The sequence below is a fragment of the Panthera leo genome, chromosome B4, assembly GCF_018350215.1.
Source record: "Panthera leo isolate Ple1 chromosome B4, P.leo_Ple1_pat1.1, whole genome shotgun sequence".
Lineage (NCBI taxonomy): Eukaryota > Metazoa > Chordata > Mammalia > Carnivora > Felidae > Panthera > Panthera leo.
In genome coordinates, this window is record NC_056685.1 from 80056571 (window position 1) to 80186528 (window position 129958).

Genomic DNA, 129958 nt, shown 5'->3' on the forward strand with positions numbered 1-129958 from the left:
CTTAGCTATGATGTCAGGGCAGAATCTGAGCTCTCATGGTCAGAGAATGGGGAAGAGAATAAATATTTTACTTCAAGCCTGGGGGGTAAGGAGTGATCATGCACACACACACACACACACACAAAAGAATTTTTTTAAGTGGCTAACTGAGCCCAGTCTCTTCCCCCCCTAGTAGCAGTGGAAATGGAAGGTAGACAGATGGAAAGACTTCCAGACAGAGAAAAGGGGTACTTCCAGAATAGGACTATGAAGGGCAAAGGCGACATCCCTCTCTGATGGCCTCCCAGCCTGGCAGAGACCCTTCCTCAGTGGTACTTGAAAGAGGATGGCCAACACTTCCAGAAAAGCTCAGTGTTCAGGGGCTGCTGGGAACCCTTGCAGCTCCAGCTGAGGGGAAAAAAGAAAAACCTGGTCCCGGAGCCCCCTTGTGGCCATGCGGAGACAGGACAGGCAGCTCGGAGTCCGGATGCCCAGCCTTCAGAGCCAGGGAGCAGGGGTGGGGGAGCACCGACCCAGTGAGGGGCAAACCCTGGTGCCCCACCTTCTGAGAAAGGCCCAGTCTGCAGCCCTGAGCTCATCACACCCAATGGCTAACCCCGGGACGATGGGGCCTCTGCAGCTCCCAGGCAAGGGTTGACCACACGGGGACCACAGGCATGCCCACATCCCCAGACAGGGCCCCTCACACCCCTGGCTCCACAGAGAGGATGACCCCCCGCAGACCCTCCGTGATGGGGGATGGCTGGAGTGGACCGTGAGACCAGTGGGGCCTTGAGGAACCCATGACCACCAAGCCCTCCCCCAACGTCCATGAAGAGGTCAGGTACAGAGTCACCCCATAGGGACTTGGGGGGGGGGGGTGTGAAGAAGAGGAACTAGGGAGAAGAAGAGGGTCATAAACCTGGACAGAGACCAGGCTTCCTCCCGGACCCACAGCCCCCTTCCAGGACTGCTCCCTTTGGCTATTTGGAAGTTCTTCCAGGCATCTAACCTCAATCCTTCCAGCTGAGATTGGAGAGGCTGGCTCCATTATTCTGGCTCTTTGCCTTGGTCATAAACCAAACAATTCTGAAACCTGAAGAGGAAGGAAGGATGGATGAGAGGGAGGGAGCAGGAGGCAAGGGGGAGTCAGATAAGACAGGTGAGAGTCGGCAAGGTGGTGTTTCAGACCCTCTCTCCTCCCCATCTATGAGGAAGGAGCAAGGAATATTGGACACCGCTTGGAGGAGGGACTTGGTGCAAACGACAGGGTCGTTTGGGGACACTGGGGCCAGGTCGATGAGGACATCCTCTGAAAATATTTTAGATTATTAGAAACTGGAAATGACAGGACGAGAGAGGAAAGGAAGAGGAAGGGGACATGGCAGGAGATGGAAAAGGGAAGTGTCTCGTCCACAAAGAGAAACCAGCACAGAGAGAGTGGAGAAAAAAGCCACAGGCCGGAAGCGGGGACCTACGGAGCTCAGGATTGTCTCACTTAACAGCTCTGGTCTTTCTTTCCTGGGTTTCCTTTCCTGGGGCCAATAGTGCCTGTCAGGGATCTAAGCGAATGCAGCCAATATCCAGCACTGTCAAGAGTCGAGCACAGTGCTTCCTCCCAATTACAGGCCAGCGAGTGAATCAGGGAGGCAGGGAGGCAGGGAGGGAGGGAATCAGGGAGGTCCTCCAGCCTCCTAGCTCCACGACCCATCGCTGGCTGCCTATCAGGACCATGGCAGGCTTAGGGAAACAGGACTAGGTCCAGACCCCAGAGCTCCTGGATAAGAGGGGCCTGGGAATCTGGATTCTAACCAGCACCCCCACACACACCAAACCCCCAGTGTTTCTGAGTCAGCACCTGAGAACTGCTGACTTCGTCTCACACTATCATTTTTCAGGGAAAGGAAATGACGCCCCGAGAAGCACAGCCACCTGCCCAGGTCACCGGCTGCACACTGGACCCCACACGTGCAGGCAGGGAGGGCCTCTCACTTCTCCGTGCCTCCTCAGTCCCCGACTCCAGGAAAGATCTTCCTGGCCTTGCCTCTCAGTCCTGATGTTGCTGAGGCCTCCTTTCCACTCTCTAGTGCAGGAACAGACCCCTTCTCTTTCTTCACCAGCATCTGAGTTGGGCCTGAGTGTGTGATGTCCATCCTGGCACCTAACACAAGGAAAGTATTCAATAGGCATTTGTAGAATGAATGACTCCATCAGTCAATCCCTCCTGGCCTCTGCCCAGGCGGCAGAAACTTCCGTAGAGTCCCTGGGGAAAGGCCAGGAGGAGGCTTGCTTGCTCCTGTTCCCTCCAGTCTGAGTCCTACAGGAAGCCAGGAACCAGATGCCCTGGCTCCCAGTCCCTCCTCAGTCTTGTGCAGGGACCAAGAGAGGGCAGCAGGACCCCGCTCTGCTACGGGGCTTCCTTGGCGGGTGGCTGTCTCACTCATCCTCTAGATAGACATGTGAGGTCAGCAGACCCCTCCGGAGACCAGACTGTCAGTAGCATGAAAAGACCAAGGGTTATGGGTGCTCCAACCCCTGCCAAAGGCCCAGAGAGAGATCAACCTGAATATTGCCACTGAATGCAGGGATGAAATTCTGGGGGCCCCCCTCCAGCCTGGCTTCTGCAGGAGGACCATCCCTGCCTGGATGGGACTCACCTTCCTTCTCTAGACCCTGCCAGGCAGACAGGTCCCCCTCTGCCAGACGCAGGGGGCTTGTCCCTGCTGAAGGGCTGCTGGAGGGCACGGAGCATGGGAAGATGAGACCGAGCCAGAGAAAGGGAGAGTGGGGCTGTTGGTGCAAATTGGTCAATGACCATTCACAGTCACACCTGTGACTCTGGATACTGGTGGGCTGGGATGGCGCGAGTGGATAGGGAGTAGGGACAGCAGGAAGCAGAGAGGGAGGAGAGAAGGAGAAAGAAACCAAGGCAGACGGGATGGTGCCAGGGAAAGGAGGGCAACCTGCTTCCAGGTACCTCAATTTCCCTTTCGAAGCTACTTAATAAGGGCTTAATAAGGGTTCACGCGGCCCTTCGTGGGAGCCCCCAGCCCTTTCACTGCCCAGTGGTTTGGACTCCCTGTGGATTCCTAGAGCACCCGAGGCCCTTTCAGGAAGAGCGCAGAGCACCTGACTGGGAGTCAGGGACGTGGGTTTCAGTTCCACATCTGCCACGAATGTGCTTTGTAATGTTGAGAAAGAACACCCGCCCCCCACCCCCAGGGCCTCAGTTGTCCCAGCTGCTAGAAAACAGGGCGCACCACGAGGTCTTTAAGACACCCTCCACTTCCTCCACCCTGGGACACGGGGTGGCAATGCTTAGTGATAATAGGGGGGTGGGGATGGAAAGTCCCTGAACTAAGAATCCGGACTTGTGGATTGGATCCTCCTCTTTTACAGATGGGGACACCGAGGCCCAGAGAAAGCCCATAATGCCGAGATCGGGAGGATCCATAGACCCTTAGCGCTCCAAGTATGATCCATGCGCCAACAGCATGGGCACCGCTGGAAGGAGCTTACAGAAATGCGGCATCCTGGGCCTTGCCCCAGACCTCCTGAACCGGAATCTGCATTTTAAGAAGATCCCCAGGTGATGTAAAGTTTGAGAGCGCTGTGCCAGCAAATGGCTAAGTGTGCGGGTTTCACATGGGGCCAGACAGAGCGCAGGCAGAGGCGTGCCTCCTCTGCTTCCTAACTGAACTTCTGTTCTCGGCAAAGTAGGGGTGATGCAACCAACCTCGCAGGGCCGTCGCGGGGATGAGAGCCCATGCCTATAGAAAAGTGTTTGGCACAGCGCTTGGCATGCGGGGAGCACTCAGCAGTCAGGGTAGCGGGGCTAGGGCTTGCGCCACTGGAGGATACATTACGCTCAGTGCTTGGAGCTTCCTCAGGACAGCCTGGTTACCTGCTCGCTGTGTGCTCTTGGGCCAGGCCTCTGACCTTTCTGTGCCTCTGCGTCCTCATATGTAAATTGAGAGTAGTCAAGAGTGCCTCCCTCGTAAGGCTGTGGAAGGATTAAGTAGTTAAATGGTCTGATGCATGTGGCTCTACAAATGTTTTGGCTGCTATTATTACAGGAGCTCCAATCTCTGGAGATCCAGATTCTGGGGAAGAAGGCCATGAAGAAAAGGTTGAGGCAGAGCCTCCTGGAAGGGGAGCCAGGGGAGGAGCGGGCAGGACCACTTCCCAGAGGCAGCCCCAGGGGCTGGGAACCGAGCAGGCCCTTGTTCTGAAACCCAAGCTTTTGAACAGAATGGCACACACACGTAGATCGTGCCGACATGCACACGCACTAGTAAGAGCAACAGAGTGGGAGTCTGAAAGCTGTGCCACTAACTCACTGTGCAAGCCTGAACAAGTAGCTTGCCCTCTCTGGGCCTCGATCTCCTCATCTGAAGCAGAGAATTGGACCATTAGACAATGTCGGAGTCCCTTCTGGCTATAACATGCTGATACCGTGGTTCCGGTACATTCCAAAGCATACACCTGCCCCCAAACATGTCACAACATAGTAACGGACAGGGCAAGATACCCTCCTCCCTCCCTCACCCTCACACACAGAGAGGAGGCATGGGCAGGAGGGAAGCACCCAGGAATCAACCTGGCCTTGCCCCAGACACACACCCTTCTTGGCCCCTTCGCTCAGCAGGGCCAGGTAGCTGAGGGACATCCTTTCCTGGGCATCACACAGTCCGGGCGTCTGCTGCCCCCTGCTGGCTGGAGGAGGGATGGCCGCCTGGCCCGCAGAGCCAGGCCTAGGGTGGGGACTGGTGGGGACATCCAGCATGCACCCTGTCCTTAGAGCCACCCTTCCCCTCAGCTGCTTCCCTTCCAAGATCCCAGTGAAGGTTGTGAGAAGAAATTAGAAGAAAGCCCACTGGCACACCCGGATCCCTGGGCAGGAAGGAAAACTGGAACACACTGATCTTTATTTTATTAACAGACAGGTAGCACTTAATAGGAGCCAGGCACTGTTCTAAGTGCTCTGCAAATATTACTTCATTTATCCTCTACGATCGGTACTAGCACTATTCCTCATTTTACAGATGAAGGGAGTGAGGCAAAAAAAGTCGCAAAATTACACAGCCAACGGGCTCGCAGGGGTGGGTGGGGATGGGATATACCAATGCTCAGAGGGGCTGAGAGGGACCAAGTAGAGGTAGAGACACATGGACTAAGCGACAGGAACGTGGGAGGGGAGGGGGCAGGAAAGGGGTAGGGAGACAGCAGGATGGCCAGGAGAGGGAGGGGAGGGAGGCGGGCTCCCCTTTGACCCCAGGGCCCCAAAGATGCTATCAGGCCAGACCCAGGCCGGAAAATCCTTCCTGGATCCCTCCACATTCCAGCCTCTGCCCGGCTGGTTTTACAGCCTCACGGTGCGGCCGGACACTGTTTATGGCAGCCCCATTCTCCAGCTCTTGTCTCCAGGCCCCAAAGGCATCTGGCCAGGCTGAGGGAGGCTTGTGGGGGCAGGGGTCCCCCGCCCAGCCTCCCAACCCCTCCTTTGAACCCTGCTGGGTGCCGGAAGGAGGGGGCTGGGTGGGCGCCACAGGGCCCCTTCCAGGCTCCTTACTGCATGTCTGGGGAGGAGGCAGACCCCCAGGCATGGGCCACCTCCCAAGGACCACTACATCCCAGTGCTGCCAGTTCCTTGTAGTGTGACCTTGGGCACATGCCCTAACGTGATTTAACCTTTCCAAGCCTCCGTTTAGCCTTCTGTGAAATGAAAATAATAGGACCTCATGCTTATTTTGAGACTCTGACATGTTATATAAAGTGCCTCAAACCGTAGCCACTATTATTAGCTACTATAGATTTTGTACATACGGCAAAAAGTAAAGATTCCCACCCCATTTAGGGTCCTAGGAATTTCCTGCTAATTCTGCCCCCAAGCCAGTCCCTATGCTGCAAGCTTCCTCTGTCCTACCTCTCCTCACAGCGGGCCCCACCTCAGACCCCTCACCTCCACACCCTCGACCTGGGCTTGAGTGTGTCGCCCTCTGCTGGCAGTGGGGAGAACTGCACACTCCTCTTCCCTCTGCTACTGAGAAACCAGAAGCTTTGGAAGGAGAGGACGACCAGGCAGGCCAGGAGGTTCTCTCCAGCGTTCCAAGTGTCTGGAAAAACCTCTACAGAATCCATAAAAGGACCAAGGGCAATAGAGACCAGAGGAGTTTTGAAATTGGAGTCTAGGACTAGGATGCCTGGGTTCTTTTAAAAAAAAATTTTTTAGGGGCACCTGGGTGGCTCAGTCAGTTAAGCGTCCGACTTCAGCTCAGGTCACGATCTCGCGGTCCGTGAGTTCGAGCCCCGCGTCGGGCTCTGGGCTGATGGCTCAGAGCCTGGAGCCTGCTTCCGATTCTGTGTCTCCCTCTCTCTCTGCCCCTCCCCCGTTCATGCTCTGTCTCTCTCTGTCTCAAAAATAAATAAACGTTAAAAAAAATTTTTTTTTTAATTTTAATGTTTATTTATTTTTGAGAGACAGAGAGAGACAGAGTGTGAGCGGGGGAGGGGCAGAGAGAGAGAGAGAGAGAGAGAGAGAAAGACACAGAATCTGAAGAGGCTCCAGGCTCTGAGCTGTCAGCACAGAGCCTGACGGGGGGCTCGAACTCACAAGCTGTGAGATCATGACCTGAGCTGATGTCAGACGCTTAACCGACTGAGCCACCCAGGCACCCCTAGAATGCCTGGGTTCTAAGGACAAGTTGGGGCAGATGAAACGGAATGGCAGAGAAGACATGAAGGAAGGTCTTGGGGAAGGGCTTCCCAGGGATACAGAGAGATGTTTCAGGGGAAGGGAGGGAGAGAAAATACACAACACCTCCTCTGCAGCCACGTCGCAGCCTGACAAAGATGGGGGACAGGAGAGGACATGGAGAAAGAAGAATGTCCGTGATGCCCCCAAAGACACAGGAAAGCGGGGCTGCTAGGGATGGGCAGAGGGTTCCCTTCCCACACACATACACACACACACACACACTGAGGATGGGAAGAGGTTAATTGAGTCTGTCTGCAGGCAAGATAAAAAACTCCAGCAGAACTGGAGCTGGTTCCCTGGAGTGTCTTCCAGATAACACTCAGAACCTGGCTGAGATGAACAACTGGTGATGATAATAGGCCGCCGGGAAGAGCAAAGAACCTGCTTCCTCCACTCACATTCCTGCCCTCCCTACCCCCCCCCCCCCCCCCCCCCCCCCCAGTCCCTGACAGCCAGAGGGGTGGAAGTCAGACAAGAGGAAGAACTTGTAACTCTGAGACGGGCTACCTTTCCCCCTCCTGACCCCGCGGTGCTGAGAATCCCCAGATCTCTCACCCTCCGCTCACCCACCGTGCCCACTACTGTTTCGTGCAAAGGTTGGTCAATCTCAGGGGACTTTGGATGCTGCACCTTTCCTCAAAGTCGGCAACAAGTCCTTGAGCAACTTCAAGGGCTGCAGGGCTGTAGTCCCCTCTTTCTGTGCCCCTAGACCCTCCAGTAGGTCTTCCCTCCCCCCCCCCAACTCCTTTCCCGCCAGCAGGCCCCTCCCCAACACCACCACCCCCCAGCCATCAAGAATTCCAAACAAGAAGCTGGTTCCAGGCCCCGTGTTTGTGTTTATCTCAGGACAGGCTCTGTCTTGTCAGAAGCTGCCCCTGCGCCTGACCCCAGAGCTCTGCAGTGAGGATACACTGAACAGGGATGTGCAGTGGACAGGCCCTCCAGGGGGCCAGGGCTGGAGGAGTATGGGGGTCCATGTTCTCACGGCAGCCTGCTCCCCAACCAAGTGGCCCGAGCATGTAAGGCCTCTTCTCCTGAAAGACCTTCTCACGACCCAGGGGCCCTCTACCTGGTTCCTGTTCCTCAGTAGGTATCCCTCCATTCGCCCTCCCCAGACCAGGAGTCAGAGCCACCACCACCCGCCTCCAGAGCCCCATCTCATCCCCAACATCTCTTCAAGCGGCAGGGTCCAGGTTCTCAGCCTCAGGCCCTCCTTTCCCCTGCACCCTCTCAGAATGGGGCCTTAGGGAAGGGCCTGCAAGGAGGGCACCAAGAGGAGGAATAAACACACAGTGCATGGGAAAGAGGCTGGAGACACAAAAATGAAACTGACCCCAAGCAGGTCATAAACAAAGCGGGACCTTCTGTAAATAGAGTGAAATTCACCCTAAACAGAAGTGAAATGGGCTATCACAGAGGGAGGCTTAAAAACAAGATCACTGACCCCTCCCCAAATGAGTGGGGAAGGGAAAGGGGACCTGGGAACACCTGACCCAGGGAGAAAGAGGATTTGGGAGAGGGACAACACGAGGAACAGGAGTTTACTGCTATCTGAAGGGGCCCAAGAGCTAAGGTAGGAGTTGATAGGATCGCTAAACAGCAAGCAGATGGAGAGGATACAGGATCACTTCCTGGTGCCAAGGGCAAGTATAATCTACCACCGCTTCCCCTTCCCTTTATTCTCCCATCCCCCCTCCCTCCAACCCCATAGGGGCAGTAGGCAGAGTCCCAGGAAATAGCCAAGGGGAAAGATTCAGAAGCGGGAAAGATAAAGAACCATTTCCATCCTGCCCTCCTCCTTCCTCTCCTCTGACTGTGTCTTACCTCGGCCTTTCTCCCTCCTCTACTTCTCTTTGGTGGCATCTACACCATCCCAAAGCGTCAGGTTCAAAGGCAAAACTTTGAGTCAGTCGCAGCATTGCCCTTACATATCAACTGACCGGTCAGACTGACGTTGTGGGACATCTGGCACATTCAGGACTTGCCTCTGTCTCGGTCTCCCCATCACATCTGCCCTAGTCTCGCCATGTCCACACACACACACACACACACACACACACACACCTGCAAGTAAAAGTTCTCTTCGTTTCCCTTTCACCTCTGTGCGCACATCCCTGCCTTTGTGTCCTGCAGCAGTCTGAACCCCGGAAGTGAGGAGAAGGGTGAAGTTGATCCCTGCCCTTGCAAAGGGATCCAGGTAAACCCTGTTCAGTTCCTAGTCTCCAAGCATGAGTGTGAGGGTAGGGAGAAAGTTCGGGCCTCTAAACCTTCCCAAACCTTCCCAGGGCCAGGAGAAGGTCCAGATGCTGCCAGGCCCTAGAGCCGTAACCTGCTCCACCGCTGTCCCCCCCCTCTCCCCCCCCCCCCCACCGCCAACAATGCAATTACTATTCATAGTGCACAGCTGGGTGATTAATGACCTGATTAATAATTACTCAGGCTAATAAAATAATTAATTAATTTGGCAAGCCATTATTTATCTGTTCATCCTCAGCCTGAAACTCTGCAACTAGGAGTTTGGGAATCTCCCCTCCAGGCTATTTCAGAAATGTGATCATTAATATGGGCAGGGAAGGGTGGGGGATGGGTCTTCTCCATCCTGAGACCCTACCAAGGTGGGAGAGGAGAGCGCCTGAAGGCTTTCTGAGAATGCGGAAGGGCAGAAGGGCTGAAACAGACTGACCTGGCAACCTCAGGCCCTGGAAAGAGCTGACCAGGGAGGTCTGGGGGGTGGGGGTGGGGTTACCCTTTTTGCAGGGAGAGGGGGCACAACAGGAAGCTTGGTGGGGGGAGCTGAGCACCCAGGTTTGGGGAATTCGTGGATGTGTTCTCTCCAGCAAATGATTGATGACACCATTTTCAACAAATGATCTTTATCTCGCCTCTTGTCTCCCAAATTTATGATTTTGCCCCCAAGCCCCAAGCTAGACAAGCAAGGACTGAGTGAGCACTGCGGTGGGGGTGGACTGACTTGGGGTGGGGTCCAAGAAGAAGCGGGGTATCTCTGGGTCTCTGCAGGAGGGAGAAGCCTCCCCCTACCGTCTGTTTCCGGGCTCTTGAGAAACAGCCCTGCACAGAACTTAGATTTGGGTCTCCAGAGGGTCTGGAGCACCCCCCTCCCAGTAGGGAGGGGAGCAAAGAACAGGGTGAAAGAGGGACAGCTGATCTCCTGGGGTTGGGAAGGGAAGCCAAAGCCCACCCTGGTGGTGAGGGAGCCCAATCAGTCTTTAAACAGGCAGAGGTATCCCTGCCATGTTCCAGGCCCAGAGGCAGAAACAAGACATCGATTCTCCATGACTGGAGAAGCTGAAACACCAGTTGGTCATTCACCAAACAGACCTATATTGAGCTGCCAGCATGTGCAAGGACAAATAAAAACCAGACCTTGCCCTAGAGGAGATCAAATACTTGTGGGGAAAAACAGACTTGTAAAGTCTATCCCAGGGTAAGTGCCCTAAAAAAAGAGGTGTGTATGAAATCCATGGGAGCACAAGAACATCCTGGGGGTGTCAGAGAAAAAGTCCCAGAAAGAAGGGGACATTCGAACTGGGCTTTGAGGAATGAGTAGGAATTTGCCAAGAGAAAATGAAAAGTATGTACAGAGACTCAGAAGAGCAGGAAGTGTTTGGAGAACTGTGAGCTGGGAGGCAAGGAGGTAACCTGATGAGATGTGAAGCCAGATGGCAAAGGATGCAGGTGCCCAGAGCAGGCGAGCTACTAGAGGTTTAAGTAGAAGAGTGATCTGCACTGATTTGTGTTTTAGAAAAAGAATGTGGAAGGTGCAGAGGAGAGAAGGTAGGCAGAGGGGCCGGTTAGAAGGATGAAGCATGTCCAGGCTGGGAGATCCTGAAGGACTGACAGTGGGGATGAGGCGGTGGCCAGGGGGCTGGGAGCAGGAGGGTTGGATTTCAAGCCTCCGTAAGTCATAAAAAGGCTGTAAGCAGAGGCTGCTGAGATTTTCCTCACTGTCTATTGCCTCCTGTCCAGCGTGTGTGCGGCGATGGCAGGAAACCTGGGACTTTAATGAACCCACACTTTCAAGGGGTGGATTGGAACTGGACCCTCCTCCTGAGAGCTGAGGAATAGAGCTAGCTAGAGGTAGCCTGGCTAGAGGGTAGGACGTCTGGCTTCCGTCCGGTTTCAGCAGGGGGGTGTGGCCAGGAGAACGGAGGTATGCAGAAACCTGCCCAAGTGGTGACCACAGGGGAGGGGGGCGCGCGGCGGTGCCCCCGGTGGCCAGCAGAGGGCGTGCGGGAGGCGGGCCGGACCTAGCAAGGGCGGCAGCGAGTTGGGTGTACGGGCCTGGGCGCCCTCTGCTGGGGGTCGGGCCTGGAAGCCGCGACTCGGTTCTCCTATTGTGGGGTCTCCCATTCCAGGTTTCTGGGGCTGCGCCCAGAATCCCGCAGAAAACTAGCGTCCTGCCCTGGAGAATCGGATCCTAGGTCTGGGACGGTCAGTTCTGGGGACCACCCGTCTCATTCTTGGGTTCCCTGTCTAGCATCGCCAACAGTTGGCTCTCCAGCTTTTGCCTTGATCGCCTCCAAGGACCGGGACGGGACCTGGCACCTCCCAAAGCCTCAACTTGTGTGTGTGACCTATGCCAATGCACGGCGGGTCTGCGCGGCTTGAGCTCCCACAGCTCACAATTTGCATAAAACAAAATGCTTTGGGGCGCCTGGGTGGCTCAGTCGGCTAAGCGTCGGACTTCAGCTCAGGTCACAATCTCACAGTTCGTGGGTTCGAGCCCCGCGTCGGGCTCTGTGCTGACGGCTCAGAGCCTGGAGCCTGTTTCAGATTCTGTGTCTCCCTCTCTCTCTCTGACCCTCCCCCGTTCATGCTCTATCTCTCTCTGTCTCAAAAATAAATAAACGTTAAAAAAAATGCTATCACTTTCATTGCTTCACAAAGTCCTCCTTTCAACCGCCTGGGAAGTGAACAGGGCAGGATTACGTCCTCATGTCACAGATGAGGCAATGGAGGCTTCAAACCGAGGTCACACGGTCAGTAAGTGCAAGACTTAAAACCAGGCCTCCCCCGCCCCCCCCCCGGCTATATTTGTGTCCCTACTGTGTGCTGATCGAGGTGTGGTCCCAGTTCACAGATGAAGGGTCACCCAGGGAAACAAACTGGAGGAGTTAGAGGACTCCTGGTCTGCCTGGCACGAGTAGGACGAGCTTCCTGAAAGACCCCTTCCCTAGGGGTCCAGAGTGGACATTTCAGGCAGTGCCCTGCGCGTGTCAAAGTGGTAGGAGGGCGGGTGAGGTGCCACCGGAGCCCACGTGCAAATACCTCTGAGGAGGTCTGAGCCGCCGGCGGGCGGTCGGAGACTCGGGCTCATCCAGACACTGCTTGTCCCATCCGGTTGAGGTTGGGCCCCGGCAAGCCTCGGGCAAGGGGCGGGGGGGGGGGGGGGGGGGGCTGGTCTCTGGGCCACCCGGGCGTCTGTCCCGGTGGGCGGTCAGAGTGAGAGCACCTGGTGGGACACCGCCTACCACTCGAGCCCCGCAGCCTCTTCCGTGGGGGGAAGGGCAGCCGCCTCCATCTAGGTTTCTTCTGCCTGCGTCTAACCTTTAACTTTCTATATTCTCTCTCCTGTCCCCACCTGCCCCACCACCGCTGTCGGGGGTTTCAGGTAACTCGCCTCCAGCCCCGCGAACGATGTCGTCCTTCCCTCACACGACCACCACTCCCTGTCTGATTCCAACGGGGGAAGTCCTGCTTAGTGTCTGACCACCATTCCTCCTGCTGCAGCTGTAGCTCAACCTGACAAATTCTGTCCTCACGGAAGGAAGTGAGTGCTTTAACTTTCTCCCTCTTGGCTAATTAATGCAAACCTCCAGCCCTCAACCACGCTGACATCCCATTTCCCCTTCCTGACAAGGCCTTCTTTAGGGGCCGATTTTTTTTTTTTTTTTTCTCCTGCCTTTCATTGTCAAGGTAATCCAAGGCTGTTTTCTGATTGGCTGCCCCCTCCCTTCCAATTTCTCCATCTCAGTACAGTACCTCCCCAACGGTACGAATATCCAAGTCCCACGCGCCAGGGCCCATAGATGGCCTCAGTTTCTCCGGGGAGGGAATGGCCCCGCCTCTGTGGAGCCCTCCCGTTTTGTGAGAGTCCTGCTCAACCGCATCTAGGTCATCTCGTCCTCCCCCAGCTACTGAACAGGACACCGCCACCACATTCATTCATCTCAAAACCATTTATTGAGCGCCTACTATGTGTCCAACCCGAGTTCCTCGCCTCGACTCCCAGCCCTCTGGCTGCTCCCTGGGCTTAAAGGAAGAAGCAGGAGATCCAAGAGTGCGGGTCTCCAGTCCGGAGCGCGGGGTAAGAGAGCTGAAGGTCGTCCGCGACTGGGTGAAGCCACCGGGGTAGGGCGGGGGTGGTCGGACGCCTGCGGGTCTGATGCCCGGGGATCGCAGTCTAGAGGATACTGCACCGGGAAGCCCCCGCCAGCGCTCGACCCAGGCGCAGGATTCCCATTCTTAGCGCAAGGAAGACCCCTTGTGGCTGCTGTGGGAAGAGCCAGCAAGGAAAGGGGGCCAGAGCGGAGATGGCAGTCCCCAACCCAGAGTCCCTTCTAGGTCTAGCCTGGGGTAGAGACTTGTTCCCCCGGGGGGGGGGGGGGGGAAGGCTTGGTGGCTAGCTGTGCCTAGTAATCCTTCGCCCCATTCCTACACCCTCAAAGCCAAACAAGTGGAATTTACGGAATAGAGTCTTCTCGCCAAATCATGAGAAATAACACAGAAACCGTAGCAAGTGTGACTGTGGTTAGACTTCCGGAAGGAGTTCTCTAGAAGTGGATGGGAAGCAGAAGGACAGATCGCAAAGAAGGAATGAAAGAAGACAGGCTTTCGGACCCTCCCCTTCCCTGAGAGAGACCTCTCTGAGGCTGGGGAGGGTGTGGGATTATCATCCCCTGCCCAGCGGCTCCTTCCGGTTCACAGACGGGGAAGGAAGCTCTCGCCAGCAGGCGGGCTCAGGTAGTGCCGGCGCTGCCTGGGGCCGTCCCTCTAACCGCACCTGAGGCTGGGGGATGGGGTGGTTGCACAAGGTCACCATGGGCACAGGGAGGGGACCCCACGTTCGTTACAAGAGACTGTCAGGGTCCGGAGACGGGACCGTCTGGGCAGGGAAGATGCCTCCCACCCCATGTCTGAACTCCTTTGGGGAGCGGAAGAGCCCTGACGACGCCGCGCCCCTTCCCCCAGCCTTTGAAGCCGCCAGCAACCGGGCTCGGGCAGTGTGCATTTGCATATATTTGCATACCCAGTTGCGCACAGCTGCATCCGGCTTTGGGCCATAAATTCGTGGCGGGCGGCTCCGGGCAAGCGGGCCCCACGCGGGGCGGGCGCTCTCTCCACACCCGTCCGCCGCCCCTGTTGGACGCCCCAGGTGCCGGAGGGTTCTCACGGTTCCCGGCGCTGCGGCCGGCGCAGCCCTGCCCTTCTCGCCTTCCCCCACCCCGGCTCGCGCCACCTCCTGGGCTTCTGTCTGCGTCGCACTGCCGCAGGCCAAGCCTGAAACCCCTGTTCCCGGTTCCTTCGTCTCTCTGGGACTCGATCGGCTCCTTGTGTCCTGAATGTATTCACCTGTCTCTGCGGCCTTCGGACCAGGGGCTTCTGGCCAGATTTTCCTGCCGGCGCCAGTGTGTCGTCTCCTAGGTGGTAGTCCTGCCTCCGGGGGTCCCTTGCTGAAAAATAGGTCTGATTGCGGTCGAGAGCTTAAAACTCCGTGGACTCCCGAGGCTAGCAGAATAGAGCTTATATTTTTCACTCGTGCCAAGGGAAAGCCCCTCACATTCTGCCAGCGTCTCTTTTTAGCTTGGCCTCATCACCTGCATTGTAGCCAGACCCAGGCACACAAAACTGCAGGGGATCCATTAAACTCATGAGCGCTCCCTCAGCCTGGCCTTTCCCAGTGCCTTGTTTCCACCTGGACTGCCCCTCCCTGTTGTTTGTTTGACAAACACGCTTAAATGGGTGCTAAAGCGTTCCCTCTGGGAGCTCTGGGGAGAGCTCCTTAAGTTCTCTCATCTCTGGAAACTTCTAATGATATCTCCCGCATACACGTTTGGGTAGCTGCACCCACCAGATTGCGGGGTTCTCTCAGTTAAGACAGAAACCACGTCTGTTCATTGCTGTGTCCCAGTTCCGAAGCACACAACCTGACACCCAGGAGATGCTCAGAAATACTGAATGAGGAAGGAAGGAAGGAAGGAAGGAAGGAAGGAAGGAAGGAAGGAAGGAAGGAAGCTTGTGATTCTCCCAGGCACTCTGTATGTGTGGAATATGACACACATAGACACTCAGGACTCTGCTGAGTGCCATCCCTTACATGATATCTGTGAGCCCACAGGAGAGTCCCTCCTCCCTCTCCAGTTCCTTTTTGGTCCAAACACCCCTAAGATTGTGAGAGGTGAGAAACCAGGAGGATGAGTGGAGAGTTGGTGCAGTGAGAGAGCACTGGACTCAGAGTCCAGAGATTTAGGCTCAAACTCTATTGCTGCTTGACCTTGGAAAAGCAACTTCCTTCCTCTGAAGCTATCTCCTCAACTGGGAATCATGAAAATAATATTGACCACTTAATAGGGACTTCATAATGATTGAACGCAATATTTCAGGAAATGCTCGCTACGTGTCATTGCAGGCAGATGATACGAGGATCCATCTTGCCCCTTCCCTTGGGGAGGAGAGCACCTCCAGTAATGATCCCACTTCAAAAAGTGTAAAGGACTGAGGTTTCCAGGGCCTCGGATTTCACCAGTAAGCATTCTGCCAGAACCTGTGGGACAGCAAGACATTTACCCTGAAGGGTGGAAGGCCTACCTACTTATGGGCTTGATGGTCCTCACTGCTGTTCCCTCGATGGCTACCAGGGGGCAGCAAAAAACCCCAAATCACCTCAGACTGCCTGACACCTTAGAGAGGCAGGAGACCCTTCTGGGCCATCTTCTGAAAACTGCCTGAATCAGCATCCCCAGCCCCCTCTGCTGTTGTTACCGTCCCTTCCCAGGCTTGTCTTGGTGTGCTTCCCCTCCCCTCACCCGATCCCCCCCCCCCCCACCCGTGCCTCCTGTTTTTTCCTGTGGCTTTGCTGCTCCCTTGGCCCATCTATAGCAGGCTCCTCCACACCCAATTGCCCATCCTGCCCTTGATTTTGAACAATCTTGCATTCAGTAGGCATCCCAGCATTGGGAAGGACACAGGCAAAAAACTTCTGGGAACAGAACACAATGGGGAATTCTGGGGAAGGTAGAGTTGGGTTCCGGACCCAGTTCTTACCACTAATCGACTGACGCCTGGGACAGATCGCAAAGGGTGTAACTCTGAGTTGTGAAGTGTAAATGCATTCAGTGCATGGAAAGCTCTTTCTGCTGGATGCTTGTCTTATTAAATGTTCGTCCCTCTGACTCTGCCCAGGGTTCACCCTACCTCAGGCCGGGGCCTCCCTCATACCAGCCCTATTTCCCATCTGGTCTCAACTTTCTTGATGACAAGACCCTTCTTTGTTGTTCTTCTTCTTAACATTTTTTATTTATTTTATTATCTATTTTATTTCAGAGAGAGAGAAAACGTGTGTGCAAGCGGAGGAGAGAGGCAGAGGGAGAGAGAATCTTAAGCAGGCTCCGTGCTCTGGCATGGGGCTCGATCCCATGACCTTGCAATCAGGACCTGAGCAGAAATCAAGAGTCAGACGCTCAATGGACTGAGCCACCCAGGAGCCCCAAGACCCTTCATTCTTAACACTGACTTTCCATTGGATACATACACCAGGTCCTATCCCATCAGGAGATGCAGCCTGGATTCAGCTTCACACCAGAGAGGGGTGTGCCCAACATGGAGGGAATTCACATAGGGCTCCAACCCACTCCCACCCAGAGAGTCCCAAACAGGCATTTTCTGGGCGAGACAACCAGCAACTCCGTTACCTTACAGGAGGCCGTATGTGTGCCCGCATGTGTGTCAAGGATTGTGACATCCATGAGCCTGGGCATCACTGGAATGCCCTGCCCTCTCCTCCCACTCCCCCAGACAGGAGGACATGCTGAAATTGACCCTGCTAAGACTCTCATCACCTTCCTTTGGTTGTCGTGGTGCCCAGGAGGTGCCTGGACACCACCCAGGTGCCCCTCCCCCATGCAGTGCCTTTTCCCCCTCTCCCTACATACCTCACCTTTCTTACTTTTCTGTTTCCTCTTTTCTTTCCCTCTCCCTTTATGCACCCACTCTTTCTCCTCCCATTTCCTCTCTCCTCTTCCTTCTGAGGTTGGTCTCTTCCCATCCTTCTCACCCTCCAGAAATCCTTCCTTTCTCCATCTCAAATGCTTTCACCTGTTCCCCTCAGGGAGCTCTTCATCATCTTCCTCCAATTCCCTGGCTCTGTCCTCTGTGCTTCCCCACCAGGGCCCTAATGATTTATGAGCCATTTTTTGGAGATCCCAAACTCAGAAACCGCCTTCTGATGCTTCAAGGAACATAATGCGCAAACTCCACCACGGGGACAGCCTCGGTGATAAGGGTATTGAGAGCAGGGCAGTCCTGTGCAGAAAGTAGGACTGTGGAGCTGGGACCAGAGCTGGACAGTCTGGGCAGTGAAGGTCTTGCCAAACAGTGTTGGGTATTCTCAGTGAGTTTCACCCCTGTTGGTGATGACGAAGACAAATCCAATCTCTCTTGATGTCACATCATGTCATTCTTTAAATTATGTTCACATCCTTATTCACTGTTCATCCTTCAGAAAGTCTGTAATGACTACTCCCCAAGCACCAACTATGTCTTAGACCGTGAGCTCCAGAAGGCAGGGATGACACGGAACTCCCATCGATAAAACTCTTGGCTTTGAGAGCTCTCCAGGATGCTCAGGAGGAGGCAACAGAGGGCATGTGGGTACAGGGGAGACAGAAATAACTGAGGTGCAGAGATATAGATCTGGGGGTCATGAGCAGTCGTGCTTATCATAAGCAGTCGCTGAAATGGTGAGAGTGGATGAACTATCTCAGGAGGAGAAAACAGTGCGATGAGAACAAGAGCTAAGAGGGGAACCCTTGGAACCACCACTATTTCAGAGGTACGAGGCTGAGATAAAACGGCCAGAGGGGTAGGAGGGGGGCCTTGCAGACCCTGGATCCTGCTAGAATCCATACCTAGTACCTTCACGATCATTTTAAACAGTAATTGTTACCAATACATAGTGCTCTGGAACTATTTTATGATGTTAAGTGAAAAAACAAAAAACAGAATGGTCCACACACTACATAAAAACAAGAATTTGTCTCATATAGGGGCACCTGGGTGGCTCAGTCGGTAAGTGTCTGACTCTTGATTTCAGCTCAGGTCATGATCTCGTGGTTGGGAGATAGGACCCCACGTAGGGCTCTGAGTTAGAGCACCGAGCCTGCGGGGGATTCTCTCCCTCTCTCTGCCCCTCCCCGGCTCGTGCATATGTGCCCCGCCCCCCAATAAATATGTTTTTTAGAAAAGAGAGAATTTGTCTCATATGGACAAAATCTGGTCAAGCACACACACAAACATCAACATGTATTCATTATATTAACATGACAGAATTACACTTTTCCCAATGTTTCCTTATATCAATCTTCTATTATAATAAAAGACAAAATATTTTGTGAAAAATGAAATCATTATTCAACATTTGAGGCAAGTACCCACGCCCCACCCCCCACCCCCATGCCAGGAAACTGATACCCAGAAGGGGAAATTAATTTGCCCAATATCACACAGCCTATGAATGACGAAGCCTGACTTGAACTTTCACTTAATGATCCCCCCCTACCTCGTAGTGGGGCTGTTCTGGGCTGGTGCTTCGGCTAATTCTGGAATGAGGTCAGTTGTGAGCTTCTATTGCTTCGTGACCTCTCTCAGCGCACACTTTAGCAGGCCACTCTTCGTGTGTTTGGCCTTCCAATAGCACGCTCTCCCTGAGGCCCTCTCTGCCTCCCTGCCTTTCCACCTGAATGGACACAGTGCCTGCAATTTTCTGCTTCTGATCTGTATGGCTGTCCTGGTGCAGAGCTAAGAGCAGCTTTCGTTTGCCTCCTCCACTAGAGGATTTCTTCCTCTAGTGGCCCAGAGAAGCCCGCACAGCACCTTCCAAGGCCTGTCCCGGGTGTGCAATCCAAAGCACCTTTCCATCATATTCATCAACCAAGTTGAGGATTATCTGCTACCTTGAATTACCTAGGCCATTGCTTCCCCTCCATTAGCTGCAACTTGGACCCAGTGGGGTTTCATAGATTCACATGAGCACAGTGTATTTTTTGAATTCTCATAGACACACAGACCTACCATTTCTTTGGGAGGAAGGGGGAGCTGTGTGCCCCAGCTCCTCTTCGGAGACAGCAATAGCTACTCAGTTCTGAGGAGTTTCTAAGGCACAATAGGGTTCCCCCCTGAGACACCTGTACTGCCAACCCCCAGTCTCCCCTCCCCCATACACGGTCCCCCTCATACACTTCCTGAGACCACTTGAAGCGGGATTGGGGATTGAGGGAAGGAAATGTCAAGATTCCAGGCCCTCCACCCCCCACAGCCCGGTAGAAATGAAAGCCCTTCAGCATTGCTGCCAAAGGGCCTCCTGAAGTGATCAAAATATATTTTAGGTTTTCAGGGCACTCGTCCAGTTCAGAGCAAAGACTATTCTAACTCAGAACACATGAGGGTAAATGCTAAGTTGATTCATTGCCCAGAGCTCTTCAGAAGTGAAGTGCCAGCCGTCTGTGTCTGGGTGAAGAAGACATTTTGCCTGGAGCAGAGAATGCGGCCTTGCAGGCCCCTCGGTAAGCTTGCACACCCCTCGCATCTGGGTTCTGGCACACACACGCCCCCCGCGCCCCCCCACCCCAGCGTCTGTTCCTCCAAGCCCCTCATCCCCCACCCTTCCTCATTTCATTCCACTCACGGGGACAACCTTGTACCTCCTTCTCTCCCTCTTCCGTGTCCTCTAACCAAGCAATGTTGTCCCTAGCCACACCTGACCCAGCTCCTTAATCCAAACTGGAAAGCCTCTTCTCTGCCTTGAGTGAAAAAAGCAAGGTGGGTGTAAATACACTCGATCACTCACTCTCCCTCACTTCCCTCTATCAGCAGGCTCGGCCTGCCTTTTAGGAGTGGTGGAGAGAATCAGGGAAATGGTTTCTACCTGCCCCCATGATCCATTAGGTTGATGAGTGGGGCAACAAGAAACTTCCAATGGAAGGAAGTTTTTATTCCTATGTTGAAAGGCAGGAAAAATTCAGACAGAAACAAGGAAGGATCCAGTTGGTTTAGCCGGACTGCAATCCGGTCTCCAATCACCTCGAGGAGGGTTATGAAATTACCAAGTGATTATCTTAACATTTTTAACAGAAAATTACCACACAGAGAACAGACTCCGTTTTTGTGGGGATGACAAGGGTCTCTCTCACATACAAAATCATGAACAACCCAATTAAAAATAGGAACTGCTTTTCAAGGTTAAGAGTCCTGTTTTAGTCATCATTGCTGAGAGAAATCAGGAGGGTTGAGGATGGAGAGATGCTTCAGTCCCCAAGAAGAGAAGGACTCCCCTTCCCCCCACCTGCAAAGTGGAGGAGGGGGAAAAAATCTGTATTTTACTTTCTCTCTCAATTTCTTCCTGTGAGCTTTCTTATTAGCTGTGTATTCCTAGAGACAGGGAAATAAAAATGGGGAGAGGACAAAAGGGAAAAACAGTAACTGAGAAAGGACAACGAGCGGGAGAAAAAGGAAGAAGGAAGAAGGGCAGAGAAAAGATGGAAAGAAGGGGCATCCTCTGTATCCTGGTCTCAAAGCAGGAGAGGTTTTCCCCACCCTCCGCAGCACCTTTGAGAAGCAAGTAGGCCAGACTTGCTCTCTCCTGGGAGCATCGTGGCGGCTCTGTCCCCTCTACCTTCCAGGTCCCTGTGCAGATAAGACCAGAAAGGTGAGAAGGGAACTAGGGGAAGGGGGGCACATGACAGAGGACAAAGGCGCTGTCAGGCCCAGGTCTCTGGGAGTTGAAACGTAAGGCAGCAGAAGGTTCCAATGTTGGGCAGAGGGATCAGGGGGAACAGGCGGCAGAGAGGTGCTGCATGGTTGTTGGAAACAGAAGGAAGGAACGGTCCATCCTGGGCGCACACAACATAGGCAGGGGCTTCAGTTCACCTGTCCTCCTCTCCAGAGCTGCAGATCTCACCTGCCCCCGCCCCCACCCTCGCTGCAGACCTAGAAGCTGAATTTTCTCGCTGCAGCCAGCAGCTCACGGCCGGCCGGCTTCCTTCCCCAGAAAACAGCAGCAGCAGGAAAGGGGAAGAAAGGAAGGAGTGCAGCGATAATACCAAACCTTTGCATCTCAGCAGCCCCCAAATTTATAAGCCAGCCCAATTCTCAGCCTCTCTTCCTCTCTCCCTGGCTCATAACCAAATGATCACACAAGGCTTTTCTGAGAAAAGGCATGAGGTATCGCCTCTCCCCATCTGGGAGGGAGCATCACATTATACACAGAAAGAGATGCACCTGTTTCCAGAGGTGGCATGGGGTAGAAAGAGCTCATAAAGAGTCCCAGATTGTTGCAAGAAAGATAATAATTTGATGGGGTTGAAATTAAATGTCCAAATTGAGGCTGCTTATGAAATTTAAACGGGGTGGGGAGAACATGGGGTGGGGAGACCAGAAATGAGAAGGAAAAAGACAAAGAAAGAGAAAAACACACACGATACAGTAGACAAAGGGGAGAAACCATAAAAAACACAGACACAAATAAAGACAGAAGCTGAGAGAGGAGGGAGCCAGCACCTGGAAAGCAAGATGTTACAGCTGCAGAGGGGGTGGGGGAAGTAGGAGAGCAGAGGCAGGGAAAGGAAACAAAGGCCGAGGAGACAAGGACCAGACCTTTCCCCTCCCACGCCTTCAGCCCGTCCCCAACTGTAAGCAGGAGGGTTCGAGAGGTTTCTCACTCGGTCTTTACCTGCCCCCCATCTCTGCCAGAGTAAGAATCCCCAGTGCCTGTATGGCACGCTCACCACACCAGCTGGCCCCAGCTTTTGCCTTGTGCCCCCACCCTCCTCCACGGGTCACTTGGGTAGCAGCTTGGCATGTCCTCAGGATGTAATGGGTTCCCCTCTTGCACATGCTCATGTGCAGCAGCCCTTGACAACCGGGGCTCCCGCTCCCCTCCAAAGGTAGAGGCTGCCAGGGGGCCCCGCTTCCTCTAACAGACCACGTGCACTCAGCAACCCACCTAAGCACAGACCCCCACACTCGGTCCTGCAAGTTCCCCCGGCTGTCAGTGCCGCATCGATCTCACTAGCTCCGCAGCTCTTTAGGGGAGACAAAGGGGGAGGCAAAACAGCCCGGCTCCGGGCTTGCCCAGCACACGGAAAGGCAACATTCCTGGGAGAAGAGTTATGAGCAATGATGAGCTCATCTGAATGAGGGCCATGCGGGCGTACCCCCTGACACACTGGAGGAAAACAAAAAGCAAGACGCAGTTGTTTAGGAGCGGGGGCGCGGGCGTCCAAACCCCGGAGCCGCACCTTCTGCGGGCCCTGGGCAGAGACAAAGTGGCGCGAGGGTGCGGGAGCTGCTAGGAAAGGGAAGGAAGGGGGCAAGCAGTCCCAGGCTTTGGAGGTGGGAAATAAATAATGTCCAGAAGGGGCTGGCTCTGAAGTGGACCAAATGGCTCTCCTGTCCCATGTTTATGGGGTCATGGACCATTAAACCAGCCAACCTACAGATGTCTTCATAAGACTTTACGAGATTAGGCTGGGGAGACCCTATAACTCAGCAGCAAGAAGGGAAAACGAGAGGGAAGAATTGCAGATAAGAGATGTGGAAACGAGGCCTCAGCCTTCGGGGGGCGGGGGGGGGGGGGCGGTTGCAGTTCAGTGGGAGGAGGTCTGGCTTCTGGAACCTCTCTGGCTTCCTCACCCTACTTTGGTGAGAGTTTCTGCCTGTCTCCATTAGATTGAAAAGCGCATCAGGCTTTTACTAATTAATAATTATAAACTATTATTTAACATACTTTCCTCCTAATCCAACTTCCAGTTGCTACCTACCCCCACCCCACCACGTTCCTGACCCACAATCAGGTCCTCAGAGAAACAGTTTCTTTGGCACTTGTGAAGGAAATCAGAAAAGATAATAAAATAGCTATATTTACAAGCTCACGCACATTGGGATTTTCAAGCCTGATTTAGATGGTCAGTATGGTTTTCCACAAATTTTCATAACCAGGAGCGGACTCTTCTGGGGGTCCCTGGGAGGCTGAAGCTAATATTTACTCTCTGGGCCACTACTATAGCGCTGAGTGCATCCAGAGACCAGGAAGGCAGTCTGAACAGGTTATTAGGGAATAGAATAGGGAACAGGATACATGGTCTCTTATTCCCTCAGGCTTGCGCCACCCTGTGGCGATTTGCAGAAAGTCAGAGACCAACAATCCTCAGGAAAAAAGCCCTTGTTCTGGAAGTCTCGCAGCTCTTTCGGAAAGGCATTTGTGACTAGTTGACATTCCAGGGCCCAAGTTAAGGAAGGGTGTCAGACCCACATCTTCAAAACCACCACTCAGGATCCATATTTGAAAAGCAACCATTTATTAGAACCAATACAAGAGTATGAAAAGAGGGAAAAGAGGGTGGAAGAGGGGGAGAGAATGAGGTCTGCATCAATGTCAGTTGTGGAAACACATAAATTGCCTACTTTTAAACATTTACATTTAAAAGGCGAACATATATATATATCACTTATCCTAAAAAAATAAAAAAAAAAAAAATGAAAAGCAGACATGTTTGGCTGAACTAAAACCAAGAAACACAACCAAAACTCCCCCACAAACCAAAAAGATCCATAGAGAATTCAACTTCCCATTTTTCCACTTAGAAATCTGGCTACCAAGTGTGATGTGTTTTGTGACTCAGGATGGGACAGAGTGCGGAAAGAAGCCCAGCCTCTTGAGTCTCTCGGATCCCATCCTGTGAGAAAGGGCAAGGGCTGCTGGGCCACGGGTGAGTCAACTCCTGGCTACTTGGCAGGAGGCAGGAGGTCAGACTGTGCGCTCTCCACCCTCCAGGACTCCACAGAACCACCTGGTGCCGCCAGCGCTGAGTGAACAAAGTCCACAGAGCGCGGAGAACCGGAATGTGACTGCAGCAAGGGGCCAGGACCTTGTGCTTTTCCATGGGTTACACATCTAGGGCCAAGGAGAGGGGAAAGGAGAAAGAGCCCTGTGGGGAAGAGGAGCTGGCTGAGCCCACATCTGGGCAAGTAGAAATAGTGTCCAAAGTTTTCCCAAACCGGAGGAAAAAGAGGTCAAGGTCAGATTCAGACTGTGGACACTGAGAAAAAGAGGACAAATGAGTACAGTAAGTTGGATGAAGCTTTAAGGAGTATCACTGCCTCATTCTGAGTGTTAAATGTATCTCTAGACAAAAACTTTCCCACAGTGGCTCTTTTTTGGTAGGGGATGGACAAAGTGGTTATGTTTATTGAACCAGCTGGTTCCTATGGAGAGGCGAGGGTGCAGTGATTCCATTCAGGGGGCAATAAAATCAACGCTATAAATTCAGCCCACTGTGTTCATTTTGCTCCTGAGACAGCTGGAGTCTGCTCCAATCCCATGGGGAACAGGACCTTAACACCCAACCTGCAGAAACAAGCAATAGCGTCCCTGCCTCGTGGTTCCCTAATCCAATACTCTTGGGTCTGAAACAGCCTCTCTTCGTGGATGCAAGACATAGAAAATACTAAGTGCCTTCCCCCATGACATCCTAAGTCCGGACTATTAAGACTCCAACATTCACAAAAACACTGTCAACATCTGAACTAGCAGCTTTGATGAGGGGTGGGGGTGGGGGGCAGAGAACTTGCCGAGGTCACTGGCAGTTCCAACCTTGGGACAGCTCAGTGAGGACTAAAGCCCGTGTCAGGCCTAGACTTTAGACTTCGGCTCAAGGCATCCTCCAGCGAGGACCCTACGGTACTCTACCAACTTTGATTTACAATGCCTCACAACACCCCTGTGAGGTAGGTCAGTATCATTAACCCCATTTGACAGATGGGGAACTGAGGCATTGGAAGGAGTGACTTGCCCAAGGTCAGCCATTATGAATCAGTTGAGGAGGTTGGCACACGTAGTCAGCATCCACTCAATTCTTGTTCCACTCCCCAGGGCATTTTACTTCTTAGGGCGCACTTGCAAGCAAAGGAAGTCAGCAGGTACACCTTACACTGCAAACTAGATGATCTCCATCAACCCACAAGTATTAACAGAGGGCCTATTCTTTATCTGGCATAACACAAGGAAGCTTGGAGACACAAACTGCTTCTGAAAGCCACGTGTTAATGGATATTCTGCAAATAAAATTCCATTTCAAGCATTAAGGGCATGAATTCTTTCATAAAGAAATATTCACTTTATCGTGAAGGACTAAGTCACGCTGATTTCCCAGAGTTCTGTGTGAGAACCCCTACTCCTAAATCCTGAAATTCAAGAACAAAACCTCATTTAAACAAGAACCTTGTCCACAGCAGTGATCTTGATCGTGCATGGAGTTGCAAGGTTGGGAGGGGAGAGGGTGGGGGGCAAGATTAGCAACAACAGTGCCGGTGGCAGCAGCAGTCCCTATGGGACGAGGCAGGAGGCAGGGATCCTTCTGCTGCCACTGTCCTTCCCCTCAATGGCCACAAGGCATCTTTCCAACTTTCTGTCCCAGCCCAACCTCAGGAGTTGCAGTATCTTCATGAATGGCTCTCAAAATTAAGGATGTGAATGGTGACCCCTAGTTTTCCATTCAGGGAGAAGGGATAAAGTGTTCTCTAGAACTACTTGTAAGACTCTCGTAATATTCTTTAAAATCCTGACAGGGGCCTAACTTTTTGACAAAAGAAAGCTAAAAGGAAAAGCACTTTCCCCCCTCCTTTGGACTACGGCTGGACTCTGGTAGTAATGATTAAGACCCTTGTCCTAAAACTAGGGGGAAAAAAACTAAATACACAGTCAGTCCTAGCTTTGAATCAAATCCTAAAGCTACTGGAAACTGCAAAACACGGACTTGAGCCTTAAAAGTGCTGTGACACAATTAAACTCTATCTTCTCGGGTCTCCTTAAAGAATCTCCAGGCAGGAAGCCCCTCTTTTCCTCTGTGCCCCCACTCACAGTAGCCAGAGTAGCTGGACTCTTAACATACCTCAGAAGCTCAAAGAATGATTTGCCAACACACATGGTATAATGTCCACCAGGGTTACTCTAATGCCAGGAAGGACCGACCATCCCAAGATCTAAATATACACCTTTTTTTACTCCTGACCAACACTGGACAAGCCCAGGTGATGGTAATATTCAAGACTGATTAAAATGACAATGACAGTTCAGGTTCAGTCTGTTTGGAATTCCTCAAAAAGTGTGATGAACTGGCCACTGGCGCCTAGATCAACTGTGAGGTCATACTTGTCAATGCCAGGGGACACAGACAGCTTTAGCGCGCGCGCACGCTCGCTCTCTCTCACTCACACACAAACAGACTGGCAAGATAAAAAGTTCATTGCATTCAATTTAGCCTAATTTCTTGATAATAGTTTCCTATTAGATTTTCCGATTAATACTGATGGCTCTTACCTAGGCTGTGATAATTAGGTTTTGATCTATTGTGACATTAATGATCACAATCAGTTGACTTTGAAATTGTCTTAATTAATGGCTCTTCCCTCCTCAGCTGCCTCCAGTGCAGGTTCTATCCCCTCCCCCCACCGCCGTGTTTTAACTCTTTCTTACTGATCCCAGAGACAAATAGCAGTGGAGGATCACTTCCCATAAACCAAGATTTTAAGCTATTTTAAAACATTTCTCTGACAGAAGAACAATACGAGATGACGAAATGAGGATCCGGATGAAAAGGCAAGAGAATGTGCTGTCAAGGCATAGAAAAAACTCCATGTTAGAAAACCACCAAAGTCAAGCATGATGTTATAGAGTGGCAATGACAAGTTGAAGTCACTCTAAAAAGACAAGATGAGGTAGTTTACAATTCAAGAAATCCAGCACAAGCACAAAGAAATTAGAATTGTCTTTATGAAGCTATCCAAAGAACCTGCACATTGTAATTTTCCAGAACAGTTACTCTTCATTCCTGGGAATTCTACCAAAGTCAGTCAATTCTCAGTTACCCAGGCAGCGAAAAGTATCTTTTTCTTGTGGTTATACGGTTCAGAACGGAGAATTTTCTTATGGTTAAACTGGTTCTTAACAGGGCTAGGCCTCACCCTCGACTTCCCTAGATTAATTATATCCGAAACTTCAGGGTATGTGCATTTCCAGGACAGAAATCACCACCCTGTAGTGTTAAATAAAACTACACTGCACAGAATACATGGCTCACATGTTAGATGTGCCCCAAGCCTTCTCTGTGGCTAATCTCTTGTCACTGAAAAGTATGTCCTTGTTTCAGAGTTAAAGCCAACCTCACGTTAATTCTTCCAAAAGGGATGAGAAAATGAAAAAGGTGTCAGCAACTCTGATGGCAGTAAGTGTTACAGAACCCACAATAATGTCACCAACACCGAACTGGATATGCAACACAGGTAATACGCTTTCCACAAACAAGGATTCACTAGATCTTAAGAAATACTTTGGCAAAGAGCCTAAAACAGGGATCAAAATGAGGGGTTCTCAATCCCCACTCACCTGTTTTCTCTCTCAGCGACAGCATTTCTAACCAACCTTCAGTTATCCTTATCTTCTGGAATAAAGCAAGTCCTTGTTGTAGTCCATCTATGGCCAGTTAGCTCAGTTCATCCAAGGTCACAGGTCTTTTCCACATATGAATCAACTGTCACCTTCCTACTGCCCCCAAGTCAGAAACATGTCCCCATTTATGGTATTTATTACACTGAACTATTCACAATCAGTTCATCCCACATCAGCATCAAGGTTAAGGCCAGAGACTGCGTCTTCTTGAACTTTGTACCCCCAAGGCCAATAAAATGCTTGTTGAATAAAAAGAATGTTGACGTACACTCAGGTGGCTGGAATATGGACAGTTCAATACAAATCCACTATTATTAATTGGGTGGGGACACTGATTTCTGAGCATATACTCCTGGATGCAACGCTGGTCATATCTCTGTTTTTGAAAACGTAACTGTTACAATTAGCGGTAAAGCCAGCATCAAACTCGAATACACTGGATCCAGACCATTCCTCTCTCCACCCTGCCACAGGTATGCTTACCTGGCGATTCAATTACAAAGGTACAGATCGCAACAGTGTGATTTTTACTCTAAGAATCTAAACCAAAAGGATGGAATCATGGTGCAAAATGAGCTTTTCCTTTGACCTCATTTGTGAGAAACAACTTCCACATTTCAAATCTGATGACACAACCCTTCCTGGGGTTCTCATGGCATTGCGAAGTAGTATTTTAGGCCCTCAAATTCAAACCCTAAGGGCAAAAACTGCTCCCCAGCCCAGACACAAGATAGATCCCTCTGACCCCTGACCGTACCTTAGGTGAGCTAGACTAAATGCCAACCCAACAGAATCACAAGATGAAAATCCCAAGCACCTTCCCAAAAGCCCTAGGATCTGACCTGAACAGATGGAAAATGGCCTCCAGGAGGCCAGCTACAGAACAGAAATGAAGAGAGTTAAGAATAACCTAACTGCCCAAGCTATGGAAACAGGACTAATCTTTCATCACCAATCAAAAGCAGTTCACAGATATGGCTGTAAGACAGCCAAGGACCACCTAGACTTGTGAGCATCAAGGAACACCACCGGCTCAAATGCTCCCTTGAGCAGATGAAAACTGGACTGCAGAGGGAAAATGATACGGCCCTCTCCAGGTTAAAAATGGGTGCTTCCATCAGGACCGATGTTCCTAACAGCTAATCCTAACATGAGGGCATTGGCCCAGAGCTCAGGGCTCAGAAAAGCAGCTACCCTGACCTTGGAAAACTCTGCTGGGCAAGACTCTGCTACTTTCTGTGGAAAGGAAGGTCCTTGAATGTTGATTACAAGAAGAAATTCAGCATCAGAAAGAGGTTTTGAAAGAAGACTAAACACAGGAAAAACATATTTCGAGTACCTGAGACCTAGATGTTTAGGAGTGCTTAGCCCATGGCTACTAACTCTTCTGAGGAGAAAGCCCCATGAAAACAGGTTTCCCTTTGAGGCTGCAATTCTGCAAGGGCCAGCACAGCTACTCAGCACTAACAAATGCCGGGGCACAGGCGGGCATCTGGTTTCCTTTCTGTTGAGGGCTGAAATCAATACTGGCCCCTGGCTCCCTACATTCCTACCGAAGCAGCTGTGGGTAGTCAGGGAAAACAACAAAAATCGTGCTGGCAGCACTCAGTATAAGACCATGATTCAATAAACTGTGAACAGAAAACATGGAGTGAAGAGTAAGGTTTTAAAGGGCTGATGAGTTGTAGATGATACTTCCTTTGTTAAAAGAAAATCAGGTTTTGATGAGTATCTTAAATATTACCTATAACCACGGCAACCACATGCCCCAGGTTTCTCGGGACCAATCTCAGCACAAAATAATTCCATGGTGTTCTTTGTCCAATGCTAGGTCTTGGTCTTAAAAATACTGTCACTGTAGTTTACAGGCCCACTGCTCCTGGGAGGCACACTGGCTACATGGATAAGGGGTGATTTTCTCCACCTGCAAATCAACAGACCCAGATCACCTCCTGAGGGGCTCTGGCCTACTTTTGTCTTATTCTTGTCTACCCTAATTGATATTCTTGGCTCTTTGTAGGACAAATTTGTTTCCTGACCATCCTTTCTTTCTTTTAGATGCCCATCAGATTAAGTACTAAGCAATTATCTAGCACTTGATCTAGACCTTGAATTCTTTCAGAGTAAAGAAAGATGGAGATAAAAACTCCTACCCACTTGAGCTATGGGTTAGGAGTTCTCACCCAATCACATTACCATTCAGAAGGATTTTCCTGGATGACTTAAACCAAAAGCTTCATTGTTCCAGTCTGTCATGTCACTGCAGCAACAGCTGTCTTCTCAACTGTGCAGTATAATTTTTGACATAATTTATACAAGCACACAGAATTCAATCAGCAGCTGAGCAGGAAAGCAATGGTAACAAATGCTATGAATGGGTATATGATTTGCATATTATTCAGCTCATCTGTGGACTGGAGCAATCTATCCATTCCCCCGATTACTCTGAATCATCTAGAAATGGCTGAATGCTCCTGGCCAGACAGCTACATGCTTTAAAAATCAAAAGCAACAACGAAAACAACCTCAATGGCTGGTGAACTCTAGAGTTAAGGCTATTTCAAGCATTTATTCTTAATTCCTCAGCTTTGGACTGGGACACAGATGCTCATAACCCTGCTATTTCCTTACTTTTAGTCTTGTTTCTCTAGCCACCCTCCCCCCCGCCCCCCACCTGAAAGAAAATGGTTAAAGAGAAGTAGGGCATTTCTTGGGGCACAAAGGCAGAAGGATATGGTAATAATCTCTCAATATAATGGCAAAGCAGGAGGAAGCCAAAAGTGAAATCTTTTGCTGAGTAGGGACAGAAGGTTGTGCCAGCATGCTAATGCCAGGGCCTGTCACTCTAAGGTGATAGTCTTCCACAGAAATGCATTTTTAAAAATAAGATACAACAAAGAGTTTGAGGGTGGAAAAAGGGAAGAGTATTATAATACTTTGGGGACTCTTGGTGGCAAATCCAGGAGTCAACAAAGCAGGAAATTTAGGACTATAAACACTATGAATATTTAAAATTTGATGTTGTGGCCATGGCTCCCCTCCAAGAATTCCCCACTGAAAATAATGGCATGGAGGGGACACTTGGGTCCACGGAGAAGTGAGAGTCAGGTCTGAAGCCTCTTTGGTAACAGGAATGCTTTGGGAGGCCACAAAAGTTGGCAGGGCTGGAGGGTGCCTAGCACCTTGGCACAAGCAAGCACCAGGCAGTCACTCACACCTACATAAATATATAGTCCAAATGTGAGGGATGGAAGGAAATAATACATATATACCATATGTGGTAATAAAGACAATTATATCCTACCCCATCATCCTCATGTACTAATAGCTAAAAATCTCCACAGTTAACATTCTTGTCATTGTATGACCGACTACACCACCTTGCAGAAGTAGAATCAAGGATTGCTAAGAAACAAGGCCAAAAGTCCTGGAGCTAAGAGTGCCTTGACAAATTTGAGTGTAAAATTTCAAGTCCTCGAAAGGATGGAGCTATTCTGGGAGGATGAGTGGGGATGAACAACAGAGGGTGGCCCAGAAGACCACACCAGGAACCCTGTATTCTACTGGGTAGAGCTGAATGAGGTTGGGAAAGCCCCAACAGGTAGGCAGTTGCTATTGGCTTTTTAAAAAGATGGGAACATCTTTTCCATCCCAACATCTCAAAACAAAAGCTAGCTGGTCATCAACATGTTCTAAGAACCAAAGCAAGAAACCAAAATTCATCATCATTATAACAAAATCCCCCAATCTAAAAAGCAACTAACCCTGAAAAGATCAAGACTCTAAGATGTTTAAAAAGTTAAAACTCATCTTGAGGTCACAGGGGAGCAGAAGGAAGAGATCAGGGCAAAGGAAAAAATTGTGGGAATTACACACAGTATGTAAATGCCTGGTCTTCACAGAGAGACACTTATCATGAATCAGACCATCAGTTATGTTACAAGAGAACCAATACCAACATTTCTCCTGTGGAGCACAGTGATAAGCACATTTTTTATGGATGTGTTTAGGATAGAACAGGGTGGGCAGAAGGGAGAGGAGGCAGGGAGGTGAATGTATTATATACAAAGAGAAATGACAGAGACCACCCCCTCCTTTAGCTCTTTGCTGTTTCTTTCTCTTTGTTTTCCGCGTCCTCAGGATAGGCATGCCACGTCAGTCTCTCTTCATAAAATGCTATCACAATCTGTGGACATTTTACATTAGCTTCTTTTGCAAGAACCAGGTCTGCTTCATCTGTGTCTTTCCTGGAGAGAGAGAATACAAGACTTAGAAGGAGAGGAAGTAAGAATGAGAGATAATCTATCTAAACCAAGGTTTATGTTGTTATATGGATTTAACAGACTTGATTTCCTCTCCATCTTGATTTCAAGGTGAGAAGGACCCTAACAGCTCAGTATTTTCAAGGAGAAATTCAAGTAAATAAAAATTACCAGGGAGTATCATTTAACTACCACATCAGACAGAAACAGAAGTCTTCAGCTAGAACTTAGATGAAAAACAGAAGGCTTAATCAAAAGGCTGAAAATGAAATTATATAAATTTCGCTCCTGTAATTCTGATTTGTGTGTATGAGCATGTGAGTGAACACACGATCAAACCTACATTCAGTCCTATTGATTATGCACAGATTGATCAACCCAGTTTCTGGATCATCTGAGTGAAAAGGTCTTAACCTTCCTCATCTTGTGGCCTTTTAAACGCTCATTGTCCTTTTGGAGAGAACTATGGATTGGAATAATAAGAAAACAGAAATTTAAGTCAGCAACAGTACTTATACAAGGGAGAATAAAGGAGAATGTAAAATTTAGTCACTAAAATGAAATGTAGGAATTAACTGCAAATCTCAATTATCCAAGTTTACAAAGGCTCTACTACCACGTAGGACAGAAAAACACAGCAAGTCTTAACCAGGATTCCAAATCGAGAAAAAAAATATTTTAAGTTAAAATTCCACCAACACATGAGCAAAGACAACTACCTCCTTTTCTAGAAAACGGAGATATTTAATTCATAGAGGTAAGTATTACAGATGAAAAGAGGAGGGGAAAACACACAGCTCAGAGCAGATACTCAAATTTGGACTGCGGTGGGGGAAAAAAAGCTAGTTAATATGTGAATGTAAATCGTGTAACGCATATGGCTGAGTGGAAAAAGCAGTCAATACAGCTCCTTACTTCTGACAGAGTATAATGATTCTTCAAATCTAGGCTTCTGGGTAATTTACCAGCAAAATTTCGATCAGATAAAATATTAAACCTTTTGATTCTACAACTTTTAAGGTAAATTAGCTTCCTCAGCAGCAATGCGGCATGAAGCCTCTATCTAGAGACCAAGCTTAAATCACAAGCCCAGAATACTTGGAAACAGAGAGGTGGTGAGGGCCACACCATAAATCACCCTGTCTTTAAGAAACCAAATTGAGGGGAAGTAACTACACTTTCCTCTAAGAGACATTCCCTCCACCGGATGAAATAACTTATGCTTTGGCTAGTATTAGTCTTAAAGCTTTTTGTTGAGATTATTTTTCTCTTTTAGACATCATTCAGTTGTTTTGATCCTCAGTGATGGCAGAAAGCCTCACTCAACTCCCATCTCATGGCCACAGGCTCATGGTCTGATGGTAAATGATTCAGAACTGTGTAAATAAATGGTTAGGTCATGTCTACAGGGTTCCTACCTAAAGCTACCTTAGGTATTGGAGCTAATGTAATTTGGCTTAATACCAAAGCTTGGGAATATCTTAAATTCATTCTCGATCATAATTCCCGTTAATACTAATAGGTGATATGAGCCAAAGATCTTTGACAATCAAAATTCTTTGTTGGGGAATACTCGGTCTTCCCTATCTTCCATACAAACTCAAGCCACTGGCAAAGAAACACAATTGTACACTGAGGCCCAATCTCTCTCACCATTTCATTAGGAACATTAAATCGCCACAGGAATCTGTCGCCCCAATGATCTTTTCTGGTTCCAGTCCTCTCTCAAAGCCCCGAGCGATATCATTGCTCTGCTATAAATAGAAGATAAAGAAAGTTTACAGCTTGGAGAAGAGTAAAAAAAAACCCTGTTTCTCAGCTCAACAAAGCACAACCTAAGTTCATTTTGTCACCAATTCAAAGAATTCTTAGAACTTAAGAAATACAATAGTGGGCCAGCCAGTGACAGTGATGCTAAGAGATATTTTTGTAAGAAGATGCAGTTGTCTTTCTAATACTCCTTCACAGGATTAGGAAATGGCCCCCAAAACTCTTTCATATCCCGTAAGACATCCTGAAATCATCATCTAGGAACTCATCTAACCCTGTAATCAAACCTCCTTGATATTATGAATTGACTACCCCTACAATGCTGCTTCCAAGATGATAAACAAGTCCATGCTTACCTGAACTAAACCCTTTTTCGCTTTATAAACTTCAAATATACCACGTCTTAATTTTTTAGACATTTAGTTTAACAGTGACCAATATTTCTAATACTTTTTTTTTTTTTTAACATAGTCCTCTATATGTATGAAAGAACAGCAGTAAGAATGATTCAAGGCAGTACCATAAAACAGCAAATTTCTTTCAGAGCTCACATACTGCAATACCCACATGCTTGGAGAAGAGGGCCTGGTCTATGCCCATCCCCTCCTGAAGGAGAGAACAGAACTGTTCATTAGAGAACAGAACTGGACAGTGATTTAAAACAAACTGATCATTTTCTAGATTACTCAAACTTGGCCAAAATGTAATCATGCAATCAAGACAAGAGTACACCCGACTCAAGGGTGATGGCACTGGTTGCGAGCAAAATGGTGAAATTTTAGACAAACCAGGTAATTTTAAAAACCTTATTATAGAAAATAATGCAAGCTTATCTAGTGGCAACATAAAAAAGATTTAGAAAGACTGCCCAAATGAACTAAATCTCTGATGTCTGATTTTCATAATAAAATCTCTTTGATCTGATATTCACCCTGCTTTTTTCTGAGATACAAAGTATTCAGGATCCAGGTGGTCCCCAAAGATACCAGAACCCACACTGGGAAGGAAATTCCATGCACGGATCAGGGGAGATACTGACTCAAAACACAGCCTCTTTTGGGGGCGCTTAAGGGGAGGAGGTTCCCAGATGTGCACACAGCTGCTCACAGCTGGAATGCTGGCGCACGAACTGAGTCGTAAATCATAGCTGGCGGCTGAAAACAGTTTGCCACATAGGGAGGGAAGGGAAGAAAAATGTTCAAGCTGCTGAAAAGGAGCCGAGGCGAGGAAAATGCTAAAATCATCACACAGGCAGTAATCTTAAATCAGGCATAATGCCGACTAACAAATTTCTTCTGCAGTGGTCTAAAGAAAGAAACGTAATCCCCTCCTGTATCTTTAAAACATACAATCACCTATCTTTCTGGCTGCCTACCTGACAGCCGGGAGCACTGCTGAGAATGCTGTCAGGGGCCCCAGATGAGCATTACAATGTAAGGGACGTGTGGGGGTTGTTTTCAAGGTCAGTGGCATCAGAACCTGGCCTTGGAAGACAACTCTCTATGCTGGCCAGTAGGTCTAAGCCAGATTGTTCCTTTTCAAAAGGACAGAAACCTTACGTTGAGGAAAAACAAACTATATGGCACAAATGGCTAGTCACAAGTCTTACACTGTGCCATTTGGTCTCTTTACTTACCTAGAAAATGAATCAAATGACAAAAAAACAGAATACAAAGGACTAATAAAAAAGGAAAAAAAAAAAAAAAAAAAGAACCAAGTCTTAGCTCCTTAGAGAAGGGAAGGCTTTCTCAAATCCTCATCAGTACACTATACCATAATGATATACACCCCTCACCAGAATAGTTTTAAAAAATAAGGTTGTAAAAAATAAAATTAATCAGGGAAACAAATAAGGAGACAAACACAAACCCAGAGTCCACTTTCACTTGTAGCTTCCAATCTTTCACTCTTATTTTCAATTCTTTTGGAATGCTGATCTCCCATTTTCTCTATCACTTATATATAGGTCTTTGATGCCTAGGGTCCGACCCACAGAAATCTAAATGTAATTGGTCTGGGGTGCATCTTGGGTACTGGATCTTTTCTTTTTTTAAGCCCCCCCCCCCCCCCGGTGATTCTAATATGCAGCCAGGGCTGAGAACTAATGTTCTAGAAAAATGGGTACCAAGTAGAATGAAGATAAATAGAGACGCTTATGGCAGTAATGCTGAAGATTCAGAAGTGGACTTATGCTTTTATTTTATTAAACGTTAAAGGTATGATAGATACATCCTTCACCACAAAAGGCTTCATAACCTTGAAATAAACGAGTGGAAGCTGGTGGGGTGTGTGTGTATGTATGTGTGTGTACACAGATAGATGAAAAAAGAGCGGTAAGAACAGTGCTTATGCTAGTTATTTGAGAGCTGAAGATCAGAAGGATTAAAGCAACTGAATCAAACCAATATTTCATAAACACACTTTCCAAACTGAACAATAAAAAGATTCAAGAGATGAAAATTAATTTATTTGGAATATGTAGAATAAGATCAAAAGAGAAAATACCCATGCCACTGAACTGTACACTTTAAAATAGTTAACTGTATGTTATGCGAATTACACCTCAATTTTAAAAAGTGAGAGAATATAAAAGTTTGAAAATAAGTGCTACCTTTGGAACAAAAGGAAAAAAGTAAAGTAGTAAACATTTTAAAACCCTTTTTGTAGACTTAAAAATGTCAAGTCCCTCCCCATCTAAGATAACCTAGCTGCCTTACTCATGGAAAAGACAGGGAGTGGCTGGCTGCCTGTTTTAGAGGGATTTAATTTTGCCACCTTAATACAATTCAGTGAAACTGCATACAGTATTACATTTCTCACTCAGCCAGGAGGGGGCGCTGTAGTCAATAAACATATCTCCCTGGAAGCTCTTTTGTTCAACAAATTACCTTGCAAACCATCCTTAGAAAAGAAACAACCATAATAAGGCTGGGGGGGGGGGGGGGGGGGGGGCGGCAGGGGGAGGGCGGGCGAGTGGCAAAACAATTGTTTGTGGGGAAAAGGGAAAAGGAAGCTTACCTCTCTCTTTTTTTTGGATTTGATATCATCAGCATTGTTCGAGAAATTGGATTTCCTCTTGTTACTTTCTGACTTCTCCCTGGGTTTGTTATTTTCACCCTCCTTCATCTTCTTATACTTTTTCATAAACTCAGAAATTAGCTCAGGGCAATCCAAATTTTTCTCAGGTTCCCAAGTATTGTGCTCCCTGGGCACAAAGAATGGAAAGAAAAAGAAAAAAAAAAAAAAAAAACGGAAAGAATGAGGGGGAAAAAAAATCGAATGCTTTCTTAAAGACAGGTAGGCAAAACGAAAAAAAAAACCTATACTTAAAAGAGATAATAAATTTGATCCCAGGATCTATCCAAGAGAAATGAAAAAATATATCCACAAAGAAACTTGCACACAATTACTTATAGCAGCATTTTAACAGCCAAAGACAGAAAACAATTCAAATGTCCATCAACTTGTGAACGGATGAATAAATGCAGTATATCTACACATAATAATACTATTCAGCAACAAAAGAAACGCAATACTAATTAATACATGCCACAATATGAAAGAACCTCAAAAATAATAAGCTGAAAGAAACCAGATGCAAAAGGCTATATATTACTGGATTCCATTTATATGAAATGTCTACTAAAGACACACTTAGAGACAAAAAGCAGACCAGTAGTTCCTCGGGGCTGAGGTTTGGGATTAACTACATATGAGTTCAAGGGCATCTGGGGAGATTACGGAAATTCTAAAAGTTGAGTGTGGTAATTAATAGTGGCTACACAACTCTATGAATTTACTAAAATTTGTTGAATTGTACATTTTCAATGAATGAATTTTATGGTATGTAAATTATACCTCAATAAAGCTTTTAAAAACTCAAACATGAATTCTGCTTTTAAGTGGCAAAATGTGATTTCATACCTATGAGAATCCTAAGGAATAACATAGTAAGACCTGCACCCCCAGTTTACACTAACTTTACTAACACTAATTTTACTTATTTTGAAGAAATATCAACAATTATTGAAGGACTGAAAATAATTGTTAAGAAAAAAGGTAGTGACGGCTTCAATCATTAGAATATAGGCAAATGGTAGGAAGACAACTCAGAAGTGGGATTTGGAATGTTTTATTCAATGCTATGGATTCAAGACTACTGTTACTAGTCAAAATACATTTTTATATTAATAAAAAAACCCAAACTGAATAAATGAGTTTAATTAAACTTGGATCATGGGAGTCCCATTAAGAGAAAAACAAACAGTTATTATTCACAAAGTTGTTCTATGTATTCCTGGCATGGGTTTTGGAAAACCAAACTACCAACTGCATCAGAAGCTTATGGAATCAAAGCATGAAATGTACCTACATGGGAAAAACCAGACCAGGCATCCTTTTCACTCCTAGCCAGTGGCAGAAGTTCTTTCGGTTAACAGAGTATTACTAGTTCATATTAAAGTACACCTAAAAATGTATTTTAGTTGTAGGATGATTAATGATTATATGTGAATGAAAATGATTTAAATGTAGAAAATGATTTCTACAATCCTTTCACTGACTTGGGAAAAAATTTAATGTATGCACTATCATTTTAAATATTGTTTTTTAAGGTGTCTTTAGATGGGCATGGTTTGAACACATGCCAGAATAACTTGACTTAAGCAGAATAATGGAAAAATCTGGTATTTACTCTAGATTTAAATAACCTTCTGCAAAAAGAGCTTGAGAATAAGACAAAATGTATTTCAAAATCATCTGAGCTAAAACTAGAAAAGACTCTCCTTCATAGCTCTTCTTTCAGCAAAAAACAAAAAACCACCTCATACAGTAACTTTCCCCCAAATCCACAAACCATATAGCTTACTATCCCAGAAGAAATTAAGACACCAAAAGCAAGAGGCATGCCAACACTGTGACACAACTAGGCAGACATGGGGGGATAGGAGAGAGTCTCTACTGACAGCAAGGCAAGCCGGTCCTGTAATGCTATAATAGGTTTATCTCTTCTCCTACCATATTAGTACTGCTGCTTCTACATCAACCAATTTTCCCCCAAAAGACAGCATGATATAATTTAAAAAGAGCCTGGGCCATCAGGGCCAAGAAATCGGATACTGGATCCTTGTGCCAGCACTTAACCAGTGCCAGATGCTTACACTATCTTCGGCAAATAACTTCGCTAACTTCCTCATCTGTAAACTGAAAACACTTCCAAAGGCTGTTATAAGAATTAAAGAGAACACATGAAGCAAAATCTGACCATTGCCTAACAAGCAGTAGGTAGGTACTTAATTATAGACAATGCTGAAGTGGGCAAAATTTGTTCATCTTTAATGAAATCCTGGGCATTTCTGAGAAAGTAAGGACAATTGCTTTAATCCATCTACCTCAAATTGTCTTCCCCCCTTTAATCTATGTAAGCTACCAGTAGCTCAAATACACATATAGTTTCAAGTACCTTTAAAACGACCAAGAGTTTCCAATGGTGATTCACTGGGCCCAATAAGCACCCTTAAAATCTTTCAGTGTTATTTTCTTTAAAGTTTATTCACTTATTTAAGTAATCTCTATACCCAATGTGTGGCTCAAACTCAGGACCCCAAGAATAAGAGTCGCACACTCCACTAAATGAGCCAGCCAGGCACCCCTCAGTATTATTTTAATTCCTATTCCTTGGTCTGTCCAACTTGTATTTCTCATCTCTAAAGGATGCTGTGATACCATTCCTCTTCAGAAATATGAAGGGCATAATCTGATTGCTGTGCTACCTGTGGTGCGGTGTGCTAGAGATGCTAGGCATCCTGTAGTGCACGAGCTGTCCCATCTAAAATGCCAAAAGTGCTCCAAATGAGAAATGTTGGCTTACGTACGAAATAACCTTAAGTATGTTCTATAGGCTCCTGATTCAGACCTTTGTCCAAAGACACTGTCAAAACTTGAACCTTTTTAGTATCTTGAAGCCCTACACTTTAATGTTAAGATGTTTGGTATGATAACAATTAGCCACAAGCGGCTTCTGAACGCTTGAAATGTGACTAGTCTGAACTGAGATGTGCTATAAAACATACATCAGGTTTTTAAGACTTAGCATAAAAAACAATGTATGATATTTTAATCTTTAGACTATTTAATGTTGAAATAGCATTTTGATACACTGTGTTAGATAAAATTATTAAAATTAATTTCACTTTTTCTTTCTTCCAAGATTTTATTTAAATTCAAGTTTGGTTTTAGGAGTAGAATTTAGTGAATTTCACTCTTCTTTAATGTGGCCACCAAAAAATTTAAAATTACACATGCGGCTTGCATTAGATTTCTATTGGACAGCCACTCCAAGAAGCCTACATCACTTTCTATCAGTTCACTGGGGTTCTGAGAAATCCATTCTTTGTGATCAGGCATCCTGGGAAGGGAATTAATCAGAAATTGAGGCAAAATGTCTAACGATTACACGGCCTCACGTACTTCACCTTTCAAGCTACCTCTTCTGTGCTTCAATATATGTCTAGTTCTATTTCTTGCAAAGAAGAATAATATCCTTTAGCACTTCAGCATAAAGCCAGATACTTCCTAACAGACATTCCAATCAATACCCCAGTATCACTTGTTTTGTTTGTAATGTTTATTTATTTTGAGAGAGAGAGAGAGAAAGTGTGAGCAAGGGAAGGGCAGAGAGAGAGGGAGAGAGAAAATTCCAAGCAGGCTCCACACTCAGAGTGAAGCCTGACACAGAGCTCAATCTCATGACCATGAGATCATGACCTGAGCCAAAATCAAGAGTCAGATGCTTAACTGAGCCACCCAGGTGCCCCACTTCGGTATCATTCTTAAAGCTCATGGATTAAAGGGGAGCCTGGGTGGATCAGTTGGTTGAGCATCTGATTTCGGCTGAGGTCATGGGCTCAGGTCATGATCTCACAGCTCGTGAGTTCCAGCCCCGCGTCGGGCTCTGTACTGACAGCCCAGAGCCTGGAGCCTGCTTCAGATTCTGTGTCTCCCTCTCTCTGCCCCTAACCCACTCGCATTCTGTCTTTGTCTCTCTCAAAAATAAATAAACATTAAAAAAAAAAAAGGGCGGGGATGGGGGGTGATAGGTTTAGGTCTTAAAAACAAAACAAAAAAAACAAAAAAAAACAAAAAACAAAAAGAAAAAACAAACACACACAAAACAAAACAAACCCCCAAAAACCAAGACTGATAAAGTATATTATTAATTGCAGAAACTAGGGCAATGTGTATCTGAGTGTTCACTCCATTTCTTTTGCTTCAGCTGTACATTTTAAATTAAAACAAAAAAGGGCGCCCGAGTGGCTCAGTTGGTTGAGCGTCCGACTTCGGCTCAGGTCATGATTTCGCGGTCTGTGAGTTTGAGCCCTGCATCGGGCTCTGTGCTGACGGCTCGGAACCTGGAGCCTGCTTCAGATTCTGTGCCTCCCTCTTCTCTGCCCCTCCCCCGCTCATGCTCTGTCTCTCTCTGTCAAAAATAAATAAACATTAAAAAAAATTTTTTTTTTAAATGAAATTAAAACAAAAATAAATATTGGCCCATGTGGGGGGAAATGTGGCCTCAGACTTAAGTTTCCCATTAAGATAAATCCTTCATCCTAGGTCACTTCTGAGATTCAAGGATCATTTTGAGAAACTAGGCTATGGGGTGGACAACTTCTGCTTAAACATATATATTTTAGATTAGTTATATTCAAAAGAATAGTAACAGTAACAATTTTTAGTTATTTATTTTTTAACGTTTATTTTTGAAAGAGGGCATGAGTGCGGGGGGGGGAGTGAGTGTGAGTGTGTCCCAAGCAGGCCCCACACTATCAATGCAGAGTCCAACTCCAGTCTTGAACCCACAAACTGTGAGATCATGACCTGAGCCAAAATCAACAGTCGGATGCTTAACTGACTTGAGCCACCAAGGCACCCCAGTTTATACTTTAAAAAGAAAAAAGAAAGAAAGATTTTATTTTTAAATAATCTCTACACCCAACATGAGGCTCAAATTCACAATCCTCAGATCAAGAGTCACATGCTGTACCAAATGATCCAGCCCGGCACCCCAGTAACAGTTTATAGTTACATTGAACTTACCTGTCAGGCTCTACATCTACCCAACATCTCTATGACAAGTACTATTTCCTATTCTATTGAAGAGGAAAAAGAATAAGGAACTAAAACCAAGGTCACCCAGCTCTTAAGTTGGGGAGCAAGAATCTGGACCCAGGCGATCTGGCTCCAAATCTACGCACCTAATTCACCATACTGTCTCTCAAAAGCATTATCACTAGAACCCCAGCTTCAAGGGAGAGACTTCTGTTTCGTTTACTGCTGTGTCTTCTGACTCTTAGGAGGAGTGCAGGTGGAGAGAGGAAAAGACAAAGATGGTGGTGGCTCATGGGGAAAGAAACCAAAGGTATCCACCCGGTAGAGTCCGAAGGCCTAAAAGAAGGCACTTACTCAGAAAAGCCTTTCCACTTCAGTAGATATTCCACTTGCCCCTTAACTACACGCCTGTCTAGCACCTTCTCCACGACATACTCCTCCTCATCCTCTGAAGAAGAACTGTCAGCTGTCCGCTTGGTTTTCTTGCCCATGTCGCAAGCTGTTCCACCTGAAGGATTAAGGCCACCGGGTTCCTGCAAATAGGAAGGACAAAATGGTCAGAATCCATACAAGGAGTTATAACTCTGTCACTGCTTGGGGCACCTAGGTGGCTCAGTCAGTTAAGCATCCGACTCTTGATTTGGCTCAGGTCATAATCTCACAGTTTGGGAAACTGAGCCCCACATCAGTTTGGGTTTCTGTCTCCCTCTCCCTCTCTCTGCCCCTCCCCCGCTCACTCACTTTCTCTCTAAATAAATACACTAAAAAATTTAAAAAAACAAAAACAAAAAAAACCTTTGTCTCTTCTTGATGGAATGCAGGGAGTACTGTACCCCTCTCTTGGGTCTTGAAGCATTCTACAGATGATTCCTAAGAATATAAGTAAAAACTGGGTGAATCCCCACTTTCCCAACCACAACTTTCTCTTCAGCTTACAAGACCAAAATCATTATTAGACACAACTGTCTAACTCCTCTATTTTCAGATTCCAAAAGACAAGTGGTATGGTATGTTACTCCTGTAACTGTTTACAACCCAGGATCTCAAAGAAATGCAGAAAACCATCAGCTTAAAAGAGGGATAGAATTAAAACCTTTCCCTACAAGGTGAGTAAGTTTCTTTATAAAAATGAAAAAAGAAAAGCCACGAATTGTAAGCCTTCCTCTGCTCTAAGGATCCTGACTAGCCTCTTAGCAGCACACAAAAAAGGCTTGGTCAGGCATCTTTCACCACTGTCTTCGGTGACCTGGTACATCTCTCCCTTAAACAAATTGAGCTTGTCCCTACATAGTATCCATCAGCTTACAAAAGCAAGGCTGGCATCTCAGACACAGCAAGCCTCCTTCTTCATTTGGGGATGGGAGAAAGGTAGGGAGAAAAAGAAAATTTTATTCCATAAAATAGAAATTAGTTATTGGATTGTTCAGTAATTCTCAAGGCTCAACTAATCCAAATAGTTAAGGAGGTACCTCTCTTAACTGGAGTTGACTATGGGCCAAAGGAAGAAGAGGAGGAAAAAGAACTCTGGCCCCAGACTCACATCAACACGAAGCCTCAAAACACAGAGGAACCATTCATAGGCCCAAGGAAAGCTGAAGCAAGGCAACACAAATGGAAATTGAGTTAAGCTCAGAAAAATGCACAACTAGGGGGTACTCAACACAGAATCTAGTTTTTTAAGTTCCCATGTTGTTGTTTCCATAATCATTTTTAAGAATTCTTCTTTAACCATGTTAAATGATGCCTACAGCCTGGATTATAGAGTAGCAGGAATTGTTTTCTTAGCTGAACTCCATTTTTCTTTTCCTGCAATCTTAAAAGATTTTTCTTCACCACTTTCTAAAAATATTTCCATCCTGACTAGAAGAGGACTCCCAGGAACAAGGAAGGCCACTACTAATCCCAGAATTTTGTTCAAGTCAAGTAGCATAAAAAGTTGCATTTATCAATTTGCCTCAAGTTAGCAACATTTAAGGAATTATTCCAAGAACATCTAATTGGAAACCATGTCTCCAGAACCTATTAGCAATAGGGCTGCCCACCCAAAAAATTGTACCCATTACTGCCCTGTAATAAAACTAAGTTTTTATTAAAGTCCTTTATTTGGAAGAGGGGGTGGCAGGGGGAGAAATGTAGACAGGAGTTTCAAAATAATTTTTCCATGAATTTAGAAGAGAGTCCTAAGCTTTAAGAAAAAAAAAAAATCTTATTTAAAATAAAAACAGCCTCCGACCTCACCAGAGACAGGAAATGTCATATTCCAGGGAGAGTACCCCACCCCCACCCCCACTCACCTTGGAATTTCCGGGAGCTGAGCAGTTTAGGTCAGAGCGCTGGGGTTAAAACCAGCCCCGGGTTAGATGCATGCAGTTAAGCATTGTGGCTATGGCCTCCCATGCCTCACGAGGAAAAACAAGGATTTACATATGTGTTCTTCAGTTTGAGGGAGGAAAGAGGAAAATCTCCCTTTATACCTTCATGCAGAAGAGGAGCCCCAAAGGTAGAAGATGAATGGGGGTTCCCTCCTTTACCTACCGGATCGCCCCAGTTCTTTCTTTCCCTCTGGGCTAACAGGAGGGGCCTCCCCTCCCAGGTCTGGGGCTTGGCGGGCTGGCAGCTCCCCCGCCCCCACCCAGCTGCCTGGGAGCCACTGCGCAGCTGTCCCAGCCCGTTGCCATGGCAACTGGCAGCAGTACTAGACTAAGGGGGGGGGGGAGCAAACGGAAAAGTTAAAAGGCTTAACTTTCCTTTTCTGTGAAGACTGGGTGGAGAAGTTGGAAGGTACTCCCTTGGCCTCAAAGCTAAGGCATTCAGAGCTCAAGGGAATCGGTTCTTGGGTTTTAAACCCAAAACTTGTACTTATTCCTCTAAGAGCACTGGGAATTAATCAATAGCATTTTAAGATCATCTAACAGGATTATAGCTCAAATGGAAGGGGGAGGGGAAAGGCTAGGTCCTTGTACAACAGGGAATCAGTTCAAACCACCCACCCCAACCGAGCCCAGAAGCACTTTAAACAAGGCCTTTTCTACCATCTGTCACTGAACAGTTAATTAAAATTGCTTGGGGGATGCACGGCGGGGGGGGGGGGGGGGGGGGAGGGGGGGGCAGGCGGGGGATAGCAGGAAAGGGGGAAAAAGGAAGTATTTCAAGACACTATACAACTTTCCTTCTTTGGGAGAATACGAGATACAGAAACAGAATCCAGACACTTGAAGCATTACCAAAAAACCTATCAACTGACATTATAGGTAGAAAAAGATTTAATCCTTCAGTAGTTTTTAAAAAGGGAATAGTTTAAAAGTCCATCCTCACCATCGTTAAAACCATTTTCATTAGTTGTTCTTATAACGTTATGAAACAAATTTCTGAATAATTACGACCCACCCAAAGCATTAATATATAATAATTTAAAACCCTATATACCAATAATGCCTAACACTTGAGAAAAGGAAGGCTGAGATAAAGAAAAGAAATACTTGGTGACTTGCAGTCCCATAAAGTGTCCTTTCTCCTGGCCCTAAAGAACACTTAGGAGAGCTCCAAAGCCCTGCTCTGCTTTACAATATAGGTCTTTAGAGCCAGAGATTGCTGCCATAGGAGAGTAAGAAAAAGGGACAGTCCAAAGCAAAGAACCCAAGTGAGGAAAAAGCAGAGAATTGTGATTATTTTGGTTATCAAACAGAAGAGATTGCAGGGTATGAGAGTAAAGTAGACAGTTTTTAACTACAGATTTCCTCAACTTTGAATGGACCCGTCAGGAAATCTGAGTAAAAACTGCCTTTTTGGACTCTTCCTAACTTTTTAAAACTTTTTGTAGTTAAGGGATATGAAAACAATGCCAAAGGAATTAGATCAGGGTTCTGACTCTGTGATTAACTTGCCATGTGTGATACAGAGTAAATAACTGAGATCTAACCCCAGTCACTAAAATGGGCCAAATAAATCCCCACTGCCTACCTCCTAGGGAAACAGTGAGTTTATATAGAAACCAAAGAGATGGTAAGTCCCCCAAAGAGAAGCTTTTGTAAAAATATAGGGCCAAATACAACAGCAGCAGGAAATATGTGACCTTCCAAATTCCTAAACTGTTAAACCCTATCACATGTAGTAACTCCTGCAACTCAACATGTTAGTAGACATCAAGAAGAGTGTCTTTGTTAACTAGGCACCAGTAAACTAATAAAGCTTCAGAGAATACACAGGTACATTCTTCTTTTTTTTTTTTAAGTTTATTCTGAGAGAGAGAGAGAGAGAGAGAGACAGTGAGCAAGGGAGGTGTAGAGAGAGGGAGACAGAGAATCCCAAGCAGGCTCCGCAGCTGTCAGTGCAGTGCCCAACTCTGGGCTCAAACCCATGAACTGTGAGATCATGCATGACCTGAGCCAAATCAAGGGTCGCTTAACCACTGAGCCACCCAGGCGCCCCCAGGTACATTCTCTCTTAAGGGTAAAATACTTATTTTTACTTCTTAAAGCTCAGAAAAGCATTGGAGTGGTAGTATGAAAAGACTAACAGTAATTCTGTGAAGAGATAAAGAACAGGAAAGAATGACAGCAACATTAATATTTTAGTGCAATCTTTTAGGAAAAAAAAAAGTGAAATCAACAAGGAAAAGGACAAAAATATTCTGGTGTGTATCCCCTCCCTGAAACACCCGGAAATAATGTCAGATCAATTTCCTCCTTCCCCCTCTTTAAGAACTGCCTAAAGGGCACATGGCTAAGGTCCTTTTCTCTTTGGGAAATGGGTTTTGTAACAGCTGACAAATCAAATTGGGCGTGATGCCAGGAGTCAGAGTCCAACCATAATATTCTGTAAAGAATGGCATGCAAGTGTCTTGTAAATCTCCTGGACAGTCACAGATCAGAAGCTGGCAAGGATGACGACATAGTTCTGATGGAATGTGTCTTATCTTAACCTTGAAGTTACAGATCTGCTCAGGAGCAGCAGTAAGAAATGAGAAATGCACTCAGACGTTGGAGGGAACATAATTCTCCTTTAGACAGTGCGACCCAGTATATTAGGGTCAAATGAAACACAAAGCCAGACGGACAATTTAAGGGCTAGAGCCCGGACCAGATAAAGCATCAAGACTGGTGGTTCACGCTGAGCTTGAGAGGAGGGAGCCTCCGTTCAAGTATGAGAAATGAGACATGGCTGGCAGGATGATGGAGTGATTAAGGTAGAATCCCGATACCATGACGAAGGAAGAGAGGATGAGCCTGAGCGCAACCTTATCCTTATAGAAATCTCCATAGGAAGGGGTGAGCAGCTTCTCAAGTTTCTAGAGTCTTTCAAGCGTAACAGTTCTCAGCCCTTTCTTACACACAGTAACTCTGCTAAAGGCATCAACAGCTACAGATAGATTCCAGCAATTTAACTGCCCATCAGGATGTGAGAAAAGAGTAGGCTCCACCAACCCTTCATATCAACAACACAAGGCAAACTCACCTTACAGGCCTGAGCGCTAGGCAAAAAAAAATACCTAAACCAGGGATCTGGTAAGAAGTCAGCCTTGGAAAAATATCAAAGAGCTTTGTGGCCAGGCACAGTCAGAACCCACATTCCAAGTCGATGACAGGAGACTTCTTTAACAGATAAATCTTTGGGGGGGGGGGGGGAGTGAGGAGGTAAAACAGAAAGAGAAGAGGGACAAAAAAATCCCACTCATTATATCATTACAAGGGTTAAAAAAATGTATTAAGAACTGCTAGTCTGCAGAAGGTACAGAGAGACCATTACAGAAAACTGGGACAATCCAGAACAACAGAGGTAATGGTCAGCTATTTGCATTTATCAATCCTAGAACCACAGAATCACCCACATAGGGTCTCTGGGATCTGTTTGTCCAGTTCAGGCTCTGCTCCAGTCCCTCCAGTCACTACTTTGCAATGCCAGCTGTCTTGGTGGCTTTTCTTAGATCTTGGTGTAGCACATTTTATTTTCATCACTACTTACGAGCAAAAGTATATATACAACATAATTCTAAATCTTTCTCTGAGCTTGCTTTGTATTTTTTTTAAAGTAACGAAAACCAACTGGTAAAGTGCCTCACTGAACCACCCACTGAACTATTTGGAGGCAGTAGTCAGACCAAATGTCAAAACACATAATCGGTGAGCTCTCTCTTCATTTTAGAGTTTCTTTTTCTTTCTTCTTCTTCTTCTTCTTCTTCTTCTTCTTCTTCTTCTTCTTCTTCTTCTTCTTCTTCTTCTTCTTTTTTTTTTTTTTAAAGATTTTATATTTAAATGATCTCTATACCAAACATGGGGCTTGAACTTACAACCCGGAGATCAAGATTTGCATGCTTTACCAAGTGAGCCAGCCAGGCACCTCCATTTTAGAGTTTCAAAATAAAATCTGTAAGCCTACTAGCAAGGCAAAAATCCTCCAGAAAGCCTACATAAAGAGGAGAAAAGGGTGAGGGCATATGCAAAGCTCCCTATCACATGTATTAATTAAATATGCTGCCAATGGGTGAATTCAGTTAGCCCAGGCTTGAGAAATTCCCATTTCTCTCCCAAAAGTACTTGGGGAAAGTTAGTAGCTTAGGTGAAGATTAAATTGTCAGCTACAGCACTGTCTTCCAGGAGCCTTATCGTGATAAATAAAACAGATGAAAAGAAACCAAATTTACAGAACCGTTTTAATCTGGTCTACTATGTTCTTTGTTCTTTATGTATCTAGAAGTACCAATGATTTTGAGTTTGTAACACATACAGCATAAAACTAAAATACCCTCTATAAAGATGTTTTCTTCTACTAGATTTATGATTTCCAAAGTATTAGCCATGTGGCATTTTAACAAAAACACAGCATAGAGATGCACATTACAGCTGTCCTGGCTGTCTCAGGTTTTGTTAAATGGGCTGATAACTATCACTCCACCTCCACCAAAAGCCCATGAGCACCCAATTCAAGAGGAGTTAAAAGCTTTTTAAATGTCTATTTAAGAGACTGGATTAGGAAAGAGTTGAGGAGGAAGATTAACTGTGGTCGTTAACACCCCTATCATTAACAAGCCACATATAGACAACACAAACTTTATTAATAGAGAGGAGCGTGGAGAGAGGAAATGCTCTCCCTTTGGCTAGTGCAGCTCCAGTTTGTGATCCTTTAAAAATCAGGCCTAGGCACTGCCTCAACCAGTCACAGAATTATTCTGGGGCAAAGTATCCTGTTTGTTGATTATCCAAGACTCTTGCTCCAGTGAGCAAGGGAGTAAAGGGCCTTTTGTACTTTTAGATTAAAACATATACATTATAAATAAAGGGTGCCTTATAAATTTTATTTGGCTGTACTCTCCTCCAAGCAATGAACCACACCATTAAAAAATATAAATGAATGTGTACCACAGTGATTCTCAGAACCGCTTGAAGTTAATCAGTCTGGTTCACTGACATGTTTAGCACAAATTCTTGAGATCTCATTACGAGATCACAATCTCACAAAATAATTTTATATGGGATTTTATTTCCTTTATTAAAATCTACTGAATTTCTGGGGTGACTGGGTGGCTCAGTCGGTTAAGCGTCCGACTTCGGCTCAGGTCATGATCTCACGGTTTGTGAGTTTGAGCCCCGTGTCAGGCTCTGTGCTGACAGTTCAGAGCCTGGAACCTGCTCCGGATTCTGTGTCTCCCTCTCTCTCTGACCCTCCCCTGTTCACACACACACACACTCTCTCTCTCAAAAATAAATAAACACTTAAAAAAAATTTTAATCTACTGAATTTCTTCTTTCAAGTGTCAGTCCTCTTTAAATTTAGTTAGGCCACACCCAAACCCATCACTGGGCAAGAGGTTAGACATCCAATTGTGCCAAGATTTATGAGAAAGTAGAATTTGGCACCGCTATGGGCAAATGTCTTCCAGATAATGCTTTCCAACAATTCTGTCCTTGCAATGTACTGAACTCCTCTTAAGGGACCACAGTCTCAGGTGGGTGTTAATGTAATGCCCCTGATTTTGAATTCGAGAGACCACCAAGGAGCCGATACCGATGCAAACGCACAAGGGTTTATTTGAAAGCTCGAGCTTGGGCCCAAGTATACCCAACACAGCAGAGCAGGGACTTGGACCCCTAGGTTAAGAGGCGTAGCAGTTTTATGGGGGCCAGCGGCCAATGAGATTGTAACACACACAGAAAGTTGCACATTCATGTCAGTCCACATGCAGGTGGCCAACTGAATTACAATTTACCCTATGGTAACTGTTTGAACTAGCCTATCACTCTGGTCAGAATTGGCGCGCAAGTTTGGCGAGCAAAAGGTGGGGTTTACATTCTCTGGCGGTTAGGGGTTCCGCATTCCTCAGTGAGCTGGTTTCCAGTAAGAGTGTGCTCAGCGGCTTGACTAGGGTGGGGGAGTGTCTTAAGCAATAAGTAGGTCATGTGGGGGTTATACATGAGATAGCGGGTGTAGCACAAGATGGAGTTAGTCTTGCTCTGCTTGTCCAGGGGTAGGGGATTTTTGTTAAATTCCTTGGGTCCCACATTCCCCCCTTTTCCAGAGGATCCTATGCAGGACCCAATCATGGGTTCTGGGTTTCTGTCGAGAGAGTCAGTGGTTGGTATTGTTGCCTGAGTACCGGGAGTTGAACTGTGTTGACTCAGTCCCTGACAAAAGCCACTAGTCTATTGATGAGGCAGGGCCCGAAGGTCAGAAGGAGAAGGATGATTAGGGGACTGGCTAGGGAGGACAATAAGGTAGTCAGCCAGGGAGAATGACTGAACCGTGATTCAAACCATCCCTGTTGCTGCTCTTGTTTTCGTTTTCGATTGGCTAATCCTTCCCTTACCTTAGCCATTGATTCTCGTACTATCCCTGAGTAGTCAGTGTAGAAAGAGCACTCTTCGTTCAGGGCAGCGCAGACTCCCCCTTGTTGTAGAAAGACTAGGTCTAATCCCCTTCTGTTTTGGAGAACCACTTCAGACAAGGATGTTAGGGACTCTTGGAGGTGAGAAATGGAGGTCTCTATGCGCTCTAGGTCTGTATCAATGGCAGCCCTGAGGCTACTGTAATGGGAGGCCTAGGTGGCTAGTGAGGCAATTCCTGTTCCTGCGCCTGCCAATCCAATTCCTAATAGGGAGGCAATGGTGATGGCTGAGATGGGTTCCCGTTTATTTTGTTGGTGGGTATCCGCATCTTTCCATTGAAGCACCTGTTCATCTAAATGGTAGATGATTCTAGGGAGTAGTTGAACCAGCACACAGAATCCCTCAGTTCTGTATATAACTTGACCATGAGCGCAGGGAGTTAGACCCTCGGAACAAGCCCACCAACTGTCCTGGGGTGGTAGATAATACCCTGTATTATTTATAGGCTGTGTAACGTTGCACAGAGCCTGGTGGGTGCGTGGAGGAGTGCCTATACAGAGTCCTTGGCCTGACACGGACTGCAAGGTGAGGCCTTTACTACCAGGCTCTCAGTGCCACCTGCAAGCATTAGGGTCCGTGGTCGTGTTATATTGCCCCATTATTGCGATACCCTCATAGAAGGGGGGGCAGATATCATAGCACAGCCAGCAGGATCGGGTAAGATTGGGCTTAGTTGCGTTAAGGAATTTGTAAGCTTTGGACATCAGGGCCCAAAGAAGGTGTTGAGAAGGGTCGAGGGGGAGGAGAGGGGAGAGGAGAGTTGGGACTGGGGTGCCCCCATCAGAAGTGTTGTGGGCAAGCCTCTGAGGTTGAGGAGATGTTAGCACGGGTGGCACTAGCACAGTGTCGGGACCTATTCCAAGGGTTTGACCTTTTGGGTTCTCTAGTTGTCTGATCATGAATAGGACTCCATTATCATACCCGCTTTGGTAAAGCCGGAGTCCCCACAGAAGTCCTGCTCCCCAATTTGTTGCTTGTTTCCCGGTCTCCATGAAGGAAATGGTGACTGGATTACAGTAGGGGCGTTCTGAGCATGAGGGGTGTGTAGTATTCAGTTGGAATTTTATGAGGCCGGACGGGTTTTGTGATAGCCAATTGCATGTCCCAGTGTGTTCGCAACCCCATGCCTGGCAGAAGTAGTCCGCCCAGCCACCTCATGAGATACTATTACTGGATTGGGAGGGGGCTGGACATACGTAAAAACAGGTATTTTGGAGGGCTGTTTTGCCTACTTCGGTGCCACACCCTGGTATCCCTAGTCATCCGTTATGGAAGTTGGGGTTTTTCCCAAACAGGTCACATAGGTCGATTGTCAGATTAGGCCACCAGGTTCCCCTGGGGTGTAGTTCCGACAGCTGGGTTACTACCTGATTAGTGCTTGGGGTGATGATTTGCCAGGTTAGATTAAGTGGTTGGTGGGGGTTGGATTTAGTTGCGAGGGGATACAGCACAAGTAATATTAGCGAGGCAAGTGGTAGGCACGCAGCCTTAGCTTTAAAGGATTGTCCTTGTCAGGCTGACTCTTCCATTCCGGAACAAAGTCTTTGAGGACGGCGTGTGGATCAGCTGGCCTGACGTGGGTGTAGTGGACCCAGGGAGTTATTCTGTCGACCTTGAGAGCAGTGGGCGTGGTCATGATCACAACGTAGGGTCCTTTCCAGCGAGGTTGGAGTGCCTGCTGTTGGTGCCTCCGCACGTATACCCAATCGCCTGGTTGATACCGATGGGGGTCAGGAGGCGACCCGGTCTCGTAGAGGGCCTTCAGCTTAGGCCATACCTGCTCATGGGCTCTTTGTAACATTTGGAGGGAGAAAAGAAGCTGTTGGTCATTGAACTCAGCAAGCACTTCGGGTTTCAAGGCAGGAATGATAGGTGGGGATGTACCAAACATGATTTCGCAGGGAGTTAGTCCCATCTTATATGGTGAGTTTCTCATCCTATATAGGGCAAAGGAGAGGAGAGTGACCCAGTCCCCGCCAGTCTCCAAGGCTAATTTAGTTAAGGTCTCTTTTAATGTCCTATTCATTCTCTCTACCCGACCTGAGCTCTGGGGTCTGTAAGCACAATTTCCAATCTGCCCCCAGTATTTGTGCTACTCCCTGTGTTACCTTAGAAATAAACCCGGTCCATTGTCGGATCTGATCCTGGCAGGAAATCCATACCTTGGCAGAATGTCCTCCAGCAGCTTTTTGGTCACGATTTGCACTGTTTTGTGCTTAGTGGGGAATGCCTCTGTCCACGTAGTATCTACATCTTCGTAGTATCTATGAAAACTAGCAAGTACTTGTACCCACATTTTCCAGGCCTTACCTCGATGAAATCTATTTCCCAGTATGCTCCTGGGCGGTCTTCCCTGAGTCGGGTTCCGGCCTTAGACCCATGGGTGGTGGCGTTGGTTAGCTGGCATGCATGACAGCTTGCCACAATCTGCTCGATCTTTGCTCGAGAGTCCTTAATAATGATCTTAGCATGTCGTATGAGGTCTTCCATCTTTCTTGTTCCCATATGAGTACTCCGACGCATTTTGGATAGGACTCGTTGTCCTAGTTCCTCTGGCAGGATGATGCTGGAGTATGCGGCCCTCCACCAGCCATGCAAGCATTGGGTCATAGGCAAGTGTTTAATCCATTGTAAGTCAGTGCCAGTATAGCTGGGGGTGTCCAGCAGGGTTGATGCTCCCAGATCGGGTAGCGTGGTTAAAACCTGGGTCACCGAAAGGGCTGCATCCTTTGCTTTTGAGTCGGCTAGCTGGTTTCCCCTGGCTACTGGTGTGTCTGCTTTTTGGTGTCCTGGACAATGGATGATAGCTAGTGCCTTGGGCAGCCAGAGGGCCCTTAGGAATTCAAGAATCTCTGTTTTGTTCTTAATAGTCTTTCCCTCTGCTGTCAGAAGCCCTCTCTCTCTGTAAAGGGCTCCGTGGATATGAGCGGTGGCAAAGGCATACCTGCTGTCGGTGTAAATGTTTATTCGTTTACCTTCTCTCATGGTTAGTGCCTTGGTCAGGGCGATCAGTTCTGCCTGTTGAGCCTATGTTCCGGCTGCCAATGGCTCTGCCCAGATGATCTCCGTTTCTGTGGTTACGGCTGCCCCCGCGTATCTGATTCCTTCTCGGACAAAATTGCTGCTGTCCATATACCAGGTGGCGTCCGCGTTCAGCAGTGGCTGGTCCCGGAGATCAGCCCTGATTCCGTGCACCTGTGCCAAAATCTCTTGACAGTTATGCAGAGCAGTGTCCCAGTCTGGGTTGGGGAGTAGCGTTGCCGGATTCAAGGTTGTAGGTGGCTTGAATAAAATTCTGGTGGGGTTCAGCAGTAGGCTCTGATAGGTTCAGCAGTAGGCTCTTCAGCAGTAGGGTCAGACCAGCATTGCTGATCCAGCGGTCTGGGCTGTTTGAGTACCCCTTCAATAGCATGTGGGGTGGTAACATATAGCTCTTGCCCCATGGCTAGCCTGTCTGCATCCTTGACCATAGTGGTCACCGTGGCAATAATTTTTAAGCATGGGGGCCATCCAGCGGCCATCGTGTCCAGCTTTTTAGAGAGATAAGCTATGGGTCTTTTCCAGGGACCTATGTACTGGACAAGGACCCCTTTTGCCACCCCGTCTTTCTCATCTACATACAGGTAGAAGGGCTTGGTTAGGTCAGGCAACCCGAGAGCCGAGGCAGACAGCAAGGCCTGTTTAAGGTCATTAAAGGCCTTGTTCATGGCCTCTGTCCATTCAAAATTTTGTTGGTGCCTGGTGGCCTCATAGAGGGGTATGGCCATCTCGGCAAAACCCGGAATCCATAATCAACAGAACCCTGCCGACCCCAGGAATTCACGTACCTGACGGACGGTTTGCGGCTGTGGGATCCTTAGGACGGTTTCCTTCTGCGCATCCGTCAACCATCTTTGTCCATCCTTTAATTTGTACCCCAGGTAGCTCACCTCTGCTCTGCAGATTTGGGCCTTTTCGGCTGAGGCCCGGTATCCTAGAGCCGCTACAGTCTGGAGTAAGTCCTTGGTGCCTCGCAGGCAAGTGTCCTGGTCCTCCGCCGCCAGCAGGATATCATGTACATATTGCAATAAGGTCAAATGAGGGTGCTCAGAACGGAACTCACCCAAGTCTTCGTGTAAGGCCTCATCGAAGATGGTTGGTGAGTTTTTGAATCCTTGTGGTAGGCGAGTCCAGGTGAGTTGGCCATTGATGCCTTTCTCGGGGTCCGTCCATTCAAAGGCAAAAAGGTCTTGGCTCTTGGGTGCTAAAGGCAGGCTGAAAAAGCCATCTTTTAAATCTAATACTGTATACCAATTTTTGTCTGGAGGCAAGGTGGAGAGGAGGGTGTATGGGTTTGGGACCATGGGGTGCACATCCATTACTCGCCGGTTGACTTCCCTTAAGTCCTGGACTGGCCTGTAATCGTTAGAGTGTGGTTTTCGCACCGGCAGCAAGGGAGTGTTCCATGCCGGTTGGCAGAGCCTTAATATGCCTGAGTCTAGTAGTCGTCGTATGTGGGGCGTGATTCCCGTTCGCACTGCGAGAGGCATGGGGTATTGGCGGACCCTAACAGGGTCTGCCCCCGGTTTTAGTTCTATCTATATAGCCAGTCGGTGTCGGGCCAGCCCGAATCCCCGTTTCTGCCCATGCCTGAGGAAATTCCTGTAGCCAACGGTCAATGTCAGTCATTGGGGCTGGGGGCGTCTGGTGGAGACGATATTCATCTTCCAAACTCAGGACAAGCACCTGAATCGGTTTCCCTTCTTTGTCTAGGATTTTTGCCCCTTTGGGGTGGAAGCAAATTTGTGCCCCCATCTTGGTGAGCAAGTCCCAACCTAATAACGGGTAGGGACATTCAGGGATGACCATGAAGGAGTGGGATACCCGACCCATGCCGAGGTCCACAGTTCTTCGGGTAGTCCATGAGTACTGTTTGGTCCCCGTGGCCCCTTGCACCCATGAGGTCTTGCTCGCCAATTTTCCCTGGGGTTGTAATAAGACCGAATGTTGTGCCCCAGTGTCCGCTAGAAATTCAACTGGTTGCCCCTCCACTCTGAGAGTTACCCTGGGCTCGGGGAGGGGTACCGAACCCCGACTCCCCTAGTCGTCCAGGTCCTCCATCTCTAATATCTTGGCAGGGGCCTTAGATCTTTTGTTAGGGCAGTCTTTCACCCAGTGGCCCTCTTCCATGCAATAAGCACAATGGTTTTTCGTTTAGTTTAGGGTGCTCCCGTCAGGGACCAGGGCCATCTTCCTTACCTGTCCCTGAAGTCAGCATCTTGAGGTGCCTCCGTTTTTCCTGTGGGTCATCCATGGTTGTAGCCAGCAGGATCTTAGCCAGATTTCGGGTCTGCCGGTCGCATAGTTTAGTCTGTTGCTCCTCCGGACTTTCTCTATTATTGTAAACTCTCTCTGCTACTATTATTAAGTCCTGCAGGCTCTTTTCTCCTAGCCTCTCCACTCTTTGTAATTTTCTTTTGATGTCTGGAGTGGCCTGATTAACAAAAGCCATGATAATTGCGGCTTTTGTTTCTGGGGCTTCTGGGTTCATAGGGGTGTACTGCCTAAAAGCCTCTGTGATTCTTTCTAAGAAGGCTGCTGGACTCTCATCCTTACCTTGTCTTACATCATATACCTTAGCCAGATTAGTAGGCTTGCGCGCGGCAGCCTTGAGATCTGCCATTAGAGTCTGGCGGTAGACCCGGAGTCTCTCCTTACCTTCAGCCTAATTGTAGTCCCAGGTAGGGCGGGATAAGGGGAAGGCAGCCTTTATGAGGTCTGGGTTTTGAGTCGGTTGTTTGTCCTCTCCCAGGACAGACTTCCGAGCTTCCACCTGTATTCGTTCTCTCTTCGGTGGTGAAGAGAACCTGCAAGAGCTGCTGACAGTCATCCCAAGTAGGCTGGTGGGTAAAGAGAACAGTATCTAAAAGCCCAATTAAATCTTTACGGTTATCGGAGAACTTTGCATTTTGAGTTCTCCAATTATATAAATCACTGGTGGAGAACGGCCAATATAACATTGGTTGTTTTCCAGACTCGTCAGGAGGCCCCATGGCACGGAGGGGAAGGGCGGTGGAGTCGGCCGGCCCCATATTTGAGGGTGGGGCTGCCCGGTGGGTCCATCCAGGTGTCCCTGGTGCTGGCCCACGCACAGGAATTCCTTCGTCAGGGAGGGATGGTGCCCCTCCTGCAGCCCCTGGTGCTTCCAATGGAGGGGCGGAAGGGGGAGGGAGAGCCTGGTAGGGCAGTGGATGAATCAGATCCTCTGGAGAGGAATCCTGCAAGACCAGATAAAGGGACGTTTTGGCCTTTGTGTCAGTCTCCTTCTCGGCTTTCCCCAGGGCTAGAATCTTGGTAGGTCCTGCTTTGGGGGGTAAGAATGGTTTTAGCCAAGAAGGGGGGTTTTTGATCATGTCCTGCCAGACCAGGATGTAGAGCACCTGGTCAGGGTGGCCATCTGGTTTGTCCTTGAAGATTACAGCCTTGACCTGCAAAATAATAGGTAGGTGGAAAGTTCCTTCTCGGGGCCATCCAACGTCAAAGGTTGGCCATTCTGACATGCAGTAAGTCTGAAATTTCCCTTTTCTTATGTCTGTGCTCAAATTATGAGCCCTTTCCTTAACGTCCGAGAAGTGGGACAGCATAAGAGACAGGGGGTAGTTTGGGTCTGCCCCATTTCAATCCACACCAAGACACAAACAGTTATGACGATTAACAAGGACACAATAACACAGACAAACGTTCCAGTGCGGCTGCGGAGACAAAACAGAAAGTAAAACGAAGGGCTGGCTGTCCGTAATGGCAGCCGGCCCTCCTCACAGATGAGGACTTTGTCCTCCTGGCGGGGGCAAGGGATATCTCCCAAGAGCGCCAGGACGGCTCGCCAGCGTGTCCACTTAAGCCAATGCTGACCCAAAGACAGTTTGGAATTCCTACAGGTAGAGATACAGTATAGAGCTCTCAGAAAATATGTGCACGAAAGGTAGAAGTTGAGTGCAGTCACCAGACGTGGGACCCTCTAAGTGGGGTCCTGGGGGTGTCTCGAATCCCAGACGAGCCCCCAAATGTAATGCCCCCGATTTCGAATCCGAGAGACCACCAAGGAGCCGATACCGATGCAAACGCACGAGGGTTTATTTGCAAGCTCGAGCTTGGGCCCAAGTATACCCGACACAGCAGAGCAGGGACTTGGACCCCTAGGTTAAGAGGGGTAGCAGTTTTAAGGGGGCCAGTGGCCAATGAGATTGTAACACACACAGAAAGTTGCACATTCATGTCAGTCCACATGCAGGTGGCCAATTGAATTACAATTTACCCTATGGTAACTGTTTGAACTAGCCTATCACTCTGGTCAGAATTGGCGCGCAAGTTTGGCGAGCAGAAGGCGGGGTTTACATTCTCTGGCGGTTAGGGGTTCCGCATTCCTAAGTGAGCCGGTTTCCAGTAAGGGTGTACTCGGCGGCGTGACTAGGGTGGGGGAGTGTCTTAAGCAATAAGTAGGTCATGTGGGGGTTATACATGAGATAGCGGGTGTAGCACAAGATGGAGTTAGTCTTGCTCTGCTTGTCCAGGGGTAGGGGATTTCTGTTAAATTCCTTGGGTCCCACAGTTAATCTCACACCCACTCCTCCCTTAATTAAATGTGATGAAGCGTGAACTAGTAGATTCAGTCACCTTTCATGAAGAACCTGGCAATTTCATCTTAAGTAAATCTTAAGAAAAATGGATTCCAGCAATGTTTGAGTAGTTACTATGAATCTTAGATTTTTACATACCACTTTGGCAGAGCATGTTCACAAAACATGAAAGGGTTAAAACAGAACTAAAAGATCTACCCACAAGTAAAATTGAGGTCATATTTTTCAAACAGCCATAAAATTAAGATGCAGTGCTAATCCGACATCATCCAGCTTGTACAGATTTTATTTTTTTCTTAAGTTTATTTATTTATTTTGAGAGAGAGAGAGTGGGGGGAGGGGGAGAGAGGGAGAGAGAGAATCCCAAGCAGGCTCCACATTGTCAGCACAGAGCCCAATGTGGGGCTAGATCTCACAAACTGTGAGATCATGACCTGAGCCGAAATCAAGAGTCCAAATGCTTAACCAACTGAGCCACCCAGGTGCCCCCAGCTTGTACAGATTTTAGGTATTAGCAGCTTAAGGGTCTACAAAGACCCCTTCCGGTTTCTCCCACAAATCCTCTATCTTAAGGAAAAGCCTCTTCTATGCCAATTTACACTATCTCACAGCCTTAGTTTAGAGAAGACGTTCAAGTGACATAAAAATTAATTTGCATAACCATAAACTAAAATCTCTAATTTAACTATTGAAATGCTATTATACTTTAAGTCAATACGCTAAAATTTGATTAATACAATGCTGACAAAAAAAGAGTTTTATAGAATTGGAGTTAGACTGTTAAACTTCATGGAGTAAAAGAGAGCACTCCTTCAACTTATGGCATAATTTTGTACTTTACTATTACCTTGGTGTATTAGCAACATGAATTATATTGAAGTCATAGCCTACAATTTAGATAAATAAAATCAAGGCAGTATTGAACTTTTTCCCATCCCATACAACAGTATCCTTGGCAGCTCCTTGGCCATCCATTATGTTCCTGACCAATTTCTCTCTGTGGCAATTTAAAAGCTGTAAAAAAATACATAATGGGTGATGACAGGAGAAACAAACCCACACCAGAAATTATTGAACCTTGTAGGTCTTTGTAAGTGTCTCTATTGACATTTAAGTGTGAGTTACTATGCCACAATATCATAAAAGTGTGCTCTACACTTCAGATATATTGATAGTTAAATGCAAAGAAAGGCCACCACCAGATTAACGGCTAAAAGGGATAGCCAATCTCAGACTACCCAGCTCTTCCACTGAATGCTCTGATGTGTTACTTAAACCAAGTAAAATGTTTCTGACTCGCTTTTTGTCCAGTTTCCAACTACAATCCTAATTTAAATCCTATGCCAAAGGGATGATTAATATAGCAATTCTGATCCTTGCTCTGGGATATTTATTGAGGGCCTAGTAAGTGTCAAGCATTGCATGGGCACGGTCTCTAACCCAGTCTTCAATTTAAGAGCTAAGGATTTTAACAGTTTCTCCTTGATTAAGTCAGCACTGGTTAGTCCTGTCCCCAAAGGCTGTTAACAAAAAAGCTACTAAAAGGGCAACTTGTTAACAGTGGCAAAATCAGGACTAGGAATTAGAAGATGTGGTCCTCTTCCAGTCAGATCACTGAAAAGATCAAGCTAGACAGTTCAGTTAACCTTAGGGTGTTAAGTTATTTGCCATACTTATCTCACAGATCTGCTGTGAAGGTAAGACAAATGAGCTAGAAGACACTTTTAAAAATATAAAGGAAATATGGGGCACCTGGGTGGCTCAGTCAGTTGAGTGTCTGACATAGGTTCAGGTCATAATCCTGCAGTTCCAGAGTCTGAGCCCCACATCAGGCTTGCTGCTGTCCTCTCACAGCCTGCCCTGGATCCTCTGTCCCCCTCTCTCTGCCCCGTCCTGCTTGTGCGCTGGCTCACGCTCACTCTCTCTCGCTCAAAAAAAATATTATGTATATGAAACAGAAGTGCCTGATAAATGAAATTAAAAATAATGAATGCTAGGTAAGTGTTCCCTCCTCTCTTATTTTCTGAAAGTATTGGTGTAGAATTAGTATTATCTCTTCCTTAAAGGTTTGGTAAAACTTACCAGTGAGGCCATCTGGCCCTGGAGTTTTCACTGGGGGAAGGTTTTCAACTACAAATTTCATTTCTTTTTTTTTTTTTTTTTTTCTTTTAATGTTTACTTTGAGAGAGAGAGAGAGAGATGAAAAGGGTGAATGGGGAAGGGGCAGAGAGAGAATCCCAAGCAAGCTCTGCACTATCAGCGCAGAGCCCAACTCGGGGCTTAAACCCACAAACTATGAGATCATGACCTGAGCCAAAATCAAGAGTCAGAAGATTGAACCCCCAGGCACCCCCCAAATTTCATTTCTTTAACAACTACAGGGCTAGTGAGGTTCTGTATTTCTTCTGAAGTGAACTTTGGTAGTTTGTCTTTCAAGGAGGTGATTCAATTCATCTAAGACACTGAATGTATGGACATAGTTCATAATATTCCCTTATTGTTTTTAAAGTGTCTCTACAATCAGTAGTGACATCCCTTCTCTTAGTCATTTGTTTGTTTGTTTCCCGGATCAGACCAGCTTGGTTTATTAATTTTACTGATTTTCTCAAAATATCAACTTTCACCTTCATTGATTTTCTCTACTATTTTTACTTTATACTTCATGCTTTTATCTTTACTATTTCCTTTTTTCTGCCTACTTTGGGTTTAATTTGCTCGTCTTTTCCTAGGTTCTTAAGACAGAAATGTAGGTCACTGACTCTAGACCTTTCTGCTTTCTTAACCGAAGCATTTAATACTATAAATTTGTAAGCGAACTATCTTAGTTACATCCCACAAATTTTAAGGTCATGTTATCATTTTTATTCAGTTCAAGATATTCTCTAATATTCTTTGTGATGTCTTCTTTGATCCATGGGTTGCTTAGAAGTGTATTAATACAGATGTATATATTTCAGTTCCATTGTTTTTTCTTTCAGGTACTTTGAGGCTTTATTATTAGTTGTGTAAAACTCAGGGTTGTTGTGTCCTCTTGATGAATTGATCCCTTTATCATCTAATCTGGTGTTAGCTATTTGCCCTACCTACCTCATGTCTGTTATGGAAAAAGAACAAAAGAACAGTTTGGAAAGTATACAGCAAACAGAAGGTAAGATGTCTGATGATAGAGGAAGTTAAAATAACTTTAATGAATTTTCTGAACTATCTGTAAGTTATATCTATGCCTGTCTCCAACTACTCATATAAATGAGGTTTGCCTATGTTTTATCAGATCCTTAGATATGATTTATTGTTGGGAAATACAGAACAAATTAGCAGTATTATTACCCTCCACAACTCCCTGTGAGGTAAGTAAGTCTTACTGATTTAGGGATGAGAAAGAAGGCATGTGGAGGATCTGCCTCAGAAACCAAACTTAAGATAGATATCCCAGCCTGTTGGTTGACCTCTTTAACAGGGCATTTTATTCCGACATAATTATGCCTGCTGACTCAGATATGAACTTGCTTTATTCTAAGAAATGGAGATTACAATCAGAATACTTGAATTCAATTTGGTTCCTTCTCCTCTTCTCCATGTAAGAAATGAGAGTGTATTATAAAGCTTGATCTTTGAATAGTCCTTTCAACAACACCATCTCAAGCCCATACTTTCTAGTGTCCTTTCTAGCAATGAAGCATGATGGAACAGGCACTCAGTTAAGTCTGAAGAATAAGACTGCATGTGAAGAATTTTGAAACTATAGCCCCACGACCTACCTGCAGGTAAAAAAATCTGTCACTGTTTAATTTTGACAAACTACACTTACCAGAAAGGAAATCCAGACTACACAGTCCATAGCCTCATTAGGATGAGAGTGAAAAATGGCCCAAGTAGTCCATTATGCCCTTTTTAGAAAATCACACACACTTAACAAATGTGTTATCCTGTGTCAGTACCCCAAGGATATGACAACCAGACAACCAGCCAACAACTTAGCCTTCTATCCTTCAAGTCCTAGGGAAGACCACCAATGGACTACATTGGCCCAAAATATTAGAAAGAGTTCTTCATGTACATTTAAAACTAGTGGCTTCGGGGCGCCTGGGTGGCGCAGTCGGTTAAGCGTCCGACTTCAGCCAGGTCACGATCTCGCGGTCCGTGAGTTCGAGCCCCGCGTCAGGCTCTGGGCTGATGGCTCGGAGCCTGGAGCCTGTTTCCGATTCTGTGTCTCCCTCTCTCTCTGCCCCTCCCCGTTCATGCTCTGTCTCTCTCTGTCCCAAAAATAAATAAAAAATGTTGAAAAAAAAAAAATTAAAAAAAATAAAAAATAAAAAATAAAACTAGTGGCTTCAAAAACAAACTCCAAGACAATTCAGGAGTCATTTAATGAAAGACTTTGGTCTAGAAGGCTATCAGCAATCACCTATCCAATTCCTTTCATGTAAGATGGAGAAACTAAGAACCAAAGAGAGCAAATGGCTCACCCAAGGTTCTATCACTAGTTAATGACAGATATGGGAATAGAATCTAAGTTTCCTGAGCCTTTTTTTTGTCCCCATTTGCCTCTCATTTTTAAAATAACTTTTTCTTAGGGTGCCTGGGTGGCTCAATCGGATGAGCATCCTAATTTCAGCCTCAGGTCATGATCTGAGTCAGGGGATCAAGCCCCAGATTGGGCTCCACAATTAGCATGGAGCTTACTTAGAGTCTCATTCTCATTCTCTCTTTCTCTTTCAAAAAAAAAAAAAAAAAAAATTTCTCTCTCTCTCTGCCCCTCTTTCTCTAAAGTAAAAACAAAAAAAAAAAGTTTTTTTTGAATTATGCAAAATTTATTTGGATAGGGGTTAGAGAACTAAGGTGTAGTGGTCTGAGTGATGGCCCCCCAAAAGATACCCAAGTCCTAATCCCTTGAACCCATGAATATTATTTTATAGGGCAAAGGTGTGACTAAAAGATGTGAGGGGCGCCTGGGTGGCTCAGTCAGTTGAGCGTCCGACTTCAGCTCAGCTCACGATCTCACAGTCTGTGAGTTCAAGCCCCACGTCAGGCTCTGGGCTGATGGCTCAGAGCCCGGAGCCTGCTTCCGATTCTGTGTCTCCCTCTCTCTCTGCCCCTCCCCCGTTCATGCTCTGTCTCTCTCTGTCTCAAAAATAAATAAAACGTTAAAAAAAATTAAAAAAAAAAAAAAAAAGATGTGAAAGGAGAAATTTATCCTGGAATATCTGATTGGGTCTTAAATGCAATCACATTTATCCTGATGAGAGGCAGGAGTTCTGAGACAGAGAAGACCATGTGAAGACAGAGCAGGAAGAGCTGAGGCCACAAGATGAGACTGACAACCACCAGAAGCTGGAAGAAGCAAGGAAGGGACTCTACCCTCGGGCCTCCAGAGGGGGTTCAACACCTTGACTGCAGACTTTTGGCCTACAGAGTTGTAAGAATAAATTCCTATTGTTTGAAAACCACTAAGTTTGTGGTAATTTGTTCCAGGAGCCACAGGAAACTAATACACAGGGGAAATAAAATTTTTAAAAATCATAAACTGGATATATATAAAACCAATTCCTCATCCAAAAAGAATTGTGCTCTAAGTAACCCAAAGAATGCCTAAAACCTTTAATCCCTCATTTCAAAGGGTAAATTGAAGCAATCAGGGAATGTAATTTTCCTCCCAAAATACTGGCAGATCCAGGAAGACAAACTCAGCGAGGTCTAGTATTTACATAGCTGCTAACAAGAACAGTGTAGGTTTTTCCCCAAACATGTTAGCTGGTAGAGCTCCTGGACAGACTAAACATAGGCACCAGTTGTCACTGTGGGTGTTCTGCCAACACAAGTGTAAAGTTGTCATCAGAAATGAATATGTGGCTTCGAGTAGCTTACAGAAATCCAACAAAGCTGTATCTTGGACTCTGCACAAGCCAACTCTTCTCAGGATGACCTGGACTCTTTCCCATTAGTACAATGATCAGTTAAAGGCATCCTTTGTAAGGAGGAAAGGAAAATCAAAGTTATGTCAGGGAAAAAAGATAATTGCCCAGAGTCCAAGTTCATGAATAACAATGTGTAAACAGCAGCCATACTAAGCCAGTTACAAGTGATATCTCACATTGTAATTCACTACTCTTAAAATCAATATCCACAGCACACAGCTTTAAGCCCAATTTCATGTAAGGTAAATGGAAATAAAAATAGACTGAGCAAAAGAACAAGGAAAGGAAAGAGATGCTTTACCGAGAATTATTAAATGGGCTATTCCAGTAAGATATATAAATCATGCTTTGTGGTTAAATTATATAACTTAAATAAAAAATGCTAATCTAATCTTCCTCAGAAATCTTTGTATCCTATATGCCTTTTCTCTTTTCTAGAGCCACTATCAAGGGGTCTGAAAACCACCAAAACTTTCCCAGACATATTAAAATCTAGTCACTGCAGAGGCATGTTCTTTCTTTCCTTTTTGCCCCAACCATCACCCGGCTCACCTACTATCCAGATCGCTTTCTTTGTATTGGTTTTCAGACAGACCAGTGAAGATGTGTTATTTTCCCTTTCAGGTTTGGTGGCAATAGTATACCCTTAAGTTCTAAGCATAACCACTTGAACCTTAATTTTTGTAACATAAGCTAAACATCTTGTTTTATTAACACACCGGTACAAATGAACAACCAGACCAGGTTCTCTGACAGCAAGAAATAAGCCTAAACTTAAGATTTTCAATCTGATAGTCTCCGAATTTCAATGAAAAATTACCCACCAGAGACAGAAATGTTCATCAGACCTATTAACTGACATTGTAAGAGAATTCACAAAAAAGCAATTTGTACTTGCATATCACAGTAAACCAAGAAGCCTGTATTCAAATCCTGAAATCTTTTAAATTAAAATATATCACTAAAATCGTCAAATAACGGACCACAGGTTAATTTGTTTATAAATCCAAGCAGCTCAGGCTGGAGATAGAAGGAATCCATTCAGAGTAATGTAAGAAGCATGATTTGGTTCTCTTTCTTCAGATCAGCTTTTTTTCCCCAAACTGTGAGTTTAGGGCCATGAAATCAGCAGAAACTGACCTGTATTTCTAAGAAAATGAAATCGTGTACTGCAGATGAGAAAATACCAAAGTGCTTTGCACGTGTATTTATATAGTAAAGCCTATTTCAATAGGTGTACAGGGTCAGGGTAAAACTCTCTGATCCAAAAGAATTCAGTAAAGGAAAGAGGCTTAAAGCAGGCAAAAATCTAAGAAGCATCTAATGCAAGGTCCACCTTCTTCCAAAAAATATTTGCTAATATTTTAGGAAGCCAAACAAACAATGGATGCAATCGTGTTTAAACTTCAAGAAATGGTAAAAATTTAATGAAATTGTCCTTTTATCCAATGGAACAAAGATCACTCTACATATGAAGAGATATCCATTAGGATTTAGTGATCCATTCACCAAAGACTATTTTCTAAACACTTTACCGGTCTTCTTCGTCTAATTTCCAATTATTAAAATGAAAGATTTTGACAAGATAATTTCAGCATCTATCATTTTATTTATTTTTATTTTTTAAAGTAATCTCTACACCCAAGTTGGGGCTGGAACCTATGATCCTGAGATCAATAGTCACATGTTCCTCCACTGAGCCAGTCCCAGCTCCCAGCATATCATTTTAAATCAACATGGGTTGTTTTTTTTTTTAAGTTTCTTTATTTTTTAGTAATCTCTACACCCAATTTGGGGCTCAAAGTCACGACCCTAATATCAGGAGCATATGCTCCTCCAACCAAATCAGCCAGGCACCCCTAAATCAAAGGTTTTCAACTGAGGAAGATTTTGCATCACCACCACCAACAACCCCAGGACATCTGGCAATGTGTAGAGACATTTTGATAGTCACAAATGGAGGTGACGGATGAGGTGAGATGCATTTGTTGGCTCAAAATGTCAACATGCTGAGGTCAAGAAACCCTGTAATAGATCAAGATGGTATTCCTTTTAAACCTAAATAAAATAGAGATAGATAACCTTAATCTGTATCTTTCTTTATAAACTAAGCAGAAAAAAGTGCATAATTAGCATACCTACAGTTTACAACCAAATATGAAATAAATTTATCTTCTTGCCAAGTGTCAGAGACTCTCTCCTCTGGGCAGCTAAACTTTCTTTTGTACAATGTCACAAAGGTCTCTAATCAGAAGTGTACTTCATATGTAGTTGAACTTATTAATAGTACTTCTATTAACCTTAAATACATCAGTGAACAACAACAGAGCAATTTAGATTCTTATATGGCCATTACGTAATGAAAATGTCACTATTTTACTGAAACATCTTCAAATCAGCTGACTGGGCATTACCAACAGGTGATTACAGCTCCTGTAAAATAAATATTTTGAAGGAAATATAATCAAAAGGCAATGGAATAATCCAGGTGATGGATGAGTCCTGTCTCTAACACCCTAAATATCCCCCTTGTTAAGCAACTTCCTTATCAAAATCCAGACATCCTCAAAGGAAGAGAAGAAAGAGAGCTTAGAAACTCTTTAGTGGTGTAAAGAAAGATCTACATGGGGGGGCGGGGGGGGAGGCATCAGAGACAAAGATAAAGGCACTGAGACATGAATAATGCTTGTAAGGCGCTTAGCTTAGCCTCTCTAGTAGGTACTAAGTAGTCAAACAAAAGTTACCTTTTTAATATTTGTATTTTTATACTGAGGATCACCTTAGTTCTTAGGGGAAAAACAACTCTATCGAGGTGTAAGGATAAAAGAGGCTGTGAGAAGCCCGTGATTATGACTAGAAACACAAAAGTTGACTTTTTTAATCTAATCTTTATTTAATCACAAATTACGATCCCTAAAAAGGCTTAAACAGCAGACACCAACCTGCCTAGATCCCACTCTGTCTATAGAGGTAACACACTTCGGTATGTAGCCTTCCAAAACTTTTTCTATGGATTTACAAATACCCATTTGTCCGTGGAAAGGTGCTTCACGATGCAGATTTTTCTCGGGTGCCTTTCCACGACAATATAGATTTATCCTACTGGTTCTAACATTTCAAGTCAGTCTTCCTAAAGAAGCGAGGTCCCAAAGACCTACCTTGCTCCCCTCAAAACCAAAAGTGTGGGGACAGAACTTATAGTTTCCCTACAAGAAAGGTGTATGGGACGGAGGCCTAAAGGATTCGTTAGAGAAGTCACAGTGGATAAAATATGCGCTGCCGCGCCATCACAGGCATTGAATCTCCTTCTTCACAACCTCTAACGTTAAGACCTCCCTCTTCTGGACCGCTGATTGGACGACCTGCCCGAGCGCTTCCCGTAGGCTATTCGTCTACTGGCTCCAAATTTGGTCCATCCATTTAACCGCCCGACTCCCGCATTCCCCATTGGAGTCAATCCGCTGCCTCTTGGATGAGCCCAACCTACCGCGCGCTCCGTGCTCATTGGCTCAGGGAGCCGCTGCTCAGGAGCTGGAAACCCGCCTCCCACATTCCGATGGCCCAAGGACCGATCAGTCGGCAGCTAAGGGCGGACCCAATTGGCCTAAACACAAGCCAGTCAAGCCCTCCGGCTGCACAGCACCACAGAACTTACAGGAATAAAACATCCCGCCCCTGTTCTTCCATTGGTTGGCCGGACCCACCGCTCCCCCTTCACGAGCCCCCACCCCGCGGTCCATTCATTTCACACAATAACGGGCCCAATTGGAGTCAGTTCAAGACCTCGTATGGGTAGGCAAGACTATCCGTCACTTACCCGGAATCGACACCGATCACTCACGCAAACGTCTTCCCTGTTCCTCTGTGGTGAGGCAGGACCACAAGACAGTGCCGCCGCCGCCTTCTGCGCAACGCCAACCGCCCGCCAAAACGGATCCTTCCCTGCGCCTGCGCGACCAATCCTGGGACCGTACCCTTTCTCCGCCCATTACGCCTGCGCAAAACGAGGCACAACTCCCGCCACTACGCAAGCGCTGTAGATTCGCCGCTGTCTCCCGCCCGCCATTTCACGTGTTCCAAGCGCCCAGCGGAACTTCTTAATGCGCTTGCGTAAACTCGCCATTTTACTACACATGCGCTTAGTGGGCGGTCGTTGCAAAAAAAGAAAGAAAACCGTCACCTCATAACTTCTTTCCTAATACATAGTATTAATCATGTTTTGCCAAGTGAGTTGAGCGTAATTTCGGGGCGCGAAGGACTGAAAAATTATTTAAATACCTTAGATACATTCAAATATGAATGATTGGTTGGCGAGCCAATCACACTGGCTAAAAGTAATATTGTTCAGGAACCAATGAACACTAAGGGGTGGAGACTGCGTAGAACGCCCAAACGGATGACGTTACACAGCAATGCGGCACTACAGACCAATAGCAGGGGGGCAGCTACTGCAAATATCCAATCAGAGATACTCAGGGGCGGAGTCTACCAATGCCTAAAGCGAGGAGGCGGGATAAAAAAGCGAGGCCGAAGGTAGGCTGGCAGATACGTTCGTTAGATTACTCCTTTCTGCCCGTGGACGCCGCCGAGTAAGCATCGTGAAAGTCTCCCCTCCCACCGCCGTCATGTCTAAGTCAGAGGTGAGTAATACGCTCTCTTCGGCCTAATTTTCTTTCTCGCCGTTACTGAATTCGGTAGGATGTGGTTTGGTTTGGCTGCTTGCGCCAGCTCTGGCTCGGCATTTCTTCCGTTGCTGCCAAGGGCCTACCCCTCCCAAAGTTCGGGTCGCCATTTTGTCCTCGTCGTCGCCATGAGGCCGCCGTCTTGCAACACTTGGTTTTCACTCCGGGCTTGTTCCTCCTGGCGAAACCCTCATGCGTATTCGATTGTTTTGTTTCGCTTTATTTTTTCACCTTGTATCAGGGGACGATTTTCTTAAGGAGCAGATGTAGTTCTCTATTGGCTGTGTATTCTTCCAGCTCCGTCCTTTTGTTGCGCGTGCGTCGGAGGGAGAGTTGGGACGCATGCGCTCGGGGCTTCCCAGCCCCCAACATATCGTCTCCCCTAATGGGGAGAAGCACGTGGCTTGCGGCGACCCAAAGGAACAATAAGTGCTATGTATCATTGTCGTGTAGCTTTGCTTCTCCTAACTGGAAGCTTTTTTGTGTTGTAACCCCCCCACGTAATGATTTTTTTCCCCCGACTCCTAGTCTCCCAAAGAGCCTGAACAGCTGCGGAAGCTTTTCATTGGAGGTTTGAGCTTTGAAACAACCGATGAGAGTCTGAGGAGCCATTTTGAGCAATGGGGAACGCTTACGGACTGTGTGGTAAGACTTCGAAGAGACAAAAGGCCAGTAGGACGAGTTGATTTCTTTGGATTATCTTGTCGTGATTACTATACTGTGAAGATTGTTAACGGGATTATAGTTGAAAATAACCTGGCAAGGGAAGGTGTGGCTTTAGCTGATTAGAGGCTCCCTTGTTAATTTAGTGGGAAACTGAAGGGCCTTGTATTTACTCATGGTAGAAATGACAGTAGTCTCTGGGGTTTTATTATGTAGTAAATTTTATTAACGTTTCAGGTAATGAGAGATCCAAACACCAAGCGCTCCAGAGGCTTTGGGTTTGTCACCTATGCCACTGTGGAAGAGGTGGATGCAGCCATGAATGCAAGACCACACAAGGTGGATGGAAGAGTTGTGGAACCAAAGAGGGCTGTCTCGAGAGAAGTGAGTGATCTAGTTCTTTTCTCGGTTATTTAAAAGTGTTCCACTAAGCGGACTTTGCGTTTGGGGATGTTAAACTTCTTAATGATCTTGATTAAGGATAGTTTTATTGGGAAGTAAATTAATTCGGCTTTCTCATTAGGATTCTCAAAGACCTGGTGCCCACTTAACTGTGAAAAAGATTTTTGTCGGTGGCATTAAAGAAGACACTGAAGAACATCATCTAAGAGATTATTTTGAACAGTATGGGAAAATTGAAGTGATTGAAATCATGACTGACCGAGGCAGTGGCAAAAAGAGAGGCTTTGCTTTTGTGACCTTTGACGACCATGACTCTGTAGACAAGATTGTCAGTAAGTCTCCGGGGCATGCAACTCGCTAAGGTTTCTGAAATCTGTGCTGTATTCTAGTCTTTGAGATGGTGTTCTCTTTGAAATTTTTTTTAGTTCAAAAATACCATACTGTGAACGGCCACAACTGTGAAGTAAGGAAAGCTTTATCTAAGCAAGAGATGGCTAGTGCTTCTTCCAGCCAAAGAGGTGAGTTTGTTTAATTAGATCTTACAGGCCACGAAGTCATTCGAATCTGTAGGTTTAACACTTCAAACTTCTCTTTCAAGGTCGAAGTGGTTCTGGGAACTTCGGTGGTGGTCGTGGAGGTGGTTTTGGTGGGAATGACAACTTTGGCCGTGGAGGAAACTTCAGTGGGCGAGGTACGTGTGGTTATATATAGTTTGCTGAAAATTAATAGTAAGCTTGTCATTTGACAATCCCCAGATAACTTGTCCACTTGCAACCTATGGTGGATGTACCTATGGGCCAGCTTTTCCAAAGTTAATTTTTATCCAGTTGTTGGGGCTTCTTACTGGAGGGTTAAGTCTTCAGTATAGAAATCATTTTTGTGACCAGGGGTGGTTTCAGAAAACTTGAATTTAGGAAGGGTATAATTTGTATGCAGCCAATACACCTCAGAAAGTGGTTGAAACTCTACTTTTTTCCAGGTGGCTTTGGCGGCAGTCGAGGTGGTGGTGGATATGGTGGCAGTGGGGATGGCTATAACGGATTTGGTAACGATGGTAAGTTTATCATGGGTATGTAGGTGAAAAGTTTGTTTTGGAATCTCTAGAGTAGGGTAGTAGAGCTAAAGTAGTGCATGATCAGCTCAGCTCTGACTGTAACCGCATGCTGTGAGCAGGCTTTTAGGTGTTACACTTGCACAGGTTTTGATTGTTGAATACTTTTGTCTTATTGAGAAGAATTGTATTCTTGTAGGTGGTTATGGAGGAGGCGGCCCTGGTTACTCTGGAGGAAGCAGAGGCTATGGAAGTGGTGGACAGGGTTATGGAAACCAGGGCAGTGGCTATGGCGGGAGTGGCAGCTATGACAGCTATAACAACGGAGGAGGCGGAGGCGGCTTTGGCGGTGGTAGTGGTAGGTATCCAGTGATCCAAGTACTTGGTGCAATAGTTAGATTAGCTCTTTAGAGTTTATGATCATAAGGGGATTTGATGCTCTTAAAAGCATTATGTGGTGCAATGCATGGTGTTCTCTTTTAACGGGCTTGCTAATGCTACCTCCTAGCTTTAAGCTGGGGCCGCCTCACTCCCAAATAAGATAGATGGATAAGTGGATAGTCCTGTCTTTAATCAGAATTAGATTAGCTTCCAGCAGGATTTAGTTGTCTTAACTCCCTTGGGATCCTAGGCACTTAGTTGATACATCCAGCATGTGTTTGCAGTGCCCCGGATGGGCACAGACTTCCAAGCCTAGAGAATATATTGCTATTATGCCATGGTAAGTTGGGTAAATTTTATTAAAAGCATTGAGTTATTCAACTGAGTGCCTTGCCCAGAAAAGGATGATTGGAGCCACCAGAGTTTGGGAGGAAGGCAAGCAGATCACACAACATTTTTTGCTCTGAGCACTAAATAGAATTCAGAACTTAACCATCTTCTCCAAATAACAAATAAAGGTTCTCTTTCCATTTCTAGGAAGCAACTTTGGAGGTGGTGGAAGCTATAATGATTTTGGCAATTACAACAATCAATCTTCAAATTTTGGACCCATGAAAGGAGGAAATTTTGGAGGCAGAAGCTCTGGCCCCTATGGTGGTGGAGGCCAATACTTTGCCAAACCACGAAACCAAGGTATTGTATATATGTTTATTAGAGGGTGAGGTACCCATAACCAGGTCCAGTAATTTTGGGGTGAGGTGTGTGTAGACCGTGAAAAGCTACAATCTAAAAGCTTTTCAAGAACTTAATCAGATTGGGAAAATCATGTGCCCCCGAACTCAGATCTGAGGCTTTATTGCCCCTGATACAAAAAGTGTTTCTATGTGCTTCCAAAGCTTAAAGGGACAAATTCTATTCTTAGGTGGCTATGGCGGTTCCAGCAGCAGCAGTAGCTATGGCAGTGGCAGAAGGTTTTAATTACTGCCAGGTAAGTAAACATCTTTTTATGTTTGAAGTTAACTTTTGTAAATGATAATGAATCCAGTAACCCTAATATAGCTGAGCAGTTCAACATAGTTAACATTATAATTGCAGTAAAATTGTGGATATTAAGTTAATATTCAGATCAGCAAAATTTGTGGGAAACAAAACTTGCTATTGGATTGTAGCCTTGAGTCTTAATATGTTTAGATTAACAACTTTATTCCATATTGTTCAACAGGAAACAAAGCTTAGCAGGAGAGGAGAGCCAGAGAAGTGACAGGGAAGCTACAGGTTACAACAGATTTGTGAACTCAGCCAAGCACAGTGGTGGCAGGGCCTAGCTGCTACAAAGAAGACATGTTTTAGACAATACTCATGTGTATGGGCAAAAAACTCGAGGACTGTATTTGTGACTAATTGTATAACAGGTTATTTTAGTTTCTGTTCTGTGGAAAGTGTAAAGCATTCCAACAAAGGGTTTTAATGTAGATTTTTTTTTTTGCACCCATGCTGTTGATTGCTAAATGTAATAGTCTGATCATGACGCTGAATAAATGTGTCTTTTTTTAAATGTGCTGTGTAAAGTTAGTCTACTCTGAAGCCATCTTGGTAAACTACCCCAACAGTGTGAAGTTAGAATTCCATCAGGGTGATGCCAGGTTCCATTTGAAATTTATTTGCAACCTGCTTGGGCACAGAAGCCGTTGTCTCCACAAACATTGGTGTGGTTGAACTGACAGTTAATGTGTTGTGACCTGGAGTTCACCGTTAAAAGGGTCACCCAAGCAAAGTCGTGGAGTTTATTTGGTTATTAATATGATTGTTGGCACATCCTATGCAATATATCTAAATTGAATTATGGTATCAGATAAAATTATAGATGGGATTAAAGCTTGTGTATCGTCCATTATCATGTGTAATCAATAAACGATTTAATATTCTCTTGAATGGAATGACAACTGTATGGATTTGGGACTGGCAGAGCTTTGGACTTTCCCTACCCACTACCCCTCATAATGTTGAATGCTTCTATCATGATTCAAGTTCAAAACTCTGCCAGAGAATAGAAACCAGCTGCTGGCTAATGCCACCCCATAAGTCCACAGATTAGAAGTGTTTGGGAGACCTTTTTAAACTGACCAGCACCAGTAAGAATATCTTCTTTTTAATACAAAAACAGGCTTACATTAAAGGAAAACAGCAGTTTTGTGGTTGGGTGGGTCCTTAATAGAGGTCTATAGATTAACTGTACTAATTACTATTTGGACATTAAAATTGCGGAGATGGGGAGGCAACTTACTATATTCACGCTAACTGCAGTTTTCCTTTAAATATGGTACATCACACAACCATCCGAAAATGTTAATTGTATAGAAAATGATTTCTGAAGCCTTTTTACGGTCACTTAATATCCAATCATTGTTATTTGTTACATAGGTTCTTTTGAGCCCTCCCTTTGGTACCCTCAATTTCAGTGCCATTGTACCTGGTAGCATAGAGAATTGTTTATCACTAGGACTGTGTATTCCCTCCCAATTTCGTGGGTGTGTTACTTGGAAGTTTGGGGAGGAGGGCGGAGGGGGGGAGCGGGTGGGAGGTGGGTGGGAAAGCATGGGTGATAGTTCCGTGAGTTTGATATTGGCTGAGTTTGCAATGGCAGGTGGAACCTTAACTATTGAGGGAGTTTGCAGATACCTCAGGATTCGTGACAATGCCTTTAAAGATCCAGGAGAGATGTTCAGCTACTAGGAACTGCTAGCAAGCATAGCGCGAATGGCTCCGAGCTCAGACACTCTACAGCTGAGAGTAGACACTTGTGGTATGTGGAGTACAGATAAGCCAGGGGCAGGCCACGGCACGCTCCATGAAAGCTAGGAGGGAGTGAAGTTTTTCAGTGACCATCGCGAGAAAGGAGGCAGACAAGAGTAAGGCACACCTGACTCTTAGGACTAGCAGTCAGAACCAGGAGAAAAGGTTTTATTGCTATGCTGGTAGGTAAGAACAGATTTTACTTCCATCCATATAGTGTTCTCTAAAATCCAGTTTTCTGTTAACATTAATCCTTCATATATTGAGCCAAAACTAGTCCAGTTAAGCTGAACTTGGTTTTTCTGGAGATGAATTTTCTTAAATTGACACCCTAGATTTGGTGGCTCCCAAATGAAGGAAGTAAACACTTTAATTCTGTGACAATATATTTTTGCCCTTTAATTTTATTTCCTACCTTCCTTTGACCCATTTCCTTAAAACGATGGCTCAAAGTAATGTGTTAGAATCTTCCCAAAAGTCTGGGGGGAGGGAGGGTGGACCCTTTTGGGGAGGGGGAGGTGGGGGGTTTACCCTGAGCTGGGACTTGGTCTCCCAAAAAGCTAGTTCTAAAGGTTGTTTACTTTTCTAGGGAGGAGTCTGCTACTCCAGGCTAATCAATCAACTCTCTTTAAAAATATAAAACAAAACAAACTCATCTGTCCAAATTTATGGCTAAAAGGTAAGCTGTTTACAAACTTAACAGGCGCCAAGAGTGCTCGGTATTGCCAGAGTAGACCGTGACGAGCTGTACCTGAGAACAAAAACTTTCATAGTCTGGTCTAGTAAAAGGCCATAGCTAGCAAAAAGTGATTAAAGCAGCTGGGTTCCCAGTCAACAGAACAGTATAATTGTAGGATCTTCCAAGTGCTAATGCAAATGCCTCATAACTTTTTTTTTTTTTTTGGCAGGAACATCCTTATGAGGACAACCTTTATCTGAGCCACTGCACTTCATTTTCACTACCATGTAGTTGTTAGCTGTTCTGCAGCTTGAATTAATCATTCAGTTTTATGAATGGACTTTTTAAATAAAATTTCTTTTGATTTCAACTTGGTTCTGTCTTGTTTCTTTCACTTTCATGATATAGTAAATCAGAATTTTTAGCAGAGTTGAAGTCTTTCCCCTTTGTTCCTTGCTAATTCTTCCTTGGATCCTTCTAAATTTAAAGTAACAGGTGTCTGGGTGTTGACTTCAGCTCAGGTCATGGTCTCACAGTTCGTGAGTTGGAGCTGGGCTCTATACTGACAGCCTTGGAGCCTGCTTCAGATTCTGTGTCTCCCTGTCTGCCCCTCCCCTGCTTATGCTCTGTCTCTGAAAAATAAACTAAAAAAATAAAGGAACAAGCAAGACCTTATGTAGGTGGGAAAAGAAAGGTAAAACAACATAAACACTTTAAAACAAAACCACAGGTTGAATTGAGATTAGGGAGGAACAATTGGTTTGAGAGAGAGGGAGACAATCTGAATCAGGCTCCTGGCTCTGAGGGCAGTCCAGAGCAGACGGGGCTTGAACCGCAAGATCATGACCTGAGCCAAAGTTGGATGCTTAACCAGCTTGAGCCACCCAGGCACCCCTGGAAGTAGTTCTAATACCAGGTGTTACTATAGAAGTTTTACACCGTAGGATCCTGGTTTAGTGAAAGCAAAAACTGGCTCTGAGCGCAGGAGTAAATCTTAGCCTAGTTAGAAGTAGGGTGTTTACAGTGGCCTCCGCAAGTATTTATTGCCAGCTATCTCCGGCTCCTAAAATATCTGGAACCAGGATTAGATGAGTATGGAAGGGAAGGAAGTCTCTGTGCTTCCAAGGTAATCAAAAGCTTGGGCGCAAGAATTTAATCCCCTGGCAAATGCTTAAATGTCCCCTATGCTAAAGAGAAGGTTATCCAGCCTCAATTTTAAACCTAGCAAAAGAGAGGGGTATTGAGCTGTGAATGTATAGGTAGCCTTCACTTACCAGTTTTAAGAATCGAATTTTGAGGGTGCCTGGGTGGCTCAGTCAAACATCCCCATTTTTGTTCAGGTCATGCTTTGAGGATGGTGGCATCAAGCCCTGTGTCAATGTCAGTCTGAGTGTTGGAGCCTGCTTAAGATTTCTCCCTCTTCCCCCTCTCCCCATTTCAGGCTCTTTAAAAAATCTAATTTGTGACATGAAGTTACTAGCAACTCAGGCCACTAGACTGCAAAAAGCGTTCCTATTGAAAGTGAGGTTGATGCCTCTTCCGTTCTGTGTATTTTGCTACATGTTTTACAAATACAAGATTGTTAAAAAATCCCATACTCTAGATGAGGAAAATTACCTTGTTGAAGTTCTACAATCTCTGAAACATAACCCAGGTCACAGTCCACGGGTGTTCCACCTGTTCGGTGCGTTGGGTAGCCACATACCAAGTTGTGTGCGTACGTGGTGGTCTTCCGCACTACGGTATATCTTGAGTGCTTGGCATTTCTCCTGTTAGCTGTTTGCATCCCCGGTGTATCTCTAGAACTCAGGTGCTCAGTAAGTGTTGAATAAATGAAGGTCTGATTTTGCCTCCGGGTTAACCACTGCCCGATGTTCCCTCAGGTGAACTAATCCAGTTTTTTTTGTTTTTGTTTTTCTAATATTTATTTTTGGGAGACCGAGTGCAAGCAGGGAGGGGCAGAGAGAGAGGGAGACACAAAATCTGAAGCAGGCTCCAGGCTCTGAGATGTCAGCAGAGCCTGATATGAGGCTCGAACCCACGAAGTGTGGGATGATGACCTGAGCTGAAGTCGGACGCTTAACGGACTGAGCCACCCAGGTGCCCCGAACTAGTCCAGTTTCTGAACAGCTAATCCCAGGCTCTGCCCTTCACAACTAGATCCCACGTTTTCTATTTTTTTTTTTTTTTTTTAGAAAACATAGTCGACAGGTTGTCTAAACTGTTTTTAAAAGATCTACTAGGAATCAGCTTTAAGTTGCTTTCATTCCCTAAATCTAGGCTAGAGACCATGTTCCTGGAAATCTATAGGCATAAGGATTCCACACCTCTTTTGATCACTGCCTTTTATGTCTCACAACTGTCTATGAGAACTTGAAAGTAAGTTTTCCTTGTTGGAATGGAGCTAGTCAAATTGAATAGAAAGGTAAATAGAAGTAAAATACCCTAAAGAGGTAATTGGTGTAATTCAATGACTAGAAAGATGGGGAACCACCTGACTCCAACTTGGGAGATGAAGGTGTCATGTCAAAAGTTTGGATTTTGATGTGATGGATTCTGAAACTTGTTTCTATATGTTTCTTTTTGAGAGACTGAGGGCAAGAGAGAGAGAGAGAGAGAGACCAGAGAATCCCAAGTAGGCTCTGCACAGAGCCTAATGCGGGACTCGAACTCACAAACTGGGAGACCATGACCTGAGCCCAAATCCAGAGTCAGATGCTTAACCAACTGAGCCACCCAGGTACCCCAGATTCTGACATTCAATCATGTTCTGCTTCAAGAGAAAACTAAGAGGCCCTAGATCTTCAAGGATCTAGAAAAGGGAGGGCCCCAAACAAGAGCAGGGTAGTGTGTCTAACATAACCAAGGAGATAGAAAATGTTACCAAAATTCATATCCTGCTCCATGCTGGAGCAGGTTTTGCCCAGACTTGGGTATGAAATCCCTTGAAACTCTGATGGCCAATCAAACTATCTCATTCCAATCAAGACCATCTCAGTCTTCTGAATAGAGCTCTGGCACAATCATGATGAGGAAGTCCTGCGGAAGTAGACAGCAGGGAGAGAACAAGAAAAAGGCCTGTGGGCATTCTAGGCTTTTCTGTTGCTCCAAAGATTGGGAAAGGAGAGGCCTAAACTTCAGAGACCTTGCACCAAGGGTGCAGTCAGTTTGGGCCGCAATCTCAGCTCTCTGAATCCTGGGCCACCCGGGAGGGTGGGCTTCCTCAGATCATCCACGGCGCCTGGCTCTGCAAAAGGAGATTAAGCAGGTAGGTCTCCACACTGCTCAAGCCCAAATTTCTTGCGTACCTCTCTCATACAGAGCTGTAGGGGAAAGAAACGAGCCTGGCAGGGTTCCCTCCCCATCACCACCAAGCGGTGAACTTGAAGTGCTCAGCTCGTCACCCTCTCTCGAGAAGGAAGACACAGTGGAAGGCTATTAGTGTAGAGCGCTTTATATATCAAAGCTCAAACAAGAGGAGGAGGTTGGAGCCCCGGGAAGCTGAATCACGGCAAAGAGATTCCAACCCTCCCCTCACGTGCTTGTCTCAAGGCAAGCCTTCCTGAACACGCTGTGGACCCTCCAAACGTCAGGTTTCCCACTGTCCCCTTCTGGTCTAGAGAACCCAGTTCCTTCTGGGCCTCAGGGTTGGGGAGTACCTTGATCGGAAGGGACTAAAGGAAATCTCCATCACAGTCCCACCCCTTCGGCCAGCTCAGTCTGTGGCCTCCATCTTGGTCCCCCGGGGCACCAGGAAGATGGCCCCATCAGCGGCCTGTTGCAAAGCATACTCTTCAGGGGAGTAGCTGTTGCCGGCTTCATCCCGCAGGTGCTGGAAAATGTCACAGTACAGCTCTGTCAGCTGTTGGCGCATGACCTCCAGGGTCCGGTCGGCCTCCCCTCTGGCCCGGAGGAGCCGCTCCCGCTCGCTGCCCAGCCTCTCCAGTTCCCGCTCCAACTGCACGATGGTCTCCAACTTTCTCTTGCGACAGTTCTGGGCGGCCACCTTGTTCTTACCCCGCCGTCGGATGTCCCGGACCAATGCCAGCTGGCTCTCCGTCAGTGGGTACCGCGCCAACAGCTCATTAAAGTCATCTACCGGCAAGTTGACAATCTTGTCCGTCGGGAAGGGAATCTTCATGGCCAGGGCCCGTCGCTCATCCCGACTCCCCGCCTCCCCCCGTGCAGTGGACTTGGCCCGCACAGGGCCTGAGGAGGGTTCTAAGGCTAAGGGGGTCTCTGCAGGTGGCAAGGCATAGTTGGGGTGGGCTAAGGAATTGGGCATAAGTGAGTAGGGGTACTCCACCGGGTACATCTCTACATACTCGCCGCGCCGTCGGCCAGCCTCTGTCCCCTCCAGCTCAAGAGATTCAGCATCGCTATAGTTGAGGGATAATCCTGAGTCAGATTCTGGGTCTTCTTGAGGCTTGGGGGGCCCCCCTGGCAGCCCAATGTCCAGGAGAGCCAAAGGATCTGAGAGGGGCTCACTGAGCAGACCGGAGAGAGTCAGTGGCTTGGAGACTGGTATGGCCATGTTGCCATAGGAGTATGAGGGGTCTGGGACATGAGATGTGGGTGCCGGGAGCTCATAGGGTGGTGGAGGAAGGGAGAAGCCAGCATCTGGGTGGATTGAGCAGGGGCAGTAACTTGGGGGCGGTGGGGGTCCAGGGTATGGGGCCTGGGCAGGGGGCTCAAACGACGTCTCACTTGGAGCATTTAGTCCCTGCAAGAAAAGCCATAAAGAAGTTTTGGAGACAGGCTGAGGAAGAGAAACCAGCTCTCTCTCAGGATCAAGCTGGGTCCTTCTGAAAGACACAGTGAGATAATAACAAGGGAACAGAAAGGTGCTAAGAAATCACCCAAAGCTTCTTGTAAGGTTGCAGCGCAGCTATTTTAAGCAGAAAGCAGCTTAAACTTGAATGAAAGTCACTGAAGTCCGACTTCAGGAAAGACTATCTAATGTTGCAACAACATGGAATCTCCTCTTCAGAAGTTCTTACTGGGTTGAAATGGCTGCTCTTCCTTTATTTCCTTCAGGAACACAAGAAGTTGTTATCTATAATGACCCCCTCAGACGCCTTTCCTGCTATGGTTATCTGGGGTCAAAGGGTCAAGTTCAGACCCTGGTCATGCCCTGGGTGCCCAGCAGAGGGAGCTGCTGCATGGGAGGAGGGCTTAGGGCAGATCCTGAGGACCCAGGCACAGTGGCAGGGGAGAGAAGGGGGGGGTAGGGGGGCAGGCAGAGCCAGGCCTGGGGGCCAAGAGGCACCTTGGGGAGCTGGCACTAGCTCTACCCTCTCCTCTTCAGTCCCTCTGTCCCTGCCCAGGTGCAGAGAGGAGGAGAGAACATGCTGGAAACAGAGCCCCCAACCCACATGGAGGAGCCACCGTGCTCCAGCCCAGCTGGGGACAAAGGCATCATTGTGAGGCCAACAGACACCCCTTTGTCCAACTAGCAGGAGGCGAGGACCCCGTCATAGTCTGACCACCCCCCTTCCCGAGGCCCCTGAACTATTGCTCTACTACCTGAGGGAAAGGGGCCCCGGCATCTGAGGGCAAGGGGAGGAAATGAAGGAAGAAGATGGGCAGGATTGGAGGAGAGGGGGTTCAGAAGGGAAGAAGGTGAGAAAGGGTAGGCGGGGCAGGAGGTGGGGTAGAATGATGTGAGCAGAGTGGCTGCTGGGAGCGCTTACACCCCCCAATCAGATTCTTCCACCACTCCTATCCCCTGCTCCTCTACACCCCCTTCCCCTTAATGTTCTGGTCTTTCATCCGGATCCCCCTCCTACTCCGACCCTTCCTTTTCCAGTCCCTGGAAGCTTCCCTGTTTGCTCCAGTCCCCTGCCTTCGTCCCAGCCAGCCTCCCTGCTTCTCTGCTCTTCCCTCCCCCAGGTTCCCCCAGCCCCGCTCACCTGCAGCTCAGTGATGGACATGATCTCTTGCCAGGTCAGTTCCATCTCGCCCAGCTCCAGAGTGGGCAACTGTGTCACCCTGTTCCTGCTCTGCTGGGGAGGACACGGGGGCATCCTACTGGGCCAGGGCCTGGTCCAGGGTCCCCAAAGCCCAAAAGGCCCCTGCAACCTGTGGCAAAGGAGAAACAGGCTTTGAAAAAAGAAAAAAAAAAAGAGAAGAAAAGGCCCCTCGAGTGCCCAGCAATTTTGTCCTGCCTCCATGGAGAATTCCCTGCAGCCTCGCCTGAGAGAAGGACAGGCCTCATCCCCCCAATTATGTTGTCCTCATCAACCAACTCCTTAAGCAAAGGCTTGTCTGCGGTGTGATCTCTGCCTCACCTGCTGTGGCTGTAGTCGGTTCCTTTGGGAGCACAGTAGGGCTTCACCTTCTTTTTCAGACAAGACGCCTCCTTCTCTTCCTCCTACTTCTTACTCCCCCAAAACCGTATCGCTGGGCAGGGCAGAAGTCACATCTTCTGGTTTGTTTTGGTTTGGTTTTTTTCCCTTGTTCTGGGGCAACATCAGGGATCACTCTGGCTTTCCTCCTCTGTCCTCAGTTTTCCTCCTCTGTCTCATGTTCTCAAGATGAGAGTAAGTGCTTGGGGATCCCCAAGGAGTGTGTTGTGGGAAGAGCCAAGCAGACAGCCCCTCCCCTTCTCTGAGATATGGCCCAGGCCTGGTGGCTGATAGCAGCCCTGCCTTCTCCTCCTATCCTGGCTCTGGGCTCCCCTGCTTGTGCCAGATAAGAGGTTTATCAGCTGGAGGCAGCAGAGGAGGAATGGTCTCTGGGGACACTGGACCTCTCTGTCCTATGTCCCTGCAGGGTCATCTCAGCCATACCCCAACCCACACAGCCAGGCTTCCAGGGTTCCTAAAGGGACAATCATAGCAGAGACCTATTAAGAACTACCAAGAACTGCGCTGATGTTTTCACCATCGTTATTAGTTTATGAGATTGATTTTCACCAAGATCCTATAATGTCCATTCAGAGAGTGACACCCAACCTGGGAAATAACAGGCTCAGGTCTGGAACATACTAGCTAACTCTGCTAGCCTGTACTGGCCTCTCACACCCCTTCCCATCCCACTCTTGTGTGTCCATACTCCGGTCCTCTATTGGTGGTCTACCGTCCCATATTGGCCAGTCAGTTCTGTGGAATCTCTTTTCTCCTCTTCTGGGGAATATCCTTTAGAGCCTTACATACACACTCCCCTTCACACCCTCACCCCCCGCTTTCTTTGATGTGGGTTCTAGCTGCTGGTCAGCCACAAAGCAGCAGTGTGAGGTTGGGCAAGGCCATCGCACTTCTCTGAGCTTCTGTTTCCTCATTTATAAAACCAGGGAGTTGGATAAATTGAACTCAGAGGTCCCTTTCTGCTTGGGCAGCTTAACATTCTCAACAAACCCTCACCCCTACCTTCATCTTCCTCTTTATCTGCCCCTCTCCTCATCCTACCTCCCTATTCCCAACACCCATCTCCCTGCATCTGTTCTCTCTGCCTTTGGCAAGAGATTCCAAGTAGATTTTGCAGGGGCCTCCCAATATCTTAGGGCCAGACCCAGCACCCTACCCCTGCCATATAAGTAAAGGCAGGCAGGCTAGGGGGTGGGAGAAACTTCTAAAGGGACAGAGGATAGGACTGGATGACTTCAAATTACATGACCTTAGATCACCACAAAGATGGCCTATCACAGCTATCTAATATGGAATTCACTCTTTGACTTACCCCAAATTAGCAAGAATTACAAATTATCCTTTTAAAGCTGGATCTACCCTAGCCCTTGCCCCCACCTCTTTGTTACAGTGCTATCCCCAGAGCTGGGAGCTGGTGTAGGCACAGGCCCTTGGCCAGTGGGCAAAGTGGGTGGGGTGTTTATGTCTGTCCAGGATGCCATTTCAACACCGGAACCCCACCCTCCCCCACCCAGGTTCTGGAGGAAATTGCCCAAAGGCAAAGTGAATGGAGAAGGGGTTTAGGGGTTTAGGGGGCAGGGACAATGCTTCTTGCCTCATAGTCCTTCTGCCCCTCTGCCCTCTGCCCCCCCCCCCCCCCCTTCTCCTTCCTTGTATCTTCCTGGATCTGACTCTTAGGTGCAGTTCAAAGATCCTGCCCTAGGAGGCAGGAGACCAGGTTCTATGGCCTTCCAAATGTGTGACTTTGGCCAAATCACTTCCCCATTCAGTTTCTTCCATTAAATGGAAACAGGACCCTAGAAGCTCTTTGCTATGAGAGGCAGTATCTGGCTTCTAGTTCAGGCAGTCACAAACTGGACGATGCACTGCATTCATCCATCATACTTGTAAAAACACAGGCTCCTTCCTGCAAGCCATCCCAGACCTACTGAATTGAATTCATAGGTGCAGGTACCCAGCAATCAGCATTTTAACAAGTGCCCTAGTGTTTCTGATGCCAGAAGCCCACCCCACCTTGAGAAACGCTCAACTAGTCCAGCCATATGTATTTACAGGAAAGAACACAAAGCCAGAAAAGAACCTGGCAAATGATCTCCAGACTTCTCTTAGCTTCAAACCCATGACCCAGGCAAGGCTGGATTCTAGGCTGCCCTGGTCTCTGAGACTAGATATCAGTCCCTTCTCATGAAGACCAGGAGCTCAATCTGCCTTGCACCTTTGAGACAAGGAAATGAGAATCCAGAAGGGTCCCTCAGGAAGGCAAAAGGTCAGGGAAGAGGGAGTTGATGAGAATCTCTGGACCAGCTCCAACCATCTCCCTGGTGCCGCGTCAAGCTTGTACCAGACCAAAGGGGAGTGGTATGTTTTCCCCTAAATACTCAGAGATTGGTAGTGGTCTATACACCAGGCATAGTCCCCTCTGGGTCTTAGGAGCCTACCTTTCTAAGGATGGGACTGGAAGACGGGCTGGCAGCTAGTGATACAGATCAGGGAGGAGGGTGTAGTCAGAATTGGATCAAACAGAACATCACAGAGGACGCAGAAGCTGGACAGATCCTGGGAAAGGAGAGTGAGCCTCCCCGTGTCCCTTTTGCTTTACAGTAAACAGTTCCCAGTTTCCAGTTTCACCTGCACTTTGAGGTCACACAGCCATCTTCCTCCCCACCAACATGTATCAGGTAGGACTGAAGCCATCTTCAGGGACTATAATCCATCCTCCTTACTGTGATCCTGATGGTCCTACCCAGAAAGATCTTATCACAGGAAAGTGATCACAGAATGATATGGAGCTTTCTGCTTAAGGATTCGAGATGAGGACCATTTGGGAAGGGATGCCTTGACGGGAAGACAGAGATAGAGAGGGTGCTTGCTTCTGGGATCCTGTTCTGAGGCTTGTTAGACCACTCCGCCTCTCCAGGTGTCAACAGAAGCAGTGAAAGAATGGGCATGGATCAGCGACACCTGGGGTGTTGGAGAGGCAAGCGAGCAAGCTATTTAGAGAGGTTAAGAAGAATCCCAAAAGAGGGAGAGGCACATAGAGGTAAAATAGAGAAACAGAATGGAAGAAAAGGGGAGAGAGATTTGCTCAGAGTGAGGATTAGTCTCCTGGGGGCATACATGACTCAGACAGGTGTATGGGAACAGGGGAGAAAGGCCTACGTCTCTGTTATCCTCACTCAGTCCCTAGAAACCAAACCCTGGTCATTTGGGGGCCAATGACTAGAGAGAATCCCAGCCCCAGCAGATCTGATACCTCTCCTCTTCTGTTCCACGGCTACCCTGCCTCCTACTTCCCAAGCTGCTAAGATTTCCAGTCTGAAGGAACCGCACTGGGGGCCAGATGCCTTCCTCTCCCTGCTGGTTCCAGCTGATCTCTAACTGCCCCGGGGGCCTGGGAGAAGTGAGGGGGGCAAAGGAGGCAAGACCTCAACAGCCCTGCGCCCACCACTCCATCCTGCTGCCGTGGTTGGCAGCGATCCAGGCATCCGGTGTCTCCGATTCCTCACCTTCCCCCAAATCTTCCCAGCTGGCCGGACAGGGCAGTGATGGACGGGAGTAGGGAAGGACGGTGCCAAATACCTGAGAGTCTATCGGCTCTCCAGGGGCAGCCCCCTGCCAAAGGGTTCTGCCTCAGCCCCTCAGAGGTGCCTTGAAGGACCCCTGCCTGGTCCCCATCTACAGCCTCTCACCCCAAGCCTCTCAGAGTGCTCCAGAAGCCATCAAGGTCTTCTCCCAGATGAATTCCCAAAGATGTCAAATTCCTAAACCCAGGGCAGCCTGGGAAGCCCTGAGATCTCCTAGGGACGTGAGGAAAGTTGGTTCTTTTCTCCCTCTGCCACCTCCACCTCCCCAGCTCGCCCCTCGGGGGATCCCACTGAAATCCCCCTCCCACCCCGCCCGTCAGGCACCTGTGCAGGGTCCAAGCAGAGTGAGGAGAGAGATGTGGCTCCGGGGTGCTGTCTCTGGGGAGGCTGGGCCTGGGCTGACACCTCCTGGGTGAGGATCTCTGCTACCTCTGAAAACGGGGGAGGGCTGCGCCCCGCCCCCGGGCCATTACTGAGCACTGAGTATGGAGGGAGAGCGCCGGGCGGCGCACCAGCCTCCACTGTGAAGTCCTCGGCCTGAGTTCTCCGTCCTTCCTCCAACCCTCCCCTTTCCCCGTGGCCCTCCTCTCCTCCTGCCCCTTCTGGCCAAGAGAGGAAACTTGAGCCCGGTGTGGTTTCTGCCCACACCCCGCCCCCACCTTGTTCCCCGGCCAGCGGGGGCACACACGGTTCCCAGCGGCTCCCAGCCCTCCTTTTGAGCCCAGGAGTCCCGCCAGGCCTGCGTTTCTCCTATGCACAGGATGAATTCCAACCCGGTAGCCCGCTCCAAAGTGACCTCTAAACTTTATACAGGTCGCAACCTCCTTCCTTCTGCCCTCTTGACTCTCTCTGAGACAGGGAAACTGAGTCACAGCGAGGTGGATGGCGGCGAAAGATAAGGACCTAATGTCTAGTGTCCCAGCTGCTTAGGCAGGTGGGCATGGAGGGCGCTGCTTTTATTTAAGGAAAGCCTGGGTTCTGGGAAAGAGGCAGGGGAGCTCTTTTGGGGAGGAGGGGCAGTTGCTGCTTTGATGTGTCCTTTCACCTGTAGCCCTCTCCCCTCCCCCAGCAGCCTCAGATGTCCTAGGACAAAGGCCTCTTTCTTGGCCAGGTTTGTTGTCAGTGTGTGAGGGGAGTTGGATGTGTGTGGGGGCGCCCAGAAGGGACATTATTCACCTCTCTTAAAGGGGGCCCTGGGTGCCAGGCCGGGCACCCGAACACATGGCAGCCGCATACTCTGGACAGGCCAGGACACCTGTATAGGGTATCAGGTTCATCCCCAGCACCCACAGCAGCTCTTTCTCAGGCCAGTAAGTACTCCCAGAAGTCACTCTATCATCCCTTGGCCTCCAACACACAACCCAAGACCCAGGCCAAACAGATCTCTCTCTGGAGACTAGAAGAGGCTTCCTTCCTCCTAGCTTACTTTTACTGACTCTTAGCTGTCAGGAAAGTCCCTCCTATGTCTAGCTTCAGTCCTTACAGCTGCAGCTGAGGCTTTTTCTCTGTTTTTTTCTTCTTATAATGTTCAAGTTATACTGGAAACAAAGAGTGGGAGGCAGACAGGTGTCACCCCAAGGCAGAGCTGGCACCCAGCCAACATCCTCTGATAGGCTCCTGTTCACTGTTCAAATAATGGGAATGTTCTGTTTCCTTTGGTAACGCATAGCTGCTGGGAGTCCTCCTCCAAGTGTTCCCCACCCCTACAGCCTTACATCAACCCCACTTCTCCCTTAGGACCTTCCACAGCCAGCAGCACAAGCAAGCAACTCAAGCGGCAGTTTGATACGGCTTCTTTGCATCCTTCTTGCAGCCTGTGTGTGTGGGACTGATCAACACCCACCCCAAACCCATGGTTACATCCTTTGGATTCCATCTCCTGCCCAGGAGATGATGATTCTACATATCGTGATCTGTGTAGGACAGGAGGGGACCCACGGCTTCATTGCACGGCACATGTGGGTCCGGAATCTCTTGATGACCTGGCCGTGAATCTGGGTCACATACCTGGAATCTGGGCATTCAGACACAGCTCTCTCAGTGGCATACTTATTCTGGCCCCTCAGAGGGGATGAAGGGTGGCGATAGTCACACTGGTGGCTGATTAAATAATGATATCAGGTTACAGCTAGTCAACAGACAGTTATTGAATGAAAACTACCGGTTCAGGCCACGGTTGTGGCATTGCAGATACAACTGTGGATAACACGAGCCTCATCGCTCGTTAATTCATTCAACAAATATTTATTGAGTGTCTGCTATGTGTTATACTCCAGGAACACGAAGATGAATAAGACATAGTCTATGTCCTCGCTCACAGTCTAGTTGGGGAATGACACTAATAAAGGTCTATATAAAGTGCTTTGGGGGCGCCTAGGTGGCTCAGTTGGTTAAGTGTCCAACCTTGTCTCAGGTCATGATCTCACCATTTGTGAGTTCGAGCCCTGCGTCAGGCTCTGTCCTGACAGCTTGGAGCCTGGAGTCCACTTCGGATTCTGTGTCTCCCTCTCTATCTCAGCTTTCTCCCCTGCTCACACTCTGTCTGTCTCTCAAAAATGAATAAACGTTAAAAAAAAAAAAATGAAAAAAAAAAAGTGCCGTGGAGTCGAATTTCTGCTTTGTGAAATTCAGGAAAGGCTTCACAGAGGAGGTGACGATTGAGCTGGGCTGTGGAGAATGACTAGGGGTTCACCAGACAGAGAGGGGGAGAAGGGTGTTCCAAGCAAAGGTATGAAGGAACAGAGGCATAAAATGTGAAATAGTTCTTTGGGTCTACTAGGGTGGGGTGTGGGGTAGGAGCAGTGGAAGAGAAGCCTGGGAAGTTCGGAGCTAGATTGTAAAGTCTTGAAAGTCAAGCTAGGGAGGCAGTTTCCTACTTATTTCAGAGGGACAGACACGATCATGTACAGCAAACCGAGTGAACAGACAGTGTTCACTGAGGTGACTGGCCAGACAAAAGTGTCTCTCCCACCTCTCCCCGACTCTCCTCCTGTAGGAAGAGGCCATTACATCTGTTCCCAGGCTGTGTCCTGCCTCCAGAGCATCCTTTACAGCCTTCAGGGGGTGGGAATGATTCCTTCAGCTTCCGCCTCTCAGATTCCTGATGTCCAGAGTCAACAGCCTTCTTCTTCTTCTTCTTCTTCTTCTTTTAATGTTTATTTATTTATTTTTAGAGACAGAGACCATGAGCAGGGAGCCGGAGAGAGGCAGAGAGAGAGGGGGGGAGAGAGAGAAAATCCCAAGCAGGCTCCACACCGTCAGCACAGAGCCTGACGCCGAGCTTGAACTCACAAACCGTGAGCTGAAATCAAGAGTCAGACGCTTAACCAACTGAGCTGCCTGGGCATCCCCAAAGTCAACAACCTTCTATCTTAAGTCTTTGCCTTAATTTACGATTAACAGGGAATTAGGAACCTGAATGGGTTGGATCGTGCCTGTGGCTTGGCAAGGCAAGATACCTGAGAGTTTCCTATCTCAAGATTCTCCCCCTTCAGCAAAGGTAGCAGACAGAACATGGAGAAAAACATAGCAACAACAGATCTTTACTGTTATACCACTCTCCATCCATGCTGCTCACCTATCCCCAGAAGGCTGACTTGTCACCCCTGATGAATCCACCCCCCACCCTCACTCCAACGCATGTGCACACCACCACCAGCATCAGGTCAAGCCACAAGCAATGTTGCCAAACACCCCACTGGGTTATGCAACCAGCTTCCCGAGTAGGGCGGGGTAAGTAGAGGTGGAACCAGGGGAGGGCCATGGGTCCCAGAGGGAGATGGCTGCCTTGCCTGCTTGCCTGCTGGTCTGACCGCAGTGGCCCCAGGGGGCGGGGGCAGGCCTGGACCTTTATCAGTGCCCTGCAGGGCTGCACCCGCCACCCCCCGGCTTCCTCTCTCAACAGACGGAAAGGGGAGGCAGCCACAGGAGGCAAGGGGAGGGCTGGGCGTTATCCTAGGCACCAGAGCCTGGCGGTTACCCCGGATGGCTGGGGGAGGTAGGGATGGGGGGTCTGGGACCCCGGAATAGTTGAGGCCCCTCTTACTAAAGTAAACTGAGGCCCAGGTAGTAGAACCAGATCTCCTAAACCATCCATTGTTTTCTTCCTTGTGTTCTAGTTTGGGTGAGGATCATATAAAACGGTCTTTGAAGAGGTTGCTTTGCAGTGGTAAGAATTCTTAGAGGATTGACTCAGGCAGGAGTTGAGGGGAGACTGAGTCCCACTGTCAGACCAAGAAACCTTGGAGCTTATGGGCCTAAGGTGTTGGGTAAGACTGAGGTTCCCAGACTCCGGCATCTAAGAGCTATGCCCTGATAGCAGAACCTAGCCGTGAACCCCAAATGGATGAAGGTAATAGATAAGTCCAGAGTGGCCCTGAAGGAATAACCCCCAGGGCTCACTTCTAAACCTCCAAAGAGATGTGAGCATGACACTTAGCGGAATGCAGGAGGACCAGATCCTGAATCCTGAGGCCTGGGCTTAAGTCAGCATTTCCAGGCGATGTGCCTTGGGGCAGCCCACCCTTTCCGAGCTTTGTCTCCCCACCTGAAAAATGGAGATAATGATGATAATACCTATTTGGTGGTGTTGTTGGGAAGATAAAAAGGAATCGATAGGAAATTGGAGTCTGTTATGGTCGGGGAGAGGGAAGCTTCAAAGCCTGAGGCTGCAGGGCCTCAGGGGCTTGAGGGATAAGACGACCCATCTGGAGGCCACACTCCTGTGGAGAGACGCTTGGAACAGAATGGCAGCCAGTGGGCAGCCTGACTCTGGGAGACATCTAGGCCTAGGATGCAGCAGTTGGTTGGGGAGAGTGGTGGCTAGACTTCCAGGAACTAGCCCTCAGGCCATGGCTCTCCCACCGGCACTATTGGGCGGGGACAGTTTTAGCCACACGATGGGCACAGGGCCAGCCTTATGGGCTTCAGCCACCTTCCAGGAACCCAAAACCCCTACCCCCACCTCACCCTGTCGCAATCCTCTGCAGGGGCGGGGCTGCCTAGGAAGTGCCACCCTCTGCTCCTTACAGGATGAAAGGCTTGATGCCTATTTTTTTTTTTTTTTTAATTTTAATGTTTATTTTTGAGAGAGAGAGAGACAGAGCGTGAGTAGGGGAGGGGCAGAGAGAGAGAGGGGGAGACACAGAATCCGAAGCAGGCTCCAGGCTCTGAACTGACAGCACAGAGCCCTAAGCGGGGCTCAAACCCACAAACTGCGAGATCATGACCTGAGCCAAAGTCAGACGCTTAACTGACTGAGCCACCCAGGTGCCCCTAAATCTTTTCTTTTCTTTCCTTCCCTTCCCCTTTCTTTCTTTCTTTCTTTCTTTCTTTCTTTCTTTCTTTCTTTCTTTCTTTCTTTTTCTTTCTTTCTTTCTTTCTCTTCCTTCTTTCCTTCCTTCCTTCCTTCCTTCCTTCCTTTTCTTTCTTTCTCTTTCTTTCTTTCTTTCTTTCTTTCTTTCTTTCTTTCTTTCTCTTCCTTCCTTCCTTCCTTCCTTCCTTCCTTCCTTCCTTCCTTCTTTTCTTTCTTTCTTTCTTTCTTTCTTTCTTTCTTTTCTTTCTTTCTTTTGAGAGTGCATGAACTGGGGGATGGAAGGGAGGAGAGAGAGAGAGAATCTTAAGCAGGCCCCATGCCCAGCCCAGAGCCTGATTTGGGGCTTGATCTCACGACCCTGAAATCATGACCTGACCTGGAATGTTTAACCAACTGAGATGTTTAACCCACTGAGCTATCCATGTGCCCCTAAATATTTTATTTTTGAAGTTTATTTATTTATTTTGAGAGAGAGAGAGTGTGTGTGTGTGTGAGTGGGAGAGGAGCAGAGAGAGAGGGAGAGAGAGAGAGAATCCCAAGCAGGGTCCACACGGAGCCATAGTCGGGGCTCCAACTCACAAACGGTGAGATCATGACCTGAGCCAAAACCAAGAGTCAGATGCCCAATTGACTGAGCCACCCAGGTGCCCCTAAATATTTTATTTTCTTTTATTGTGTATATGAGTTTGTGCTTTATTATATTCCCCTGTAATAGAGATGGTGTAAACTGTATTGTACAAAACTTGACTCAGGCACTATAGCATTAAGACTAAGAACATGAATTTTAGGGGCACCTGGCTGGCTCAGTCAGTGAAGCACACGACTCTTGATCTTGGGATTGTGGGTTTGATCCCCACATTAGGTGCAGAGATTACTTAAATTAAAATCTTAAGGGGCACCCGCCTGGCTGGCTTAGGCGTTAAAGCATGCAACTCTTGATCTTGAGGTCGTGAATTTGAGCCCCATATTGGGTGTAGAGATTACTTAAACAAATAAAAACTTTTAAAAAAACCTTTAAATTTTTGTTTTCTAAAGTTTTTATTTGTTTAAGTAATCTCTATACCCAGTGTGGGGCCTGAACTCACAACCCCAAGATCAAGAGTCATATGCTCTTCTGACCAAGCCAACCAGGCACCCCCCCAATTTTTTCTTAAAAGTTTATTTATTTTGAGAGAGAGTGTGTGAACAGGGGAGGGGCGGAGGGAGAGGGAGAGAGAGAATCCCAAGCAGGTCCCTCCCTTACTGTCAGCGCAGAGCCTGATTCTGGGATTGATCTCAGGAATCGAGAGATCATGACCTGAGCCAAAATCAACAGCTGGACACTTAACCAACTGAGTCATCCAGGCGCCCCCCCCCCCCCGCTTCCAAATTTTTAAAAAATGTTTATTTATAAGGGGTGCCTCAGTCGGTTGAGCAACTGACTTCGGCTCAGGTCATGATCTCACGGTTGGTTTGTGAGTTCGAGCCCCGCGTTGGGCTCTGTGCTGACAGCTCACAGCCTGGAGCCTGCTTCTGATTCTGTGTCTCCCTCTCTCTCTGCCCCTCCCCCACTCATGCTCTGTCTCTCTCTGTCTGAGAAATAAATAAACATAAAAAATTTTTTTTTAATGTTTATTTATTTCTCAGACAGAGAGAGAGAGAGCGCCAGCGAGTGCACACATGCGGGCAAGTGGGGGAGGGGCAGAGAGAGAGGGGGACAGAGGATCTGAAGCCAGCTCTGCGCTCAAACTCATGAACTGTGACATGGTGACCTGAGCCGAAGTCAGACACTTAACTGACTGAGCCACCCCGGTGCCCCCTGCCAACCCCCTTTGTTCTAAGAGCATGAATTTTGAAATTGGAAGCGCCTGCACTCTGACAATCACTTTGAGATCTCAAGCAAATTATTTAATCTCTCTGAGCCTAATTTTACCCACCTAGTAATTTGGGGGATAATAACAATACTTATATGTTATTGTGAAAAATAAATTAGTTAAAAACCAGGTATATATGTTTAATTCAGTGATTCAGTGCCTGGGATATAGTGAGCATCATTAAATGGTACATATGTATGTGGCACATCTGATATTATTATTAAGTAATTAAATTATTACATTAAATTGTTGTTAACTAGTAGATAAACATCTTATTGAGAAGGATTGCATTTCATGTTTTGTCTTTTTATATATACAAGGTGTCTAGTTCTGAGCATAAACATTCTCACTCAATCAACAAATATTTCTAGAGTACTTACCAAGTTGCTAAATTTGGAGGATACCAAGAAAACTAAGTCGTGATTTTTGCCTTTGGGCACTCACAGTCTAATGGTGCAGACACATGTATAAACAGATTAGTGGATATGGCCAGTGATGTGAGAATAGGTAAGTTAATTTTGGGGGGAATGAAGGAAAAGGGACAACTATTTTAGGGAAGGCCTTGGAGAGGAGGTAACCTCTCAACTAGTCTTGAAAGATGGAAAAATCTGAATTTCCTAGGGAGAAAAATGTGTGACAACATACTGGGCAGAAGAAACAATATATGCAAATGCACAGTTGTGGGGGGAAAGCCTGTTAGATTTGACCAGTTACATTGTATGGAAACCCCAATGTTGTAAAAAGAGGTTTGGGTGGAGAGGAAGTTTCCTGACGTTTTCTGGGACAGCCAAATGGATCTTACTGAGGAGATTCAGGGCCCACACCCTGCCTGGAGGCTAGTTGCCTATCAAAGTTCTCAGATAGCCCCCTCCCTCCAAGTACCCTGGGCCAATTTGGGTTGACCTCCCCTGGGAAAACTTAGAGGGCTTCACTGAGGTTCTTCCAGTCTCTAGGAGTGACCATCTTGGCCAAAACTGACAAGGAGGGGACATTCTGGGGTTCTCTTCACCTTGGTGAGCCTGGGCTCACCTTTATGTAGCACAGGGAGACACTGGATGAAAGTTGCCTAATTTGCCCCGTGCCTCTGGGCCCCTTCCAAAATTTTCTTGTATTTAAAGCTTCTTCCAAAAAGCCGTTCTTCACACTAGGGACTCACATTTTCCCTGTTGGCAATTCTTAAGTGTGTTCTCCCTGTTTGCAGCTGAAACCATGCTCGTAACCTGTATATCCTGGTCATATTTTCCCCAAAGAGATCACTTGCCAGAGAATGAGACACCCACAAGGAGGAAGGTGGAGGGCTCCTGGCCTTGTCTTCCCCAAACTATCAGCTTTCCTTTTCCAGAATGAAGGGACAGAAGAAAAGAGACAGAGATCCAGACAGAGGATTGGTGGAGAGCCAGAAGCTCAGTTACCCGGACAAGAAATGAAAAGCAGACTTCATTGTTTCTTACTCTCTGGTGGGAGGAGAGGTGGAAAGAAGAAATAAGGAAAGACCAAGGGTTGGAGAAGAAAAGAAAGCTGGAACAATTTAATCCAGATAAAATCTGAAATGTCCAAGTAACTTACCTTCTGTGCACCATTTTCTGCTTTTTCTTTTCATACCCTAACACCACTCCTCCCACCCAATTACCCCTTTTTCCTCAAGGACCTCTAAACCATTGGTACTATGTCTCTATTTTATTCTTTAAATAATCCATCAACTGCCCTTCATATCCAGAACTATAAACTTGCAACACTGTTAACTTCTTTGCCCTTTCCCCCCTCCATTCAACTTTCCTGGGGAAGAAAAAAAAAAATCCATTCTGGGGAGCCTGACTGGCTCAGTCAGTAGAGCATGCTACTCTTGATCTCAGAGTTGTTAGTTTGGGTCCCATACTGGGTGTAGAGATTACTTAAGAAATAAAAAAAATTGGGGCGCCTGGATGGCTCAGTCGGTTGAGTGTCTGACTTCAGCTCAGGTCATGATCTCACAGCTCATGGGTTCGAGTCCCGCATCGGGCTCTGAGCTGTCAGCACAGATTCTGTGCTGCTTCGGATTCTGTCTCTTCCTCTCTCTCTCTCTGCCCCTAACCCGCTCTCATTCTGTCTTTGTCTCTCTCAAAAATAAATAAATGTTAAAAAAATTTAAAATAAATAAAAAAAATTAATTCTGGTTAAATCCAACAATTTAGCCTCTCCACATCTATACCTAGGCAGCTAAATATTGATAGAGAAAATCTCAGATTCTTGCTGAATTGTATCACTTTATTTTTCTTTGTATTTAAAAAAAATTTTTTTTTATGTTTATTTTTTAGAATGAGAGAGACAGGGGCGCCTGGGTGGCTCAGTCGGTTAAGCGTCCGACTTCGGCTCAGGTCATGATCTCGCGGTCCTGAGTTTGAGCCCCATGTCCGGCTCTGTGCTGACCGCTCAGAGCCTGGAGCCTGTTTCAGATTCTGTGTCTCCCTCTCTCTCTGACCCTCCCCCGTTCATGCTCTGTCTCTCTCTATCTCAAAAATAAATAAATGTTAAAAAAAAAAAAAAGAATGAGAGAGACAGCGCACAAGCAGGGAGAGGGCAGTGAGAGAGGGAGACACAAAATCCGAAGCAGGCTCTAGGCTCTGAGCTGTCAGCACAGAGCCGATACAGGGCTGGAAACCACGGACGGCGAGATCATGACCTGAGTCCAAGTCCGATGCTTAACTGCCTGAGTCACCCAGGCACCCCTGACTTGTATCACTTTCAATTTATGCACCCAAAACTCAACATTGCCCAATACTACATTTCCCTGGTAAATTCTCATTTCTACTCTGCTCAATAACTGTTTCACACCTTCTGTCTTCTAAAATCTTCAACACCCCCTCCACTTCCCTCTCAGCAGATGACCTTGCCTCGTATTTCATTGATAAAATAGACGCAGTTAGATGGATTGTCTGATTTTTCTAATACCAAATCCACCAGCTTACTTGCACGTGTTCCCACATGCTGAGAGCCTTCTACCTTATTAAGATGAAAGAAGTATCCCTGTTCCCAACTAAAGCCACCTTCTCTCAGCTCTGTGAAAAGATGAGAAAATTCGATTCCTCTGATGTATAGCTAACATTAAATTCTGCACCATACACAGCAAGGTTGCTCTCTGTACAGCTGACTATGTGGTTTCAGTCCAGAGGAAGAGGCATACAATAATTCGGGGGGTGGGGGTGCTGAATTGCAAGGCGGCAGTCCTAAGAGTTCATCCAGGTAGGGGCGGGCACCTGGGTGACTCTGTCGGTTAAGCGTCTGACTCTTGGTTTTGGTTCAGGGCACAATCTCACAGTTCATGGGTTTGAGCCCCGCTGCTGGTGTGGAGCCTGCTTGGGATTCTCTCTCTCTGCCCCTCCCCTGCTCGCACTCTTTCAAAATAAATAAATAATAAAACTTTAGGGGAGCCTGGGTGGCTCAGTCGGTTAAGCGTCTGACTTCAGCTTAGGTCATGATCTCGGCGTTAGTGAGTTCAAGCCCTGCTTTGGGCTCTGTGCTGACGGCTGAGAGCCTGGAATCTGCTTCAGATTCTGTGACTCCCTCTCTCTGCCTCTCCCCTGCTCGCACTCTGTCTCTCTCTCTCAAAAATAAACATTAAAAAAACATTAAAAAAAATAATAAAGCTTAAAAAAAAAAAAAAAAGAATTCATCCAGGTAGAATTCCCAACCCTTTCTCTTGGAAGAAAACAGCAGCTATATCACCCCGGGAAGCTTCCTCTTTGTGGTCTTAAGTTTCATCATAGTTGTGTGTTGGTAAGACACCTCCCACACTTCAGAGAAAAAGCCAGACTGCTGTTAGGTCAGAAAGAGGCTACTGTCTTCTCTTGTCTCCCCAAGACCTGTTTCACTGTCAGGAGGTGCCTCCACTGAGCACCCAAGGCTTGAGGTGTCTTCACCAGTCATCTTGTGGAGGGAATGTGCTCACACCTGCAAGTCACCAGCAATGGCTGCTGGCACTCTTCTGTCTGTGATTACCAGTGTCTGTGCTGTTTTCCATTCTGTAGAAACAATCGGTGATTGCTTTATTTATTTTTTTTAATTTTTTAAAAAATGTTTATTTATTTTTGAGACAGAGAGAGACACAGCATGAGCAGGGAAGGGGCAGAGAGAGCGAGGGAGACACAGAATGTGAAGCAGGCTCCAGGCTCTGAGCTGTCAGCACAGAGCCCGACGCGGGGCTCGAACTCACAAACCGCGAGATCATGACCTGAGCCAAAGTCAGCCGCTTAACCGACTGAGCCACCCAGGCGCCCCTCGGTGATTGCTTTAGCAAGAGGCAGAGCAAGCCCTGGGCTGGGAGTTGGATGAAGTGTTTAGCACCTAATCTGGGTGAACTCTGTGCGGCCCAAGGCGACCCCAAGTGTTTTCCAAATCTCTGTTCCACTCTAAAATGGAAAAACCAAACAAGAGAAACTCCTCTCACTACCTCTCCAAGTACACAAAGTAAGGCTCCTTCCACACTTGGGGTTGATGTTAGAGTGACAAGAGATAGAAACATTGTTGATTTTTCTTCTTTAAGAGGATCTGGGCCTCAGCTTGAATGCCCAGAAGTTGATTTTGGCCCATCAATTCATCTTAGAACTCATTTATGCTGACCAAACTTAAAAGAGCATGAAGTATAAGCCATATGGTTGATTTAATGTCCTGCATATGACTTACGGTGGCCTAGACAATCCTCTTGACCAATCAAAATACTTGACAAGTTTGGAAATCAAACATTATAACTAGACGGCTTCTTAGTGAACAGGTGAATTTTTGGATAATTTTAATGGCTAATACAACTACCTCCATCTCCTTTATAAATATATAAAATATTCACTTATGGAGGCAGAACAGGAAATCTTCTTCCCTGTTACTGGAGAAATATTGACTTTTTTTTTTTTTTTTTTTTTTTGGTTGGGGAGGGGGAATCCTAGGAGGATTATCTCCCCCTTTTGTGAAGACAAGGTACAATTCAATTGATTGGGTTTTAGCTCCAGCCAAGCTAATATAATTGATTCTGTTTATGTTCACTTCAGCCATTTTATTATAATTGATTAGGTTAGGGTTTGATTGTGTTAGGGCTCCAGCCATTCTACTTTAAGTGATTAGGCTGTAGAGCTTTAGATATATTGATAGAATTATGCTTTCCTGAAAACACCAGTTCATTTGCTACTTCTACATATGGCTGATCTCATCCATTACACTTTGGCTTTTCCTAATTTCACTTGTGGTACATAATCTTTAGGGGGTATTTTCCCACTGTTACTGTTCTGTGCTCACTGCAAACTGAAGAACTACAGTGGTTTCCGAGTTGCTCTTTTTGCCCTTCATCTCTCCTCGACCCCTTCCTGCACATGCAGTTGTCAAATGAATTATCTTTGTTTATGTTTTTTTCTTTAATTTTTTTTTACATTTATTTATTTATTTTTGAGAGACAGAGACAGACGGCACAAGCGGGGGGTGGGCAGTGAGAGAAGGAGACACAGAATCCGAAGCAGGCTCCAGGCTCCCAGCGGTCAGCACAGAGTCCGCCGCGGGGCTCGAACTCACAAACCGCGAGATCATGACCTGAGCCGAAGTTGGATGCTCAACCGACTGAGCCACCCAGGCACCCCTAATTATCGTTGTTTTTAATGTTTATTTATTTTGAGAGACAGAGAAAGGGAGGGGGAGAGAGAGAAAGGGAGGGGGGGAGAGAGAGAGAGAGAGAGAGAGAGAGAGAGCGCATGCGCACGCGTGAGCACGAGTGGGGGAGGGGCAGAGAGTGGGGGACAGAGAGAATTCCAAGCAGGCCCCTTGGTGCAAGCACAGAGCCCCACTCAAGTCTTGAGAGCCGTGACATCACCTCCTGAGCTGAAATCAAGAGTTAGACACTTAACAGACTGAGCCGCCCAGGTGCCCATCAAATTAAATATCTTAAAATGTCTTCCACGCAGCCTACAAAATAGGAAAAAATACTTGCAATTCATATGTCTGATAATGAATGGCCTAGTATCCAGAGTATATAAAGAACTCTTAGAGCTCAAGAACAGAAAGACAAACAGCCCAATTTAAAAAATGGGTAAAAAGGGGCACCTGGGTGGCTCAGTCGGTTGGGCTTCTGACTTCAGCTCAAGTCAAGATCTCTCAGTCCGTGAGTTCGAGCCCTGCGACCGGCTCTGTGCTGACAGCTTGCTTCAGATTCTGTGTCTCCCTCTCTCTCTGCCCCTCCCCTGCTCCCACTCTGTCTCTCTCTCTCAAAAAATAAATAAACATTAAAAAAGTAAATAAATAAATAATGGGTAAGTTACTTGAATAAACATTTCTCCAAAAAAGATTTACAAATGGCCAGCGGGTACATGAAAAGATGCTCAGATCATTTGTCTTTAAGGAAATCAAAACCACAATGAAATACCATTCCATAGCAACTAGGATGGTCATTAAAAACAACAACAAAAATGGAAAACGGCAAACGTTAGTTATAATGTGGAGACATTATACCTTGGAAAGGAAGATGGTACAGCTGCTGTGGAAAATTGCTCGGTGGGTCCGCAAAAAGTCACACAGAGGGGTGCCCCGGTGGCTCAGTAGGTTAGGCGTCGACTTCAGCTCAGGTCATGATCTCACGGTTTGTGGGTTTGAGCCCCGTGTCAGACTCTGTGCTGACAGCTCAGAGCCTGGAGCCTGCTTCGGATTCTGTGTCTCCCTCTCTGTCTGCCCCTCCCCTACTTGCTCTCTCTCTCTCAAAAAGAAATAAACGTTAAAAAAAATGTAAAAGTCACGCAGAGAATATATGATCTAGCAATTCCATTCTGAGGCACTTAAGCAAAAGAACTGAAAATAGGTACTGAAATGTTTGTTACATGAATGTCCATAGCACTACTATTCTATCTATAATAGGCAGAAGGTGGAAAGAACCCAAATGTCCATCAGTTGATAAACAGAACAGTGTATGTTGAACAATGGAATATTGCAAGGCCCTGACAAGAAATGGAATACTGATACTTGCTAAGAAATGTAGGCATCTTGAAAATGTTATGCTAAGTGAAAGAAGCCAAATACAAAAGGTAAAATATGGTATGATTCCATTTGTCTGAAGTATCTACAGAGATAGAAAGCAAGTTGGTGATTGCCAGGGTCTGGAGGGAGGGGAAAATTGGGAGTGCCTTCTTTATGGGTACCAGGTATTTTTGGGGGGGCAATGAAAATGTTTTGGACCTAGATAGAGGTGGTGGTTGCACATTGTGAATGTACCTAATACCACTGAATTGTACACTTTAAAGTGGTTAATGTTGTGCTTATGATTTTGCTTCAATTTAAAAAATTGCTTCTGTAATCTCATGCCTCTGCTCAGAAGTGTTCAGTGGGTTTTGGGGCGCCTGGGTGGCGCAGTCGGTTAAGCGTCCGACTTCAGCCAGGTCACGATCTCGCGGTCTGTGAGTTCGAGCCCCGCGTCAGGCTCTGGGCTGATGGCTCGGAGCCTGGAGCCTGTTTCCGATTCTGTGTCTCCCTCTCTCTCTGCCCCTCCCCTGTTCATGCTCTGTCTCTCTCTGTCCCAAAAATAAATAAAAAACGTTGAAAAAAAAAATTTTAAAAAGAAGTGTTCAGTGGGTTTTAACTATTTTTTTTTAATTTTTTTTAACGTTTATTTATTTTTGAGACAGAGAGAGACAGAGCATGAACAGGGGAGGGGCAGAGAGAGAGGGAGACACAGAATCTGAAACAGGCTCCAGGCTCTGAGCTGTCAGCACAGAGCCCAACGCGGGGCTCGAACTCACGGACCGTGAGATCATGACTTGAGCCGAAGTCGGGCGCTTAACCGACCAAGCCACCCAGGCGCCCTTATTTTTAAGATAATAAATAACAATGGCAGAGCATGTAACAGTTTACATATATTTTTTACACATATATCTCATTAATCCTTCCAACTTTATCCCCACTTTGATATACACTTTTTTCTTCATTCGTTTTTAATTATAAACACATGCTTGTTGTAACAAAGTCAAACAATACCAACATATATGAAGAAAAACTATTTAATAATACACACTTTCCATCTCACGCCCTAGGGTAATATATATAGATTTAGATTTAGTTTTCTTTTCTTTTTAAAAAATATGTGCTATTTATGTACGTATGTATGTATGTATGTATGTATGTATGTATGTAATCTCTGTACCTGAGTTGGGGTTGGAACTCATGAACCCTGAGATCAAGAGTTACATACTTTACCAACTTAGCCAGCCAGGTGCCCCTAGGGTGACCTATGTTAATGCTTTTCTTCCACATTTCCCCCTATGTTATGCTCTCTCTCTTTTTTTAAGATTTTATTTTTGAGTAATCTCTACGCCCAACGTGAGGCTTGAGCTCATAACCCCAAAGATTAAGAGTTGTATACTCCACCAACTAAGCCAGCCAAGGCTTCCCCACCTCTATGTTCTCTCTGATTAGAGTGCTCTTCCCCCAGATATGAACATCATTCATTCCCTTACTCCTTTCAGATCTTTTATCAAATATCTTCTTAGTGAGGTCTTCCTTGACTGAACTTCCTGTCCTCATTTCTCCCCATTGTGAACGGTAGGGCTCCAAATTGTGCCACAGAGCAGAATTGCCCCCTAGCCTCCTCTTTAGTTTCAATTTCTCCCTAACACTTATCACCACCTAAACTCCTAGACAGTTTTCTTGTTTCTTTGGTTGTTGTCTGTTCCTGTTCCCCAACTAGAATGCAAGTTCCATGAGGGTAGGGATACTTGTTTTGTTCACTGCTATATCCCCAGTGCCTAGAGTGAGTGGCTGGCCCTCAGCTGGCATTCAATAAATATTTGTTGAATGAATAGAATAGGATAGGATAGGATAGGATAGGATAGGATAGAATCATTTACAAACATAGTTATTCATGATTAGAGTCTTATTTTCTTTAATTAAAAAATGCAATCGTACCTCATAAATCCCTCTGCAACTTACATTTTTCATTCAGCATGTCACTACTACTTCTCCAGGTTAACGCATACAGCTAGAATATACTTTTTTATTAGTTGCATATTATTCCACAGTCTGGATGTACAATAACTTATTCAACTATTCCCTTATTTATACACAATAATATTATTTCTCGCCATTGTAAACAATGATGCAATCAGCATTCTTGTATATGTATCACTGCATATTGGGGTATGTTTTTATTTCTCTAGGTGAGGATGTACTTGTGTTTACTTTACAGAGTATCACCATAATAGTTTCCAAGAGAGTGTCACGGTTCCAACTCCCACAATCATCTGGTCGCACTATAGCAGCTACCTAGGTTTGCATTCAAGGCATTTCACAATCTGGCCACAAGGTACCTTTCCAGTTTTCTCTCTGTCCTCTTCTGTATTCCTTCCTTTGAATCCCCTGTGCCATCAAGTCAATCCCTCAAACATTTCTTACACAACCATGAAGACATTATGCTGAGTGAAAGAGGCCAGACACAAAAGGACAAATATTATATGATTCTACTTATAGAAGGTACTGGAATAGTCAAATTCATAGAGACAGAACAGTAGAATAGCGGTTACCAAAGGCTGGTGGTGGGGAGGGGTGAATGGGGAGTTGTTTAATGGGTACAGTTTGAGTTTCGGATGATGAAAAAGTTCTGGAGCTGGATGGTGGTGATGGTTGCACAACAATGTGAAATGTACTTAATGTCACAGACTGTGCACCTAAAAATGATTAAAATGGTAAAATTTATGCTATGTGTCAAATAAATAAAAACATCTTACTTTGTTTTACAATTGGAAAAGAAAAAGAAAAACAAACAAACAAACAGATTTCTTGTACGTCCCAACCTCTATACCTTTATTCATAGCAAACTCTACCTTGGCATTTCAGTCATGGCGGGCCTAACTCAACACCTCCTCTTCTCTCAGACCTTGACCACCTTCCCGAACCAATCCTGAGGGATCACTTCCTTCTTAATATCTGTGGTCCTTGTCTTTTAATCCTAAACTTCCCTTTGACACTGTTCATTCATCTTTGTATCTTGCATTTTCACAAATGTTCATCCCATTCAGGAAACACTGTTTGAGTGTTACCATTTAAAGGTTAGGGTGCTAAAGAAATAAAACGAATGGGACACAGATGGTAAGTCTAGTGAGTTAGATCGATGTATTATAACATGGTTAGATCCATGTGTTATAGCATGGCTATGACTAGAGTCGACAATGTCAACAAAGAGGAGGCATCTAACTCCACTTGGGGACTTCAGAGAAGGCTTCATGGGAAGAAGCTGATTTTGTCCTTTAAAAAATAGCTTATTAAAAGCTTTTTTTAATAACTTATTTTTCTCCTTTTAAAATAGCACTCATAGGGGCGCCTGGGTGGCGCAGTCGGTTGGGCGTCCGACTTCAGCCAGGTCACGATCTCGCGGTCTGTGAGTTCGAGCCCCGCGTCAGGCTCTGGGCTGATGGCTCGGAGCCTGGAGCCTGTTTCCGATTCTGTGTCTCCCTCTCTCTCTGCCCCTCCCCCATTCATGCTCTGTCTCTCTCTGTCCCAAAACTAAATAAACGTTGAAAAAAAAAATTAAAAAAAAAATAAAATAAAATAGCACTCATATACTTTACAATTTTATCTATTTATTCGTTTAAAATATTAAAAATTTTTTAATGTCTATTTTTGAGAGAGAGAAAGGCAGAGCGCAAGTGGGTGAGAGGCAGAGAGAGAGGGAGACAGAGAATCTGAAGCAGGCTCCAGGCTCTCAGTTGTAGCACAGAACCAGATGTGGGGCTCGAACCCACAAACCATGAGATGATGACTGAGCTGAAGTTGGACATTTAATTGACTGAGCCACCAAGGAGCCCCTTCATTTACTATTCTAGGGAGGGAGGGAGGGAGGGAGGGAGAGAGAGAAAGAGAGAGAGAGAGAGAGAGAGCATTCATTCAAGCAGGGGAGAGGGGCAGAGGGAGAGATAGAATCTTAAGCAGGCTCCACACTCAGCTCAGAGCTCAGCACAGCGCTCAGCTCCAAGACCCTGGGATTATGATCTGAGCTGAAATGAAGAGTCCGGTGCTCAATTTACTGAGCCACCCAGGCGCCCCAGCACTCACACATTTTAGAACACGCGGAAAATACAGAAACATTGAAAAAAGTCCTAGCAGTTCAAAAACACCACCAGTTACATTTTGATATATTTTCTTCCAGTCTTTTTCTCTATCCCCCCCTTTCTTTTAAAGATTTTATTTTTATTTATTTTTATTTTTTAATTTTTTTTTAATTTTTTTTTAATTTTTTTTTTTTTAATTTTTTTTTCAACGTTTTTTATTTATTTTTGGGACAGAGAGAGACAGAGCATGAACGGGGGAGGGGCAGAGAGAGAGGGAGACACAGAATCTGAAACAGGCTCCAGGCTCTGAGCCATCAGCCCAGAGCCTGACGTGGGGCTCGAACTCACGGACCGCGAGATCGTGACCTGGCTGAAGTCGGACGCTTAACCGACTGCGCCACCCAGGCGCCCCTTAAATTTTTTTTAAAAGATTTTATTTTTAAATAATCTCTACACCCAATGTGGGTCTTGAACTCACAACCAACCCCGAGATCAAGAGTCACACGCTCCACTGACTAAGCCAGCCAGTCACCCCTCCCATACATTTTTAATAAATTGTTTATAATCGTATATACATGATTTTATATTATGTGTGTGTATATTTATGAGGGGGGGAGGCGAGGGATGTATGCATTTCCTATTTGATTGATTCTAGAGGTTTTATAGGTGAAGGGGAGGTGGAAGCAAAAGGACCAGGAATGATCATAGAACTTTAACTGTAGATAGGGCCCTAGAAATCTCTGGTGGGCTGTATCTGGATGGCTCAATCAGTACAGTGTGCAACTCTTGATCTTGAGGTCCTGACTTTGAGCCCCATGTTGGGAGTAGAGATGACTTACAAATAAAAAAAAAAATCTTTAAAAAGAAATAAAAATAAAAGAATTAATTTTTTTAAGACTCCCAACATGGGGCTCAAACTCATGATCCTGAGATCAAGATTCACACACTCTACCAACTGATCTAGCCAGGCATCCTCAAAAAAAAAAAAAAAAAAAATCTCTGGTCTGAGCCTCCCCATTTTTCCAGAAGTGGCATCTATAGTCCAGAGAGGGTACAATGACTTACACAGAAGTCTCTCAACTATTTTTTTTAAGATTAAAAAAACTTTTTATTTAAGTAAGCTTCATGCCCAGCGTGGAGCTCAACGTGGTTTGAACTCATGACCGTGAGATCAAGACTTAAGGTGAGATCAAGAGTTGGATGCTTAACCAACTGAACCACCCAGGTGCCCCAAAGATTTTATTTTATTTATTTTATTTTTTATTTTTTAAAAATTTTATTCATTTATTTTTGAGAGAGAGAGAGAGTGCATGCACCGGAGGGGCAAAGAGAGAGGGAGACAGGAACCCCAAGTAGGCTCCACACTGTCAGTGCAGAGCCCAGTGTGGAGCTTGAACTCATGAACCATGAGATCATGACCCGAGCCGAAAACAAGAGTTGATCGCTTAACCTACTGAGCCACCCGGTGCTCCCAGAAATTTTACTTTTAAGTAATGTCTGTCCCTAACGTGGAGCTCAAACTCACAACCCTGAGACCAAGAGCCGCACACTCTATGGACTGAGCCATCCAGGTGCCCCAGAAATCTCCTACTTACTAAGTCTGAGTCACTACAAGAATTAACATCTCCTATCCAGCCAGTTGTTTTCCCTCTACAGCACAGTCACGTAATAGCCTGGAAAGAAAAGAATGAGCCATCTTTTGGAACAATGTCTGACTGTTAAAATTTGTCAGTTACTCTGTTAAAGAAAAAGGAGCCCCCTCCCCCACTTTTCCTCCTCATGGCCTTATAGAACATCTAGCACTGGTGTAAGGTACCTCAGGTAGGACTGGAATACACAAGAGGCTCGTACCACAAATCAGAAGAGTGGATTGTAGCTAAGAACATGGTTTTAGAACCAGACCTCCTATGTTGGAATGTATGGTGGTCAATTAATCACTGTATGGCCTTAAGTCGATTTTGAATTGCTCCAAACTCTACTTTTCTCATCTATAAAATGGGAATAATAACCATCTACTTCATAAAGCTTTTCTAAAAATATTAAATAATATATTCAAAGATTTAGCAGGTGACTAGCGCATAGTAGATGGTCATTAAATGTTCATTTTAAAAAAATTAATTAATTTATTGTGAGAGAGAGAGAGTGTACACGTGTGAACATGGGAGGGGCAGAGAGAGAGGAGACAGAGAGAATCCTAAGCACTGACACTGGAGAGCCCCACGAGGGACTCAAACTCACCGTGAGACCATGACCTGAGCCAAAATCAAGAGTCAGATGCTTAACCCATTGAGCCACTTGGGCACCCCAAATGTTAGTTTTAGCATTAAGCTGCCAAGCTAAGGACAACCTTGTGATGCCAGGCACAATGCTAACTAAATATCTGAATAACTCCCCATTTGGACATTTGGAACAGATAAAGCCTAAGCCCTTACTTTCTCCAGATGTGAGGCTTGTCCCCTGGGATTTTACCAAAAAATCATATACCTTCCTTCATAGCATGTATGTTAGCTCTATAGTTTGTATCGTTCTATACATTTCTCTTAGGCCCTCTGACTCTACGCTCAAATTATTAGAAAAACTCCTGATAGTTTTGGGTGCTCTTCTTGGAGAGCTCCTGAAGACATAATTGTCAGAAATGGGGGAAAAAAAAATCCCTGTAGAGATAAGGCAATAGGTGTCCCTGACCTAAGGGGTGTCAGGACCAAGGAACCTAGCGGTAGGGGAAAGCTAGACTTCATCAAAACCTTTCCATATTGTGAAATCCCTGCGTTCAGTAAACTTCTCTTTTCTCATTTTGCAACAGCTTGTCCCTACTGGAAAACCGCAGACCCTGTCCCTACACCCTTCCTTATCCTGGACCCTCTACCCCTTTGTCCCTCCTACTCTCTCCTCTCTAGGGTCCAAAGCTCTAACATCCCGTTTCACGTCCGGTCAAAGAAAATCTACTTTTAGAAACTCATTGGCTTCTTGTCCTTCCTTGGGCCCAGCAAAGCCTGGGACTCCATCTTGGGGAAATTGTTACTGTAGCAGTTAACTCCCAGCGGCCTCGTTTTATTTAATACACTGGGCATCTCTTGGCTTTTACTCTGTGGTTGTGCAGACTTCCGGTGAGGATGCTGCACTCAGCGAGTCTGAGGGAAGAGCTAGCAGTGTTTGCTAAAGCAACCTTGGATATCAAACGCCTACCTAACATGTGGCTCTTGGACTGGGGATTCCGGTGCGATTCCGTCACGAGCTGTCCTGTGTTAAGGGCTAAGGAGACACAGCGCCCCCTAAAGGGAGTGCGGATTAAAGCTGCTAAATCAGGCCTACGGATATCACGTGGTCTCTTCTCCACCAATTGAAAATTAATAATCGCTTCCTCTGTTCCCCTTGGAAACAACCCCGCCCCCTGACCCTCCCGCCCCATTCAACCTTGAGGTTTTGGCGTTGTATTGAGTGTTTAATCTGACAATCAAATGCCTGCGCCTTCTGGCTGGACACCTTGCTTCCGCTGAGCAAGCTAGTACACTGATTGGCCAATAAAGCAATAGCTGTTACGATATAGTCCAATAATCCTCATCCTGGGCGGGGTCTAATGAGGATGTAGGGCCAATCAGCGGCGGTGTTGCTTTTGCGGCTCCACGTCGGCACCAGCTGCGGGGCAAGATGGAGGCGCTGATTTTGGTAGGAGCCGGAGGGGCCGCCGAGGTGCTGCGGTGTCCAGAGGGGCTGGGAGTTGGGGTTCATCCTGACTGGGAGGGGGTAGAAAGGGGAATCCCGGGTAATCCTCGGGGACCGAAGGTTCTGCCAGCCCCTGGAATAAGCGTGTGGCCTGGTGTAGGAACTGTAGGAGGTAAAGCCTCGGTTTAGAGTAGAAAGCTCTTCCGGGGAGAGGGCAGAATCCGTGGAAAGTTGAAGGGAGCACATGGAGTCCTTAGAACGCATAGGATCATCAGCATACTGAATTGGGGTCCTTTAGGTTTCTCCTGATTCTGAGCATTATGGATGATACTCTGATTTGACTTTCTCCAGACCTCCAAACTGGCCCCAAATTGTAGGACTAGACTGCAGTTGTTTGTCATCACAGGGTCCTCCTGGTGGTTGTCATAGTTTCATTTTCCGTTGACAGTTCTGTTACATATCTTCAAAAAAAACGGTTTTCTTTTTACTTAGGTCTTCTGTTAATCCCTGTTATGTAGTTTTGTCATGGTAAATGTATTCCATCAAAGTTCTGGAGTACCTGATAAATTAGCATGGATTAAAGAATATTTTTTCCAGACTCCTTATTCTCTTCTCCTTTTTTCTCCCCTTCTAAGGCGTTAAGAATTCTTATTGTAAGATCTGGGATGCTAACTGTCCCTCTGGTTATATGAGAATTTTGGTGGCTAAAAAAGTGTTTTAGCTTCTTTACCCGTATAATCCGTTTTGCCTGTTAAAACAAAATACTGTTACCCTTTCTTTGGAACCAGACTGGCGGATTTCTCTCTAAAGTGCTCTGTTTTACAGTCTGGGGATGTTAATATGTATGTGTGCATAGGAACTCAGCGGCCAACCTCCTTCCTTGATTAACTCCAGGCTCTTTCCAAAGACGTTTTCTTGCATCTTTTTCTGCTCTAATACATGTACATATCCAGATTTTCATCAGGTAGAAGACAGTAACAGGTTTGATTTCTTTCAAAATGGCAAAGATAGGGATAATTCCTTCTCATCATATGAATTGATCAAGTCTAGGTAGCGAGCTTAAAAGCTGAGGTTTAAAATTTTTTTATTTTTTGAGGCGCCTGGGTGGCTCAGTTGGTTGAGCATCTGACTTCGGCTCAGGTTATGATCTCGCACTCTGTGAGTTCAAGCCCCGCGTCGGGCTCTGTGCTGACAGCTCAGAGCCTGGAGCCTGCTTCAGATTCTGTGTCTCCCTCTCTCTCTGCCCCTCTCCCGCTCATGCTCTGTCTCTCTCTGTGTCGAAAATAAATAAAATTTTTTAAAAATTTTTTTATTTTTTAATCTCTGTGCCCAGTGTTGGGTTCTAACTCATGACCTGGAGATCAAGAGCCGCAGGCTCCACTACCTGAGCCAGCCACGCACCTCCCGAGTAGTTTTTTAATAAGTTATTTTCTGTACCAGGCAGTTAGCCAGTATTCTTAACCAGTTAACAGACTAGGATAAATTCCAGGGAATTGGTTTCTTTGGAAATTTTTAGGAATTTTTTAAATGCTCCCTACATCTGTTTACAAGGGAGCCTGCTTAGAGGTATAGGAGTGAGGGACATGATGCTTGGGGAGCCGTCTTAATAAGGGATATGTGTGTAGTGGTGAGTTGCGGGAGGTATATATGAAAATCTCACACATTTTCTCTTACCTCAGTTTTCAGTCTGCTTCCTTGTTGAAGTCTATTTCAGTCTGCTTCTTCCTTGTATCCATTTTGATCTGTACCCAAGATGCCAGATTCCTGCTACCTTGGTGAGGTACCCCTGAACTTTGCTTTTAAAACCATATTGATTCTGGGGTGCCTGGGTGGTGCAGTCGGTTAAGCGTCCGACTTTGGCTCAGGTCATGATCTCACGGTTTGTGAGTTTGAGCCCTGCGTCGGGCTCTGTGCTGACCGCTTGGAGCCAGCCTGGAGACTGCTTCAGATTCTGTGTCTCCCTCTCTCTCTGCCCCTGCCCTGCTCATGCGCGCGCGCTCTCTCTCTCTCTCTCTCTCTCTCAAAAGTAAATAAAAAAATAATAAATATAAAACCATATTGATTCTTTGTCATGAGAAATCTATGTGATGGGTTTAGGGGAAACCAAATTATAGAGAAGAGGGCTTGCTCAGGGAAGCACGTACTGGAGGATACCTCTCCAGTATGCAGAACTGTACTTTTAAGCATCAATTATATAAAGCATTTATTGGGGACAAAGTACTAACAGGTATCAATTCGTGTGCTGGTCTCCAAAGTTCTTATGATATTAAACTAATATTTTCCTTCCTCTGTGTCAGCTCTTTACAATTTCATTATATTTTGGGCCCCCAATTAAGAATTTATGTATCTTTCTCATCATTCCAGCCTTTCTCAGCCAGAGTTCTAGGAGAGAAGTAAGCCTAAGGCATTCATTAATGTAATGAATCAACTTCTCTGTATCCACAATGGCACTAGTTTGTACCATCCTTGGGAGAAGTTAAAAAAAAAAAAGTAGTCATTTAAGTAGTTTTCAGTATTCAGTGCTTCAGATGAGGAACCCTAGTTGAGAATCAGGTGATACTTCCTAAATGTTTATTTCTCTCTACCCTCACAAACTGGATCATGGAATTTAGCTCCATCGGATTCAGAATCACCCTTCTGCACTGGTCCTTTTTAACCTCATGCCTTCCTCTGTTTACTCAGCAGCACCTCCTGAGTACTTAAATCACCATCGTTGTGAAAAGTATGAGGAATCCCTGGATCTTACCTTAGCTGTCTACTGAACTAGAGTTTACTGTACCCAGATAATATTTAACAGACCACTCCTTAAAGAGGCAGACACCTTCTAAAGTTCTTGTAGGCTTCCTTTGTTCACATTTTTGTTTTGACTGGACCTCTAGGGAAAACTGATGAATGTACATTCCTCTGTCCTCACCTCTACAAGGCACACAGCCATAGGGTATTGAGAAGAAGGGAAGGGTAATCTAGAGGGGGTCAAGAAGAAACATCTGCCGAAACTTAATCTGATTATGGGAACTTCTAAATACCAGTAGGTTCCCTTCATTTAGGTACTTTACAGTGGGTCACGTTTCTTTTTCGAATTAAGTAATCTAGCTCTAGGTTTTAAGCAGATTTGTCTAATCTTTCTCAGGTTCTGTTGTCGTCTCCTAAGGAAAGAGACCCTTTCATCAACTTCCTTCCCAAGTGCTTAATAGTGCTCCCAGCCTGCATCTTTGTACTTAACTTCCTCTCTCCTGCTGTTTTCTGCTGATGCTCCCTTTCTTAGCTGTGAATGGAGAGGGATCTCTACAGGTCACCATTCTCCATTAATAACCTATGAAATCTTAAAGATAATGACTTACTCCCTTCCCCCTTTACCTTATTTTTTTTCTTTTCTTTTTCCTCTCAAAGCTGAATTACTCTAGCAGTCTAGATCCTTCAATCTTTCCTCATAGGTTTCATTTTTCCTAAACCTCTCTGGATTCACTTTCTGAGTGTTTTTCCAGTGCTTTTCAGACTAGACTTAATTCCATTCTTTCTCTCCCTTTATACCATTTTTTATCCTAAAACAATGACCACATCCCAAATTCTAAGACTCCTTCAAACATCAGGGCATCCAGAGTGCACAAGAGCGTGCATCTTTGTGGAGGAGGAAACTATGCAGAATACATCAATGACTTAAAGGTTGATACTGCTCTGTGGCCTTCGCTTCCTGAATCATCTTAATGGGGCTTTTGTTAAATTCCTTTGGCACTAACAGTAGAGGTACTTGGCCTGAATGCCCCCTCCCCCTGCTCTGGGCAAAGGTATCAATTACATTAAGCCCCCAAAGCACTCCCATCTCGTTCCTGGCAGTCCCTTGTGCCCCTCTCCCAGCTGCGTCCTTGCCGGTGCCTGGCCCCTCCATTTCGTTAGGAGAAGCAATCTCCTCGATCCTGCGCCGTGGAGATATATTTCTCAGCTAGGGCGCGAGCTGTGCCAGCACTGCCCCCGGTGAGGTCCCTGGCAGCCATAAAAATTTTTATTGTGATTATGTTGGTGTCGGGGTGTCCATCTGGGTTATTGCACACCTAGTTTAATTGATTGAAGTTTAATTTATTGACACTTCAAATTAAATGATCAGAATAAACTGTGCTGTTACTCTGGCCGGCTTGTTTTAATGGTTGATTGCTGGAAGCAGACCTCGGCTTGAACTAAAACCCCCAAAGAGCAATTGACGCTGCTTCTAACTCTCTCCGTGTCTTGCCCTCCAAGAAGACCTCGTTATAGATTTCCGACGTATTTATATATATTTTTTCCCTCTCCTTCACAGTGGTGGGAAAGAGTTGGTCCCCGGCAAGGTATAAATTATATCAAAGGTCTAGGGGAGCTGTCACATGGTCAAAAGAGGAGGAGGGGGTCTCCATGTGAAGAAAGACCTTTGAGAAGCCAGGTCTTCCCTGTGAAGCAGAGGATGAATGCAATTATCCAGATATTTGAGGGAGCCTAGTGGCAGATTTAGGGTGTTTTTTTTTTTTTTTTTTTATCTAGATATCTGCTACTGTTCTTTACTCCGCTGACACGACTTGGTTAGAGTTAGGATATTGACCACTAGTCATGGAAAGGGGAAATCAAGAAGCAAATAAAGGATCGAACAGGAATACTGAATCCGTGTCCACCTATCCACTTACACTAGAGTAATTAGAAAGATGGAAGGCAGAGTGCCCTCCAGCAGCTGACGAAGATGGATTGGGGGGTTGAGTCCATGCGCGTCATAAGATGCCTGTACTGGCAAGGGCCCTCTCACGTTCCGTCTTCCCTGATGCTGTGCAGAATAGGTTTTCTCCCAGATCAGATTATTAGAGGAGTTCTCTTTATCCTTCGATTTCCTAGCTTTCCTCTTCTGGCGTTTGACCACACCCATCTCTTCAGAAGACTTTCCTGCTGTGTAACCTAAGTCACATGTTGCAAGTGAAATGCGCGTCTCCTTATCTGGGCGTTTAGTTTTCCCACTGTCAAGGCAGGTGTATCCACCTACAGCCAGATGGTTTGGATAGCCCTACCAATTTTCTTCAACTCCTTTTCTATTATTTGTATACTTTTTAGAGGGAGACTGAAACTGGGGCAGAGGATAGCAATTAGGCCTTAGGACATGATTTTGAATTTTGGGTTGGTAGACTGAAAGACAAACACAGAGGCTGTCGACCCATTCTTTTAGACTAGCAGATTAGGGGCAGGGTAGATAGCCCGAAATGTTATAAACAAGAACTCTGCAGAAATAGATCTAGTTCCATCGGATTTTTCCCTTTACTGATGATATTTAAATGAGAGCTCTTGGATTACCCAACTGGGAAGGCAGGAAGTTCTAATGTCTCTCTCAGGCCTCAGGTGCCAAGTGCTCTGATTTCTGCTTGTTCGACTTGTCTCTCTTTCCAGTGCTGCTTTGCTTTGTCCTGCGTTTCTGTAATTTTTCATAATAGTTAGAGAATGGGCTGTGCACCCTCTGGGGAAAACTTCTCCAGATGAGGTTTTCTGAAATGAAAAAATAATAATAAGTTCTAGGCTCAGACTCACAACCCTGAGCCCAAGAGTTGCATACTCTACCGACTGAGCCAGCCAGGTGCCCTGGCTTTCTCAGTTTTAAGAGAGGACCTGAGATTTTGCATTTCTGAAGAGCTTAGGCTCAGTTATCTTTGTCCTTGCCTGTCTCACAGCCACCAAGTTCAGTCACTGAAAGCTGGAGGGGTATGGTGCCGACCTTTGCTCCCCCTGCTGGCTGTGTTAGTTTTCTCAGTCACATTTATTAATTTATGAAGGCCACACACATATTTATTGAAGTCATTATTTGGTTCGAGGCAGAGGAGAGGGGGTGATTTTCAAAAGTATCATTCATTTCCCCCTTTCCCCCTCCTCTCTCCACACCATCTTATTATCCTCACAAAGTATCATATTTAATTCTAACTGGGCTCCTTGAAATCATAAGAATTTGTGAATGTGTAGTTTTCTGGTAACGGGGTCCATAAATTTCATCAGCTTATCAAAAAGGTCTGCTGTAACTTAAGGTATTAACCTTAACTGATCTAGGTCAGGCCTCTCATTTCTCTGATGAAGAAGCAGAGTCCCCCAGAAAGGTAGAACTTGAGTTAATGGCCGACCCAGATTACAATAAAGGATTTTAGGAGTTCGGAGACATTTTCTCCTATAGTGGTTGAGTTCTTAGTGACCGTGCTTTCACATTTCCTGTCTCTGTCAGACAGGAAGATTCTTTCTAGGTGTCTCTTCCTGACATCACTTCTTCCTTCCTAAGGGTTGTGTTCACTTTCTTCTTTATAACCAGTATTTGGTCTCATGGCAACTGGGTAATGTTCTGTGGTACCTGTGGCTCCTGGTCTTTCCTGAGTTGTGCTTGAATCTAAGCAAACCCTTGGGTAGTGTGTGAAAACTATGCTTCCCAAGCCTGGAGCTAATTCTTCTTTTTGTTTGAAGTCCCTAGGCTTGTGGCTGGCAAATTGGAGCCCTCAACCCCAGAGGAGCTTTTCATGTTAAAGGAGTTGGCACAGAGTCAGGGAGCAAAATACCTGCTTAGCTACGTAGAGCAGCTGGGAGTAGTATCTAGGGATTTTTCCTTCCAGTTTTTACCGTCTTGGTTTTGCTCTATAAATAGAGTTGGGGCACCAGGGTGGCTCAGTTGGTTGAGCATCTGACTCTTGATCTCAGGTCCTGATCTCAGGGTTGTGAGTTCAAGCCCTGCGTTGGGCTCTACGGTGGGCATGGAGCCTACGTTAAAAAAAAAAAAAAAGGGTCGAGGGAAGAGCGTCTTGTTTCTTGTTGATCAAGACCTGTTGCCAAGCCAGGGTACTACTTTTTGGCATGGCCATAAAGATTTCTTTCTAAGTGGGAAATGAAGAACTTTCTAGGAATTTCAACCAGGTTCTTACTTGCGCCCCTTCAGCTGTGTGGATAGCATCCTCTAGCTCCACAAAGCCTTCTTGGTCACATCCCCCCACCCCCCCCGTCCCCGTGAATTAAATAAAAATAATTGGTCTTAGCCCCCAGATATCCTGTGTGCCTGCTGCAAAGATTCCCCTCTCTCCACCCCCCCCCCCCCCCCCCCCCCCCCGCTTTCCTCTTCTGGTGACATTTCATGATCTTACCGCAGAGTGCCTTCTGACTCTGTACGCTGTGAACTGACTTAATTCAGTGCTTTTTCAGAGCCTATCTCTCCTAGTTTGACTCACAAGACACACAGAGAACTTCTATTCAGAGCTGCCTTTTTAATATTTTTGCTGATTACACTGCTGAGGAAGCTGCAGGTCATTTGAAGGCCCACAGGGGGCAGCACTAGGAATGACTTCCCCTGTAGTCCCCCGTGTGCTAGTCGCCGGGGTACTGGGAGGTGTTTTTCACCAGACCACAGAAATCCTCTGATTGAGATCGGAGACTCCTTTGCAGCAGGCTGGTTGCTTGTTTGGTGTTGTTTCAGCGCTCCTGAGGAGTCCCGTCTAATTTCCTTGACAATAAAAATGTACATGAAAATCTCTCTGAGCCACCCAACCTCCCGCAAACAATCTGCCTACATGTCATTTCCAGGCACTATTAGCATTTGAGGTGAAGTTCTGTTATACACTCAGGCTGTGGCTCTCTGAAAGTCAGTGCATCACAGAACTTTGTCTCGAAAGCTTTCTAGCAGCTACACATTTGGGAGTGGGAGGGAAGAATAGACCTTTTAAATCCTTTGAACATGGCCTAAGCTTGTAGGGTCTTTTTCAGTAATCAGCATTTAATGTGTTACAAGGTCAAACCTAGTCCATTGTCCAGGAGGCCCATTTCTCAATAGCTGGGAGTTATTTATAAACTTGCCCTTTGCAAAAACTCAAAATGAAATTACATTACCAGTCATGGTTTCTGGGGCCTTTAAACTGGCTAGTTTTATGGTATGAGAGGAACTCTTGGCCTCCCCCGCTCCCGAGAGATAAAGGCCCCAGGCTGAAGTGGCACCGGCTGTAGTCAGGAGGTGGCAGGAGACAGACGTAAAGGAGATGCTGCTGGCTCCAGCTGTAGCAGAGTTGAAGCAGCATCCGCTCATGCCTCAATTCTTGGCTTTATTGAGTATGGTTATTCCCTCGTTTGAAATGACCAGCCTTTCCTCCAGTGCCTTCTTACCTCTCTCAGAGTCAGATCTGGTCTTCTCCCTGCCTTCCTTTGCCTGCCTTTTATCCTTCCCAGTAACATCCAGTTCCTATTTGGGGGGTTTCCTTGATAACATCTTCTAGGAAGCCAGCGAGAAAGGCCCAGGAATCTCTTTCTGTCTTTGCCAGCAGTTTCAGGCACTCATACCCCAGTGGCCACAAAGGGCATTGTCTCTCTCCTAGTTGGCTGGTGGCTATAAGGGTTTTTCTTTTCTTTGGGATCCATCCCATTCTTTCTAGGGATGCCAGACTCTATGGCTGCAGGAACCAGTTATCTATGCCAGACTAATGCCCAGTTTAAACCATTAGGAAGCTCTCCAAGGTTTCTGTGAATGTGGAGAGAAGAACAGAGCCAAAGATTTCCAGGGGAAAGTAGGAAAAATGCTCTCTTCCAAATTTCCTTCCCTGTGGGCTTCTTTTCCTCTGGTCCTTTCCTTCATTCCCACTGGTGTCTCCCTTTTGGTCATTTGAGGTTGGACCCTCAAGTTGCTATGGAATTAAGCCCGCGTTATGGGGAGATCTTTCTGTGGGGGTTAGGAGTGAGGAAAGCTTCTCTATTTGTGACCTTTTAGATGAGACTCTAGAAGACTTGCCTCTGCTAGACACAGAGTTCCTTAGTTTGAGACAGACTATTTATTCCAGGGAGTAATGTGTATGGAGTGGGCATCTCTATGGAGTGTTGATCAGAGCAGAGATATGTTGGTAGTAGTATCACCCCAAATGGCCACACCAGAATGTATACCGATACATTGGAAGTCTAATTATAGGAGTTCCCCTAGAGGGGTGCCTGGGTGGCTCAGTCAGTTGAGCACCTGACTTCAGCTCAGGTCATGATCTCATGGTTCGTGGGTTCGAGCCCCGCGTCGGGCTCTGTGCTGACAGCTCAGGGCCTGGAGCCTGCTTTGGATTCTGTGTCTCCCTCTCTCTCTGCCCCTCCCCCGCTCATGCTCTGTCTCTCAAAAATGAATAAATGTTTAGGGGCACCTGGGTGGCTCAGTCGGTTAAGCGTCCGACTTCGGCTCAGGTCACGATCTCACGGTATGTGAGTTCGAGCCCCGCGTCGGGCTCTGTGCTGACTGCTCAGAGCCTGGAGCCTGTTTCAGATTCTGTGTCTCCCTCTCTCTCTGACCCTCCCCCGTTCATGCTCTGTCTCTCTCTGTCTCAAAAATAAATAAACGTTTAAAAAAAAAAAATGAATAAACGTTAAAAAAAAAAAAAAGAGTTCCCCTGGACACTTATTACTTCAAGAGATTTTTGCCTTATTCTCAAACTTCATTTCTTGTCACAATTATCCAGTAAATACTGAGAGTTTAGTGTGTCACATGTTGTTCTGGACACTTGGAATAAATCAGTGAACAAAAGACAGAAATTGCTATTGTCAAGAATTCAGGTGAGGAAAGCTTACATTCTTCATCACCCTGTTGTCCAAACACTGGGTTCCCTTTACTCTCATTCTTAATTCCCCGAGGCAGGGTTGGCTCTTTGCGTGGAACCAGAAACCTCCTGGCGCCTCATGGGACAGTTTACCTTTGTAGAGGTTGGAGTTTCTGGATCCTTGGCAATAATTCTTTCATGCTCACTCTTGGGTCTTTATTAAACACATGCCACATGCTTGGAGGTTACATTTGGCCCCTGTGAGAACCGCGGGTTTCCTAAGCAAGGCCAGGAAAGGGAGGCAACAGCCCTGTCTCACAGCACAGGGGAGGGAGAGCAAGGGTAAGTAATGTTGATTAGAAATTCAAGGAATGTGGGGTTCCTGGGTGGCTCAGTCGGTTAAGCGTCCAACTCTTGTTTCGGCTCAGGTCATGATCTGGCGGTCCATGAGTTCGAGCCCTACACTGGGCTCTGTGCTGACACGTGGAGTCTGCTTGGGATTCTCTGTCTCTGGTCTCCCTCTCTCTCTGCCCCTCCCCTGCTCACTCGCTCTCTTCTCTCTCAAAAATAAATAAACATTAAAAAAAATCCAAGGAATGTGAGGTGCGCCTGGCTGGCTCAGTTGGTGGAGCACACGACTCTTGATCTTGGGGTCGTGAATTCGAGCCCCACGTTGGGCGTGGAGCCTACTTAAAAAATACATTAAAAAAAAAAAAAGGAAATTCAAGGAATATGAGCCTGCAGACACCTTCTACACACATAACACTGCCTCCCTTTCCTTCCTTTTCCTCTCCTGGTTAGCTGGTTCGTTAGAAGTTGCAGGAGTAGAGGAGCTTTTGCAATGTGATATGCTTTGCAGTTGGATGTAACCATTAAGGCTGAGGCCGTGGTTCCTTTACGAGAGCCATTATCCTCAAGATTTGATTGTTGATAGTGAAAGAACACTCCCCTCCTGCTCATTAACTCCAGGCTCCCGGCTTCTTAGACCCTCTTCTTACTGCTTCGTAACTCCCCCAAAATTCAGAATGGTTTTTGTCTTGGCAAGTTAAGCGGTAGTGTTGGGAGTATCGTAGAGGAACTGGGATCATAGGGGAAGTCTTGGAAGATGGATGTCTCGCTGGGCTGCGTTCAGAACTGGTGTGTCTGTGTGCACGAGTGTGCACACGCATGCGTGTTCGTTTCCCTCTGCTCAGTGTGTGGGTGGTTCAGGGAAGGCTTGCTTTATGCCTCTGCATTGCTACTGCATTGGGACTGCAGAAACTTCCAAGTACACTAGGGCATTCAATCCTATTTTCAGATAGCCTCGTGCAGTGCCTATTAATTAATCTGGTCACATTCCATACCTACCTGTACGTGGGAGAGCAGGGAGGGAGGGTAGTTTGGAAAATAACTGTAGCATAATGTTTGGAAATAACATTCCATGACCTACCTTGATTAAATTCTCTGTGAGTCCGGCTCAGAGACACTGTTCCTCTGATGCTATTTTGGAGTTCTTTGTCGAAATGCCCCCTCCCTCAATTCAGTTCATTCACCACTTGATCGTTCTTGGCGGGAATTGTCTACATCTAACCAGGCTGGGATAGGGGACATGCAGAGGCACCTCTGTATCCCCTTGCAGCCCCAGTGGGACTAGGGGAAGGTAGCTGGTTTGCCACTGGTAGCAGGAGCCTTCAGGACTGAAGGTATGTTCCTATCTCTTCAGGAACCCTCCCTGTATACTGTCAAAGCCATCCTGATTCTGGACAATGATGGAGATCGACTTTTTGCCAAGGTGAGATTCCCTTTGAAATTCACTGAGGAGCAAGACAAAGGCTGATTCTGAGATTTGGACCTGGGACTGCCCCCACTAACGCCTATTCCTTGATACTATAATTTTGAGAATTCTTCCATTTTCCTGTGACCACTCCAGATGAAAACCCAAACTGCTTCTGTCTCTTACTTCCCCTGCTTGCACACTTGCCTTCCACAGATTTTGACCTCCTTTGTTGTCAGCATTAGAGCAGGGAAAACCTTGGGAACCTTGGTTTCTGAACAGTACAGTGTCTGGATAGGAGAAGCAGGCTGCCCATGCCCATCACTCTTGTCCCCCTTCCTTTTGCGTTGTCACCCTGCCTGCGTTTTCCCAGGAAATTCTCTCGCAGTTCCAGGGTTCCAGCCCTAGGTCTGCAGTCACCACCAAGCTTGTTACCTCTTGATTTCCCCAGTGTGATGTTTCTAACTTTGGATCTATTGAAAGAGAGGAGAAAGGACACCCCTCTCCTCTCCCTCCATAGTCTCCCCCCTCCTGTGGAAATTTTTTCTGTCCCTGGTGTATTAACTCCGGGCGAGCACAGCATAAATCAATCAGCAGGTAGAGATTAGTTTAGAATTCACCAGCTGTTCCTCCCTGTAATTGGATGTAACTATGCAGGACACCTTTTGAAACAGTTATCCAGTTACTAAATGCCAGACCTGTCATAGGTCTTCAGCTGACTGCGACGGATTAGCCCCTAAAGAGCAGAGCGATTTAGCAGCCTAGTATCTCCGCCCCCGTGCCAGGAAGAGCTTGGGAGTGGGCTCAGCAACGTGCTAGATGGTCTCCTGTTTTCAGTTTTCAGAAAAGAGAGCTAAGATACGAGAGAGGTTGGATAGGCTTTGCCTTTCTTTAGAGGAAGGAGGTTTTTTGCAGCCTTTCCCCCATTCCTCAGTTTCATACTGTGCATGAGGGTCTGGAAGAAGTGTTCTGTGCTTCTAGTGTCTTTTGCATTCTTTAGCACTGGTCCCCCGATGTAGGGAAGCTCCTAGGAAGCACTCCATGAGATCAGTCTCGGGATTGCTCTCCTAGAGTGCAGACAGGGGTAGAGCTTCATCGTAGGGCTTGTAGGCCTCTGCCCTTACAGTCTTAGAAGTGTGAGGTGGGCTTGCCTACGGCAGGGTCCCTAAAATTTTTTTTTTTTTTTTTTTTGGTATTCAATTACTCACTGCCCATTCCCTGCCTCCATAGTTCTTCCTTCTTCGTGTCAGTGTTTTTCCCTCACCCCATGCCTTGAAGGAAAGAAATCCAAGATCCAGGGCAAAGCACAATCACTAATCATTCTGGGCTCCCAGCTCTAATGACCCAACCCATCTCCTTTCCCTCTGACCAGTACTATGACGACACCTACCCCAGTGTCAAGGAGCAGAAGGCCTTTGAGAAGAACATTTTCAACAAGACCCATCGGACTGACAGTAGGTCATTTTCCTTTCACTGCTCCTGGTGTGGGGGGAACCGTGGGGGGCGGGGGGGGGGCAGCAGGACTGCAGAGAAAGGATAAAACGACTGCCTCCTTTTTTCTCTTTTTTCCTCCTCCCCTCATATAATAAACTCTTCAGAAATGTAATGGGGAGGTGAGTGTACCTCACGCGGGAATACCGTGCTGGAAGGTTGGCTGTTAGCTACCTGTCTAGTCCCTGGATTTATGAGCCTCACTTGACAAATTTAACTGCAGCTCTGCTTATTGTACCGCATCCATTAGGGCAGGTAAATGGAAGTCTGTAAAGGTGACCGCTCTGCATTTTCACCTCCGAAGGATCGACTAGTATCCTGTCTCATATACAAGGAGGGAAATAAGGGTAGTTGGCGGGGGAGATGGTTAGAGGAGAAGATACGTTTCGATTTCCCCAAGTTTATACTTCCCTTTTACCACCTGGAAAGAAAAAGCAGGTCAACTTTGGTCTTTGGACTTTATTACAACCTACCTTCCTTGAGCCCAAATAGCTGGATGCCAGGAATTCATGGGAACTCCTTCTACCTACTTCCTTATCTCAGGCCACCCACTGTTTCCACCTTCCCCCCACCCCCAGGTGAAATCGCCCTCTTGGAAGGCCTGACAGTGGTATACAAAAGCAGTATCGATCTCTATTTCTATGTGATTGGCAGCTCCTATGAAAATGAGGTGAGAATCCCCATCGCTCTTTGCTATTGCTGACTCCACTTCCTAAACCATAGGCAGGACAGTTACTGGTTCTGGACCCTAGGAGGGCCACGTCCCTCTGGCTTCTGACTGGGCTAATGAAGTTATCAGAGTCCTGCTGCCCTCACAAATGTGGCCTAGCAAACAAATCGACTTAGGGGCCCCTGGGTGGCTCAGTCGGTTGAGTGTTCACCTTCGGCTCAGTCATGATCTGTGGTTTATGAGTTCGAGTGCCACGTCGGGCTCTGTGCCGACAGCTCAGAGCCTGGAGCCTGCTTGGGATTCTGTGTCTCCCTCTTTCTCTCTGCCTCTCCCCTACACGCACTCTGTCTCTCTGTCTCTCTCTCAAAACTAAACATTTAAAAAAAAATTTTTTTTTTTAAATCAACCTAGAATGCAGGTTTTTCCCCACTTGCTCTTTTTTTTTTTTTTAAGTTTTATTTATTTAAGTAATCGCTACACCCAACGTGGGGCTTGAACTCATGACCCCAAGATCAACAGTCGCTTGCTCCTCCAACTGAGCCAGCCAGGCACCCCCCCTCCCCCAATTGCTCTTTTATCTTCACATTGGAGACACCAGATATGTTTTCATACATACTGATATACGGTATCAAGGGTCTTCCCTGCATAGTGTTTTCAGAGGTAGATTTCTGAGGTGTGGTCAAGGTCAAGGGGATGCTTGCTCCTACTATGAAGGCTCCACATCTGACTGAGCTTGGGTCAGTTAGCCAACATTCAGGGTCATGTTGAAGCCGTACATTCTGAATGGGTCACTTGAGAAAACTGTGAATATAGTCCTAACCTGCTTCCTATGCACAGGAAAAGCTACTTACCTCAGGTAGCGACGTCTAGGAGAGTAGATAAGTAAAAATAAGCCCCCACCTAATTTGAAGCAAAAGTAAAAGTTTGAGAGAACCAATTCTTTCTGAGCTTTTACTACTTTAAGTGCTTTGTAAGGTACATTGTTACCTAATCCTTACAGCACTTATGTGAGTTGTGGGTATTAGTGTTCTTGTTTTATAGATGAGGAAACCAAAACATGAGGAACAATATGAAATTGCTTGCATATGACCACCATTGAACTGTATAAATGGCAGTTTCATATGGTTCAACCTAATAACTTTCCCAGGGTCACACATATAGAAATGGCTCAGCTGGGATTTAAGCCCAACTCTGTCTGACTCCAAAGTCCATACTCTTTCCACTAACTCTCTGACCTTAGTTACTGTTTGGTTAATGATTTCTTTACCTAAGATCTCCGGTAACATATACGCAGTTGGTAAAGACCTGTAGAGGACTGCAATAGGAAAGTTTGAACAGTCTGGTCAGAGAGAGGTCTCAAATTGTGGGATCGTGTAGCAGAATTAATTTCTGCGAGAAACCACAGTTCCTCTTCCTGTTTTTGCTCTGACTTCCACCTTATGCTTTTGGTCCTTTGTGAAAGCCCATGTCTTTTGATGCTTAATGAATTGGCAGGTTTTGTTTTCAGGTAGCAGCTTTCAGGGCCTTGAACCTTATCCTTCTGCTTCTCCTGTCTCCCAACAGCTGATGCTCATGGCTGTTCTGAATTGCCTCTTTGACTCATTGAGCCAGATGCTGAGGTGAGCAGGCCATTCTTGACATCTGTTTGGGAGAGAAAGTCACTATTCATCAGGCCCAGGAATTTGTGGGGGAATTAGCAGAGGCTCCAGGGAATTGATTTACCTTGAGAAGTTAGGCTTATTATTTCAGAGTAATTTGCACTGATGGGGAAGACTGGATGGAAAGTGTGTCCCACCTGGGGGATAATTCTCCTAAGAAAGGGGATTGGGAGGGAGCAATGTCTGTCTACTCTCATATTACCCAGTGGCTCTGTCAGAGTTCTGAGTACCTTTAAGGTGCTTTTCTAGACTTCATTAGAAGATAGGGAAAGGGCAAGTGTGGGGAAGTGTCCCAGATGTAACATAAGTACCCTGGGAATGGAGGCAAGACTCCCAGTTTTTAACTTTAGTCCTTAGTTTTTCGTTTCTATAGGACAGGAAGAATATGCCATTTACCCTCGCCTCCCCTCCACCTCCCCAGCAGCCAGCCCTCTGTTCCCCATGTAGATGGGCAACAGAAGAGATATAAGATACTTTCCTTGAAAACATCCAGGGCTCTGAACTTCATTCCCCTGGCAGCTCCCAAGTGAACCCAGTACAGACAGCCATCCGCCATCCGGAGCAGAACAGCAGGCGCTCTCAGCCCCACAAAATCAGCAGGGCGAATGGCTCAGATTTCCTCAGGAAGGGGATGATTTATTTCTTAGCCAGGTGAATGAATAGACTTCATTTCAGTGATCTAGTGAAAGAGTCAAGCTGACGGATGTGACTGGCCACATGTACAACCACCGGATCTGAAGCTGGTGGATGAGGGCCCTGACTGTTCCCAGCCCCCTGGTTGGGCTTCTTTTCAAGGCCTGAGAAGAGCTGGTGAGGGAGGGGGACGCAGGGGGAGCAGGGGAATGGGGAGAGGCTTAGAAAGTCTGTTAGAGCTTGAGTGCAAATAGAGTTTGCACTCAACTCCTCTCCACCTCCCACCACCCCCAGATTGGATTTAGCTGTTTATTTGCTTTTTTCCACCCACTGATGGTAGTGTTTATGAGCACTGTCATGAGCAGCATCACGGTAGGTAGGGAAGAAACAGTAGCTCTGGATAATCAACTCTTGGATAGTCAGAAATTGACTATTTTTTTGACTCTCTTTCCTGACATTCCTGATCCTTACTTAGCAGCTAAGAATAGGAATAAGCTTAGAGTGGATTAGCCAAAAAGTTCTTATTTACTTACTTAACTTACTTTTTAGTCTGTGCGGTTGGTGGAGGCATTTTGTTGGTCTAGTTTAGGATCCCCAACTCAGACGGTGTGCTAGGTTCCTATGTGTCTTAGGCTGATTTTTCTCTTCTCTTGGGGACTCAGGAAAAATGTAGAAAAGCGAGCTCTGCTGGAGAACATGGAGGGTCTCTTCTTGGCTGTGGATGAAATCGTAGATGGAGGGTGAGTTTTCTGACCTGCCTGGAACCTCCTTGGAGCTGGGGTGAGAGGGTGGGATCGTTGCCTCTGTCCTAAGGCAAGTGGCCTTAGTGACCAGAGTATCCCCACAATGAGTCTGTCCTTCAGGCCAGAGTGAACGATGGTCTCTTCTTTGTCTTCTTAGGGTGATCCTAGAGAGTGATCCCCAGCAAGTGGTACACCGGGTAGCATTAAGGGTAAGCAAGAGTGTGCTCCCCTACATCCGCCGTCTACTCACCCTCTAGGGCCAGACCTGCTAAATTTATCTAAAGGTCAGGGCTCGTAGAATACATACAACCTTCTCCTCCCCTTTCAAATTCTCACTGTCTCAAAGAGGGGAAGCAGAAGGGGCATACTTTTGTCCCTAACCTGCTGCCTAGCGTCTCATACAGTCTTTGCCCAGAGGGGACATTTAGTACATACTTAATTGAATCAAAGATGAGTAAAAGAAACCTTAATATTAATGATTCTGAAACTATAAAGGAAGTTGAGGTTGGCTTATACTTCCTTTGGGGATGGATCCCAATCAAGTGAGGCAGAGGAGTGTCTTCCTTGTCATAAAGTCTTTACATAACTAAGGACAGCACCTGTCTATCAGGAAGCATTTATTTGCAGAACCTCAGTCCTCTTTGGTGCTAGGGATACCAGAAAGGGGCCTTTGGGTTAACCGTAGAAGCCTCCAGGTCTGTTGGGGAGAAAATGGTGGGTGTAGAGAGAGCCCACCAGCAAACTGTGGGGTGCCTCGATGTTTGAGCAAAGCAAATCTCCCCATTCATAGAATGTCCCAGCTCTGACCTCCACAGAGTGAAGGCTGACAGTGCCGGGTAATGGGAAATCTTCTCCCTTAACTGCCGTGGGCTCCATTTGCATAGTTTAATCTTCTCCTCTAACATATGTCTCTATGTGGCAAGAGAGAGGGTCCCCCCCACCACCCACTCCCGCCTTCCTCTTCTCAGGCTGCTGTTGCAGCAGTTTATTTCTTCAAATTAACATGCTGTCGTTACCCATCAGGCCTTGCGGGATCCATTAAATTACCCCTGGCTCCCCCTCATCCTTTCCCTGGCGATATTGATATTCAGGGAAGGTCTTCTCTGACTAGGGAATCAGGTCCCCCACCCCCAAGTTGAGGATCAGATAACCTGCTGATTACTTGGAATGGAATAAATCTTTTAAGAAGTCCTCCTGCCTTAAAACAGAGGATGGATGAAATGACCCTTTTCTGCTCACAGTCCCTCTGGCCAAGTAAAATTATGGCTGTACCACCTAGAAGGGACAGAGAAGTCGGGCATCTGCCTTTTCCTTCTCCACTACCAAACTTCAGTCGGGTCTCACTCCATCTTTCTCCCATGCTAAATGCTTGTTTCTCCGTGCCATAGGGTGAAGATGTTCCACTTACGGAGCAGACCGTGTCTCAGGTAGGACTTTCTCCTTTTCTTCCTCTCCAGACGGACTGGGTCACTAAAGAGACTAGAATAACACTCCACCCCAGCCCAAGTTGGAATGAGTCTAGAGACCGAAGACACATCTTTCTTGGCTCCCTCTTATTCCAGAGAACTGGGACTCCTACAGCCAAACACTCCCTACCCCACCCAACTCCCATCCCACTTCCCTGTGAGCAGTGGCTGTCAGCCTTGCTCTGTACCCTTCAAACCCTCCCTGCCTGATGCCTCATTCAGTGATTTATTCCCCAGCAGAGGCTTGCCTTAAGCAGATGGTCTGTGTGCGTGCGTGTGCACGCGCGCGCACACACACACACACACGCACACACTTTCTCTCTCTCTCTTCTCTTATTATTCAAATGAGGGCTAAGCTGGAAATGCATATTCTAGAATAAGCAGGTTTTGCAGATCCATCCTGCTACTTTGCAGATAGACTGTCTACTTGATGCGGGAGGCAAGGGAGGGATTCTGTTTTCTACCTACTTGGAATTCTCACTAAGAAGCCCATCTGGATGTGGTAACCCCTCCTTTCTAACATATGTCCAGTAACCCCCAGTTTTTTTCTTTCCTCCCAGGTATACCTCTTCTCTCTTCATCCCCCCAGTGGATTTGAATTTTTTTGGAATTTCCCAAACTGACAACCCTCTAGGGCCTTAGAGAGCTTCTTCCCATCCCTCTACCCTTGGGGATTTTCTATTTGCCATTCTTCTAAGGACAGGGAAGGCAAGTGCGGGGAAGGAGAGCCCCAATCTCTGTCCTTGCCCCGCCCCCGCCCCCCTCCCCCAGGCAAGCCCCTCACTGCCGCTCTTGTCCCTGCAGGTGCTGCAGTCAGCCAAAGAGCAGATCAAGTGGTCACTCCTTCGGTGAAGACCTCACTGTTCCTGGCTCCTCACCCCCTCAGAAAATCCACATATCTGCTGTGACTTCTCATCCAGTCCCCCAACTGATGCTCTCAGGGTCATCTCGGGGATCACAAGGGATCCTTAAGTCTCCATCCTCTCTGTGGTTGCTCCCCCAAACCCCCACTTATGCTTCCTATTCTTTCACACTTTTTTTTTTTTTAACAGCCTGGGAGTAAAGCTCCCATCAGATTCAAACGCAGGGTAGTAGGGAAAGCACCCTCTTCCTTTCTACACCGAATTGTGCTGTCATGCTCTCCTACACCCCCCCCCCCCCCCCATATTTTCTTCTCAACTTCGGTGCCCTTTGCTGCAGCTACACTTCAGATCAAAGCAGGAGAAAGAATGTGCTGAGTGTTTTCCTCCCTTTGCCTTTACCAGGCCTTCATCCCAACAGCCCATATGTTAGCAAGAGGAGGGAGGGAGACAATGTTTTTTCTATAGAATGAGTGGGGGTGGCATATTCCAGTCTCAGCCACAGGCCCACTCACTCACTGGCCTCAGCGTTTCCTCCCATTCCTTCTTACTGCCCTGTCCTCCAGCCTTGGGAGAAAAGATGGGGAACAGCTCGTGGACAGGGGACAGAGTAGAAGAAGTAGGGATTTAAATGTTATGGGATAGGGCTTATAAAAGTCTGTATTTCAGTCACAGCTGCATTCTTAACCCTGATCCTGGCTTCTAGCTTCAGAACCGCTGTGCGTCTGTGAGTGTTCACTGTAGGACTGTCCATCTCCTGGTCCCACTACCTGGACTCTGTCCACCTTCGCCACCCCTGGGATCTTTGCCTGGCCTGTCCTCGCTGTGCCCTGGAGCAAAGCCGGTCCCTGAACTAAAACTCCCATTTTCATCCTGGGAAGAAGAGGTTTTGCTCAGAACTGGGGAGGGGGTGGGATTTGTGACTTGGGCCTCTGGGCTCTGTCCCCTTCGCTCCCCCCACATGCATTTCACTCCTCTGCCCTGGGTCTGCAGTCTCTGTTGCTTAACCCCCTCTTCTCTCTGCCTCAGCCTTACATCCAGGCAGTAGGTCTGCGCTCTCTCCCTCCCTGGGTCGCTGAGAGAGGTGCCCTTCTTCGGAAAACCTTTGGGATTTGGATTCCCCCAGGAAGATGGGGACGGAGCACCCACTCTTGGGTCTAACCTTTCCCCCTGACCCAAAACTTCCCACAAAAATGTCTCAAAAAACACCTTCCTGAGGCTTCACTCTGCCCCACCCACTAACTGCCAGTTCTCCAAGACTGAAGTGGGGTGAATAACCGGGCATATCTGAGGGGACGTTTTTGGGGTCAGAGATGTATGGAGTCAGGAGATAGCCACCCTCATCTACTGCTGTGCGCAAAGAGGAATAAAACAGATTTTTTTCCAAACTGCCTTTGTGTGATGTTTCTGTTCCTCTTCCTCTCTTTTTGGCAGCTGCTTCTATTCCTCTAGCCCCCCCCCCCCATCACTCCCCATCTTATAATATTTCTTCCCTCCTACCTCAGAGACTCCCCAGCATTCCACCTCCCCCCACCCCCACCCCTAATTTACGGGGCTGTTTGCCTCCTTGGCATCCCTCCGTCCCCTCGCCTGGAAATTGGCGCCAGGGGTGGGGTGGGGGTGGTATTTTCTCAGTGGGAGTCCTGGGGAACCGAGCGCTCCCCCCCCCCCACCCCCAAAGCCAGCTGCCGGCTCCCGCCTCAGCCATTAGTAACCCGGAGACGCGCACCTGCGTGGGGGCTCTCCTCAGCCCCTGCTCCCTTCCTGCACCTCCCACTCCTGCTCTGAAATGGCGCTGAGCGGGTTATTTATCGGAGCCAGCGCTGCTCCAGAAGGTCAGGACGGTGGTGTAAATAACCTCTTCTCGCCATTTCCCCGTCCCTCCAGAGCCTGCTCCCCTCCCCCTCCTCCACCTTTATTCGCACAAATGAATGTGGCTGGGCTGGCTCAGAGCCTGGCCCTGCATCTTAATGGGGCGGTGAGCTCACAAGATGGATTTAGCTGGGGGTTTTATGGTTGCCGCGGCGACAGGAGAATGCTTTGGTTTTCTTTCCCCCTTCCTCCGCAGGATTTTAAGGAGGGGGGAGCGTGGGGAGCCCTCCTCCGCACTGCAGTTTTGAAGGGTCTCCTCAGTCACCTCTACAGCTCGTAAGATGGGCCTTCAATCCCAGGAGTAAGCCAGAGAGACCACATTAGGACCTCGGGAAAGGAGGAGGGAAGGAAGGTGATGGGAGTGGGAAGAGCCTCTCCAGCATCAAGACATGAAACCGAGTTGTCCAGTCTTGCCTGCTGTATGAGAACCTGGCAGTTAAGCTCGTCAGCTGTGGGGCACCTGTGCCCAGAATCCCCCCTCAGCAGGTAGAAAAAAAAGAAAACGCTTGGGTTATCACCTCTGTAGTCCTGGATTGAAAGTTGGGGTATGGGGCGGCGGGCGGAGGGGGGCTGGATGAGGGCTAGGGATCTTTGGTGTTGCCTGTCTGAGACGGGGAGGAAGCAGTGTCCGGCCTTCCCATCCTAACCTTTCTACTTACCACCACCCAGCATTGACCCTGGTTGGGGGGTGGGGGGGAAGGCAGGTCAGTGCGAGCCTTGAGGGGTTGCTGATCAGTGACGGTGTGGAGAATGGAGCTGTATCTCAAACTTGAAATGCTCTGAGTCTGTTTCCCCAGCCTGGCCTCGTTTGAACTTCTCCTGCCTCCTCTGTTTCCCACGAGGAATGGAACTCTGGTGCCCCGGCCTGCCCTGGCCTACCCAGTCCCTTGGCCAGCAGCTTTCTTCCAGGACTATGAGCAAACCCTTCTCCAGCACTGACTAAAGCAGAGAAACCGGGGACAGGGGTCTGATCATTTCCCTCCATTGGTCTCTGATGCTGGGTCTCTTGTTTTGTAAGCTTTCCCTTCTTCCCCAGGGAACCCTGGGAAGCCCCTCCTCCCCTCTCCCCCTTCCTCCCCTTTGGCTGGGAAAGTGACTGCAGCCTGAACAGTGCCAGACACCTGCCTGCCAGATGTGGCGATTCCCCATTCTTCTTCCCCCCCCTCCCCAAATGTCTATCCTCTACCCACCCCACTGAGCTCAGGCAGAGGGAGCCCCCCCACAGGGTGATTTAGTGCTACAGTCCCTCTTCCTCAAGTGCCCCCCTCCAGCTTCTCTCCCTTCCCCTGGTGCCCATGCCTCCCTCTTTTATCCCCCATGTCCTGCAGATGGCTTCCTGGTACAGACTCCTCCTCCTCCTCCTTCTCCTCCTCTCACCCTAGGGTGCTGGCATGTTTAAGCCCCAGCTCCTGGACTGGAGAATGAATGGGTGGGGCAGAGGTGACTGGCCTCTCTCTCACCCATGGGAGAGTGCATCAGCAGGGCTGAGGACAGCAGCGGCAGCCACAGCTGATGTCACTGGTGGGGAGGGGAGGTGTTAGGGGAGGAGGAGGTGAGTGGGGAGGGAACCGGCACTCCAAGACCGTCTGCAGGGGAAAAGAGGTCTGTGAGACCTTCTCAGGTAGGTGAGAGAACCCAGAACTGTGGCTGCCTGCTGGACCTCACATCTTTGTTTCTCTGGCTGAGTCTCCAGATCTAGCTGCTGGATCTGTGTCGCACTGTGACTCAGTAGATGCCCCTCAGCTCCTCCTATTCACACTGACCCAAAATACACTTACAGGGAACCCTTAGTCCTTACCCTCCTCTCTTTAGTGTTTGCCCTTCTGCAGCTTTTCTCTCTTCCTTCTCATCTTTACTTTTCCTCCCTTAGTTGAGCTTGTGTCCTTGGTCATCTGGCTTCCCTGTCCCCCCTTCCACCCCATATCCTAACACAGTATGGTCCCAGACCTCCCACCAAAGCAGGCACTCATTCAGAGCCTCTACTCTGAGGCTCTGGGGTGGCAGTGAGGTAGTGGGGCTGAAGAGAAGCAGAGGCAGGATGGATGGAGAGTCCAAGGAAATCGGAGAGGCGGGAATAAGATCGAGAAGCACAACGAAAGAGAAAAATGACTGACAAAGAGGCAGAGTCTGAGAGTTAGCAGAAAGCCAGCATAAGGAACTGGGAGAGTGGGAGAAACCAGGAAAGAACAACCAGCCTGGGAGCCGAGAAACAGAATGGAGAGATGGAGATAGGAAAGTCACAGCAAGAGAAGACAGCTGGGGAGGGGCCAGCCAAGGGGCAGGCTGGCTCTCCTGGGCTCCGGCTCCCTCATGCTGATGGGTCATAAATCTTGGGTGTGTGTGCACACGAGTGTCTGTCTGTCTGTCTCAGTGTGTTGAGTGCACAGCACATTTGTGTAGGGGTCGGTGGTGGGGACAGGTTCTCATTCACCCATTTCTTTCAGCAGCCTCCTTCCTTGAAGAACCCCACAGCAACCCCCGTGTCCCGGTGTTTCTGATTTCCCGGGGGCCATTCCCAAGGTCCTTCCGCATCTTAAGAATCCTGGCTTTCTTGCTCAGAATGCTGGCCTGCTGGAATGTGCAGTCGGGATCCGTAGCATCAAGAGGCCCCAACCCCTCACCGCCCACCCCCAGTGCCTGCTCACCAGCTGCTCCTGTCCATCTTCTCCTCCCACTCTTGTGTCTCTCCCCCCTCCACCCCGACCCCTCCCCCAGCCTCTGACCCCCCAGCCGCCTGGGGCCCCGGGTTGGAGGGGAGACAAAGACAGGATTTATCATCAGGACAGAGAGGCAGC

The 129958-nt window shown here is 46.8% G+C and overlaps 4 protein-coding genes and 1 long non-coding RNA gene across 18 annotated transcripts; 3 read left to right on the forward strand and 2 right to left on the reverse strand.

The window, feature by feature from the left end:
• Window positions 1-23307: 23307 nt before the first annotated feature.
• Window positions 23308-68344, reverse strand: CBX5 (chromobox 5). Of its 6 annotated transcripts, none has more exons than XM_042946724.1 (6): window positions 67842-68198; window positions 42410-42484; window positions 41969-42147; window positions 36527-36713; window positions 33392-33492; window positions 23308-31723 (listed from the first exon to the last, which is right to left on the reverse strand). In XM_042946724.1, exons 3-6 carry the CDS (start codon window positions 42103-42105, stop codon window positions 31573-31575), a joined length of 576 nt encoding a protein of 191 aa, XP_042802658.1. In that variant the 5' UTR covers window positions 42106-42147; window positions 42410-42484; window positions 67842-68198; the 3' UTR covers window positions 23308-31572. The 6 variants fall into 6 exon arrangements, with proteins under 6 accessions (XP_042802658.1, XP_042802659.1, XP_042802662.1 ...); XM_042946725.1 differs by lacking the exon at window positions 67842-68198 and adding an exon at window positions 44150-44252; XM_042946728.1 differs by lacking the exons at window positions 42410-42484; window positions 67842-68198 and adding an exon at window positions 68303-68344.
• A 213-nt stretch (window positions 68345-68557) lies between these two features.
• Window positions 68558-73135, forward strand: HNRNPA1 (heterogeneous nuclear ribonucleoprotein A1). Of its 2 annotated transcripts, XM_042946716.1 has the most exons (11): window positions 68558-68664; window positions 69235-69351; window positions 69607-69753; window positions 69893-70103; window positions 70197-70289; window positions 70370-70462; window positions 70751-70825; window positions 71022-71180; window positions 71741-71896; window positions 72126-72191; window positions 72426-73135. In XM_042946716.1, the coding sequence occupies exons 1-10, from the start codon at window positions 68650-68652 to the stop codon at window positions 72179-72181; spliced, it is 1122 nt and encodes a 373-aa protein (XP_042802650.1). In that variant the 5' UTR covers window positions 68558-68649; the 3' UTR covers window positions 72182-72191; window positions 72426-73135. The 2 variants fall into 2 exon arrangements, with proteins under 2 accessions (XP_042802650.1, XP_042802651.1); XM_042946717.1 differs by lacking the exon at window positions 71022-71180.
• Window positions 73136-78113: 4978 nt separating this feature from the next.
• NFE2 (nuclear factor, erythroid 2) lies at window positions 78114-85221 on the reverse strand. Of its 5 annotated transcripts, none has more exons than XM_042946721.1 (4): window positions 84952-85221; window positions 80966-81077; window positions 80588-80756; window positions 78114-79398 (listed from the first exon to the last, which is right to left on the reverse strand). In XM_042946721.1, the coding sequence occupies exons 3-4, from the start codon at window positions 80699-80701 to the stop codon at window positions 78391-78393; spliced, it is 1122 nt and encodes a 373-aa protein (XP_042802655.1). In that variant the 5' UTR covers window positions 80702-80756; window positions 80966-81077; window positions 84952-85221; the 3' UTR covers window positions 78114-78390. The 5 variants fall into 5 exon arrangements, with proteins under 5 accessions (XP_042802655.1, XP_042802654.1, XP_042802653.1 ...); XM_042946720.1 differs by having other exon boundaries at window positions 80966-81136; XM_042946719.1 differs by having other exon boundaries at window positions 80966-81497.
• LOC122224638 lies at window positions 79897-84097 on the forward strand. The gene is made up of 2 exons (XR_006204875.1): window positions 79897-80297; window positions 83645-84097. It is a non-coding gene; the product is annotated as an uncharacterized LOC122224638 (long non-coding RNA).
• A 21182-nt stretch (window positions 85222-106403) lies between the features above and the next one.
• COPZ1 (COPI coat complex subunit zeta 1) lies at window positions 106404-126679 on the forward strand. 4 transcript variants are annotated; one of them, XM_042946731.1, is made up of 10 exons: window positions 106404-106499; window positions 117720-117788; window positions 119143-119224; window positions 119840-119931; window positions 121495-121550; window positions 122109-122240; window positions 122885-122962; window positions 123123-123174; window positions 124354-124392; window positions 125236-126679. In XM_042946731.1, exons 1-10 carry the CDS (start codon window positions 106482-106484, stop codon window positions 125281-125283), a joined length of 666 nt encoding a protein of 221 aa, XP_042802665.1. In that variant the 5' UTR covers window positions 106404-106481; the 3' UTR covers window positions 125284-126679. The 4 variants fall into 4 exon arrangements, with proteins under 4 accessions (XP_042802665.1, XP_042802664.1, XP_042802667.1 ...); XM_042946730.1 differs by lacking the exon at window positions 125236-126679 and adding an exon at window positions 124992-125160; XM_042946733.1 differs by lacking the exon at window positions 122109-122240.
• Window positions 126680-129958: the final 3279 nt, after the last annotated feature.

What these genes read in the sequence shown, in the direction of transcription:
- HNRNPA1 (XM_042946716.1), top strand. An exon ending in CTCTGTAGACAAGATTGTCA is followed by an intron (nt 70,104 to 70,196) that starts GTAAGTCTCCGG and finishes AATTTTTTTTAG; the next exon opens with TTCAAAAATACCATACTGTG. An exon ending in CGGCTTTGGCGGTGGTAGTG is followed by an intron (nt 71,181 to 71,740) that starts GTAGGTATCCAG and finishes TTCCATTTCTAG; the next exon opens with GAAGCAACTTTGGAGGTGGT.
- COPZ1 (XM_042946730.1), top strand. An exon ending in GAGATCGACTTTTTGCCAAG is followed by an intron (nt 117,789 to 119,142) that starts GTGAGATTCCCT and finishes CCCTCTGACCAG; the next exon opens with TACTATGACGACACCTACCC. An exon ending in TCATTGAGCCAGATGCTGAG is followed by an intron (nt 121,551 to 122,108) that starts GTGAGCAGGCCA and finishes TTCCCCTGGCAG; the next exon opens with CTCCCAAGTGAACCCAGTAC.
- CBX5 (XM_042946728.1), bottom strand. Translation starts at nt 42,105, where the DNA reads ATGGGCAAGAAAACCAAGCGGACAGCTGACAGTTCTTCTTCAGAGGAT. An exon ending in AATCCAAAAAAAAGAGAGAG is followed by an intron (nt 33,493 to 36,526) that starts GTAAGCTTCCTT and finishes TTCTATTTATAG; the next exon opens with CAGAGCAATGATATCGCTCG. An exon ending in TTAATGTTCCTAATGAAATG is followed by an intron (nt 31,724 to 33,391) that starts GTGAGAGAGATT and finishes CTCTCTCTCCAG; the next exon opens with GAAAGACACAGATGAAGCAG.
- NFE2 (XM_042946722.1), bottom strand. Translation starts at nt 80,701, where the DNA reads ATGCCCCCGTGTCCTCCCCAGCAGAGCAGGAACAGGGTGACACAGTTG. An exon ending in TGTCCATCACTGAGCTGCAG is followed by an intron (nt 79,399 to 80,587) that starts GTGAGCGGGGCT and finishes CTTTTCTTGCAG; the next exon opens with GGACTAAATGCTCCAAGTGA.